Source organism: Delphinapterus leucas, chromosome 2, assembly GCF_059928025.1.
Source record: "Delphinapterus leucas isolate spDelLeu-1000000601 "Yukka" chromosome 2, BTC_Dleu_Yukka2, whole genome shotgun sequence".
Lineage (NCBI taxonomy): Eukaryota > Metazoa > Chordata > Mammalia > Artiodactyla > Monodontidae > Delphinapterus > Delphinapterus leucas.
The window spans coordinates 42,317,252-42,427,655 of NC_143130.1; the positions used below are offsets into that span (position 1 = coordinate 42,317,252).

The following is a 110,404-nucleotide window of genomic DNA, read 5'->3' on the forward strand; positions in this document are numbered from 1 at the left end:
AACCCATACAAAAGTTGAGGAAAGTATGATGAATTCAATGTCCCAGAATGCTTTTGTCCTAAACCACTCCACTCGATAGGAAAAGCTTTCCTTGAAGAAATCAGAGGAGCTGGAGAAAGTCCTGCCTCCCCCATGGTGGGCAGGAGTGTCCAGGGAGGGCTGTGGGGGTGTGTGTGAGAGGGTGCTGGGCTGACCCCTTACTGGGGGCATCATCTGACAAGCTGAATGGGGAAGGGGAAGGCTGGCAGCCCACTCAGAGCTGGCTCCATGGGCCACCCAGCCCCGAAGCTGGGGGCAACCTGAAATTTAGAGTTTCTTCTTCTTCTCCTTCTTCTTCTTCATCTCCTCCTCTCCTTCTTCTCCCCTTTCTTCTTCTCCTTCTCCTTCTTTTTTCTCTACTTGAGATATACTCTGCATACTATATCTTCGTTTCCTAGAAGAAGAAATAGAGACTCTGAAGTCAGTACATTCAGCTTGGAAATGTCAAGACTGGACCAAGAACCCACGGTGTTTCCTTTTAACCACCCTCATCTCCAAGTCATGGATCCTCCTTGAGCCTCAGTTTCCTCATCTGTAAAAGCCACTAAACAGTCTATGATATTTTGTTATAACAACGTCAACCAAGACGGTTGAGTTAATAAAATTGCACTTAAAAAAGCCAATAAACATTCCTTCCTCATAGAGATGCTGTGAGCCCTACGGGCAGAGCCATTCATTCACGGACTGAACCTTCCTTGAGCACCAGCAAGATGCTAAATCCTGGTCTAGGTGAGGGTAGAAAAGAAAAGAGGACGAAACCCGTCCTCTCACGGAATTTACATTCTAGTCGGGGCAAGGGAAACAGAAAAAAGAAAGAAAACAAAACAAATGGGGGTAATATCAGATAGTGATGAGTGCTAGGAAGAAATAGCACGATGGTGGTGAAATGAGAGTGGTCAGACAAGAGTTGTGAGGAAGTGGCATTTACTCTGAGACCTGAATTATCTGAAGGAGGCTGAGGCAGGGAAATTTGGGGGCAGGATGTCCAGAAATAGGACAAAGCAGAGGCTTCGGGGGAGGAACCAGGTTGTAAGAGACAATGTAAGTAAAAGTCAAGTAAAGGTTATAGCATTAATTTAATGCAATAAGCTTATACTGTAGTCCACTGTGTGCTAGTAAATGTATTAGGCACAGCGTTCAGAGATCAGTACAGCCTCGGTCTTTAAAGAGCTCACTGTCTAGGAGGAGATAACAGAAAACGGATAGTTTCTCAGCTGATGAAATGGTGCATTTAATCAAGAGGTGAAAAATTAATTTTTATTCATGTTTTTGCAAGTGTGTCCAGCGGGTGCAGAGACACTGCCATAGGAGATCACTCAGGTGTCGAGGTTACGGCGTCTGGTTCAATTTTTCCTTCGCAGCCCCTGGGCCTCTAGTGCTTCGATCCCCCTCCGGGCAGCAGGGTGCGCTATACCGTCTCTCAGGGCCGGCCGGACGGGTGCCACCCTCTCTCCACTTTCCTTCTCGCTGCACCGCACTTCCGGTGGCTAGCGGAAGCGGGAGCCGGCAGCTGCGGGCATCTGGTCCCACAGCATGGCGGGGGCGGGGCTGGGCGAGGCGCGCGCCGAGCAGGCCGGGGAGCCCCTCGCCCCGGCCCTTTGAGCCCGGACCGGACAGGTGAGGACTTCTCCTTCCTTGTTCCAGCCTCCAAACCCGTCAGGCCCTCCCCGAGGCCTCTTCGAGTTACCGCCATGGGGCTGCCCTCTTCTCGCCTGACGCCGAGGCCCTGCGGCCCCCGCCTTCCCTCAGAATTCTCTTCCCATTGAGGCCCCGCCCCGGGCTTTTCTTTCCGGGGGCGCCCCTTGGGCGTGTGTGCCCGCCCCTGGGTATCCCCTTCCCGTTTAGGAAGCCGTCAGAAGGAGTTGAGGGTTACGTGCACCTGCCTGCCCGGGGAAACAGACCTAGCAGGGAGGAAGGTCTTGCTTAGTACCGCACGAGTTAGTGGCCCAGTTCAGTCAGGCTTTCTTCTTTCGTTCCATAGATAACGTACGAACGCATGCAGTGGGGCAGCCCTAGTGCTAGGCTCTCTGAAAACTAAGGTGACTGAAGTAGCTATGGTTACGTCCTGCCTGGAGAGGATAGTTTACGGGGGAGTCGAACATTAAACACCTAACCATGCCGCTGAAAGTACAAATTCAAATTGTGGCAATGGCTATGGAAAAGATGAACAGAAAAAGTAATGGTAAAGCAGCAAAGATCTCTTTCGGCAAGGGTGTCAGAGCAGACTTCCTGAACGAGAGGACACTTGAGCTGCGGCTTGAGAAGTATGGCAAGGGCCAGAGGAGGAAATATATGCTGGGCAGAGCGAACAGCACCTGTGGATATTTGAGTTGGTAAAGAACGTTCAGGAAAGGAGGCTTTCGATGGGTCAAATGCTGTGATGGGCATACAGGATATAATGTTTGTGTACCGGTCAGGAGTTCACCATCTAGTGCCACAGACAAAAGTAAAATGCAGACATGAAGTTGCAAGCGTGGTAAGTGCTAAGAAGGAGAGGTATGGCTGGTGTATTGGTGTTTTATCTGGTGGGAAAGGTTAAGGAGGACTTCTCTCAGGAAGTGATGATTAGGCTCATAACCTGAAATAGGAGTTAACTCGGCAAAGTGAAGAGAAGAGCTTTTTTTAGATTGAGGTGAAGAGCATGTGCCAAGGTTCAGAGGCAGGAGGTAGGCCACTTGTTGAAGAAATGATTAGAGTGAAATGGGAAAAGATGAGGCTGGAGAGGCAGCACTGAGCCTTTGAGACATCTGGTTGGCACGGCAAGGATTTTGATCCGTATCATTAAGAGCAATGGAAAGATATTTGTTTTAATCTGTAGGGGAAAGGATGTGATCAAAAAAGCATTTTGAAAAGATTGCTCTGGTAAGTGGATTGGAAGTGGATAGGAGTGGATTTAGGGAGACCACTTAGGAAGCGGTTGCAATAACGTAGACATGAAGTTATAAAATTTTGGGTAAGGGTGCTGGCAGGTCATGATAGAAGAAGGTGGAGCATTAGAGGACTGTTTAGGGGGTAAAATCTCCAGAGTTTGGTGACTGATCAGGTATGGGGGCTGAGGGAAAGAGGTATCAAGGGAGACTCTCAGCTTTCTGGTTCCTTTTAGCAGGTGAATGGCCATGCCATTTACTGGACTAGGGAAACGGGTAGAGGGCTTCTGGGAAAAATATAAGTTACTCTAATGTTTTTTATAACTCCCACTCTGACTAGAAGGGACTTTCGTGATGTACTTTTTCTGTATGGTTTGAGTTTATGAGCATGTATTTTATAATTGGAATAACAAGTTGAAAAATACTAAGAATTCCACCATCTCTCTAAAAACCATAATTGTGTGATGTAAAATATGGAGAGGGAGAGAGAGCCCACTGAGAGAAGGGTTAGGAAATTAAGTGTGGATTTTCTGTCCAATTTGGAGCTGAAGCCAGCAGGCCTTCACCTCTACCCACCCCACCCCTCTACTCCCTCCACCACAGTACTGGTGGCTTTTCCCTTAAAAAGACAAATTGGAGAATTTAAGATGGGACTGTTAAAAATATATACAAATTTTTTTTAGAATTAAGCATCTGCTTTGCTTAAAATGATCAATGGCTCTAAGTCGAACAGCTAGTTTACTTTATCTGATTCAGTTATATGTGGTTAGTCTGCTAGATGGTGTCTGATGCCTACTCCTTCTTCCATTCATGGGCCTTACCTGCCTATCGCATCCCCTTGTGGTTTCCCTCTCTGACTCCAGCCCGCATCTTAGTTTCACAGGGTGCTAGTGTCAGAGGTGTCCTGGGCAGGGATTGAGGGAGGCAGTTTTGTACAGTACTTGGTATTTTAAAATGCTTAAACCTTACCAGTATGTTTTTTGGACTGTATCAAAATGGGCACATCAACTATGTCACTGTTAAAAGGAGTAGCCGTGTGAAACTCAGCATTGTGTTTATCGTTCAGAAGTGGAGGATATTGCTCACTGTATCATGCCAAGATCCTTTGAGAAAACTCATGAGAGAGATTTCTTTTAAAATCCAGTGATGGGTATTGCTGTGCTTCTTCCAAGCAGCTATTAAGTTTTTATCTTCTTGGCAGTGCAAGTTCTGTAACTGACTGTATTTTCCTCTGCCTTGTCTGCCGAGAAAGTCAGAGCCAAATTAGAAGCTTGGCAGTTTTGCAGGTCCTGACGGCATGAATTTTTGTGTACTTCAGACTTCATTTTATTGTCCTACCTTTGTTTTCCCTTCACAATGATTATTTTCTAATTAAAAAAAATTCTGAGTAAGCACAAATATTACTTAAAAAACATATGTAATTTTAAAAGTATAACAGTACAATGAATGCTGATTGAAGGAAAAAAATATACACTTAAAAGTGACAATGTGTCCCTAACTCCCATCCCATTTCTTACTTTCTCAGAGGTAACCACTATTTTGAATTTTATGTTTATGATTCCTTTGCTTTTTGTAATTGTATACCACATATATTTGTATTAAAGTGAAAATTGTTTGAAGCTTATATAAAGGAAATCACATTGTATGTATTCTGTAGCTTGCTTTCTTCATTCAACACTGTGTCTGAGATTCATCTGTGTTGTTATATATAACTGTAGTACATTAATTCATTACTTCATAAGGTTACACTGCTTGGGGAATTGCCTGGCAGTCTAGTGGTTAGGACTCAGTGCTTTCACTGCTGGGGCCCGGGTTTGATCCCTGGGTTCTATCGCTGGTCCGGGAACTAAGATCCTGCAAGCCACGTGGCGTGGCCAAAAAACAAACAAAAACATTAAAAAAAAGAAAAAAGATTCCGCTGCATGAATATGCGTGGATGAATTTATCTAGTCTACTGTTGATGGACATTTGGAGTGTTGTTAGTTTTTGCTGTTGCTAACAGTCCTGCTACAGACATCCTTGTATATGTCTCCTGTTACGTATGTGCAGACACTTCTCTACATCAGGATTTCTCCACCTTAGCACTATTGACATTTTGGGCTGGATGTGAGGGACTGTCCTGTTTACTGTAGGATGTTTGGCATCATCCCTGTCTTCTGTTTGATGGACACCCCAAGCACCCCTTCCTCCCTCCCAAGTTATGACAACCAAAAATATCTTCATATATTACAAAATTGCCCCATTTGGGAACCAGTGCTCAAGATCGGGGTTGACAGACTTTTTCTGCAAAAGACCAGGTAGTTAATATTTCAGGCTTGTGAGCTGTGTGGTCTTTGGTCTTAATAAATGAACTGTGCCTTTGTAGGGCAAAAGCAGCCATAGGCAAGATGTAAATGAGTGCGTATGACTGTGTTCCAATAAAACTTTATTTACAAAAATAGGCAGGCAGCCTAGACTGGTCTGAGGCTAGTTGTTTGCAGTCTTTTGCTCTAGTCTAGATCAGTAGGAAATATATTTTATATCCTCACCCAGTGCATGTAACTCACATATGTATTGAAAATATGTGATACAGTTTGGTATTTTCTGTTTTATTCCATTTTTTGAAAGGTCAGTTAGTATATGCACTAGATTGATTTCAAGCCTCCATCAGTGAGTTGTGACTAGCAGTTTGAGAAACTTGATTTGCTCAATCATAAGGTATGCACATTTCTGACTTGACTGGGTAGTATATATACTTATATAAGGCATTTCATATCTCTTTTAGGAGACAGAATATAAACAAATTCCCCGTTGTCTGTATGTTTTTATTTCTAAAGTATAGATTGGATAGTCACTCCTCTGCTTAAAACCTGTAATAACTTGCATGACGTGGCATACAAAGGATTTTCCAATCTGTCTGCAATCTACTTTTCTAGGCTTCTCTTATCACTCTGTGTTTCCTGTGTTCTAACCACTTGGTATTGTGTTTCCCAAATGTGCCATGCTACACTCTTTTTAAGTATATTTTTTAAGCTACCTTCTTTCTGAAATGTTCCTCCTTTATTTTGCCTAGTGAGTTCTTTATCCTTTAAGATCTTTGTCAAATGTTGTTCCATTCATTCATTTAACATTTGTTAGCATTTACTGTGCCTCAGGCACTGTCCGAGGTGCTGGAGATTCAGCAAGGAATTAGGCAAGGCCTCTGCTGTCCTGTGTGGGGGAAAAAGATGCTAAAAAGGTAAACAAATGGTTTCAGAAGGTGATAAGGGCTGAAGAAAATAAAACAGTAGGTTGATGTGGATGGAAAAAGTCATGACTTTAGGTAAGGTAGTCAGGCAAAAACTCTGAAGAGTTGCTATTTTGGCTGAGATTTGAATGATGAAACAGACAGCTGTTTCAGCACTTTAAAAATGTTGCTTTGCTCCTTTTTTGTCTCCATAGTTTCTCATGAGACATCCACAGATAAATGAATTGTTGTACCCTTATAGGTAATGTGTCATTTACGTGGTTGCTTTCAAGATTTTTACTTTGTGTTTTAGTTTTTCACAATTTGACTGTGGTATGCCTGGGCATGGATTTCTTTCTTTCTTTCTTTTTTTAAAATAAATTATTTATTATTTATTTTTGGCTGCGTTGGGTCTTCATTGCTGTGCATGGGCTTTCACTAGTTGCGGCGAGCGGGGGCTACTCATCATTGCGGTGCACGAGCTTCTCATTGTGGTGGCTTCTCTTGTTGCGGAGTACGGGCTCTAGGTGCGCGGGCTTCAGTAGTTGTAGCTCGCGGGCTCTAGAGTGCAGGCTCAGTAGCTGTGGCGCACGGGCTTAGTTGCTCCGTGGCATGTGGGGTCTTCCTGGACTAGGGATTGAACCCGTGTCCCCTGCATTCGCAGGTGGGTTCTTAACCACTGCGCCACCAGGGAAGTCCCTGGGCATGGATTTCTTTGGGTTTATCATGTTTGGGGTTCTCTGAACTTCTAATCTCAGGTTTATATATGTGAGGGTTTATTTCTCAGCTCTTAATTCTGTTCATTGGGTATATTTTTCTGCCTTATGCTAGTACCACACTTTTTTGATTACTGTGGCTTTGTAACAGTTTTTGAAATCAGGGAGTCTGAGTCTTCTAACTTTGTTCTTTTACAAAATTGTTTTGGCTCTTCACAGTCCCTTGAGATTACATGTAATTTTTAGGATGAATTTTTCTGTTTTTGCCAGAAATGATTTTGGGATTTTGATAGGGATTTTGGGATTTTGCATTGAGTTTGTAGATTGCTTTGGGTAGGATGGACATCTTAACAGCCCAATAAATATATTTTTTAAATGAATGTACATTGAATGTGGTGTTTACACTGAACAAATTTGATGTAGTTCTAAGGTTTGCTCTGTTGAACATTCCCAACAGCTAAGCATGCTTTGAAGGTATTCCTAGGGAATTAGTTCCTTCCCTCAAACCTGTTTCTAGACTCAAAAATGTCCTGACCACTTTCTAACTATAACTTGGGAAGAAGGAATGCTGATCACTGTCATCTTGGGAGCTCCTAGGTCCAGGATATATGGAAGGAAATCTATTTGACTTGTATATACACAGTTGGCCCTTGAACAACGTAGATTTGAATTGTGCAGGTCCACTTACACATGGATTTTTTTCATCAGTGAATACTGCAGTACTAGACTTGCCCGGTTGGTTGAATACGTGGATGTGGAGGAACCATGGATAGGAGGGAACCATGTATACTGAGCTGACTATAAGTTATACTTGGATATTCAGCTTCAGGGGATTGGTGTGCCTAACCCTTGCGTTGTTCAAAGGTCAAGTGTGTTTATGTTTTGGTAAATTTTGTTTTATTTTCTTGACTTCTTCTTTACTTCTCCCTGCAGAGATGTGATAATGGATCATCATGTTTCCACCATCAAACCTCGAAGAATCCAAAACCAAAATGTCATTCACCGCCTGGAACGCCGGCGGATCAGTTCAGGCAAGGCAGGCACCCACTGGCACCAGGTCCGAGTGTTCCACCAGAATGTCTTCCCCAACTTCACGGTCGTCAATGTTGAAAAGCCGCCTTGTTTCTTGCGTAAATTCTCACCTGATGGACGCTACTTCATTGCTTTCTCTTCAGACCAGACATCTCTCGAAATCTATGAGTACCAGGGCTGCCAGGCAGCTGAGGACCTACTGCAGGGCTATGAGGGGGAGATCCTGTCCAATGGCAATGACCAGCGGTCAGTCAACATCCGTGGCCGGCTCTTCGAACGCTTTTTCGTCCTGCTGCACATTACCAATGTGGCGGCCAATGGCGAGCACCTGAACCGGGAGTGCAGCCTCTTCACTGATGACTGCCGCTGTGTCATCGTGGGCTCAGCTGCCTATCTCCCAGACGAGCCTCACCCTCCTTTTTATGAGGTATATCGGAACAGTGAGTCCGTGACCCCCAACCCCCGGTCCCCCCTGGAGGACTACTCCCTCCATATCATTGACCTTCATACTGGCCGCTTATGTGATACACGTACCTTCAAGTGTGACAAAGTGGTCCTGTCACACAACCAAGGGTTGTACTTGTATAAGAACATCCTGGCCATCTTGTCAGTGCAGCAGCAGACCATCCATGTCTTCCAGGTGACTCCTGAAGGCACTTTCATTGATGTGAGGACCATTGGCCGCTTCTGCTATGAGGATGACCTGCTCACTGTGTCAGCTGTTTTTCCTGAGGTGCAGCGGGACAGTCAGACAGGCATGGCCAATCCTTTCAGGGATCCCTTCATCAACTCCCTGAAACACCGGCTGCTCGTGTACCTTTGGCGCCGGGCAGAGCAGGATGGTAGTGCAATGGCCAAGAGGCGCTTCTTCCAGTATTTTGACCAACTACGGCAGCTGCGCATGTGGAAAATGCAGCTTCTGGATGAAAACCATCTGTTTATCAAGTATACTAGTGAGGATGTCGTAACCCTGCGGGTCACAGATCCATCACAGGTACCAGGTGCTCTCCTGCCCTTTACCCCTCCAGTCTCCTTGGCACAATGGGAAGGTTTCTCTCTTTGCCTATAGCCAGTCTCTCAGAAATAACACATTTTATGTAATCTTGAATTTTTGCTGTCTTCGGGCTCATACTTAAAACAGCTCGACTTTTCTAATCATTTCTCAAAATGATTTTTCTCATTTGGACAAATGGAAGCTATATCGTAAGCCATTGACATGTAGGTAGTCAACTCTGTGATTCTTACCCTAATTCTTCTGCAGAGCATTTTCAGTACACTTGAAATGGAAGCCCAGATGCTACAGGGTCAAGGTTTGACTCCCTATGGATACTGCCTTGATTTTGTATAAGATTGTGCTTATTGGTCTGCTTAGTTCTGGCAATGAGAATGAACCCACCATACGAAAAAGAAAATCTTCTAAAAATCTAGTTTTTCTTTCCTACTTAAATGATGTCAGTATACTTCCTCACCAAATCTTCTTTAGATTGTAACAGGTAAGTTCATTTGATGGAATTAAGCTTTATGACTGTACTCTGACCTTGCCCATGTGCTGGAACATAGGTTGTAGAGCAGTGAAAAGATTAAAAGGAAGCCAAAAATTTTTGATCTGCCAAGTGAATAATCAAGACTGCAGGTTCTGAGGGTTTTTCAGTTTGGGTGAAAGATGTTAGTAGGGGAGAGAGGCATTTCACAAATAGGAATAACGTGGTGTTAAGAGCATGGAAACCTCTAAGACTTTTGGGTTGAAATACCATGCTGAAATTCAGGGTAATTTGGGCATTTCCCTTTGAGAAGCTCCTTACTTTAGTGTTGACCAAGTGAGAGACCTACTTTTCTGTACGTTTGTCCCCCCTATTCTCCTATTTCCAGAGTGTCTCCTTAGATACTAGTTTGGAAATTTAGAACAGAACAAACCAGTAAACCACGAAGTCAGCTGAGTCTGGTTTCTCTCATTGACTTGCAGCTGATTCTGCCTGTAACAGTTAGAGACTGTATAAGGAATTGTCTCCTAAGACCGTACCAGCCATCCATGGTAAAATGTTTTCTAATATTTTTCTTCTGAATCATACCTTGTATACTCTAAAATATAAGGGGGGGTGGTGAGTAAAATGGTTAGAGATCATTTTTTTTCTGAATTCTTTTTCTTCTCTATTAATGATGAAGTCACCCATTGAGCCATCATGGGTGAGCCCATCTAGTTCATGTTATGAGTCATGGGAGGTTGTCCGTGAAGCCCTTGACTTCTGTACCCTCCTGTCCTGTATTTCCCAGTCTGGCCTGGTGGGAAGGCTAGTAAATGTTTGTGTAATTCTATATTCACATAATTATGATGGATCCTGGTGAAGCCCTAATATGATCAAAGCATTGTCCAGGTTTATAGAAAGGACATGAATCAATCTTGTATTTAGGTTTGAGCTATAATTACCTTTTTATTTTGGAGGGAATATGTTGTGTGACTGCTGCATTTGAGATTATCCTTTTTTCCTTTGCTAAAACATGACCTACTTATATCCAGTAGCTACAGTAGGTTGTAGCCAGAAACATTACAAGGGCTCTATGCTTTGCTTACAGAATTTGTAACTTTAAACCCAATCTCTCTGCCCTTGTTGTCCTCCCTCCTCCTTTCCCAGTTTAATTTGATAGGTTCCAATAAGGTTAATAAGTAAAAAGTGCACCTAAACACAAAGCCTTGCTAATATTATGGGTATTATTCTCAGGTTACTCTCCAGCCTCTTTAATTTACAGCCAAATTTAATTTCCAGGTGACCGCAAAAGTCATGTAATATAAGCTTTGGGAAGGACTAATTACTATTAAAACAGGTGGGCCAGATGTCTCCAGAAATTGGTAATGGAGATTTAAATTCAATCATAAGAGGCGGAATACTAATCCTAGTGTTCTGAAAACTTCTAGAGTCCTGCTGGAAGCTTGCAGATTGACTCACACTGCCACATTCACTGTGATAAAAACTAGAGGTACCTGGTGCTTCCTTGTTAGGCTGAGCAGAGCACTGGAGGTTTAAAGAAGAGGGCCAGTCACCCAGGGGCTTATTCAGAGAAAGCAGTAACTCTGCCACCTATGGCATTCGAATGGTTTTCAGGTTCCCCCTCTGAAATTAATTGTTACGAATCTCAAATGTATGTTACAAATGCTCTTGGCTGAAAGAACATTTATAAAGAAAGAAATGGAAAATGCTTCTCTGATTTTTCATGTGTTCAGCAGCAGTCCCCTGCTTGGTTACAACTTGCCTAGGTGGACACAGTGTACTTAAGATGTCTTTCTGCATGTTAGAAATATTAAGAGAGAAAAAGAAATGCCCCTAAATTGAACTTTCAACTGTACGTATACAAGAGAAAATAATTTGCCAACAGGCAGCTCCTGGCTACAAATCACTTTCGCAGCAGGAAGGAAAATTAAATCTGGCATTTTAAAAAAGTGGGTTGGGGAGTAAGTAGGGAATAACACTTGGAAGGCAAAATATTAAATTTTCACACAGCTTGAAATGAAAGATTGAAAACCTTCTTATACATATATGCTGAACAACTCAGTAATTCCAGCAGATACAGTGGGAAATCAGGCAACACTGAGGCACTTGATTGATCAAGTCCACTGAGGCTTCCTCCTTTTCCAGGACCTCTTGGCACCATGTTTCCGCCATAGTGCCGGAGTGGAGGTGTTTGCCTGTTTTACTTGGGCAGCTTGATTTTCAACCAAAATGATATTTGCTAGGCAAGGCATTATACTCAGCTATTCCTTAGGTCTATCTGTTCTTCCGCAGGCATCTTTCTTTGTGGTGTACAATATGGTGACAACAGAGGTGATCGCTGTGTTTGAGAATACATCAGATGAGCTTTTGGAGCTGTTTGAGAACTTCTGTGATCTCTTCCGTAACGCTACCCTGCATAGTGAAGTCCAGTTTCCCTGCTCAGCTTCCAGCAACAATTTTGCACGGCAGATCCAGCGCCGGTAAGCTGTTCCACTAGGCTTAACAAGCTTAATTTTTCTTCAGAAAATTTGTTGGTGTGAAGCCAACAGTCATTTACTTCAGGAAACCTCATATTCTTTCTGCCCACCTAGGCTTGGGTCAGTCTGCCTGTCATAACCCATTGTGTCATCCTAAACTTCTCTTTTCTCTTTCTTAGCACCTGAGGAATTACTTGTGTGTTGTCCATGATTCCTCCTAGACTGTATGTTAGCTGCAGAAAGATAGAGACCCTGTCTTTGTTTAGTTCATTGCTATATCTTCAGTGGTGCACTGTCAAGCACTTAAATATTTTTTGAATGAATGACTAAGGACATAATTTTATAACTTTTGGTTAAACATGTGTGTTGAACATGTGCATTTATCTCTGTTCCATCCCCAAACCCCACTAAAATGACAATAAAGGAAGAAGAGGGACTTCCCCGGTGGTTCAGTGGTAAAGAATCCGCCTTGCAATGCAGGGGACGCAGGGTCCATCCCTGGTCGAGGAACTAAGATCCCACATGCCACAGGGCAGCTAAGCCCATGTGCCACAACTACTGAGCTCACGCGCCTCAACTAGAGCCCGTGTGCCACAAAACTACAGAGCCCACGTGCTCTGGAACCCATGCGTCACAAGTACAGAGTCTATGCTCCCTGGAGCCTGCGTTGCACAACTAGAGAAGAGAAAACCCGCATGCCACAACTAGAGGGAAGCCTGCGCGCTGCAACTAAAGATCCTGCACACCTCAACGAAGATCCCATATGCTGCAGCTAAGACCCGACGCAGCCAAAAGTAAATTAAATAAATAAATAAATAATAAATAAATCTTAAAAAAAAAAGAAGAGGTATAAAGCTACAAGAACAAAGAGAATGGGGAGGAGATATCAAGAGAGTTTTAGAAGCTGAAGAGCCAATGGATGAGTGATAACTAACTTGACATATCTCAGAGGACAAAAACTTAAAGACTGTAGAGCTTAGGGACCTCCCTGGTGGTCCAGTGGGTAAGACTCCATCCTCCCAATGCAGGGGGCCTAGGTTCGATCCCTGGTCGGGGAACTAGATCTTGCATACATGCCACAACTAAGAGTTCGTGTGACACAACTAAGAAGTCTGTGTGCCACAACTAGGAAGCCCTCATGCCACAAGTAAGAGTACATTGCTGCACCTAAACAATCCCACATGCTGCAACTGAGACCCAGAGCAGCCAAAATTTAAAAAAAAAAAAAAAATGCAGAGTTTATCCATCAAGAAATAAGTAGCGTTGCACCAGAGAGCTCTGGAAAAGTTCAAGAAATTGGAGGCCCTACATACCTCTGGAGGATTGGATGACTTTTTTTTTTTTTTTCCAGCCATGCCACGTGGATTGTGGGATCTTAGTTCCCCAACCAGGGATCAAACCCTTGTCCCCTGCAGTGGAAGCTCGGAGTCCTAACCCACTGGACCACCAGGGAGGTCCCTGGATGACATTCTTAAAAGGAGCAATCAGATGCTCTAGCTCCTTTCTTTAAGCCTACACTGCCAAATGACTGTCTCTTCCCCACCTCATCAAAAGGCTAGAGGTTTATTCTCTGGAGAAATTGCACCGTGCAGGCTCTGGTTTCATGTTCATGAGGCATGGCTGAGAGTAGGGATGAGACATGTCATGCTTAAAACAAGAATTAAGTGAAAATTGTCATACTGTTGGGGAAGACTCCTATCCCTCTTATCAGTTATGGCATCCAAGCTTATACTCCCCAGGCAGGAGATTAGAGATAAATTACTCAGGGAAACTGACCAACCCGAAGAAGAGACACTTGGAGGCCCCTCTTAAAACACCTAGGTCACCCTAAATTGATACCCACCTGTTATGAACCAGAGCTGCTCATAATTATCTGAATACATTATTGTGAAATGACTAGTTATTTTGGACCAAGGACTCAATTCTACTCTAGTCAGTCAGTGCCTGGTCACGTTCCACATACCTAAATTGCTTCCCCAACCTTAGCCAGTTATGGAAAATATCTGCTTTAGGTTCCAATATAGATCAGACCAGAATGAGTGGATGAATCAGAATAAGCATTACTGCCACTGGGAAAAACAAGCAAAGCAGACACCTAATTCAGTGGCATTGTATTTATACAGAATGACAGTAATTGATTAAAAATAGATGGATATTGATTTTCAGACAACTAAACATGCCTTTTTTTCTCTGGTTCACACAAATTTTCTGCCTTACTAGCATCTCTATTCAGTATAGAAGGATTGTTGGGAGCAGAACATGGATCAGATCTTGCTTTTTTCATTTTGAAATGAATTGTTGTCTTTTAAAATTAACTTTAAAATTAAGCAGATTATTATCGACTAGTAACAAAAACTGGGTACACTCAGTTAAAACATCAAAGAAGTCACTAGAAGGTAAGCTCCATGAGGGTAGGGATTTTTGTCTGTTATATACACTGCCATATCCACAGCACCTAGGCCAGTGTCTTTCATGTGGGAGGAGCATGTAAGATATTTGTTGAATGAATAATGTCATTAGGAATTAGAGGAAGCTATGTTTTCTGAAAATTTATTTCACAGTATACCTATAATTAAGTGAAATTGTAGGAAGCCCTGGAAGAGAAAACAAAAGGTTAAAGAGAAAGGTGGCATTCTAGCTTTGTTATCTTCAAAATTTTGCTTCATACCAGCAAAGATTTTGAAAAACTGTAGATACCCTCATGCATCAATTATTAAGTTAATCTTTAAACTTTTTACTGTTGAATTTAAATAGTTGCAAAGGATGCAATTTTCAATGTATTAAACATTGACATTTTTAAAAAAAGCATTGCAAGATATAATTGGCATATAACATTGGCTAAGTTGAAGGTAGCCAATGTTATATGCCATTTTAAATATATCCAAGGGAATCTAATACCATAGTAATTTAGTATTCTATTTCACATAAAAGGTACAGAGCAAGTACAGACTTCCCTGGTGGTCCAGTGGTTAAGACTCTGTGCTCCCACTGCAAAGGGCGGGGGTTCGATCTCTGGTCAGGGAACTAAGATCCCGCATGCCGCATGGCGTGGCCAAAAGAAGAAAAAAAACATACAGAGCAAGTTATTCCTGTACTGTTTGAAATTTTATATTTCTTTTTCTTTTCAAATTCATATGTCTGTTCTATCTCCCCCAGAGAATTGTGTCCTAATAACATTTTATTAATCATCTTATCATACTTTGCTGCATTGAAAATATAGTGTACATATAAATCAAAATTATTTTTTATTTCTTGTGAACACATGGATTTGAATGCTCAATTTTACAGTTTTCAATAAACTTTTGGTAAAAATAAATGAAAATGGATTCTATTTTAGGTTGGAATAAATGTTTAAGAAAAAAATGGACATCAGGGATCATGAGTCACTTAAAGCCTTTATCTTAAAAGATAGAGACCAAATAAAACAAACAGTATAAAAAATAAAGAAACAACATGGTAGTCACTGAAATAATTTAAACTATAAAAACAGGAACATTCCTAGAACAGTAATGCTAAGTGAGATGCTTTAGAAATTTAAACTTTGTTAGATATAGTTTAGGAACTCTCCAAGAAGGTAGAATACAAAGATGAGTAGGAAAATGGGAGAGAGGTGATAAAAATTTAGAGGATTTTCTCAGGAGGTCCGATATCTGGCTAATTTCAGAAGGAGCAGTAGAAAAATGAAGGGGAGGAAATAATGTAAACAGTTTTCTTTTTCCTTTTTTTTTTAATCTATCTATCTATCTGTCTATATATATATTTTTTTGTTTTGTTTTGTTTTGGCCATCCGTGGGCCTCTCACCGCCGCGGCTTCTCCTGCTGCAGAGCACAGGCTCCGGACGCGCAGGCTCAGCGGCCATGGCTCACGGGCCCAGCCGCTCTGCGGCATGTGGGATCTTCCCGGACCGGGGCACAAACCCATGTCCCCTGCATCGGCAGGTGGACTCTCAACCACTGCGCCACCAGGGAAGCCCGCTAATATATATATTTTTATTTTTGGCTGTGTTGGGTCTTCTCTGCTGTGTGTGAGCTTTCCCTAGTTGCAGCGAGTGGTGGCTGCTCTTCATTGTGGTGCGAGGGCTTCTCATTGCGGTGGCTTCTCTTGTTGCAGAGCACAGGCTCCAGTCGGGTGGGCTCAGTAATTGTGGCTTGCAGGCTCTAGAGCGCAGGCTCAGTAGCTGTGGCGCCCGGGCTTAGTTGGTCCGCGGCATGTGGGATCTTCCCGGACCAGGGATTGAACCCATGTCCCCTGCATTGGCAGGCAGATTCTTAACCACTGTGCCACCAGGGAAGACCCTAAACAGTTTTCTAGTACTGAAAAATATACATTTCCATGGGCGTTCCCTGGTGGCTTAGTGGTTAGGATTCCAGGCTTTCACTGCCGTGGCCCAGGTTCAATCCTTAGTTGGAGAACTGAGGTCCCGCAAGATGTGCGAATACACACATACACACACACACACACTCACTCACACACACTCTCTCTCTCTCTCTCTCTCTCTCTCTCCCAGATTGGCAAGGACCATCCAGTGGTGTGCTGGAGCTGGCTCATTCTGGCTTGTGAGAGCCAACTGTTAAAGTTTCAGGAGTTTCTGCAAGCTGTTAAACACAGCCATTATTAAAAATTAATTATTTTGGGGCTTCCCTGGTGGCGCAGTGGTTGAGAGTCCGCCTGCTGATGCAGGGGATACGGGTTCGTGCCCCGGTCTGGGAGGATCCCACATGCCGCGGAGTGGCTAGGCCCGTGAGCCATGGCTGCTGAGCCTGCCAGTCCAGAGCCTGTGCTCCGCAACGGGAGAGGCCACAGCAGTGAGAGGCCCGCGTACCGCAAAAATAAATAAATAAATAAATAAATTATTTTCTAATTATTAATTCATAATTGTTTTACTGTCGTACTCTTGAGGTTATTTGTATCTATTTTATCTGGTAAAAATATTATATAGTGATGTGCTACTGCTCATCTCTTGACAACTCTGCATTCAGTGATGTCACTTTGGTACCTTGAAATTGACCACAGCAGGAGGATTTACACCACAGAAATTGGCAGGCACTGCAAATCATGGCTTTTTTCCCTGCAGAGAAATAATTATTAAACTTATTAGCACATCACGGCTCCATCAAGTAACCAGTACAGTCAATAAATAAAAAACCCATACTGAGGCATATCATCATGAAATTTTAGAACACTGGGGATAAAGAGAAAATTGTAAAAACTTTCAGAAAGATCACATACATTTTATATATAAAAAATTAAGTCATTAGGGCTTCCCTGGTGGCGCAGTGGTTGAGAGTCCACCTGCCGATGCAGGGGACACGGGTTCGTGCCCCAGTCCGGGAGGATCCCGCGTGCCGCGGCGCGGCTGGGCCCATGGGCCATGGCCGCTGGGCCTGCGCGTCTGGAGCCTGTGCTCCGCAATGGGAGAGGCCACAACAGTGAGAGGCCCGCGTACCGCAAAATAAATAAATAAGAATAGACCATAGGGGGATAGGGTAGAAGTTAGTAGACCATTGCAATGATCCAATAAATAAAATTGCTACCTTTTGTTCCTGACACTAGGATTTAAGTTCTTTTGTGCTCATTTATAGTATCCTAAGCACCTAGAAGAGTGCCTTGCCCATTCTAGGCTATCAGTAATAATTTGTTGGTTGAATAATGGTGGCTTGGATCAGGGTGATAACATTGGGGGTGGTAAGTAATTGTATTCTCAATGTATTTTGAAGATAGAGCCCAGAAGATTAGCGGAGGATGGGAAATGGGCTGTGAAAGAGCGAAGTCAAAGATGATTCTAACATTTTTGGCCCAGTCAACTTGTTAAGAGAGTGTTACCATTAAACTCTGATGGTGAAGCTTGTGGGTGGAGCAGGTTTAGGCGAGAAGACCAGAAGTTCTGTAAGTGGAGAGGTCTAGTAGTTTCTCTGAGGAAGGAGTGTCAGATCCTCCTGACAGGTCAAGTACAGTAAGGACTGATAATCAGCGATTAGAGTCATCAACATGGAGATCACTGGAGACATTGATGAGAGTCGTTTCAGTGAGATGGTGGGCGTGAAAGCCTCTTTGGGGTGGGTTTAAGAAAGAATGGGAGGAGAAGAGACAGTAGGAAAAAGTGCTTTGAGGAGTTTTACTGTAAAGGAGAGCTGAAAAATGGTGCGTTAGCTGGAGGGGCAAGTGGTGTTAAGTTTCTGCTTTTATTGATATTATTTTTTAAATGGGAGGGGAAAATGGCATGTTTGTTTGCAGATGGGACTGATCTGTACATAGGAGGAAACTGATGGGTTAGGAAAAGTTGGGGTGGGGGCAGAATTGGTTAAGTATATGAGGTCAGAGGATAGAAACTAGTGCCCAAGTGGATGGATTAGCCTTCTAGGGCAGCACATACAGTTAAATAGGTACAGATGTGCTAATGGGAGCTTTAAAAAGTTTTCTTCTCATTTCTTCTACTTGTCAGTTACAAAGAAGGTAGTGCCATTATGTGAGGATGAACATGGAGGAGGGGGATGAAATAGTCTTCTAAGTGAGTAGGAGACTCGCTGGACTGTGGGAATGCAGCATGAGTGTCCTGCAGCATTAAGGGCCCACGTGAATTTATGGATATAAATTTTGTGATTTTAATGATTGTGAAATTTAAGCTGGCTAAGGAAGGAAAAGAGGTCATGATGAAGGCGTAGGATGGCAAAAAGTTGGTAGAGTCAATGGAATTTAGGTCCCATTGGGTCTGAAGGATGTTGAAGCTGGGATGAGTAGAGGGAGTTAGCTGGAAAAGTAGGAGAGAAGATAGTTGGAGTCTGTGGTGCTGCACCCTGTTACAGGGGGGTGCAGTCATTGGTAAGAGTGAGATTGAGGATATGACCATTGGAACGAGTGGCTGAGGCAGAAAGGAAGTCCAGGAACTAGGAAGCCGTGGTGTTGGAAGGATCATCTCTGAGAATTTTGAAATTGTGAATTAAGAGAGGCATAGTTGGACAGTGACAGTGAGCTAGGAGTTAATCAGGTGAAGACATCAGAGGGATGACTGCTTCATCTTTTTTTTTTTTTTTTTGCAGTACGCGGGCCTCTCACTGTTGTGGCCTCTCCCATTGTGGAGCACAGGCTCCGGGCGCACAGGCTCAGCGGCCATGGCTCATGGGCCCAGCCGCTTCGCGGCATGTGGGATCTTCCCGGACCGGGGCACGAACCCGTGTCCCCTGCATCGGCAGGCGGACTCCCAACCACCGCGCCACCAGGGAAGCCCACTGCTTCATCTTTTAGTTGTTGGGGAGCCTGGAGAGTAGAGGTGGTGGGTGCTGCCGGGGATTAGGAGCTGCTTCAGCCCGTGGATTGTCACGGAGGCTTTGATTTGTGGTTATCATGAAGCTGTGGGCCAGCCCCATCATTCGAAGCCAACTTTTGAAGCCAGTGAGTCAGGCAGTGTTGGAGTAGTAGATCTTCACTGACAAAGGGCTGAAAACCAAAGAGCCCAGGATCTTTGATATCAGCTCAAATGAAAGGGAAAGAAATAAGTTCTTTGTGGCCCAGGGTTTAATTTTATGATTTACATTGAGGCTGTGAAAATTACTGTCGAGAAATAATGGAAGAGCAGTGTTAACACTAGGCTTTCTTTTGGGGGAACTGAGAAGTGTTAATGTCCATCTAGCACTGCAGGCTAGCAGTGAAAACAAATCAAAACCCATCTAATCAATCTTTCTGGTCTCATCAAAGTTACGAACATTCAAGTTTGTTTGTTTATTTATTTATTTATCTTTTGCTGCGTTGGGTCTTTGTTGCTGCGCGTGGGCTTTCTCTAGTTGCGGCGAACAGGGGCTACTCTTCGTTGCAGTGCATGGGCTTCTCATTGCAGTGGCTTCTCTTGTTGCGGAGCACGGGCTCTAGGCACGCGGGCTTCAGTAGTTGTGGCATGTGGGTTCAGTAGTTGTGGCTCGTGGGCCCTAGAGCGCAGGCTCAGTAGTTGTGGCGCATAGGCTTAGTTGCTCTGCAGCACGCGGGATCTTCCCAGACCAGGGCTCGAAACCGTGTCCCCTGAATTGGCAGGCAGATTCTTAACCACTGCACCACCAAGGAAGTCCTGAACATTCAAGTTTTTTATTCCATTAGTTTCAGGGATGAAATGTTATATCGTATTTTCTCCCCTGGACTAAAAAAATTATTTTCCCCTTGATTGTTAAACTATATGATATGCTTCAATATAGAGAATAAAAGAAAAATCAAGCTGATAAACAGTTGACATATTTTCTAAGAAACTATAGGAAAGTGAAAAAGGTTAAAAAAAAATCTAAAATGTCATTACACAAACACAACTATTACCATTTTGATGTATTTCCACCAGTTTTTTTTTTTAAGGCATAAATTTGTGTGTGTGTGTTTTTTTTTGTTGTTGTTTTTTGCGGTATACGGGCCTCTCACTGTTGTGGCCTCTCCTGTTGCGGAGCACAGGCTCCCGGACGCGCAGGCTCAGCGGCCATGGCTCATGGGCCTAGCCGCTCTGCGGCATGTGGGATCTTCCCGGACCGGGGCACGAACCCATATCCCCTGCATCGGCAGTCGGACTCTCAACCACTGCACCACCAGGGAAGCCCCTGTGTGTGTTTTTGATCATACTATATATACAGATTGTAGCCTACTTCTTTTACTTACCATTATGATAAACATTTCCTCTTTTACCATATAATCTTTGAAAATTATGGTTTTCTATTAGGTTTTTAATTTTTCTCTCAATTTTTCATTGTCATAAACAGTGCTATATTGAACGTGCACAGGGATTTTTCTTCCTTAGGGCAAACTTCCAGAAGAATAGAAATACTTAGTCAAAGGGTATTAAATTTAGTATTCATTATAATTGTGAGAAATAACTGCTCTATTGTTATTATTAATGATAAGTCAGATAGGTGATTCTGTATCCATGTTACTGTTCTTCTAGATACTGGAGTTTTGGCAGAAGTATAAGTAGCAAGCTCCCAAACTTTATTTAAACAAAGAATGAGTAATTTGTCAAAAGGTTTGATGTAAGTTGGCTTATAACTGATCCCAAGAAGAGTCAGAGGCTGTGTCTGTTCAGGATTTTCTACTCTGTGTAACTCCTTTTTAATGTAGTCTAAGGCTGCTATTTGGAGGAAATAAGTTTGAGTAGAAATATTTGTCATAGATTAGTCATACTGTTGTTAACTTTTGTAGAATATTTGCTAACTTTTCTAAAGTAACTTAATGTTCCCAATTTCTCATTCTATTTTTGCTTTTTGAGAATATTTGTAGCTAGGCAGATTTGTGATGTGTCAGAATTCAATATCTAGATTTTGTTTTCAGAATGAGTTGTTTTTAGACATATGTTTGTCATTTTAAAACCCAGTGCAGTTTGTGTGCCACTAACATAGCCTTCCTCACTGGTGCTTTATTTTAGGTTTAAAGACACTATTGTAAATGCCAAGTATGGAGGGCACACGGAGGCAGTACGCCGGCTGCTGGGTCAGCTCCCCATCAGCGCCCAGTCTTACAGTGGTAGCCCCTACCTTGATTTGTCTCTCTTCAGCTACGATGACAAGTGGGTGTCAGTCATGGAGCGGCCCAAGACTTGTGGAGATCACCCTATCAGGTACACCATCCCTGCTTCAGCTGCACACTGCCTGAGGAGGTGGCCTGCTTTCTCTTTCTCTACTTCTTAAACATCATTTCACTGTGACTCTGTCCACTTGTACTCATGGGCTGAATTCAGAGGGTAGGCTATTTCTATAATATGGTGGGTACTTTGATCATTCAGGCACTAATCTCATAAATTAATTAGTTCTGCTCTTTGCTTCTCATCAAAACATCAAATTCAGATAAGTGTTGTTCCTTTTTCAGGGTATCCAGAGAAGGAAACCATACTTTTCAATTTAATAATCTAATACCATTTCTTAACAGTGTTTATAATTGAGACTTAAATTTTATCCAGCTCAAATTATTTTATCCTCTCATGTTACCTAATAGAAATGATAGCAGAGACGGTTTGGGAAACAGGCAGGTTTTGGAGAAACTCATGCTTCCTCACTTGGAAGAATTTTGGAATGCAGATCACTGTATTACTGCTAGAACCTTGAAACTAATCTCCTGTAAGCAATGCCTTCCTCACGTATGTCCAATTCACAGACCCGCTTGTCTGTGCCGGGAGCTTGGGTGGTTCTGTGTGCTATAATAGGTACTAGGGAGAGGAACTGGCACCACTGCCACTAGTGGGGTTATTTCAAGGGAGGTGTGTTCCTGGAGCCCTGAGCTGGATTTTGGAAGGTCTTTTTCACATAGAAATAGTGGTAGATAGTATTTCATAATCCAGCTTCATTGTGTATTAAATAGGCTTGTGTAACATACTCTGAACACTTAATCACCATTTGTAATATATCCTTTGAGAAATTGCAGTCAGGTTCCAAAAGCCAGTTAAAAAAATTTTTTTTATTATGGAAATTTTTTTTTTTTCTTGTTTTTTTGCGGTACGCAGGCCTCTCACTATTGTGACCTCTCCCGTTGTGGAGCACAGGCTCCGAACGTGCAGGCTTAGTGGCCATGGCTCACGGGCCCAGCCGCTCCACGGCATGTGGGATCTTCCCGGACCGGGGCACGAACCTGTGTCCCCTGAATCGGCAGGCAGACTCTCAACCACTGCGCCACCAGGGAAGCCATATGGAAATTTTTAAACATATTAAAGTAGAAGAGTATAATGAACCTCCCTGTACCCATCACCCTGCTTCAACAGTTATCACTTCATGGTCAGTGTTGTTTCATCTCTTTCCACCACCACTTCTCCCCTCCCAACTGCCACCCTGGACCATCACATCCCAGGTGTCATAGCATTTCACTTGTAAATATTTCAGTATGAATTTCTAAAAGGTAAGGACTTAAAAACATACAACCTTAATACCATTATTCCATCTTATGAAAATTAACAAAAATATATTAAGATCATCGATATCTGGTGAGTTTTCACATTTCCCTATTGTCTTGTGCATAGTCTTTTTACAGTTTGTTCCAGTCCGGATCTAAACAAGGTGTGTATGTTGTATTTGGTTGCTATCCTCTTAAGTCTTTTTTATTCTATGGGTTCTGCTTCCCTCTTACTTTCTTTGCAGTGAAATAGTTGAAGAAACCAGGTTGTTCGTCCGGTAGTATTCACCATATTCTAGATTTTGCTCATTGCATCTCTGGCGTATTTACTGCCTTTCTCATTCCCCCATATTTCCTGTAAACTGGTAGTTAGATTTAGGAGCTCAAACAGCTCACTTTAAATTATAAGCCCTTTGTGTGCTGGGGACTATGTGGGTAAGGTGAATGTGTTTTTCACACATGAAAGCAGATAATTGGCCTCATTTGATATTGTCACGAAGCACGAGATACATTTCTCTCCTTTTTTACTTCCCTGCCTTTCTGATTTGAAAAGATTAAACAAATCTGGAAATGCCATTGACCCTGACTTAAAAGATTTTTCTTGTAATTCTTTATTTTTAATTTAAAATGAGAAATGTAGGGATATAAAAGTCATTTGTAGAGGTAATGCCATTACTCTAACACTCATTGTATATTCCATTCTAGTCTTTGCCAGTATGCATGTTTATGTTTACACAGTTGTAATCATGGTTGGCATAATACTTTGTAGCCTGCTTTTATTTAATAAACATTTTTCCATATTGTTACATAGTCCTCACAGTTACAGTCCTAATGGTGGCATATTATTCCATCAAGTAGGTGTACCATAATTGATTTAACTATTTCCCTATTACTGAGCATTATTCTCTCTGCATTTTTACATTAGAGCTAATGCTGTAGTAGGCATCTTTATTCATGTCACTATTTACTGCATTTAAATTAAATTCTAAGGATATAAGTTCTTAGAAATGGGATTGTTGAGTCAAGGGGTATGAATATCTTTACGTCTAGTATATATTTGCTTCCCAAAAGGGAAATTATAGAGCTCTTTATTTCAGAGCTCTTTATTTTCTAGAACTTCCCCCAGTTCAGCCCCAACGCTGCTGATCATCTCTAGTTCCCAAGTTCACAGGGCACTTATTTTGCATGTGGGAAAAAGGCATTTATTTAAGTATTGGGATGGATGGAAGCATCTTTATTCTTACTGCGTTAGATGAAAAAGTAAAAACTACTTAGTATTTTGTATTTGTGTGTGAAAAAGAAGGACCTTCTAAAGGAATTTATTCTTGAAAGTGAAAAACTCAAATATAGGCCTAGATCTGCACTGTTCTATAGTAGCTACTAACCTTATGTAGCTGTTGAGCACTGACATCACTAACATGTGACTAGTCCAAGTTGAGATGTGCTCAAGTGTCAAAACACATCAGATTTCAAAGGCTTAGTACAAAAAAAACTTTTTTTTAGTATCTTTTATATTGATTATAGGTTAAAATGATAATATTTTAGATACCAATATTGGGTTAAATAAAATATTATTAAAATTAATTTCACCTTTTACTTTGTTTAATGTGGCTACCTGAAAATTTAAAATAACGTATGTGGCTCACATTTCATTTCCAGTCCTGTACTAGGCAATCTTGGGCAGGTAGCTACTGGAAAAGGGGAGGCTGTAGTTAAGGCTGTAACTAAGGGTCATCTTGGGAAAGAGAAATGACCCAGTGACTCAGGACAGCACGGGGAAGTTCATAATCACCCTGCCCGTAAAGTGAGCTGATCAGACAAAGGTGATTTTGCAGTTCCAATAACCTGGGGCTGCTGTTAGAGGAGATGTCACCAGTGAGGTTAAATAACGAGTTGGCACATTTTCCTGCTGTTCAGGTTTCAAGATGGTGGTCAGTATCTGTCCCATCCTCTCCTTCTCTCTTGTTCTGTTTAGGTTCTATGCCCGGGACTCTGGTCTGCTCAAGTTTGAGATTCAGGCAGGCTTACTGGGCCGTCCCATCAACCACACGGTGCGACGCCTTGTTGCCTTCACCTTCCACCCTTTCGAGCCTTTTGCTATCTCTGTGCAGAGGACTAACGCTGAGTATGTTGTCAACTTCCATATGCGACACTGCTGCACGTAGGTGCCTCACCAGAGTGGGTCATCCGGTCTTCCAAGACTCTGCCTCCTTCATATCTCAGTGGACTGTAAAGCAGAAGCTCCTGACTCTCAGCCTTGTCGGTTCTAGACTGTATACCTCAGATGGGGAGAGCCAGGTGGCTCAGCCTGACGGAATTTTTTTGTCGTACACAGTACAACCCGATCGACTTAAAGTCCTCTTGCCTTTTCCCTGTGGGAATGCCTAGCATTAATTAAGTCCATTTAAGTTTTTTTTATTTTGCATTTTATTGCTATGAAGATGAGAGCATTACACCTCTGCCTCCTTCATGTCACTTTGGCATTATGGTATGCAGCCTGAAGCAGGTAAATCTTGTTTACTCATGAGAAGTGTGTACATCTTTCCACTTAGCCAATAGCAGGGCTGTCTTTATAAGAAAAAAAAAATAAAGCCTTGGTATTTTCTTACTTAAATATATCCTGTTTAATGACTGCCTTATGTTCTGATCTCACCAAATGTTTTTCAAATACATGAGTTCCAGGAAGGACTGTGAAAGGGACTAGAGGCCATAGATCCAGCAGCTGCTCTTGGGAGGACTAAGTGGTGTGTGCCAGCGTGGAAGACAGCTATCTGCCGGGATTGTTTCCTTCCCTCGGGTGTTCTCCTGGTAATTGTTACAGCTGGAGGAACTGGGCATAATTGCACATCCTCATGTGGAAGCACGCTCCCATCTGCACCATCTGTGTTGTGCAGGCGGAAGAGTGAGCGGTTCTCACTGCCACAGCAGAAACAAACACTGTGCAGCACTTACTGTAATTTGAGTAGTGGGAGCTGGCAAGCTCCAGGTGTCTCTAAAGAGATCAGACAGGTTGTTCCTGGACGGCTGAGCCATCACTGCTCTCCTATAAACACCTGCCAGCCACCAGTCAGCATCCTTCTGTCACTTTCTCAGCCTCCTCCACAGGACTTGTCAGGATGTTTATGTTTCATCTTCATACTGTGCCCACCATTTATGTAGTAAGCTTGTTTAGTAGCCTTTGACTTTGAAGGTAGCTTTCAGAGCAGGCTGGGAAAGGAGCCGTGGATGCAGACAGCTGGATCCTATATCCCTCTACTGTCTAGGTACTGACTTCCCTTGGGAACATAATTGTGATATGAGATGCTGAGCCCCACCAAAAGCAGTTCAGCTTATTTCATAATCTTCAACTTTGAACAGCTAAATTAATTCTCATTCAGCATTCAACATAAGATTTGAGCACCTACTGTGTGTCAGGTAGATGCTGTGCCAAGATGTTGAGGGTGAGGAGAGAAATAGGCAAATAGAATTATAATGCAAAATGGTAAAAGCCCCAATAGTTTATATCTGGGAACAGTGGAGGGGGCTGAAGGAGAGGCAGAGAAGGAAGGCTATACTGGGGAAGGGACACTGAAACTGGGTAAATGGGAATCTGTCATGTGAACCAGGGCAGAGGACATTTCAAGGAGAGATCCAGCATGTGCAATGGCATGGAAGCATCAGTAGGGCTGTCACGGTTATGAAACGGTGAATAATCTAATGGCTACAGCACAAGATGTGTGGGGGGCCCAGGGCAACAGGACTGAGTCACGAAGAGAAACCTTGTGCACGGTGCTAGGGTGTTATGCAATGGAAGGCATAGTATGAATTTCACAAAGATAATTTTCAGTGGTCTGGAAGGTGGCTTGGAGGGAGTAGAGATAGGCCAGACAAGTCAGTGGTAATCCAAAGGGAGAGCTTGAACACTATCACTGGCCATCTGGATGGATGAAATACTGAAGCATTCTCCCAGATTCTATGTAGGTCATGAGGAAATCAGGGTCCCAAAGCTGTCACATGTTTGTGGAGCTGAGTGAACCTTTCTTGGTAGAAGCCCTTTACCTGTAGCTTTTTCTTTGTACCAGGTTGCGTGATTGTACCTGAAGACTTGGCAGAGCAGAAAGAGCACAGAGTGTAGAGTTACTCGGGCCTCACTGTGAATCCTGGCTCTTCTGCTCATTAGCTGTGTGACCAGTGGGCCAATTTCCTAGCCTTTCTGAGGCTTAATTTACACTTCCCTCCACCTTAGTCATGCATTCCCTTGGTCATATCTTAGATCTTTTCATCACCTCTAACTGCTGAGCAATCCTCATATACTTTTCTTGTCTAATTTCCCACTCCCTGAAATTGCTGTTTTCATTTCTTCGTTTAATGTCTTCATTTCTCTTTAAAGCCCCTCCTTTGATTTCTCACTGATCACCTTGCCACCTACTTCATGGCAGAAATAGAAACGATCAAGTGGGGATTCCTTATCTTTCCTTTACCATGTCCACCATGTGACTTGCCTCTATGCCCATTCTCTGCCTTTCCTCCTGAATGAAATAGCCCTGCTACTATAAAAGGCCAACCCCTCCACCTCTTCACTGAATCCTGTCTCCTTTTGACTTCTCAAGGTCTTTGCTCTTGCAATTATTTTCTCTCTCCTCCATCTTTCTCTTGCTAGGTCATTCCCATTAACATAAAGATATGTTCGAGGATGTTTCTTCTTTAAAAACTCCTGCTTTGGCCCCATTTCCCCCTTTAGTTACTGCTCATTTCTCTGGGACCTTCACAGAAAAACTTCTCAGAAGAGTTGTACATGTTTTCACTTCCCCACTTTTTTCCTCAACCCACTCTGATAGATTTCTGTCCCCATTACTCCACTGAAGCTGCCCTTGTCTGAGTCACCAGTGATTCCATGTTGCTAATACAGTGCTCACCTCTTGTCCCTCTCTTAGGAAGCCTCCTGACATTAGGCATAATTGATTTCTCTGTATATCAAGAAACACTTGGTTTCTAGGATAGTACGTATTTTTGGTTTTCTTCCTGTCTTACTAATTGTTGCTTCTTTTTTTTGTTTTTTAAATTTTTATTTATTTTTGGTTGCATTGGGTCTTTGTTGCTATGCGTGGGCTTTCTCTAGTTGCGGTGAGCAGGGGCTACTCTTTGTTGTAGTGTGGCAGGTTTCTCATTGCGGTGGTTTCTCTTGTTGCAGAGCACGGGCTCTAGGCACGTGGGCTTCAGTAGTTGTGGCTTGCGGGCTCAGTAGTTGTGGTGCACGGGCTTAGTTGCTCTGTGGCATGTGGGATCTTCCCGGACCAGGGCTCGAACCCGTGTCCCTTGCACTGGCAGGTGGATTCTTAACCACTGCACTACCAGGGAAGTCCTTAATTGTTGCTTCTTGGTCCTGCTTGCAGGCTGCTTCTCTGCTCTATCTTTAGATGTTGCAGTGCCCAGCCCTTGGCTTTGGATCCTCACCTCTTTTTCTCTATATATTCTTTCTCAAGTTGATTTCATCCATTCCATGGTTTTAAATTCTAGGTATAAGCTGATGATTCTCGAAATGATAATTCTGGCCCTGACCCCTTCCTTGAACACCAAATTCATATATCCCATGGCTTATGTGGCCTCTTCATTTGGAGATCTAACAGGCATTTCAGAACTAGCATATTCAGAGCAATGCTCTTGATTCTCACCTCCACCTCCAACCTGTTTTTCCTCCAAGATTTCCCAAATGACTTCAGTGTCTACCCATTTACTAGAGGCAAAAACTTAGGAATTATTCTCAGTTTTACTTTTTTCCATCCCCCACATATATGACTTCACTCTAGGGGTGTGCCCTGAGCAGTCTAAACCAATCATGGTAGTCCTATACTCCTTAATAGTGACTAGAACTAGACTAAGACCAGTCAGCATAAGGGGTTAGTTTAGGAATATCATGTGACTTAGTTCAGGTCAATGATATCATGAGATAAAGGTTTCTGGGGCTTCTGGGGAAACATTTCTCTTTAGAATATGTTAGTGAGGAAACATGTAGCCCATATTCTCACCATGCAACACCCTATGATCATATTCAGTAAGAATCAGCCTTAGGATGAAGCTGGCCTTCTGGATGGGAAAATGAAGAGGAAAGAACCTGAATCATAGATGACACAGTTGGCTGATTCAGACCCAACTCTGAAACCCACCCTACATCTGGATTTCCAGTTCGGTGAGGCAGTAAATTTCCTTACTATTTAGGCCACTTTGAATTAGATTTTCTGTTTCTTGCAGTTGAAAGCAAATTAATAGATGCAAAGAGAAAGGCAGATCGCCTGTGGAAAGAGTCATGAAATTCCTGCTGTCTGGGGACCTTCTTAGATTCAGTTCCAGTGTCCGTGAGGCCCAATTATGATTCCTAGTGGATTTCTGTAAGATTTCTGGCTCTCCTGTGCAGGCATCCCTGAGCTGGCCTGGCTGTTTCTTGTACCTAAAAGGATTATAGTTAAAATGGGAGGTAAAGCACTCAGCCCACTGAGTACTTGACCCATAATTAGTTCTCAACCCCTATGTGTTTACATTAACTTTGTTTCTAAAGGATTTAAAGCTGCTTTAAGTAAATCCTAGTGTCTTCTCTCCACAAATGTTCATCCAATAAATCTCGAGAATCTTTGGAGAAACAAGTTCTTTGAAACCAAAATGTTTAAGAAAAGCAGAGACTTCAGGGGATATACCTTTCAGATTAAATACCTCTGTCCTCTCAGCCCTACTCGGCAGGGAGCTGGCATGTCAACAGTCAGTTTGAAGCTGCTCTGGATCTTTGACAGAAAACTTCCATTTAAATTTAGCAGAACCTCTTTCATTTAGAGTCCTTACAGAGAAGCACATATATCAGTGAAAAGCCTAAATTAGATAATTTTTAAAAGAACAGTAGCTTCATTATTTTCAAGTACACAGAGTAACTCCATGTCAGCCATGAAGTGTTCCTTTGTAGAAGCCCTTAGGGACTTTCCTTAATGAGTAGATTATAATTATTGGTAATCAGCATAATGGTTCTCTGCAGTGTGTGCTTCCAAAGCAATGGAGCGTATTAAGTGGTTTTGATGTTCTGGGGGTAATTTTGTTTACAACATTAATCTGCTCAGTGTATACCCTTTATAGCTATAACCCTCTGTTGTTTAAAAAAAAAAAATTCTGAAGGCTCTCTCCATCGTACAGCATTTGATTATCAGAGGCAGAAACAATGTAGGAAGCAGAGAGATGCATAGTAGGACTCAGATTCTTTTTTTTTTTTAAGATTTTTTTGATGTGGACCATTTTTAGTCTTTATTGAATTTGTTACAATATTGCCTCTGTTTTATGTTTTGGTTTTTTGGCCACGGGGCATGTGGGAATCTTAGTTCCCAGACCAGGGATCGAACCTGCACCTCCTGCGTTGGAAGGCGAAGTCTTAACCACTAGACCGCCAGGGAAGTCCCAGACTCAGATTCTTTACAGAGCATGCTCTGATAGAATTATGAGAACAGATTGGGCTTGCAAATGAGGTCTGTGCTACTAGCTTTGTAGCCCTAGGGTTGATAATAAGAACTTGACCGAAGTCTCAGTTTATCCTCCTCTAAAATGGGGATAATTTCTCATTTGCAGGGTTGATGCGAGCACTAAATGAGCATTAACTAAACACTCCTCCTTTCCTTGGTGACCAAGCAACAAGAGCTTGCCCTTCTCCAGGTCCAGCCCTGATCACCCACAGGAGACTGGTGGCATTACCTCTGTCCCCACTTACCCAGGTCTGAGAAGATCAGAACATCCCTAACCCTCTTTGCAGCCAGACACATTGGACAGAGGGAGCTTCATTTGCCACGAGTTTGTTGTTGTTGTTGTTGTTTTTTGCGGTACGCAGGCCTCTCACTGTTGTGGCCTCTCCCGTTGCGGAGCACAGGCTCCGGACGCGCAGGCCCAGTGGCCATGGCTCACGGGCCTAGCCGCTCCGCGGCATGTGGGATCCTCCCGGACCAGGGCACAAACCCATGTCCCCTACATCGGCAGGCGGATTCTCAACTACTGCGCCACCAGGGAAGCCCTGTTGTTGTTTTTGATCGTTCGCATTTAGTAAGGGCTTACCATGGACCAGAAGCTCTGCTAAGCACCTTACATGGGAAGGTATTTACCTCACTGCATCAGTTCTGGGATGCATTTTTCAAAATCGGAGTGTACCTAATTGGCATCTTGTGAGTGTCAGCCAGGCAGCAGTTGTGACGTCACTGCTGTCACCACCTGTGCATGTGCACGTTGAGCATGCTCTTCATATTGTCATCACTTCTGTCAAGTAATATGCATTATTGATGCCATATGTTAAATGTATGTGCTGTGTAAGATGTCTTCCAAAAGAATGCACTGTGATTTGATATTACAATGAAAGGTTATTTTGTACTCAGAAAGGTACAGAAGCCGAGCAGTGGGGATCATTTCAGTATTAGTGAAGCAAAGGTTTGCCATTGGAGGAATGAACGTGAGGCTGTATTTTTTGCAAAGCAGCAACTAAGTGCTGCTTAGAACTAAAGAAAGAAAGATCCACACTAGTAATTGAAATTTTACTGACATGCTGAGATTGGTGTGAAAGGTTTGCCTATCAAACACCAAGCAAGGTAAATGAATGAAGGGGAAACTGTTCCATCCTTTGGAATAAATGGAAGAATTTCTTAATGTAGTGAGAGGTCTAGTGTGACCATTTCATGCAGATCACAGGACTAATCATTAAGGTGTGAACCAACTTGTCAGAAACTTCATGCTGACTTTGAGCAGAAGCTGATTAGCTTCTAGGGATATGTGATTCAATATAGGAAGAAAATGAAATTAGACATGAGGTCAAATAGGAAGCGCTGATGAAGCTAGGTATTCTTCATCATGGCTTGGATGCCTCCAATCTAAAAAAGGCCTAAAATGCTCTTTGAATAGGTGTACATTTTAAGAGTATCGAGATTTGTTTTAATCAGTTATGGTAAGACACACAGACATGGAGATGACTGTCATGAGGGAAGTTTGTTATACTCAGAAGTCACTAGAAATAGGAAGCATGGCATAGGGAAGCACCCGGGTCAATCAGGAGTCAGAGAGAGTGAGGGGGAAATGTGTGCAAGAGCCTCTAGGGTGGTTTTTACAAGAAGGAACAGGCAAGTCAGAGTGAATAGGCTTGGGATTGGCTAATTTGAATAATTTTGGTGGGCTCTGGGACAAAGGGCTGTCACTAGTTGTCTCATATCAGGCCCTGGGTGATTAGGGCAGCTGGATAATGCCATAAAGGAGCTGGTTAGGTACTGACTCTGGATTGGTGTGTAATGAAAGGCACACTCCCAGGCAGGTTGTTTGCTAACCCTAGGAATTAGCTAACCCTGGGAGGGACATTCCCTACAGGGTCAGCAAGGCCCCAAGATGTCAAAACATCAGAAAATAAAAGGCATGGTTCATACTGTACAAAATAGTAATTGCAAGTAATAAAAAGCATTGCCATGGTTGAATTATCTGGGTTCTTTTTGTTAGTGATACATTGTGGTAACCAGCCTCCAAGATGGCCCACAGTGATCTTATCTCCTAGATTCATGCTCGTGTGTAGTCCCCTCCCAACATTGTATTTGGATTGGTCTGTGTGAGCAGTAAACACAGCAGAAGTGGTGGTGTGTCACTTTCAAGGCTCTGTTATAAAAGACATTTCAAGGCTTGGCTTTTGCATCTACCTTGCCCCTCTTGAATCACTCGCTCTGGGGGAACCAGCTGCCATATCATGAGGACACGCAGATAACCTCCTGGAGAGGCCCACTTGGCAAGGAAATGAGGCTTCTTCCTCACTCAAAATGTGCGTGTGACTTTTTAGAAGCAGATCCTCCAACCCCAGTCAAGCCTACAGGTGACTGCAGCCTCATGAAAAACCCTGGTTGGCTTATTTCATTCATTTATTAAACACTTATGGAGGACCTACTAAATGCCAGGAACTAGGAATATAAGATTGTGTAAGTCATAGTCCCAGCCTTTGAGTTTCCAGTCTGGTAATGTCTTCGGATACCGATCTCCTTCTCTTTGAAAGAAAGAGGTGTCTTGCCCTCTCCCCGGCTCACCCATCCCACCATCAGTAAAGCGACCAGGTAACCAGTCTTTGAGTATGTGGAGTTAGGATGGAAAAACTGAGTGGTGGACTGCTTTTTTGTGGGAGTCCACTGTTTCTCCTTGTTTCATTAACTCTCTGATGATGAAGTTCTGTCCCCTGCAGGCAGCGTTACAGTGCCCCAGGAGAGCTGTTGAAACTGCCGCCTGGCAGTAAGTAGTACACGGTAACTCTAATAGCAGAAGCGGGTTTCCTGGCTGGTCCCGTTCGGCTTCCTGAGACTGGAGATTGCCTGGTCTTCAACTACCCTTTCTCTTCCAAGCTTAGTACTTAACTTTCCAAGATTAGAAGAAGAGGCTGTCTCTTATCCTTAGTAAATTGTTGAGAGAATAGAGAGGGGTCTATATTTCTACTAAAAGAAAAAAAAAAAAAAGGAAGGATGGAAATATTCTGAACAGAGGAACAAAGAAGTAAAGGGTAATTTTCAGGCTTCCCTCAACAGCTTTTGTTGGGCGTTATGAGGTTTGAAATATGTCCTTATGGAGGAATGTGTTACTCAAAATAAATTGCTTCTAGATTGTTTTTCCAAGTCAATTTTTTAAACTTTAAATGTCATTCTATTTATGTTTTTTTAAAAATAAAGTTTATCTGAAAAGTGGTTCTCAACTCAGTGTAAGTTAGGGTAAAAGTGGAAGTAGTGGGCATGCTAGAATCTTGATGGAGATTCCTTTTGAAAAAACAAGTCTGTATCATTTTTATTGAGAAAATGAAAAAATGCATATGTTTTCACATTACAAACTGCGGAGACATTGAGAAAAAAAAACCTTATCTGATGAGGTTAAGCAGAAGATACAGGGATTCATAACCGGTATACATCCACTCAAAATCCTAGAGGGAGAGGGGATTTTCCTGGTTATCAAGTAGGGAGATGACTTTTGGAAGACTGGAAAACATTTTGTTAGAAAGATGGCAAGTTTCATAAAAAAGACTTAATGGAGAAAGTTGGAGAAGGAACATTTCTATGAATCTCCTGAAGAGAAGATTCAGGGAGGGGCAGGCAGTAAGTGCCAAGGTCGGAGAAAGATAAGGGACACAAAATGGGCCTGTAATTGCCCATTTCTAGATTTCTGTTTATAATTTTGCAGTGAGTAAGCCCCTTTTAAGAAGGGGAAAAAAAAAACCTCCATAAAATTGAATACATACAAATGAAAACTTGGCAAAAAATATCAAAACAAAATCAAATGGCAAATGACAATCCATTTATCAAAGGATTAATTTCCTTAGCTTAAAACATTTAAAAAATATATAATAAAAAGATGAGCAATCCCAAAGAAAAGACGGGCACAGAATATTATTATCAGGGTGTTCACAGGAAAAATAAATACACGTGGTCAACAACTGTATGAAAAATGCTTATAATATTTATTTTTCACCCATCAGATTAGCAAAGGTTAAAAGTTTGATGACCCAGTATTGTCAAGAAGGTAGGGTGCTCTCACCCACTGTTAGTGGGAGAGAAAGTTGATTCAGATTTCTTGAAAGACAAAGAGTAGTGTCTTAATAAATGTGCATATCTTTTAGCCCAGTTAAATTCTGTGTTAGTAAGCCAAAACGTGTGCATATGTGACCAAGGTGTATGCCTAAGGCTTTTCATTGCAACTTTTTTATTAAGAAAAAGTGGAAACTACTAAATGTGCATCAGTAGAGATAGACTAAATAAATTATGAAATGTCCCTAAAATGGGGTCTGATACACCTGTCAAAAATAATGAAACAGATCCATACATATTGATTTGGAAAGCTCTCTGAGACATATTAATTGAACAAGTGTGTTTAGTGTGATGTTATTTTTTATAAAAAAGAAAAACGACTAAAATCTGAAATGAAATTGAAATCAATAAAGACATAAATACATACATGCTCTTAGAGCCGTAAAACATTTTTGAAGGCCCACAGAAGATGTTGTTAACGATGGTTCTCTGTGGAGAGTGGGCCTGGGGGTGAGGGAAGGTGGATATTTAATTTTTACCTTATCCCCTTTATCTTTGTGATTCTTTTACTGTAAACATGTATTACTTAAAATTTTTCAATGAGTTTTTTCCTAATTTGTAACTGGTAAAAAACACGTGACATGAAATTTACCATCTTAACTATTTCTGAGTGTACAGTCGAGTAGTGTTAAGTACATTCACATTGTTGTACAGCTTATCTCTACAACATTTTAAAAAATTTATTATTTATTTTTGGCTGCACTGGGTCTTTGTTGCTGTGCATGGGATTTCTCTAGTTGTGGCGAGCGGGGGCTAATCTTTGTTGCGGTGTGCGGGCTTCTCACTGCGATGGCTTCTCTTGTGGAGCACGGGCTCTAGGCGCGCAGGCTTCAGTAGTTGTGGCACGCAGGCTCAGTAGTTGTGGCTCGCGGGCTCTAGAGTGCAGGCTCAGTAGTTGTGGGGCATGGGCTTAGTTGCTCCGCGGCATGTGGGATCTTCCCGGACCAGGGCTCAAACCCGTGTCCCCTGCATTGGCAGGCAGATTCTTAACCACTGCACCACCAGGGAAGCCCACTACACATTTTCATTTTGCAAAACTGAAACTCTACAACTTTTTCAACTTGCAAAACTGAAACTTCTATACCCATTAAACAATAATTCCCCATTTCCCCCTCACCCCAGCTCCTGGTAACCACCATTCTACCTTCTGTCTCTATGAATTTGATTACTTTAGTTACCTCATATAAGTAGAATTATACAGTATTTGTTTTTTTGTGTCTGGCTTATTTCACTTAGCACAATGTCCTCAAGGTTCATCCATGCTGTGGCATGTGTCAGAATTTCCTTCCTTTATAAAGGCTGGATAATATTCCATTATATGTATATAGTATTATACATTTTGTTTATCCATTCATCCATCATTGCTGGACACTTGGGTTGCTCCCACCTCTTGGCTATTGTGAATCATGCTTCTATGAATGTAAGTGCGCAAATATCTCTTTGAGATCTTGCTTTCAATTCTTTTGGATATATACCCAGAAGTAGGATTTAATGAGCTTTTTAAAAAGTGTTTAACCAATGAATTCACCTGTAACAGCAGAAGTGGTATTAGGTAGCCACTCTGTGGGCTTAGTTGAGCTGAGTAGTCTTGAGGCCAGGATTTTCTTTACTTTACCAACCTCCTGGAGGTTTAGCAATTTCACTCCTGTCCCCTGAGCCTTTCCTCTACACAGACAGGAGGGGCCTTAACAGGCTTGTGAACCTGCTGCTCCCAGCCTGCTCCTGCCTGCATTGATTCGGCACATTTCTATAGCTCCCTGAAGGAAGAGACGCTGCAGCAGCATTTAATTAGAGGCCAAGAACATGCTTTCCGAGGGACACGACTTATTTCTCAGCCAGCTGTTACCAGTTGCTCCCTAGCAACATGCAGCACTCATGTCTGATTGCTTCTCTCCAGACAAGGTGGGTGGCTGGCCCACCTGCTGTCACAGCCTGGGGTGGGGGTGAGTGGGGGTGGTCCCTGGGTCTAGGGCTGGCTCTCCAGGGGAAGTGAGTGATCTGAACCTGTTATTCCTGCAAAGCCAGATATGGTGCTAAAGCTCCTGACCTGCCTACTCCACCCCACTCCTTCAAGTTCATGATGAGAGCAGAAAGAATGTCACCAGCTATAATACAGACAGAGCAACATGGTCCAAAAAAGTCTGCTGGGATTGTGAAGTGCAGCTGGGAGACTTTAGGGGAAGAGAGAGATCTTGCCCCACAGTAGGCGGAGCCTACCTTTCAGGAAGGACTTGGTGGGTGTTGGAGGCCCTGGGGGCACCCTGTCCCAGGCAAGGGGAAAAGGAAAGCCTCGTTCCTGGTGGCTCCAACTGCTCTGGGTTTCCAGGGGCTTTGGAAAGGGGAGTGGGGACAGAGATGTCAGCAGCAGCCACAGCCCCGAATCTGAACTTGCCACTCCTTAAGGGGTGTGAGAGACGGCTGCTCAGGAACCAGACTCTGGGCCCCAGTTCTTCCCAAATGCTTCTGCAGAGGCTGCAAACTGGACGCTTTGAGATGAGATGCTGCTCAGTGACATGCCTTTTAGGTGTATGTGGTGTTTTTACAGATTTGAAGGTGTATAAAATATCCTGCATTTTCACATTGCCGTCAGGAGGCCCGCAGTCCCACGGTTGGGGCCGTCTTAGACTGGGCGTGTGTGCCTCCGGCTTGCATAACCCACCTCACCGATCCATTGGCCTGTTTGCTGTGTGACCCCTGCACCCTTCTGTATCCTCAGCAGTGTGAGGGAGGCTGCTTCTGCAGGGGTCCTCTTGTATTTACTCATTAATTCTTTTCACAAACATTTCTTGAGCTTCTGAGCATCGCAGCCTGAGCTAGGCACTGGGCTGAAAGGACAGTAAGCCATGGTCTTTGCAGACCTGAGTTGACAGACCAGATGGGGAGGCAGAGAAAGAAGCTCTGAGAGCAGGTGAGGATTCACTGAGAACAGGTGAGAGATGGGTGCATAGGAGCCAGGGGAGCAGACACCTGGGCACCTGACCTAGGCTGGTGGGGTCCAGGAGGGCTTCTGGCAGAGCTGTGGCCTAAGCTGAATTCTGAAGGATGAGAGGGGTTAGCCTGGTGAGAAGAGGGGAGAGGAGGGGAAATGGAAGAGAAGTGGACCCCAGCCAGAGGCATTGACCACTCCCTGCGGGAGGGAGTCCAGTGAGTGGCTGGGACTTTGGTCTCCAGAATTCTCATTCCACACCTTCTCAGTCTGTGACGCTAGAGCATCACCTCTCTGAGCCCGTTTTCTCACATATAAAAAGCCATGATAATACTGACTTTCGAGGGTTGTTGTGAGGATGAAATTAGAGACTGCACATCTGGGCCCCCTTTGCTGTGTAGTTGGTGCCCAGTACCCATGGCAGAAAGCGCTCGTCAAGTGCCAGGCTAGGCAGCCCCTCTCCCAGGGAGCACACACCCTCTCCCCAGGTTTGGGTGGGCACAAGTGAGTGTTTGAAGGGTTAATCTGGCATTTTCAAATCATTCTACCCGTGGTGAGAAAGGACTAGCTTTTCCGTTTCTAGAGAGGCCGTGGGGGATGGCAGCCCTCAGTTCTGGCTTCCCTTCCAGCTGCTGCTTATGGAGGAAGTGAAAATAGGAAGCCACCCCCTCCCAGTTCCCCCACTGCGCAGGCAAAGGCCAGCTCATCTCAGCCTGCAGACACCTACCAGGTATGTGTTTTCTTTTGTGCAAGGCACAACACAGCAGGACGCCTGCTCGGGTGGGTGTGGAGGAAGGCCGGGGAAGAGCATGTCCTCTGCACACCTTCTCTAGAAAATAGAGCAGAGAGACTGGGCTCGGGCCACCCGGTGCTGCAGGGATCCCAGGACGGAAGGCAGTCGTGCGCTGCAGCATCACCGCGGTGAAGCATCACCGAGTCAGAGGCCATGCAATTCAGAAACGCCCAACAGTTTCAGGTTCGAGGCCTCCTTTCACCCTAACATTGCCTTTCGTGGGCTGTCCCCCGCAGTTCTGCTTTTCAGACCATCGAGTGCCATTGTCATTTGTTTGCTTCCCCCAGCATTGGAACCTCTTTCTGGGTCTGTGGGATTCTATATTTTCTGAGTTCTAATAGGGAGCAAAGACCAGCTCCCACTACAGGGGCCTCACAGCTGAGGCTCTGCCGGTTGGCCCACCCGTGGCAGACTTCCTACTCTGCTGAACAGGAGGGGTACATGGAGAGACCCTTTCCTAGGGCAGTGGCCCCCAAATACTGATATTTTAGTATAAAACTGTGTTTTCTAAATCCAGTTCGCATCTGGAAACAGCATACAATTAGTGGGATTCTGCCGCTGGAGTAATGAGGATTAGGCGGCATGATTCCCAGGTTATGGACTAGGCAACCAACTAGAGAACAAGAATAAGGGAGTCACTGACAGAGCCAGAATTAGTGTGCAGGCCTTTCCACTAGATTCTGAAGGTCCTCATAGATTTCAGGATGCTTTCCGAAGAGGGTTATAAAGGTGCTTCTTTAGCTTTCCTTATCAAGTGCAGACAGATGGAGTTGAAGGCTCTGTTTGAGTTAAAGGAGAGGTCTGCTGTCGGGGTGCCTTCTGGAGGGTCCAAGGGAATGCAGGGGTCTAAAAAGAGCTAGTTGGGACTTCCCTGGTGGTGCAGTGGTTTAGACTCCGAGCTCCCAGTGCAAGGGGCCTGGGTTCGATCCCTGGTCAGGGAACTAGATCCCACATGCATGCCACAACTAAGACCCAGCACAACCAAATAAATAAGTAAATAAATATAAAAAAAATAAAATAGCTAACATTTCTCGGGCACCTGAGTCAGGCACTGTGTAAAATTCTTTATCTATGTTGACTTACTGACTCAGCTCAGCTCTCTGAAATGCTTTGTCCCCATCTTATAGATAAGGATTCAGGCACAGAGAGACTAAGTAACTTGCCAAAGGTCACAAAGCTGGAGCCAGAATTCAAATGGACTTCAGAGTCTGCAGCTCAGCCCCCTGCACCCTCCGCATATGGTAAGGGGCCCTGGGGAAGGGCGTGGGATAGTTGAGGGCAGATGGCATATCTGGGACTCACTGCTGGCAGTCGGCCGGCCCCATCCGAGCCACAGAACCAAGCCAGGGGGATGGGAGGGGTGGTGCTGTGAGCGATAAGGGCCGTCTTGAGGACACCTGAGCATCTCTGGCCAGGGAGGGCGGGTGGCAGATGGGCAGCCGTGGAGCCCAGCCCCGACCAGCTGTTGTTTGCAGAGGAGGGCAAGTGCGTGGTGACAGCTGGATTAGGTGTGCCCAGCAACCTCAGTGACCACCGGGTGGAGATGCACAGTGGGCCCTTTTGGCTGCCCCTTCCAGCACCTCCGAGCCCGGGGAGCTTAGTGCTTGCTAATCTCTGTCCCCATGGCAGCAGGAGGTGACAGGGCCATCGCTAAGGCCGTGGAATCTTCCACCTCTTGATGGCCAGGGAGCTTTTCCAAAGGTTCAGAGAACCTCCTCCCTTCTAGAAAGTGAGGTGTAAAACTAAGATGATGGGCCCAGTGTCTGTCTGTAACTGGTGAGTGGTATCTCTCCTGTCCTACTCAGTCCGCCTCTTGTCCACGTCCTCTGTATCTGCTTTGATTTGGGCCTGCTGGTTTCATTGGTTTTGTCTGCCCTTCTGTCTGTTTCTTGCCTCATTTCACAAAGGATTTGAAGCAGCTCTCAAAAATACACTGAAAGTAATAGGACAATGAAATATATATTTGAGTAGCTTGGGGCCAGAGGACTATATGGGTAAGCCACTGGAGGAGTGTATGGAATGCTGTGATTCCTTAGTGACCCCTTTCCAGAATATTGCTTCTGGAACCATTCTAATCTGTCTTATACTTTAAAACTTAGAATGATATTTTGGGAATATTTTCTTTTTCATTTACATAGGCAGTTGATTCATTCAATAAATATTTATTAAGTACCTTTTTTTTTTTTTTTTTTGCGGTACGTGGGCCTCTCACTGTTGTGGCCTCTCCCATTGCGGAGCACAGGCTCCGGACGTGCAGACCCAGCGGCCATGGCTCACGGGCCCAGCCGCTCCGCGGCATGTGGGATCCCCCCAGACCGGGGCACGAACCCGCGTCCCCCACCCCGGCAGGCGGACTCCCAACCACTGCTCCACCAGGGAAGCCCTATTAAGTACCTATTTAAAAAAAGAAGAAGAAAAACATCCCCACTGTTTTCATTTCTAAATTCTTTTGTCACATTCTGGGGACATCAGTATGGTGTCCTTTCAGAATCAGACACTGGCTAATGTTTTGAATTCTAGATAACACTCCAGAATCCACTCCTATATATCATTTTAGTTGTTCGTCTTGTTGGTAATCCAGAGTCTTCTCCTTATCGTTTTGGACCATTTCTCCAGGAATGTTCTAGAAAACCATTTTTAAAAAATTACATTTTCTAATGCTCGTCAACATTCTCATGGCATTATCTGGAACATGGCTGAGTTTGCAGCTGGGTATCGGCTTCCCTGCAGTATGGGCCAGTCAGGGCAGCCTGGGTGACTGATGTTGGAGATGAGGTCCTCACTCCAGCCACTGGCTTAGGCTCCTTCATTCGGTGAGATTTACAGGTGTTTACTGAGCACTTTCTTAGGCCCTGGGCACTGCAAATCCACAAGTCCCTGCCTTCATGGAGTTCCGTTCTAGTAGACAAGACAGAACATAAACTAGGAAACTGATAAACAAGTGACATCTGGTTTATATTTTAAAAAGATCCCTCTGGCTGCTACGTGGAAAATGGGCTGTGCTCAGGGGAAGGGGTGGTAGGAAACAGGGAGGTCACTTAGGAGGCCAAGGCAACAAGCCAGACAAGACAGTAGACATGTGTAGCAGTAGACATGGTGAGAGGTGGTCAGACAGGGACATATTTTGGAGGTAGGGCCAGCTGGACCAGCTAATGAGTTCCCCGTAGAGGTAAGACAAAGGAATCCAGGATGCATCCAAAGTTTTTTGGCCGGAACTGGGTAAGTGGTTTCATTAGCTACCTTACGTTAGACTGGGAGAGGGAAAGGGTTTCTGGGGAGAGGATAAGAATCAAGAGTTTTATTTTGGCCATACTAAGTCAAGATGTCATGTCAGTAAAGAGATCTGTAAACTTCTAGTGATCAGTCAGCACTTCAGTGAATCTGGACCGGGTGTGCTGGAGCAGAGGGATGGTCCCAAGGAACAGGCTGCCCAGTGCCGCACTGCCTGTGATCAGGGCAGACCTGGACTCCCCTGGAACCCCCCCCCCGCCCCCGCACAAGGCAGCTTGCTCTAGGCTTATACATTCATTCATGCATTTGACACATTCAACACATGTTTATTGAGTGCTCTACTGGCTATTTTCCATTTGCCCCTCAAAAGCACATGCTTTTGGTGTGATCTAAATGGACAACATGTTCTTTTCTGGTGTTCCATTTAGTGTTCTGCTTTTGAAGAAACATGAAAGCCAGCTGAGTGAATGGGTCTGTTTATAAAAGATAGCTAATAAGGCCCACGGAGCTGGGCTCCTATAATCCGGGGCTGGTGGGAGGACATGTGAACTTGGAACCCTTTTTTTTTTTTTTGCGGTACGCGGACCTCTCACTGTTGCGGCCTCTCCCTTTGCGGAGCACAGGCTCTGGACGCGCAGGCTCAGCGGCCATGGCCCACGGGCCCAGCCGCTCCGCGGCATGTGGGATCTTCCCAGACCGGGGCACAAACCCGTGTCCCCTGCATTGGCAGGCGGACTCTCAACCACTTTGCCACCAGGGAAGCCCTTGGAACCCTTTTATCCTGTGTCTCTGCTCCTCGGGCCACCACCTCCATCTCCTCCCGATGCTGTCATGCCTCTGATTAGAGCCCTGCTCAGGATCCTTAGGGGCCCCCCAAATTCCCTTGCAGGGCCTTCCCAGTCTGGCCTCAGCCCCTTGTCAGTCCTTTCCCTCAGCATTCCAAGCCCGACCCTGCCCCCACTCTGCCCACGATGACCCTCGCATGGCTCAGGAGGACTGTTTACAGAGCATGCCACCCAGCCTGGCCTTCCAGCAGTGGTTCCACTGCTCCTCGCCCACCCATGATGCCCTCACCCTGTCACTGGGGCAGAGGCCCAGCTCGGCAACTGCAGCCCCCTGCGCCTTCCTTCCTTAGTCCACTTCTGGGATGAGCGCCTTGCCCCACTGTGCTCCTAAAGTGCTCGTCTGTTGAGGAGCGGAAACCCTTATCCAAGCAGGAAGCACTGCTGGCTTGTGCCTGGGGAGCGGGACAAATCCTTTAGTCACCAGGCATGGAGAAGGCGGGAGGCTGTGTCCCCACGGCCCACCGGGCTCTGTGCCCAGTAGGAGATGGCTCACTGATCCTGGAGGCCCCGAGTGTGTCTGACTCATCTTTGCGCCTCCCACGCACCTGGCCCAGGCCCTGCTTACGCAGGATTTACGGTAAAGGGGCTTCTTCCTGCTGCCCTGGAACTTCCACTAACGGCCCAGCTGAGGAGCACAGATGCTCAGTACCCTCACAAACTAAAGCTGTGCTCTTCAGCACGTCTGGGGTGGGAATACTGCAAAGGCATTACCTGGAACTTGTCAGAAATGCAGACTCTCAGGCCTCACCCAAGACCCACCGAATCAGAACCTGTATTTTAACAAGGATCCCCAAGGATTTCACGTGCTCAGTTGAGGATGAGAAGGGCTGATAAATAGAAGGGCTAGTCATATCCATGCGGGACTTAAAAGATGGCAAGACGAATCCAACAATCGCCACCCCATCCAGGCGAGGGAAGAGATTCGGAATTTGAAAAGGTGTCCGGTGCCAGTCAGGTTCACAGTTGCAGGAAACAGAAACCACTTTGGCTGTTTTAGGTAGAAGAGGATTTGTTACTGGAAATTCAGTGTTTACAACACTGTTGGAAGGGCCCAGAACACCCCTGCAGACCCTCTAGAGAGCTGCTGCCTCTGCCCCATCAGGAAGGCAGGGCTTCAGGAGTGATTGAGGCCGTGGGCGACCCCAGACCACTGCCTCTCTTTGACCCAGAGATGGGGACGCCGCCGCGGCCACTGCCGCCACCACCTCTCCACACTGACGAAAAACCCAACATCTCCCCAGCCAAAGCAGCGGGGAGGCCATGGTCCCTGCCTCTCTTCTTCCTTCCAAATCTAGTGCAAGCACAACTAATTCGCAGGACTGCTTTGTACAGCCAGGACTGCTTGGCCCTGCTTTGAAGTCAAGTGATGGGGGAAGAGCTTGCAGAGTTTGGGGCCCCTACCAGAAGGGGAGGGTGGTGTCTCATGCCCTGGCTGGGAGCGTACTGAGTTGCAGAAAACCAGAACCTGCTCCATGCCACCTCTAAGGCAGGGTTCAAGAGAGTTCTTGGGAGCAAAACATTGATGGTATCTCACAGGTAGTGGGGAGGGCATATACATGAAGACGGAGGGTGGTGCCTGCTTCCAGCCGGGAGAAGCCTGGAGCAGGGAGGCTGGCAGAGTGGGGCAAAGGGAGATGGGGCAGCAGCTGGGTAGGCCATGCTGCTGGCGTTTGGTGGGGCAGGGATAAGTGGGGCGTCCCCAAGGTCCCTGTGGCTCAGGGGGGACTGTGCAGGGAGCTGGCCTTGAGCCAGCATTGCCGGTACCCCACTCACCTAACGGGGCTCAGGGCTCCCCGCAGCAGCACCCTGGGTGGGGTGGGCCACAGGGCCAGGAGCTGAGATGGGTGGGGAGGCGTCAGCCCGAGTGCATGTGCTTCTTGCTAAAGGGGTCACGTGCGGGTTCTCCGGGGAGCAGACTTGAGACGCTTGTGTGGGGTTGTTTATTAGGGAGTGGCCCAGGAGCAGCACTATGAAAGGGAGGGGAGGAGACAGGGTGGGCAGAGGGAAGCCGAGCTGTGCTGCAGGCCTAAACCATCCCAAAGGTGCCTGTCAGAGCTGGCCAGGCCCTATGCCCGGGCCGCCATCAGCCATCGGTGGACCTGCCGTTGGAAGGATAACAGCTCTCTGTGACTGTCCCTGGGGCTGACAGCAGCTGGGCAACAGGCCCTTCCTTTGCGGGGGTGTCTGGGCAGCCATCTCCATGTCCACCACAGAAGGCCCGGGGCAGAGGTCTCTGCGTGGGTGGTGGGCTGGGGACTGGTTCCAGAGATCCCACCACAGGCCCACACGAGAGCCAGCCTGTCAAGACGAAGGTGTGACGGCCGGTGTTGGCCAAGAGAGCCCCACAGAGAGCAGGACGACTTTGCACTTCCCCCCTCATTCCATCCTCCCTCATCTGTTCCTGGAGGAGTGAAGACGGGGTCTACAGAGGGGCGAGGGGAGAAGCTGCGAAAGGTCCGAGATCACAGTTTTCTAATAGATTTGACTGGACTTTTAGATCCCTGGAAGGGAGTTGAACTATCAAAATGAGACTTATTCTTCAAACTAAAAGAAGGCCATGGACTCTTCCTGAGATGGCGGTTCAGGGGTACAGAAAAGGAGCTCTGACATAGTTGATGCGAGGCAGAGATGGGAGAAAAATAAAGTTGTACCCTGATAGTCCAAATTCAGCCTGTTTGCTGAATTTGGCCATCACTGAGGGGCTGCACAGAGCTGGCGATGTCCTTGGTGGGGCACAGGAAGGGGGTGGGCCTGTACTCTTTGCTTATTGCATCCAAGAGGCTCTGGAGCCTGTGTGGTGACCCAGTTTTCTGCCTTGTCTGAGCGACATGTGCTCTGATTATAGGGGTGTGAGGGCCCTAAATGACTGCAAAGTACTTTTCAATCAGACAGAAAATAGGTAAGAAATGCATTTCCATTAATGCCCCAATTATCTTGGTCCCAACAGGACAAAAACCTGTGCTATGCCGGCTCCTAAGGATGTGTCGTCAGGATCCCGACTGTCCTCTCCCAGAGGCAGCTTGCGCTCCGCTCGCACACCTGAGGGGCTAGAGAGGGGTCCTAACGATGGCTGAGGCTCATCCCTCCCTTCAGAGGCCTGGGTGCAAGGCCCAGGAAGGGAGCCCTGTCGGTCCCTCAGAGGCAGGGCCACCGGCCCAGGGTGTCCGTGTGAAGTGGGAACTGCCGCAGCCCTACCAGTCCCTTTTGTTAGACACGCCCTGTGGCAGCTCTGGGGTTTCTCGGCCCCCTTTAACCCAGAGAGCAATTTTGTCTCATAAACCGCTCTTGAATGGGCCCTGCGCAGCAGTCCTGACTGTCTGTTCTCTGTCAGACTCTCATCTCTCATCTCATCTCCAGGGGAGAACCTGTTCCTTGCCTCTACCAGCTTCTGGTGGCTCCGGTAGGTCTTTGGCTTGTGGCTGCATCACTCGTCTCTGCCGACGTGGTCACATGGCCTTCTCCTCCTCTGTGCAGTTACATCTCCTGCTGCCTCCATTTCTTAAGGGTACATGTGATCTCATTTAGGGTCCACCCAGGTAATCCAGGATAATCTCCCCATTTTTATATCCTTAACTTGATCACATCTGCAAAGACCCTGTTTCCAAATAAAGTGACACATACAGATTCCAGGGTTAGGATCTGTTATCTCTGGGGGCTGTTATTCAGCCTGCTACAGCCTCCCTTCCTCCCTCACATTATGTTCTAAACTGCTGGTAGTTTACGGCACAGACTGCCATTTTTGCCCCCTGCCCTTTGTCCATGCGTGCATCCTCTCTGCTGGAAACTACCCCCCTCACCCCTCATCCCCCGCATTTGCCTCCTAATGCTTACTCTTATTTTGAGCTCAGGTCACCTCCTCCAGGAAGTGTTCCTTGATACCTCTTCTCATCACACACATCCCTGTTCTGTGGTAGCACCTGCGGGATTACAATGGATTTTTTCTGAATTTGTCTCCCCCACCAGCCTCAAAGCTGCTGAGGGCAGCTACCAGGTTCTAGACATATTTTATCTGAGTATGGATAGATTTTCGAGGAAGGAGGGATGGAAGAAAGGTTCTTGAAGGATCGATTCTGGAATCATTTGGCTTTTAAATTTAATTTAATTTTTGGCTGCAAATTTGTAACAATCTGGCTTAATCTACAATTGAGTGGGTTTAAGGGAGTAGGAGGATGGGTGGTTGGCTCCATCAGAACCTTCTCTGATTAAAATCACAGGAAAGAAAGCTTTGGGAATAGTAATAATAATAATGGCAGCAAAATGGGCTTGCATCTGCATCCACCACCGTTCTCAGCCAGAACCCCACAGACTGGAGCCCGAGGGAGCAGTGTGGGGAGAGCGCAGAGGCATCCTTCATGAGCACCAGCTGTGTACAAGCGGGTACACAGCTGTCTGGGCGAATGCTCCTAACAGTCCCGTGGAGGTGGAGTAGCTGAGCGTCAGACTGACGCCGAGCCGGGGTCCCAACCTGGGCTGGGTGTCTCCAAAGCCCCGGCCCTCCCCACTGCAAGCAGGCAGGGGGAATGGAGCCCTGGGGAGAGCACACGGGGAGAAGAATGAAGGGCATTTCCGCGGCATCCAGTCAGGCCTGTGCCGCAGCCCTGAGGGTCTCCCCCAGTGTGGCCTAGTGCATCCGAACCCACGCTGTCCTCCCAGCCACAAAGGAGCTGTGGGTTCCTGGGTGCCAGAGCTACAGCCCACTCAACCGCTTCTTGGTCCTGAGGGGGAAACTGAGGTCCATCTGGGGAACGGGAGTGTGGCTGACAGGCTGCTGAGTCTGTGCTCAAGCTGGGTTGAGACAACAGGTGTCCTGCCAGCCAGGGCCTCCTGTGACACCACACTGCCCCTCAGTTGACATTTCCTTTCCGTTCAAGGGGATTACGCAAATCCAAGGTGGTTAAGCTGCCACAGGGCACTATGGAAACGGGGCGCTGTGCTCTGTCTGCCCCTTCCTTCCAGCCAAGCAACAATGACACTGAGGCCAACTTTTCTGGCTAGACTTGTTAGGCTGAATCGCAGAGCATGTGTACAATTTAATTTGAACCTGGGCAGGCAGAGGGGAGAAGCCAGATTGATTACCAGAACAAATTTCAGAGCCAAGTCAGAAGTCCTCCCCCAAATACTGGGCCAGCTGCAGCGCTGGGGGGTGTTACAGATCTGTGTGTGTCAAAATGTCTATTGAAAAAATGTGATCTGCCCACTTGAGATAATTTACATAGTGCCTGACTCTGCAGCTTCTACGCATTTCTTATAAACCAGTTTTTTATTTCTATTTTTATTTTAATTGATTCATTAATTAACCTGAATAAGCAACAGCATGGACAACTGACCCTTGAACAACACAGGCTTGATTTGCGAGGGTCCACTTCTATGTGGATTTTTTTCACTAAATCCGTTCAGTACTACGACACCCAAGGTTGAATCCGTGGATGCGGAACCGTGGATACGGAGGGTCACTGTGAAGTTATACATGGATTTGCACTGCATGCAGGGTGGGCGCCCCTAACCCTGGCGTTGTTCAAGGGTCAGCTGTACATGGCACCCTCTTCTGAAGGTGGAAAAGGTAAAAAATCTTCTTTCTGCCTGTTACCCAGTCACTGAGTTTCTCTCCCTGGAGGGAATGCTCCCATTTGGGGTATGTCTTTCCAGATAGTCAGTGCATCCACATTTATGTACACATATCCTGTCCTTTTCTACAGCAGTTCATGACTGTACTCTGCACTGTCTTGCCTGTCCCGCCCCCAACCCCCGTTTTTCACTTAGCAATATATCTTGGCTTGTTTCAGGGCTAACATTCCATTATCCGGATGGGCTGTAATTTCCTTGGCTAGTGCCCTGTTGATGGACATTTAGGTTCCAATCTTCTTCCGTTACTCGCCGTGCCTCAGTGAGTATATACCTCTGCCTACTCCCACCCCCATGAGAGCCTATCTCCGCTGCGCTGTCCGATACAGTAGCCACCAGCCACATGCTGTACTTACATTTCAGTGAATTTGAACTAGATAAAACCGAACTGCCAATTCCTCAGTCATGGTCCTTCTCGCCACATCGCAAGTGCTGGAGAGTCCCGCGGGGCTGGTGGCTGCTGTGCTGACCATGCAGCTCCAGGGCACGTCCATGAGCAGGGACAGCGCTGCTCCATGTGGGAAATTCCTAGAAGGGAACTGTGAAGGTCTGTACATCGCAAGTGGTGAACGATATTGCCAGATCTCCCTCTGAAGAGGCTCTAGCTATTTACATTTGAGAGCACTTTTATTTCAGAACAATTTATGGGATATTGGGGAAAAAAAGAAAGGTTCCCCGTGTACCAACTGCAAGGACGTTCTGTTTCCGTTGTCAATGCCACGTTGCTGGAGTTGGACGCTGCTGTTCCTGCCTGTCACTGGAGCCCCACTCTGGCTGTCTCCCCCTGAGGCCTGGCCTCCGGCTGCCTTGCTGAGGCCTCTTCCCTCCTGCCTCCTTCAGGTCCAGGGTCCTCCACACCCCGACTCACAGCTGCCATGTCTCAAGGGAGACAGCCCATCTCCTCATCCACCCCTGTTGCCATGACACAGCCTCTACGGAAGACTAGGCATCCTGACTCTCTTCCACCCTCCTTCCCTTCGGTGAACGGGGACCTCCACATTGCCAAATCCATGGCCATTGCCCAGTCCTCACCTTGCTTGACCTGCCAGCTGACCTCTCAGCCGCACCGTGCACCCCAACTGTTCTCTTCTTCTGAAGTGCTTGGCTCTTTGGCTTCTGAGACGCCACACCTGCTGTCTCTCTGATTGCTGCATCCCTGCCTCTTTGCAGCCTTGCCCTCCTTGCAGCATTTAACACTGGGTCGTCTTATTTTCCTCATTCTCTGCTTTTTTCCTGGGAGAGCTCATCCCCACTGTGGCTTGGATTAGCATCATTTAGGGAGTGATGGTCATGCTTTTATTTATTTTTTTTTTTGCGGTACACGGGCCTCTCACTGTTGCGGCCTCTCCCGTTGTGGAGCACAGGCTCCGGACGCACAGGCTCAGCGGCCATGGCTCACGGGCCCAGCCACTCCGCGGCACGTGGGATCTTCCCGGACCGGGGCACGAACCCGTGTCCCCTGCATCGGCAGGCGACTCCCAACCACTGCGCCACCAGGGAAGCCCATGGTCATGCATTTTAATTCCCATTTCCTTGATTACTTGTAAGAAGGGTCATCTTTTCATGGCTTCCGGCCATCTGTATTCTTTATGAAAGCAGCTTAGAAGCAGAGCAGACACTGGACACAGGTTCCAGTCCAGACCACAGCCATGGCAGGTCCCTGTCCTTGCCCCCTCCAGGCCCTCCCCGGCCTCATCTCTCTCCACATCCTCTCAGCATCTGTGAAGTCACCACGCCGGACACCCCCAACCCAGCCCACAGCCTGCATTCTCCTCCAGGACTCTCATCACCCCGCTCCTTCTGTGGTCCCCAGAGCTTGACTCCACTGAGAAGAGACAGTCTCTCATCACCACACTCCTCCCCATTCCTCCCCAACTCTGCACATCTCACCCCAGCGCCCAGGGATGCGGGTCAGCATGCGGCCAGTGCCTCATCTCCCTTCTGGGACATCGTTCTGCTACCTCCTCCCAACAGTCCTTCTCTTTTGAAGTTCGTGCTGTTACTCCCCTCTTCCTAAACCCATATGCTTCCTGTACTCTGGCTGCTCTGTGTTGTTTGGGGACTTTGATTCTCCCAGACTTTTCTGTCCCCTGCCCTGATGTCTACTTTGGGATTTCAGCATCAAGATTGACAGCTTTCTTTGTCCACATCTCATAGTTTCTTGACTTAAACCTCAGTGACTCTTTCTACTCTATTTTAGATGCCTACACACCTACGTTCATCGCCTGCAAATGAGCTTGACTGCAGCCTTCTACACGCCCACCTCCCTTTCTCCATCACATCTTGTGTGGCCACATGTTTTTTGCCTCCTTCCTTTACTCCCAATCCTTTGGTAAGATTTTACCCCCATTCGTCTTCCTATCATGACCCACCACACCAACTAAGCCATATCCGGTAACCTGGGGCAATGCTGCTTTGCCAGTTTCCAATCCTAAAGATACCTGGTGATCCTGCTGGGATGAACTGAGGGGATCATCCTTTCACTCAATCACCAATAACATTCATGCCTCGTATGGAACTTCCTTCTGACTAATTCAGCCATGTGCCTGTCCCACTTTCTTGGTCTGTGAGCTCCAGGACAGGAATGACAGTGCCATATCTGTTCTCCCTGTGCTTAGCCTGTGTTTGTGCAATAGCCCATGTTTGTTCACTTTGGTTGAATAGACTTTTCTGCTTTGGTAGTGACCACTCCATCACTGTGGGCTGATAATACTCAGATTTAAAAAGCAATGTATCTATCCAGGGTAGGAAAAAATGACTAGAAAGAAAGAATAAAGGAGTCCGGGGGAAGGCATATATGCATTAAATGCCTTTTAATTTAATATGCATTAAAAAAAATGGACATATGAGAGTCAGGTTGCAGGCAGAGGCGATTGCAAAATGGTTTCTCCTAAACTGCTGAGTTATATTCTGCCAGCATCCAGGTACTCTACTGTTAAACAGGTTTATTTTGGTGGTGAAGGTATAGCTTGGTGTCGGGTCATGACCTTGGCCAAAAGAAGGGAAAACATTGCATCTATGCTGAAAGGAGAAAAATTATATTTGCCTTTTTGCCTGCAGACGAGAGAAGAGAGGGGAGAGGGGAGGAGAGGCTTTCCTTATGCAGCTAGTCCTGGGCCACCAGCTTTGTGCTTTGATGTACTCATAGCAATAACGCAAGGCCCTGCTGCCAGGAAACAAGTAAGTGTGTTGTCACACAAGTTGATGCCAACACTCTGCTTGTGCAAATACTCAGGACCCAGTGCCAGGCTCTGCATCTTCTCTGCCAGGGGGAAGTGCAAGCACACGGTCACCTGTGTCTCAGGACCGAGAGGCTGGCTTCGGAGAAGGGCTTGTGGCAGCAGGGGAAAGGGCAGCCTGGCATTTAGATGAACGATAACTGCCTTAAGTGGTCAGTGAAGGTCCTCCCCTGAGGAGGGGCCAGCCTCTGAGGTCAAGACCCCACGATTAAGAGGTGATAGAATCTAAGAGAGCACAAGTTCACTGGCCTCTTAGAGCCTGGACGCAGCAGGGCACTGAGGCTCCCAGCAGCAAAGCTGTGTGCGTTCCCCCTGGGCGCCCTGTCGACGGTGCTCCCCCCACCTGGCTCCCGGCGGTGGTGCCAGGCTTCCATTTCTGGCCCTAAGACCATTGATCCTTTAGGGTCCCCTGTGTCCTGTCTACTTGTAGGCCCTCTCAGGCAGTACCTTCCTTTTCGATGCTCTCTTGGGAATAAAATAACACTTTCTAAAACCACAGTGTATGGAAGATTTCACTTCTGGAATGATGGAGACCGCCTGTGCTTCCTCTTCTCCACGTGCCCCTCCAGATCCATTCTGCTGCCTGCGAGGCTGGCCCTCCAGGGATGGCACCACCCTGCTCCCCTGCTCTGGTTCTTGTTGGGCTCAGCCACTGGGCACGTCAGGTAGCCAGAGGCTGGAGCCATCAGCGTGTTTCTGTCCTCTCCCTCTGCGGGCCACGGCTTTGGCAGAGGCCGCATCCCTGTGACTAGAGCGCCGCCAGGTTCTGGGGGCTTGTCCCTCCCCGGCTCCTGCTAGTCCTTGAGTGCTGCAGCCTCTTTATCCCCTGACCCTGCCCATGCCTCTCTAAAGGACTTTCTTTAAGCTTCTCTTTTGAACCGCCTGTTTCTTGCTCTGTTAAACTAATTGCTCCAGGCCCTCTGTCCACCCGAATAAAGGCCAAACCATATCACATCACAGAGCGGTTTCTCATGAGCCCCATGTTTTTTACGCAACGTGTTTATATATAGTTTTAAAGTGTAACTCCTTCCGTCGGTGGTTTCGACAAAAGAAGCCTCCAGTTGGGTTCCTTTAGTCATTGGTCACAAGTTAACCTTCATAGGTCCTGCTAAGGATGGAAGAGAAGGCAGTAGAGAGACATTTTCCTTCTAAATTCACATTGAGGTCTTGGACCTTTCCCTTTCTCTAACCTGTGTAACGCAGCAGCTTCCCTACATAAGAGGGCATTTGTGCATTTACTACACAGGGTTCAGGCAAATCGCAATGCTCGGCTGGCTGTGCAGGCGTGGAGCCCCTCGGTGGTCGGCAGGCCCTTCCTGCAGACTCCCCTCCGACAGACATGCACCTTTTCATCTCCTGGTAATGCTCTCATCCTTGGTCCTCTGTCCAAGGAAGAGGGGGGTCTCTCCTGCTGGGTCCCCAGAGGCCCCACCTTTGGCTTCTGTGTGGCATCCAGGGACCCCAGAGTCCCGACTGAGCAGTCAGTGCTGCCTGGGAGCCTGGCTGAGCCCGCTGTGTCAGCACCACCCGGACTCGCTTTCCTGCACGTCTCAATTTGGGCTCTGCTCTCGCCCATCCCTCCACCTCCCCTAATTTCTAGAGAACCCTGTTTTATACCACTCTACCCTCCCTCCTTTGGGGTCATGCAGTCTCGGGTGTTGGGGTTGCTGACGCCCACGGAGTGTGTAACGCAGCCTTGACTGTGGGGAATCTCTGATGGTTCCAGGACCACTCTCCCGTACTGTTAGGGCTAACTAACTTTAGACACGCCTGCTAACAGTGCAACCTGCTATCAGAATACTCCAGAGGTAGGAGGCACAAAGCTCTCAATTTGGGGCCAAATTACAAGTTAGTAAGAAAAGTTCCTAATGAGCTCTGGAACCCTTAGTTAAGGGGCTAAAAAGGAAATATGTGAAACCAAAGAGGAAGGTGCCTGGTACTTAGCGGCCCACATTTACATCTTAATCCTTCCATTGAGGGTCTCACCTCAATTCACAATCTCGTTTTCAGGAGGAAGTGGGGGGTTACTGTTTGCAATGCTGGAAGCAAAAAACCCACAAATTACTACAGATGGTGGAGATATTTTTATTTTTTCAGAGCAGCTGCAGCATTTACTGGTTGGCATCTGGGCCACAGCTGCTCCTGTAGCTCCCTTCCTGTCCAGGAGAGGCACTTCTGGGCATACTGGTCTCCAGTCGAAGGAACAAGCAAAGGCCATCCCATAAGGAGGCAGAGCTCTCCCTTACTGTCTGAAGGGTCTCTAACAAGCCCTCCCTGGAGAGAGCTCTGACAGTGTGCTTTCCATGACATCCAGCTGGAGGTGGGACTTGAGGTCAGGTTCAGGTGCAGGCTTCCTGCCCATCACAGCCTCCGAGCCTTCCTGGGGCGGCAGCCGTTGTGCGGGATGGGGGTGTTGTCTGTGATTGAGATCACTTCCAGGCCCCCCATGGTCAGTCCCTTGATGGCAGACTGGAAAGAGAAGGAATAGCAGGATGGCACGGTCCCAGAAACGATGCCCCAGTGTGTCCAGACAGGGCTCAGAGAGGAACCGGTCGGGGGTGAGGGGGGTGCAGCGTAGGGATGAGAAAGCTCACTGGCTCTGATATCTACAGTCCCAACCTGATGCTCTCACAGAGCTCTCCCTACCAACCCCTTCACCAAGCCCTCAACGTCGCCCACATCTCCAATCCCACCTGCCACGTCCCACCTTGCGCTTTACAATCTAAGAACAAAGACTGTTGTAAATCTCAACGCATCTTAAGCATTATGCTTTTGTAGTTTCCTCTGCCTGGAATGATCCCCCCTCCCCCAATCCCATACGCATACCTGGTTAGTCCCTCGTCATTCTCAAAAAATCAGTAGAGATGTCACCTCTTTGGGGACACTTTCCTGATCACACCCAACAGGCTCCCAGCACCCTGGGCACAAGCTTTACCACTGCACTCACTAGTCTGTACTGAGGGACCCATTTGTGACAGGCCCCCAGGGGCCACCTTTCTGTTCCCAGTGCCTGGCACACAGCAGGCACTCTGTAAGTGTGTGATGAATTGAAACTAAGTGATCAGGGCTTGCTTTGAGAAGCTTAGGAGATGAGAGGCAATGGAAAGAAACTTCAAGCTGTTAGGGGAATCCACTACAGGGTCCACTCTCCCTCCTCTGCTCTCACTCCCGTTTCTCTCACTAACTGAAGAAGCAAGCACACATCCTGGGCTGCGAAGAAGCGAGGTCACTTACCAAGCGCCCTGGCCCCAGGCCTTTAACCACAACTCGGACGTGGGTCACACCCTTCCCCGTAGCTTTCTGAAGAGGAGCAGCAAGTGGTTAGTGCTCTGAGAGAGAAGTGCGACGTCCAAACCCCTTGCTACTGCCACCTGGAGCAACAGGGTTATGAGCTCCATGGAACAAGCACCCACACGTGTAAACAGGCAGAAGACAGGGAAGGAAGCAAAGAGCAGATGGCCGAGGTGCAGGACAGACACCACCAGTCAGCTGGGATCTCTTTCCGCCCAGGACAGCACTGCCACCTAGTGGATACTTCTAAATATTGCTCAGATTTTTCCCAGGTGGATAAAGGCAGAATTTCAGAACATAAGGTGCCCTGGACTCCAAGGCTAAGCCTCAGTACCCTCTTAGAAAGTGTTATCTTATCATTTTAATCTTTAGTTACAGTTAAAATTTTCTTTCTTGGGCTTCCCTGGTGGCGCAGTGGTTGGGAGTCTGCCTGCTGATGCAGGGGACGTGGGTTCGTGCCCCGGTCCGGGAGGATCCCGCATGCCGCGGAGCGGCTGGGCCCGTGAGCCATGGCGGCTGGGCCTGCGCGTCCGGAGCCTGTGCTCCGCAGCGGGAGAGGCCACAGCAGTGAGAGGCCCGTGTACCGCAAAAAAAAAAAAAAATTTTCTTTCTTGTTTATAAAGGCAGTTTAAGCAGAAAATCTGGAAAACACACAGGTCACTCAATCCACCATGCAGAAGCCACCGTTAACACTGACATATTTAAGTGTATAAACCTGCCCACTGGTGGCCATTTAGTGTGTTTTGATGATCACTGATACATAGCAATCAGTATTTTGGGGCATCGAGCTTTGTCTGAAGGTCAAGGTTTTCCTTCCAGAGATACTCCCGGTTTGGCAGTGAGGCCTGTGTTGTAGCAGACAGTGCCCAGGCTCTGGTCCCAGACCTGGCAGGGTCAGTTCAGAGAACTGGACTGGCTGCATGGCTCTGAGCAAGCCACACACTCTGAATCCCAAATGACTCTTAAAAACATGGGTAATACCAAGGGTCTTCTGAGGATTCAAGATAATGAATGTAAAGTGTCTGGCATATAGTAGATACTGAATAAATACACCAACTGCAGTTCACTGCCACCTTGCTTCTAGAAAGGTCTGCAACAGTTCACTCTCCCTCTGATACTGCAGGAGAGTCCTCACATGCCACACCTTCTCCAGATGGACCATTACCACAACCACACCCCACCCACCGCACTGGTCTTTAAATCCAGGAGGCTTTGGTGAGCCTTCAGCACCTGGCTCCTGCCTCTTCTAGAATGAACCAAGTGTTTCACTTCTACTGCAGCTGAGAGAAAGAGAAAAGAGAAGCGTTTTCACACACCTCTTCAAACCACCCCCCATGTTAGGGTAGCCAACAAGAGTTGGCCAATACTCTTGCTTCTGAAGAGCCGCCTCAAGGACAATTTTCCTGCCAGTGATCAGCCATGCAAAAAGTGGAGCCCAGCACAGAGGGAGCCAGAAAGAACACACACTTACCGCCGCGGCAGCTATGCCTGCTGTTTGCGCTGCAATGCCTGTGCCCTTCTTGGCATTCTGAAACCCCTCCGTGCCACAGGAAGCGCGGGCAAGGGGCTGGTGAGCGGCAGAGACTACCTGGATCTGTGTGCTGGGAAAGGAGGGGAGGGGTACAGAATATAATGGCTCTTCAAGGGAGTAAGAGAGCGCTAACCCATGCCCAGACAAGCCCGAGTGTGAAAGAAAAAGACCGTTAGCTGCTTTCACTCTGAGCTTATCCTGTAGGAGGTGCCAGGAAAGGTCAGAATCAACCCCTAAACCTCATTAAAAACTGACAAGTCATATAAAGAGAGCCGTTATGCATGGAAGGTTTGGGCTCCGCCCCCTAAATTCATGTTGAAATTCTAACCCCTAATGTGAAGGTATTGGGGGGTGGGGCCATTGGGAGATGATTAGGTCATGAGGGTGGAGCCCTTATAAACTGGATTAGTGCCTTATAAAAGGGACCCCAGAGAGCTCCCTTGCCTCTTCCAGCATGTGAGGACACAACGAGAAGCCGGCCATCTGCAACTTGGAAGAGCTGTCACTAGAACCCGATCCTGCTGGCACACTGATCTCTGACTTCCAGCCTCAGAACTGTGAGAAATAAATGCCGTTTAAGCCACCCAGTTTGTGGTATTTTGTTATAGTGGCCTGAGCTGACTAACAGAAGCTCCATAATCTGAGGGTGCTAAGTGTCATCCAGAGGAAAGGTGGCATATTTTCCTCCTAGTATCTTCCCTGTAGCCAGTGTTTAATTAGATTCAGGGTCCTTTCTGGCTTCTTCTTTTTTTTTTTCCCTAAGAAATTAGATTTCCACATCAGGTAATTTTTAATGATTTTTCATTGGTAAAGTTTCAAATATACACAGAAGTGGATAGAATAATGTCTGAACTCCCATGGACTCACCATTCAGCTTCAACAATTACTAACTCATATCCAATTTGGTTTCACCTATAAACCCTGTTTCTACACCCCTCTATCCCCTAACTAATGGATTATTTTGAAGCAAATCTTAGACCCATCATTTCATCTGTAAATATTTCAGTATATATCTCTAAAAGATAAGGACTCTTTAACAAGTTAAATTAAAATTAAGAATAACTTCAAGAAATCCTTAGATATGCTTTCCATTTCCCTCTTGATCACTGCCCAGTTTCCTGGTCTGAAGAGCTCCCTGAGAACTCACCACAGAGGGAAGTAGAGATTGGTTATGGGGAGACCTGCTGGAGCTGGCCCTGGGTTCAGGCCACCTGCTGTTGGCCTGGCTATGGCTGCCATTTCCCTACCACGGCTTCTTGGGTTTTCTACACTGAACAGAGTAGAAATAGACAAGAGAATGGCTTGTCCCTGAGACAACCTCAATAGAAATCTACAGAGTGGGCCACAGACCCTTAAAAAAGCAAACGAACAAAGAGAGCTTACCTATGTCCTTAGCAACCTGAGAAGAGGAAAATCCAGAGGCTCTCATTCTGAGCTTACCAGATGAAAGCTGAAATGCATCCTATGGCACCTCACCTGTGCTCACCCTCTAGCCCTGACTACCAACAGTCTCTTGTATTGTTCTCTAAATTGCTTCATAGGCGACTCTTGACCAAACACCAATCCCATCTCCAAATGGGGGCTGGTGTGCAAAGATGTTACTAATGTCAGCAAGGTTTCTGTTGCCAACACACAGTTGGGAACTTACCCAGCACTGTCTGAAAGCCACACAGAACGCTAGTCTTCCAACCTTGTGCAGCCCTACAAAGGCAGAGGTCAGTGCACGGTGGCCCAAAGCGAGTACTTTAAAGCAACCCTTATTTGGTGGTTTCCATTTTGCTTAGTTAGTAAATCATATATTCTGAAATAATCTCTCTCATTTATTAATCACCCATCCCCAGTACTAACACTTAACAAATACTTTCACAGAGGGACTTTCTGGCCCTAAAATATACTCTTCTCCAACTCTTGAGCAGAACCAGGAAATACAATTCCCAAGGACAGCAATGAAATCTTATGAATGGGATATGCCTAACCTAGTTCACATTTTCATGAAATCTGAACAAATTATATAAAGAGAGAGGTGGTCTCCCCAAACCAGGAGGGAGCCTGGGGGAACCTCTGCATCAGCATCTGCGTGCAGAACGTGGCAGCCTGACTTGTCCGCTCCCTCTGAAGGGGAAAGAAGCCCACTCTAGCCCTACCAGGTGCTCCCTTCCCTGCTTACTTGTTGTACGATGCTTTGATGTGTGCGATTGGGATCTCCTCAAATTTCTTTCCTGCCCACCTCAGAGAACTCTCTTGTCCTGGAATTGGAGGGTAAATGCTGCAATTAGAAGAAAAATTTTAGGTAAAGTTGTCCTGATTTTTTTTTAATTAAAAAAAAATTACAAGGTTTAAAAAAAGCCAACAGTACAGACAAACTCATAATAAGAAACAGCAGCTCTCTGCCTCAACCTGCTCCTGAGGTCACTGCCCCCAACCCTTCTGGTGCTGCTGCCACATCTGTGAACACGGTGCTTCAGCAGCCATTTCCTGAGTTGCTGACTCTAGACACAGCTAGTGACTTTCTGCTGGGAGGAAAGAGAATTTAATCCATGCTCCCCATCTTCCCCTGTTCCTTCTAGTGTAATCAGATCACTCTCCAGTCCTCTATAAGCTACTCTTTCTGCATTAAAAAAAATAAAGTCGAATCTCTATTTCTTGTTTTATCAACCACAGATATCTTGACTATATGTTTGTTTGTTTGTATAAACAATATGATTTTTCATATCATATTGATAAGACAAAATTATCTTAATAAAAAAGACAAAATTATCTTAATAATACTTATAAAAATCATTATTATTAAAAGAAAATCCCTGGAATAGAGGTCAGCAAACTTTTTCTGTAAAGGGCCAGATAGTAAATATTTTAGGTTTTGCTGGCCATAAAATTTCTGTTGCAACTACTCAACTTTGCCACTGTGGTGCAAAAACAGCTACAGACAACAGTAAGTTAATAGGTGTGACTACTGTCCAATAAGAAACAGGAAACTGGCCAGATCTAGGTAGGGGCCAACTTGCCAACCCCTATCCTAGACCAGCGGTTGTCCATGCTGGCTGAACAGCAGGATCACGTGGTTCTGATGCTTACACTCCACCCCAGACTTCTGGATGGGGCCTGAGAATCCATTTCTGAAGTAGCCCAAGTGAGTCAGAATGTGAACTCAGGGTTTAGCACACTGGCCTAGACATCATGTTGAGTTCAAGACCCCTCTCTATCTCAGTCCGATCTGTCCTCTGGCTGTCTCTCGGTCAGGACTTCATTTTCAGGTGGAGAAACTGAGTACAAATAGGGGAACAGGGTTAACAAGGGAAGCCAGGCCTTGGGTCGAGGGGCTCTACCTTGGTCCAGAGCTCTGCTCACCACCTGCGCTTTTTTTTATTCTAGACTCGAGCAAACCTGCTGCTGCACCCTGCTTACACGTAGAGATCAGATCAGTGTTTGTATCCCCTCAGCCACCTGAACTACAACGGGTTCTGATTTAGAGAATGCACTGTTAGCTGAGCATTATCCTCCTGACTGGCTTCCCTAGAGAGATTTAAAAAAAACAAAACAGTAAACACAGTGGTATTCAAGAGTTACAAGTGTATTCTTTCCTGCTTGGCCTGATCTTAGAGATGATTTAGCATCTCAGCAGGTTGCCAGCTTATCAGCCTACACTGAGGTGGAATGTGGACGAGGCTCTGAGATGACATTAATATTTAAAACATTATCATTTCCCCATTGATAATTTCCCCTATTGACTTGTGGGTCAAAAACTTAAGCCTTCTAAAGTCTGAATATACCAGCATAATACCTTTTATATAGGGCAAGATTTTTGAACTAGGAAGGATTTGGAGCTTGAACCATTTAACTGAAGACACAGACAAGATCAAGCTTTTAAGCCTCCCAGGTCCAATGTACAAACGAACAAGTGGTTCACCCCGAGGCAGCCCAGAAACAGGAAAGACAAAGCTTTCTGCCGCTGTTCTGCTGCCTCTTCATACCCATCCTCAAACCAGGCCCGCACACACGGCATCTCTTGCAAATGGCTGACAAGGATTGAAAATAGCCTGCACAGTTGGGTAGAGAAAAATAGACAGTAGTGCAGCAGTACCTACTGTCTCTCTCTCTCTCTCTATCACAGTTTCTTGACCTCAGTACTACTGACATTTTGGGCAAGAGAATTCTCTGAAGGGGGGCTGTCCTGCACACTGTGGGGTATTTAGCAACATCCCTGGCCTCTACCCAACTAGACATTGTTCCTCAAGTTGTGACAACCAAAAATGTCTTCAAACATCGCTAAAAGTCCCCTTGGAGGCACAGCCGTCCCAGGCTAAGAACCGCTGCTTTACTTTAATGACTTCTAACATCCAGTGGGCCCTCATTGCTGGCAATCATACAGCGCATCCACAGTTCAATTACCCTTTCACTGTCCTGGATGACTATTTTGTACCTTCTTTTGTCCCCTCAGACCTCCAACTCCTTCCTGCTTCCTCACTGCCCGCTGATGACCTTCACAGAGAAATAGAAGCAATCAGAAGTTCTTCCAGCTCCCACTACCAAACATCTGTGCCCACAATCTCTGCCTTCTCTCCTGTTATGATGCTCCACTTGTGTGTTAGCCCCTCAAGGACAGCAGTCCGGCATCCTCATTCTTTCCCCTCTCTACTGCATCATTCCCATCAGCAAAACATGTGGTCATTTCCCCAACCTAAAAACAAACAAAAACCTCTTGATCCTAAAGCCTCCTTTAGCACCTGCCCATTTCTATATTCCCGCTCAAAGAAATGACCATACCTGCTGTTTCTTCCTGTCTTCTATTCTCCTTGAACCCACGCCATTGAGACCTTAGCCCCTCATACCTCCACCGAAAATGCTCTAGTCAAGGTCACCGACCAACTCACAATGTTAAGCCCAATGAGCAGTTCTGTCGTCAGTCTATGGACCTATCATATCAGTAGCATTTGATATAGCTAATCTCTCTGCCCTTCAACCACATTAAAAAAAAGCCCCACAAAACCCTCCAGGTTTTCTTAGTACTTCTCTGGAGATTTCTTCTTTTTCTTTTGCTGATTTTTCCTCATCTCCCAAATCTCTAAATGCCAGAGGCTCCAGGGTGCTGTCCTTGGACCTCTTCTTCTCTTTGTTTACCCTTTCTCTCTTGATGATCTTGTATCTTAGAGTTTTAAATATCATCTAGGGACTTCCCTGGTGGTCCAGTGGTTAGGACTCGGTGCTCTCACTGCCAGGGGGCCCTGGGTTTGATCCCTGGTCGGGGAACTAAAATCCCATAAGCCTCATGGCAAAAGAAAAAAACCCCAAATCATCTATATGATGAGTCTTCCAAATGTATACCTCTAGCCCAGATCTGTCCCCTGAACTCCATTTTTTTCTTTTTTTTTTTTTTTTGCGGTATGTTGGCCTCTCACTGTTGTGGCCTCTCCCATTGTGGAGCACAAGCTCCGGACACGCAGGCTCAGCGGCCATGGCTCATGGGCCCAGCCGTTCCGCGGCATGTGGGATCCTGCCGGACTGGGGCACAAACCTGTGTCCCCTGCATCGGCAGGCGGACTCTCAACCACTGCACCACCAGGGAAGCCCTGAACTCCATTTCTAATAGTCAATATTGTATCTCCACTTGGATGTTAACAAAGCATCTCAAACTTAACCACCCAAATCCAAGCTCCTGCAGTCTCCCCTGTCTTAATGACAACTCTATCTTTCCAGCTGTTTAGGCCAAAAATTTTAGAGTGCTCCTTCAGTCCTCTCCTTTTCTTACGTCTTACATTAACAAACCCTGTTGGTCATCTTCTAAATGTATCAGTCTGACCATTTATACTACCTCCACAGCTGCTACTCTGGTCCAGGCCAGCATCATTTCTTACCTAGATTACTTCAGTAGTTTTTTGGCTGCTTAGGAGACTTCTCCCATCTTCCACCCTCGCTTCCCTACAGTTCAATATCAACACAGTGGCCAAAGGGACCCTTTAAGATGTAAGCAGGATCATGTCAATCCTCTGTTCAGAATTCTCCAGTGACTTCCCACTTCACTCAGAGAATAAGCTGAAGTCCTCATGATGGCCCACAAGGCCGACAGGATGTAGCCCTGCGTGCCTGCTGCACCCCTTTGTCCTCTTGCCCCCACCTCCTGTTTTTACTCATCACTCCACGTTGGCCTTCTTGCTGCTGCTCTCAAACACTAGACACACTCCTACAATCTGTCGTATTTGTTTTTCTTGTTTTCTATATACTGTCCCCTATCCACTCGAATTTAACTTCTACGGGGGCAGGGACTTCTGTGTGTTTGGTCACCGATGCATACCCAACACCTTGAACAGTGCCTGACATTGCTGAGTGACTATAAAAGAATCTTGGCTTAAATTCCTTTGGCAGCTCCCCACTGCCTACAGTGGGGACTGCGTAAAAGCCCCAGTGTTACAGATAAGACTCTCAGCATTCGGATTCCTTCTCACCCTGCTGGCCTCATCTGCCATCACACATACACCTGAATACACTGCATTCTTTCACAATGCATGCGTTACACAGACTGTTAGTTTGCCTAAAACGACTTTTCATCTTTTCCAGCTGAACTCCCATTCAAGTCAGTTCTTAGCTTCACATTATTTTCTTGGCACTCTTGCCTGATTTCCTCCAGAGTCAGACACTCACTCTTTCATACTGCAAAACAACCATCTCTTAACTCCAATATACCACTGGTCAGATTATGGTGAAAACATTTGTATGTCTGTCTTCCCTGGTAGACTATGAACTGCTTGTGGGGAGGAATGATCCTCTGCATTTGTATCCCCAGCACCTAGCACGGTGCCTGGCACCAAGCAGGTTCTTAGAAAAGGTTTGTTAAATATAGTGAAGTATAAGTAGCACAAAGAGGTAGTGGCACTGTGGAAAGCAAGTTACCAAGTCGCTGGGGCTAAGCACAGAAACCACCCTGGACCTTAGACCAACTCAAAAAAGTGCATAACATACACTCTAGTGTAGCCACCCATCCCCGCCCGCTTTTGTGTCCGAGACCCAGGGAAGGTTGTTAGTCTGACGTGATCCCAGAGGGAAACAAAGGTGATATTTACTATACAACTTCGACGTTCACTCATTCACTCATCAAATGTTCATGAGCATTCATTTTGTGCCAAAGCTCATCTCATTTGATCCTCACAACCTCTTCCGGCGTTATCTCCACTTTCAGACGAAAAAGCTGAGGCTCAAAGATTAATCTGCATAAGGTCCCGCAGATGGCAAGTGACAAAGAGTTGGGAATTCACTGGTTCTCTGACTCTGGAAAGTGGTGCCAGTCTCCCGAGGGCTGGACCTAAGCGGCCCTCACCTGAAGCTGCTGCGCCTCGGAGCTGGCGCCGGAGCCTTCGCCTTCTCAACTTCCGGCTTGGCCCCTGCGTCTTGCATCTGCTGGGCGATAGTGTGGATGGTGGGGGCCGGCACTCCGGCCACGGCGACCCTGTAGAGAAGGAAAGCTCGGTGAGGTCCAGGCCTAACCGAATCCTAACTGGAGTCCAGGTGTCTCCTGGGACACGGGCAGGAGCGAATTCCCGCGGGTGGCCGTAGGCTCGGAGGGGATAATCATTGTTACCTGGTCGTCGGTGGCCAAGCCCATAACCGCAAGAGCCAAAACCCCGCGTTTCTTACAACCTGCATGACGTGAGTTGACCCCACTCAGCTCCCGTCCGCGGCGACCGCGGAGCTTGGCGGGGCTGGAGCGGAGCCAGCACCACGAGCGTTTGTGGGGGCGTTGCAGAGGAAAAGTCACCTGATTCCTTTTTATAACGTATATTAAAGATTTTTATTCCCATTTAAATGCTCCATAATAACTATCGTTGAGAGTGGCAACTGGGAGTCCTCCTCCCTTTTCCTAGTTTTCTAACATGAGATCTTCGCTCACCCCTCCATATTGGAATGGTTCGTTCTACTAGTTCCGGGGAACCTAGCTTTTCCCGTCATGCTGTGCCCGCACTGCCTTGTGGGAATATAGGATTGGCCCAGGACCTCGCTGGGAGCCGCGGTACATTGTGGGAAGGTTGACAGATGGCGGGGTGTGTAAGGCTGACTGTATTAGGGGTGGCGAGGGGCTGGCGGCAGTTCGAGGGCCCCTGGACCCGTAGTCTGGGTTCTCGCAGCTTGGCCCTCGCGGCCGCACCCTCGAGCAGCGTGTCTCCATGGCGCTTGCTGGGCGCGTTGTGCCTGCAGCGGCCACCGCTGGTCTCGAAGCTGCTGACCCCATTGCAGGAAGAGATGGAGGCTCTGCTACAGCAGGTGGGATTGAGGTGCGGGTCGTCGCTTCTGGGTGCAGTTGGGGAAGCAGTAGAGGCACGCTGACTTGCGTTTGATCCCGATTCCGCCACCGATTAGTTTGTGTGACTTTGGGCAATTTACTTCACTTCTCTGAGCTTCAGTATACTTACCTGCAAAATGGTGCCTACCTTACTGGTTTGGTTTGGTACGTAGTACGCGTTCAATAAAAGGTACTTCGTTTTCATTGAGCTTTTCTGTTGTTATCGTCGGCAACTCTTTGGAGATGCTCTCCTTTTTCAGTCAATATACTGGGTATGCGATGGTGAACAAGACGGATTCAGCCCTTATCATAGGTAGTTGACAGTTTAGAGAGGAGAAAGTGTTATGTGATGAGCGTAAGGAAAAGGCAACGGGCACATCCGTAAGATGTCTGTGATAAAGTCTTTTGTGTGAGGGGCAAGTGAAGAGACATGGGCAAAAGCGGTGTAGTGGCTATGAGGATCTTAAATCCCCATAGTGATTAAAGGATATTATGTTCCCTCAGAACCTGAGACGTTTTTGTCTTGGCTACTGAGAGATAAAAACTTCACTTCTGTCCTTTTTACTTGGCTTATTAATTTACTCTGCAAGCATTTTATTAATCGCCTTGTAGATAATCATTTAGGACCCACTTTGTACAGACACTGCTAAGTGCTAGGGATGCAGTGGTGAATGAGACAGACATAGCTGTGGTTCTCAGAGCACTTCAATTTGGTGGAGGGGGCATCAGTCAATAACCAAATAACCACATGATGATGGAATTGAAGTCTTTGGTAAGTGTTGTAAAGGAAAACACAGGGTACTGTAATAGTGTTTAACAGGGACATTAATTTGATTTTAATGGGAGGTGTCATAGAATATCTTAAGAAAGTGATATTTTAAAAAAAGTGATATTTAAATTGAGATTTGAAGGATGAGTAGGGATCTCCCAGGAGAGCATGAGGGAAAACATTCTAGGGAGAAGGAATGGCATCTGTAAACCCCCTGAAGCAGGAACGTTCATGGTGAGTGAGATTCTAATCAAAGACTGGCCTGACTGGAGGGAGGTAAGTGGGCAGGCAATGCCTGTCCTAGTCCGCTGTTCTTTGTGGCAGTCTTGACCTCCAAACACATTCTAATGTTTTAGTAAATATAACTCAAGCCCAAAGTGCAGCTGATCTTTTTTTCTCTGTTTTCTCTGTGGTGTTTTGGTTGTATGTCTGTTGGGTGGTAAACTTCTGAGTCTGTCAAGTGCACTGTAGCTCTGTTTTATTTTTTTTTTTTGTCCTTTTAATTTTCCCAGTTTGGGGTAGATTTTTGCTCTTTTAATTTTCCCAGATCGAGATAGAGAGAAGCCTGTATTCAGACCATGAGCTTCGTGCTTTGGATGAAGCCCAGAAACTGGCAAAGAAGAAAAGCGACCTTTATGGTGAAGAAGAAGATGAGCAGAATATATTGCTGTTGCAGGATTTGGAAGACATGTGGGAGCAGAAATTCCTACAGTTCAAACCTGGAGCTCGAATAACAGGTTTGTGGTCTTTTCAGGCCAGTTAGAGGTAGAAAAGGGGGGTATTCTGGTTCCCAAAGAAAGGATTCTTGCTTAACCCCTGCTTGTGTTTTAAGTAACAAATAATTTCAAATGATAGAACTTCTTTCACGTGGGAGAAAAAGAAATTCTTTTCCCTGTTCCTCACATCCACCCTAATATAATTTTTTCAAGGTCTGTGTTATTTTTGAGTGGGATGTAAGGGTATTGGGATAGCCTTATCTGTTTCAGTTAAGCCTCAGGAATGTTATCTGGGTTTAACTCCTAGTTTGGGACTAAGAGTGGGGTAAATTAAGTGTTCCACTAGTCTCCTGTATTTTATCTGAAATCCCTCCCAAAGCAGGGTGTTGAGTTCTTTTATTCTTATTTCACGATGAAGACTGAAGAACAGAGAAAGTAGGGGCTGGTTAAGTCAGTAACAGTGTCAAGACCGATGAAATAGTAGTGTCCGGGTATTGCTTCTTTTCCAGAGGCTCAAAGTACTTTGTGTTTGGCTCTTCAAAGGAGGAGTTCAGCTTTTGGTTTCTTCATGTTAAATTTTAGTTTCCTCAAGATTGTGAGACTGTGTCCTGAGAGAGGTCAGAGTTAGAGAGACGGGTCAGGGTTCTAATTTGATTATAAGTTCTTTGAGGGCAGAGGTTGTGGCTCTACCTTAAAGGAGGACTCTAAAACTCTAATCTTCTTGGTTCTGGCAGAACACAGTCCTCTTGTCTCCTGTGACCCCCTCTTTTCTTCACAGAAGCTGATGTAAAGAATGACCGAACCTCAGTGCACCGGAAGCTAGACAGGAACCTCGTTCTGTTGGTCAGAGAGAAGCTTGGAGACCAGGACGTTTGGATGCTGCCCCAGGCAGAGTGGCAGCCCGGGGAGACCCTCCGCCGAACAGCTGAACGAACCCTGGCCACACTCTCAGGTGAGTTCTCTGCCTCCCTCTAAACCCCACAAGACACACTTCAGACTCAGCCTGAGGATTTGCAGGCTGGCTGTGGGCCTGGCTTTAAGGGTAGGAGGTTGGAAGGTTAATGGAAACTTTGATATTTATAAAATTTCAGCTAAGAAAAAATCTTAGATCAAGTGAGATTTTTTGTGCCACTGAGATTTTTTTTTTCTTAAATATTTATTTATTTTGGCTGCGCCGGGTCTCAGTTGTGGCACGCGGGATCTTTAGTTGTGGCATGAGGGCTTCTTAGTTGCGGCATGCAGACTTCTTAGTTGCAGCACGCATGTGGGACCTAGCTCCCTGGCCAGGGATCAAACCCAGGCCCCCTGCGTTGGGAGCAGGGAGTCTTACCCATTGGACCACCAGCGAAGTCCTGGCACTGAGATTTTTAAATTTTATTTTTATTTTATTTCTTTTAAACTATTTTCTTTTCTTTTTTTTTAAATAACATATTGGTTTTATTGATGGCAGAAGAAAAAATTCTTTCACTTGTAAAAGGTAGTTGCTTTATCTGGCTCCATATTTTTTCCCATTCTTTGTGTGGGTTGATTTTTCTTTTTTCCCCTAAAATCTGTTTTTTCATTCTCCAAATAATAATATCCACAGTGGCTGCATTTTATTCTAAAGGGAAAGTAGGAGGTCTAGTCACTGGCTTGTTTCTAAACAAAGACTCTTGTCGTACTCCTTCTGAGCCGGGGGAGGTTGGTAAAGCTGCTGGGTTGGCTGAGTGGATCGTCTTGGCTGGCCATCATCTCCTCTACGAGGCTCAAGAGTTTGGCTGTAGATGCTGTCTTCCTCCCATCTCCCTATTTGAATGGGCCTGATGTTGTTTAGTAGCGGCTTCTTCATAGTTCCTGTACTCAATTAACAACTGCTGTCATACCTGAAGGATGGAGAGTTTCCGCTTCTGATCACTAAAACTTGTCTTCCCAACAGAGTGCAAAACATTCACCTTCTGGTTTCTACAGTTTCGCATTCTCCATAGGAGTAGGTGATTCTAGGACTTTTTTTTTGTTTAATTGGCCCAGATCTTCTTTGGGGCCCAGTATTGTAAAATATTTTGTCATTATAGGGTGTAGCTATGAGGGGTCCTGTTGGCTTAGTAGATCCTACTCGCTTTCCCTTCAGGCATTTCTGTCTCTCCACTCAACACCAGTGATACTATTCGTTCCAGTGGGATTCTGGTAATCAATACTTACATTGAAAGGTGCTTCAGTTCTTATGACACTGAAAGCTTCATTATTTATTTTTCATGGTTTCTTGTCATAAAAATGATCAGGATTAGCTGTTTGGTTTTCTCTCTTTTTTAAAAAAATTAATTAATTAATTTTTTGGCTATGTTGGGTCTTCGTTGCTGTGTGTGGGCTTTCTCTAGTTGCGGTGAGCGGGGGCTACTCTTCGTTGTGGTGTGCGGGCTTCTCATTGTGGTGGCTTCTCTTGTTGTGGAGCACGGGCTCTAGGCACGTGTGCTCAGTAGTTGTGGCACGCGGGCTCAGTAGTTGTGGCACACGGGCTTAGTTGCTCTGCGGCATGTGGGATCTTCCTGGACCAGGGCTTGAACCTGTGTCCCCTGCATTGGCAGGCGGATTCTTAACCACTATGCCACCAGGGAAGTCCCTGGTTTTCTCTTTTCCTACATTTTTGATTCTTATAATTTATGGATTCTTCGGGAAGTGGATTTTTTTTTTTGTGCCTCTGCATAGTATGAATCTTTTGCTTTGCACAGTTACTTCCCCTCCCCCCCTTTTTTTTTTTAAAGCAGCATTGTTGTGCTAAGAACTTAGAGGATATGGAATTTCTTTAGTTCTGTCGCATCTAGAATATGGTCTATCCACACTTGATTTTCTCCTCAGCTCATACTTCAGATCCTAAAGAAGTACTCAGTTTTGCAGAACCTGTTTCTAGGTAACCCACTGCCTTCTAAAATTGACTTTGAATTTTGGGTCTCTTTGAAAATGAAATTTTTCATTTCTTGGCCATCTGGTATCATCTTGAGGAAGATACCTTGGTTGGTTATCATCTTTTGCTCCATTTTGTTCAGTATTTGACAATCTGTGTTATCCCTGACAGACCTGTGATTTAGGTTCTACCCCAGAGCCCAGTGCAGAGGCAGCCAACTGAAAAACACCCCGACTTTCTATGAAAGAGGCTTGTTTGTTTAACATAAAGCATCGGTCTGGGGTAGCAGGCATCCAATTCAGCACACATCTGGGGGCCTGTGGAAATATCCTGTGGGGACAGAGGCTGGCAGATGCCGTCCCTGTGCTCTCCCTCACCCCCACAGAGATTTTAAAATTTATTACATTCAAAATTGATGTTCCTGCCAGTCTCTCAGCCTGCTTCTCTTTTTGTCCTTGCAGGCTTCCTTATTGGCATCACCACTTACCCATTCACCCAACTAGAAACCTCAGAGTTATCCTTGACCTCATTGCAATATCCATAAGTTCTTGAGTCCTATCTAGTCTGTTCTAAATAGTCCCCTCTTTATTCCTGCAGCTTTTCTGGGAGGCTTTTCACTTCTCACTTGTCCAGATTTTTTCAGCCTTGGCATTATTGAAATTTGAGGAGGGATAATTCTTTGTGGGGGCTTCTGTGCCTTGTAGGCTGTTTAGCAACATCTCTGGCCTCTACCTGCTAGATGCCAGTAGCACTAACCCATCCGCACTCCCACTAGTGTGACAACCAAAAATGTCTCTCGACACTGCCAGACATTACGTGGGGAGTGGAATTACAGTGGTTGAGAACCGCTACACTGGACGATTGAGGTAGATGCCAAGTGAGTTCCCCCTTGCTTTTGTGTTGTCCTCTTCAGTGCTGCCAGAATGAGCCTTCTAAAACACAAATCCCTTGTCACTTCTCTGCCTCAAATTCTTGAAAGATTCCCCATAAAAGCAGACTTTCAAGCAGGGCCTACAAATCCTTTTTGCTCTCGTCCTGAGCTCATCAGTATTTCGTCTTGCCACTCATTAATGTATATTCCAAGTTCTAACCTAGCAAACCTTTTGCATCCCATGAATAATGTGGTTTTTCATACGTCCCTGTTTTGGGACCTGCTGGTCCCTGACTGGAATGCTTTACTCCTCCCTAGTCTGACTGGTCAGTACATTCTACCTTCTGTGGTGGAACCTTCTGGGTAGAGAGAGCTACTCCTCCCTCTAGGCTCCCATAGCACTTGTGTGTGCCCTTAACTCAGTTTATGCAGCAAACATTTACTCTCTGCCTACCATTTGCTGGACGCTCTCCAGGCAGTGGGGTCACAGTGATGAACAGAACACTACCCATGCTTCCTGGAAGCTTATGTCCTAGTGGAGAAGGCGCTCTTCACGTATTCCATTGCCGTTTAATTGTTTATTAACACGTTGTCCCTCCCCAGCCAGAATTCTGACTCCCTTGAAAATATGGATACTGTCTATCCCTCTCAGTCATCCCAACTCTCAGCAAAGTATCTGGCACATAGTAGGTACTTGCTGAATGTTTATTGAGTAAATGATCTGGTTGTGTAAGTGCACAGCCACTTTTCTGGCTCTGCCACCAGCGTAAGTACCTGCTAATGAAATGTCAGCAGCCAGTGTGCACCCCCTTGATCCTTTCCTGAGAGTGACCTGTGTGGCCTGCAGGAGAGGGAGCAAGACAGAATGGAATGGGAGGGGCTTTTGCTGCGTTCTCGGTTTCCTTAGCCATCACACAAGAGTTGGCAGCTGGGTTTCTTGCCAGGATCATTGGACTCAGAAGCTTAGCTTCCCTCGGTCAGTCGTTCATGTTCACGACTGGTGCTCAGCTCCACCTGCTGTGCACCACGTGGAAAGGGGCTCCCCTTGGCACCACGCTTTCCTCCTTTGAACATTCCCGTTGCCATAAATAAGCGTGAAAGGATATATTAGTATTTTATAGGTGCATATAAAATATGTTGATTTATTTCAAATTCATTAAAATCGTAAATAAAATAATTAAAATGGCAAAGAAAAGGTCAAGCAGTATAAAAGTATAAATATAAAACAGTCAAAGTCTATTCTTTTCCTCCCCTTTGGTGCACTTCCCGAGTAGTTCTGCAAGATGGAATTCCTAGAGGTGGAATTAATGGTCAAGGATGGACACATTTACATTTTTGATAGGTGCCACCCAAGTGTCCTTCAGAATGTACACAGCATGTGACATTTTCAGGAGTTGGGTATAGGAGTGCCTGTTTGTCTAGACCTCACCAACATGTGAAATAGTCTCTCTTTAAAATTTTTGCCTGTCCAATCAGTAAAAGAAATGATCTCTTTTGGATTAGCAGTTTCCTGATTGCTAATTGATCATCTTTTCATATATTCATATGTTTCATATGGCTATTTGTATTTCTTCTTCTGTGAACCGCCTGTTCAGATTCTTTGCTCATGTTTGTAATGAACTGTTTTTTTTCTTTTTGATTTAATTACATTTAATCCATTTCCCCAGATTATAGAAAAGTAATATGTATTCATTGAATTAAGTGGAAAATACAGAAAAGTATAAAGAAACATGCCAGCATTATTCCACCACCCACAGATCCCCACTGCTGACATTTTGTATCATAGGTGATTTCACATAATACGTGAATTCCTCATCTAATGCTGATGCTGTTGTTATTGTTTGTAATATTGAGAAAAGCAATTCATTGTATATGGTGAAAAACTATCAAACAGTGTCTGCTAAATGTAGTATAAGAAGTAATAAGTAATTTTCCCATCTTAGAGGCAATCACCATGAACACTTTGTGTATCCTTTTAGAAACTGCAAGCACATACATATTTTATCTGTTCCTTTTTTCCACACAGTGGGATATACATGGTTACATACCTTCCTTTCTCTTCTTATACACAGCTTTTAAGCATATCTCTATATCAGCAGGTGAAGACATATCTTACACTTTCAACGCCAGTGTAATACTTCATATATGTATGTACTGCAGTTTGTTTAACCAGTGTATTGCTTTTACAAGCAAAGCTGCAGTGAACATCTGTGTACACTCCTCTGTGCTCACATGGGCAAATAACTATATCCAGGAGGATGAATTCTAGAAGCAGAGTTGCTAAATCAAAGGGTTTGTATAATTAAAATTGGTATCTCTTGCCAAATATAGCACTTGTACTAATTACACTCCCACAGTATGTTTGAGAGATCCCAGTTTTCCCTTATCCTTGACAAGCAGTGTACAGCTCAAAGTTTTTTTTTTAAATTAAATTAATTTACTTATTTTTTTTATTGGGGTATAGTTGTTTTACAATGTTGTGTTAGTTTCTGCTGTACAGCAAATTGGAGTTCCCTGTGCTACACAGAAGATTCTCATTAGTTGCCTGTTTTATACATATTAGTGTATATATATGTCAGTCCCAATCTCCCAATACATCCCACTCCTCCTTTCTCCCCTCGGTGTTCATATGTCTGTTCTCTACATCTGTGTCTCTATCTCTGCCTTGCAAACTGGTTCATCTGTACCATTTTTCTAGATTCCACATATATGTGTTAATATATGATATTTGTTTTTCTCTTTCTGGCTTATTTCACTTTGTACGACAGTCTCTAGGTCCATCCACGTCTCTACAAATGACCCAATTTCGTTACTTTTAATGGCTGAGTAATATTCCATTGTATATATGTACCACATCTTCTTTATCCATTCGCCTGTCAGTGGACATTTAGGTTGCTTCCATGACCTGGCTATTATAGATAGTGCTGCAGTGAACATTGGGGTGCATGTGTCTTTTGGTATTGTGGTTTTCTCTGGGTATATGCCCAGTAGTGGGATTGCTGGGTCATATGGTAATTTTGTTTTTAGTTTTTTAAGGAACCTCCATACTGTTTTCTGTAGTGGCTATATCAATTTACATTCCCACCAGTAGTGCAAGAGGCTTCCCTTTTCTCCACACCCTCTCCGGCATTTATTGTTTGTAGATTTTTTCATGATGGGCATTCTAACCTGTGTGAGGTGATACCTCATTGTAGTTTTGATTTGCATTTCTCTAATTATTAGTGATGTTGCAGCTCAAAGTTTTTGAACTTCGGTAATAATGATGTGTTTTACACATCAAATAGAAAATAAATTTGTATTTCTTGAATTATTAATAAGAATGAGCATCTTTTAATGAGTTTATAGTTCATTGATAACTATTTTCATGTGAACTTCTTGTTCATATGCATGGTTCATTTTTCTTTTAGAGTTGTTTTTTTCCTCATTGATTTCTAAGTACTACTTATACCTTAAGATATTCCTTTGTTGAATGTGTTGAAAATATTTTTCCTAGTTTGTCATTTTGTCTGTGACTTTTGTATGCTTCGTTTTTCCTTGCAGAAAGATTTTAATTTTTATGTAGATAAATGTTTTTTCTGTTTTGGATTTTTGAATTTTGTGTCTTGGTTAGGAATTCCCCTCTCAAAAAGGATACAGAAAATATCCCACATTTTTTTTTTATGGTACTCTTATGGTTTCTTTTTTCTTTGTGAAAAATTTTTAAATACAGAAAAATTCAGAAAATATTAAACCTCTATGAAACCATCAATCCAGAATGAACAAACCATTTATGAAAATTTTAACTTACTGTTAAATCTTTGACCTATATGGTGTCAATTTTAATGTGAGGAGTGAGGTTGGGATCCAGCTTTATTTTTTCCTTTTAGCTAGCCCATTCTCCCAATGCCATTTAGTAATTAATCCATCATTTTCCCATCCTTTGAATTGCTGGGTTGGGGTTATTAACCCATTGTTGTAGATTGCAGATGTTGTCTGTCCATCTGTCTTTGCCTTTTACCTTTGGTTTTCACCCTGCAGCAGTCAAATTGGGTCCTTTTTCTACTTTCCACATGACATTGCGTTTAAAAGCCTGACAAGAGAGAGGCATGGGCATATATACACTACCAAACGTAAGGTAGATAGCTAGTGGGAAGCAGCCGCATAGCACAGGGAGATCAGCTCGGTGCTTCGTGACTGCCTGGAGGGGTGGGATAGGGAGGGTGGGAGGGAGGGAGACACAAGAGGGAAGAGATATGGGAACATATGTATATATATAACTGATTCATTTTGTTGTAAAGCAGAAACTAACACACCATTGTAAAGCAATTATACTCCAATAAAGATGTTAAAAAAAAAAAAGCCTGACGAACTTTGCTTTACAGATACCAAGTGTCTTGGTCCTTCATCAACAGATGGTGACAGGGCTGAGTCTAGAAGCTCGGTGCTCTGACTCCCAGGTAGTGATATTTGGGCTGCATTGCTGACTTCAGTCTGAGAGCAGTAGCTTGGCATGAGGAATGGACTCAGTGAATCTGGAGCCTATGGGCCAGGAACCTTTGGATTGAGAGGAGACAAGCGTCTTCAGGAATGACCCTAGTTCTCACTCTCAGGGATTGCTTTTACCTCAGGCTGGAAGTGGCTCTCGCAGAGACCCCCAATGATTTTGGGCGCCATAGTAAACAGGTGGGTGTATCCTGATCTTCCGATTCTGTTCCCCCCTTCTCAGAGAACAACATGGAAGCCAAGTTCCTGGGAAATGCACCCTGTGGCCACTACAAGTTCAAGTTCCCCCAGGCAATGCGGACAGAGAGCAGCCTTGGGGCCAAAATATTCTTCTTCAAAGCACTGCTGCTAACTGGAGACTTTTTCGAGGCTGGGAAGAAGGGCCATCATGTGTGGGTCAGTAAGGAGGAGCTGGGTGACTATTTGAAACCAAAATACCTGGCCCAGGTTAGGAGGTTTCTCTTGGACCTTTGATGGACAATGCCCAGACAGGTCTGCAATCGGGCCTCAGGACGTTGGGTTGCCTCTTCTCTGTAGGGAATATCAAGCAGCAAACTAAATTCTGAGAAATAAACAAGTTTATCATTGTGTGGGTCTCTGTTGATTTGTTCTTTGAGGACTACTGGCTTCTTTCTGTCAAGAGAGAACTGTCTTTTAGGGTGCCTTTCCCTTTTTTTCCCATGCTCATAATTGAGTAGGATTGTATTACTTTGTAGTGAATCAACTGGCTTCATGGACCCAGGAAGAAAGAATGGAAGGAAGTGAATCAACCTTCTAAAAGCCTTGAGTTCTGTGAAAGCTTCTAGGCCCCTGAAAAAAAAGACCTACTGCTATGTAGTTTCCATTTTCTGTTTTGTATTTCTCTCCCTTTCTACTTGATATGAGAATGTATCAATCTAGCCTAGGAAATGATTCCTTCCTTGTTTTCTTTGCTTTGCTTTGCTTTGCTTTCCTTCCCTTCCCTTCCCTTCCCTTTCCCTTCCCTTTCCCTTCCTCCCTCCTTCTCTCCCTTCCTATTTTCATTCATTCTTTTTTTAAAGCATTTTATATTTAAACAATATAATCACTTCTTACATGTTTTGAAACAGTCATGTGAAATAAGCAGGGTCAGCCTGTTATCTCCCATTTTAGAAAAGGTGGGTGGGTGTCGTGGCCAGGTGTGATTGGTTGAGAGTCTTACTGCAGGTCACTGATGGTGCAGGAGGAGACTGCTGATCTCTTGCCTCTGGGTCGGGGCTCTTGACCCCTCACCAGGTTGCTTGGGTCACCGCTGGGCCCGGTGCCTGGCACAATGGAGGGCACTCAGTGAGCATTTGCTAAAATGAGGGAAAGGGAGGGAGGGTCTCAGGCATGCTTCTTTCTGTCCAGAATAGTGGTTCCAGTAACAAGACTGCAGTCCTGGATCCTATCAAACTTCCTGGTTTCCCCTCAGAAGGCCGTCTTCTGGGTTAAACAGTCTGGCCTCTAGCAAATTAATTGCACACAAGAGGGAGTCCTTGGAACCTCTGATTTATAACCAGTTGGTCAGAAGCACAAGTGACCACTTGGACTTGTGGTTGACACCTAAGGGGGGAGAGGAGGAGTCTGGTAGGATGGAGCCCTTAACCTGTGGGAGCCAATGCTTTCTTCAGGTAGATAGTGTCAAAATTGAGTTGAATTGTAGGACATCTAGCTGGTGTCACAGAATTGCTTGGTGTGGAGTTGATACCAGAATCTTAATGGCCATTCATAAGATGGTCTGTTTTGTTGCAGGGTTGTTTCTTTAAAGGGAAATAGCATATATAAAATTGGTAAGTAGAGAAATGGTGTCAGGATAACCTGGAATTAGGTTCCTTCCTGTGAGGTTTTCCCCAGACTTTAATATTTTGAAGAGATCAGGGAAAGGATAGAATACCTTAAGAAAAAAGCTGAAAATTGTGTAGAAGTGACTTTCTTTATTGCAAGTAGTGGCTAGTTTAGTAGCTTCAAGACTCACCACTAGCTTTTCCACTATGTTAGGCTGTCTGGGGAAACTGAGTGGAAAGGAAGACCACGGCCCACCCCCGCAATCCTGCTTTGTTTTACAAAACTGATGAAGAAGGCTCTGTCCTGGATCACATTTTTGATTTTGATGGAACTAGTCTCTGCTAGGACCTGCATCTCAAAGACCCTACATCTCAGGAAGAAAAGAACCCTAGGATTTCAGGCTGTAAGGGACCAGTGTACATGCCAGTGGAGGTTTTAACTGTGTTAGCATCATGTGGGGCTGGATTCTGTTTTGTTAGCACCCTGGCTACAAAATTCTGGAGGTTTTGAGTGGTCTGCCCCAATCCCCTTTCTCCAGAAGCCCTGTTATTTGGGGAGTGTGATTTTGCAGAATGCAAGTGTTTTTTGGCATTATATAGAAATGACCACATATGCTGAGTGCCAACCTGAATTGTCCATTGGCTGCCAAGCATAACCAAAAAACTATTTCTAGTGTGTCCTTGGGGAAAGATTGCCATGGAACAAAGTAAAAGGTGATGATCTCTGTATTTTAAGGGATGTCCTTAAAGAAAACAGTGAGAGGAGGAAGGAATATTGTGTGTGATGTTAGGAGTTGCAATTTGAGGTGTGTTTGTGTGCTCTAAGAAGAGAAATGCTGCTGCTGCGTGTGTGTGTGTGTGTATGTGTGTGTGTGTAACCTGAAAAACAGACCATCTCACTAGAAGTCTCCTCCAGAAGTTTAGCCCTCACCTGGTCATTTTCTTCCCCAATGATTTCCAGTCACATGTTTTTCCCCTTTGCGGGGACTATGGAGAAAATATCACTTTTATAAACTTGTTTTCCTGATAACAGATCCTCAAGAGTCACCTCCTGCTGGGCCATTTCTGCACCTTGAACATGTCTCTACACGTAGCACTTGATAGGACAATGGTCTGGCTCCCACACCTAACTGAACTTCCAAATCCTAGGGCAGGGCCTCCCTCATAGCCATACACAGACATATTCAAGTGAATCAGCTTCTTTCCCTGTGAGCGCTGAACTTGGAAATCAGAAAACCTGCGTTTGAATTTGTTTTATGACCTTAGGCAAATTATACCTACTGTCACTATTTACAACAGTGGAATGACCCCTGAGTGCCAGGTACTGGGGCTGGAGCCTGTACCTACAATGTACATTTCTATTTAAAACAGCAGGGCAAACATTGTTATTCCTGTTTTATAGATGAGAAAATAAACTCAAAGAGGTTAGTTAACTTGCTTAGGGTTACTCTCTAGTAATTTGAACCCAGATCTGTGTATAAAACTAGCCCTTAACCTTTCTTAATTTTTGTCATCTGTAAGATGAAGATGAAACTGTTTCTCAGGTAATGTGATAATTTATGTAAGAGTACTTAGCACCATGCATGGCTTATTATAAACACTCAGTAAATGTTTCCCTCCTTCTGACATATTTAGGCTGCTAAATTCTCCGGAGTTCAGCTGTATCATCTTTAGCTTTTGCAACTCCCATTCTCACCTTTTTCAGGTTATACATGTGACAGCCAAGCATTTCTGACCCATTTGGAGAGGAACATGGGTAATTTGGACATTGATGGATTCCATCAGCCCATCTCAGAGTGAGTGGATGGCAGGTCAGTCCCATAACCACATCCATCTGGCTGGGCATGATTCCCACCCTGGGCCAGGAAATCCAGAGCTACTGTTAGGCACAGGCTTGGGGGCACTAAAACCAGAATGGACTGGCTGACCCATTCCGGTCAGGGGGAAAAGGAGCACAGTGGAAGGGTCAGCAACCCAATTATTAAGAGCTCACAGGTCGCTAAGCTGCAAGCACACACAGCAAGTTAAAGCCTGTTTGCCTGCAATGTTAGGGCAGCCTCAGCCCCCTGCCCTTCTCTGCTTTATTTCCTAGAAGCCTGGATATAGCCAGTCACTTCAGGCCATCAGTCACTTCCCACCTGCCTTGGAATGTCAGTGCTTAAACCACAGGACATGAAGGAGGAAACTGTTCTTGTCCTTGCTTCCAGAAGTATCTAGAATAGGTGCCTCTGTAAAGACTCAGGGATGGGTCCAGACAGTGAGTCACTGCTGCAGCTGAGGGGCTGGCACTGGGAGGGGAGGCCATTGCTAGCCCACAGCAAGGGACACACACACACACACACACACACACACACACACACACACACACACACACACACTCTCTCTCTCTCTCTCTCTCTCTCTCTCTCTCTGTCTGTCTGTCTCCCTCCCTCCCTCCCTCCCTCTCTCTCTCCCTCTCTCCCTGCCCCAAGCCATCCTCAGATGCGCCAGGGGAGCCAGCAACATGTTTTGTTCAGCTAGCTGCTGAGTGGCTGAAGAAGAGACGGAGATGGGGGCGGGGAAAGAGCCCCAGGTTCTCTTTGGGCCCAGGAGGGAGAAAATCGCCCTAATAACAGTTACATGAGGACCACTGAGAGTAGGGCTCTTTGAGGATGACAGGACTAGTAGTTAAAGTTGAGAACACCCCGGGACTAGGGGCCTTGGGAGGACACGTAAGAAAGCCTTGGGGTGGCAGAGCTGAGAAGAGGGGAGGGGATGCCCTCAGAATAAGAAGAAGGCTGGAGGCGGAGGGGGTAAGGCGGGGCTTCAGGACGGGTAGGATGGTCTCTTACGCACGGGCACCACGAGGTGGCAGGATTTGCCTGACAACCACTTTGTCTCCTGCAGCCTCACCAGGCCTGGCCTTAGGCCGCTGCCTTGGAGAAGCTTCTTTTCCCAGGCTCTGCAGAGCCTTCGGTGCCCTGTCCTCTGGGGTGAGACATGCACTGGCCAGGACAGATGCCGGGGGTGTTCGCGTACTCTGCTTCTCTTGATTCTCGTGTTAGTCCTGTGTGGCAGCTTTTACTTTCGCCGTGTTTTGATCAGCAGACAAGCTTGGGGAGGTGAGGGGACTCTGTGAAGGTCCCATAGCCAGCGTGCAGTGGAGCCAGGATTTGAACCCAGAGCTGTGTGATTCTAAAGCCCCCACTGCCCGGTGCTACCTGGACAATTACCTTTGTGTCAGAATTCCCACACCTGTTATCAAGGGGCAACCTATTGCAGGCCCATGGACCCCTGGAAAGGCCTGAACGGGGGCAATTTGGGAGAACATGAAGAGGATTTGGAGTGGAGAACAATGGAGACTAAAGAGATTGAAGATGTTGAACTTGAAGGAGATTCAGAATCACACTCAGCATTATGAGATGCTCACACAAAGATAGGCATTCGGGACACAGTGGAGTTGCCTCACCCATCTCAGGCTCGTTCCAGAGCAGGAGCCCTGGGAGCAGTAAGCTCATCAACAGTGGATGGAAATGCCTGCACTATTGGCAGATTATTGGTCTCCCCTTTAAAAGTTGCAGTATAATAGTTTGAGTTCATAAGAGTATGATGGGATTCTATGGATTCATTTGGTTCCCAGTTGTTTCTGTAGCTCCCAGTATACTCCCATTGGCAGGAGCTAATTATCAAACAATGAAGCTTATACCCAAATAACCAATATACCCAAAGGAGGCTTGGCCTCAAAGGTGACAAATTAACATTTTTTTTAGGATGAGAGATTTGCGTTTTAGGAACGTTCCAAGTCAAGCTAGTGATGAGAGTGATTAAGTGATTACAGTTGGGTAATTCTAGCCTCAGCCAATAAGAATAAGTGATGATTGTAGTAGTGAGTGTAGATTTCATGTATGGCATACAAACCAACTGAAGGCAGGTCCTGAAACTTCATTGCACTGTGGCTGCGTCAATAAAATAAGAACTTAACTTTTTTTCTTTTCTTTTTTTTTAAGAATATTATTTTTTAAGATGACTGCTTTGAAGCAGGTGACGCTCATTTGGATGGAAAAGTATGTTTGCTAAAGAAGTACGTTTCTTTTAGTCACACCTCATATACAACCTTCTCTGAACATCATCCTCATAGCCATTTTGTGTCTATAGGCGAGAATGAAAAGTTTTGATTACATATCTGTCCCCAACGAAGACACGTGGCCCCATCTTCTCCCATGTCCATAGAGAACATCTCTGTGCACTTCCGTTCTCCCATCCCTACTTCTCACTAGTCTCTCACACACATCCTTACACATCATGTCACACGCCTGTGAACATTCACATCACACAGCTTTGAGCATGCACAGCACACATCCACCTCCTTGAACATTCACAGGATACACACACACCCCCCAAGAGCTTTAAATATTTTCATCACATATACACATACCTTTGAATGTTCACATCATGCACAAACGCTTGGATGCTTGCTCCCATCACACTCTTATACAAACCCCTGAAATCCATCTGATACATATGTACCCTTGAACAGTCACACTGAAACACACACTGCACATTCTGCAAGCATACGCCTTTGAAACTGATAGCAGAATATACATGCAGATTCTTGCACGTTCACATCACACACAGACGCTTGAAGATTCACCTCACGTGCTGTCGCTGTGCAGGTCATTTGCCTGTTGCTCTCAGATTTATCCCCTGCCCTTCCCCTGCTCTGCAATGTGTGTGTGTGTGTGTGTGTGTGTGTGTGCGTGTTGAGGGGGGTGCTGACCCCTGAAAATTACATTTTCCAAGCTTTCTTGCCACTGGATTCCAGTTGGGTTTGGCCAATAAGAGTTACCAGTGAGAGGTGGGAGGGTGAAGGGAGAAGCCAGGTATTTCTCCTCCTTCTTTGCTTGGGTGGCCTTCCCAGCATCCCTCTGTGGTCCCGTCTCCCGCTAGCAGACTTATTCATGATTCCAGTTCTTGCAAGATGGCAAGGGTCCAGGCAGCACCACCTCTTTGCTCTGTCCCTCCAGCTCTAGGGGTGGTGGTGGCTTCTACTCTTGCTAATCTCTGCGTTGCTTCATCATCCTCTGTTTCTGTTTTCCATACTTTCCAACACTTCTGTAACTGTTTTTCTGTATTAAATTCCCTCTTCTGAACTACCTGGAATGGGTGACTTTTCCCTTACTGGACCCTGACTTCTGCTTCTCTAACACCTACCCTTTAAAATATTCTCATCCCTGACCGACACTTTCTTCCAGCTGTGCTCAGGTCTTTGTTGGATGGAATCCTGGTACAGAGTAGGTGTTCAGTATTTGTTGGAAGCATGAGTACAGTGCCTCCTTCCCTGTTCCAGGATTTTTCTGGGACAGAGCTTGCTGGACCCCGGGATTAGATGGCTCAGGGGCACATCCTCTCTAGATGGACCACAAATGATGACAGTGAGCGCAGCCTCATGAGGGTCCAGGCCATCTCAGACGGAGCCCATTTGGAGAACGGAGGGTAAATGGCCTTCAGCTGAGTCGTGGGAGCTTTCGTGGAGCCTCACGATTTTGCATCACGGGGCCAGACATGGTTTCAGAAGCAGGGGGACTCTCAGTGCCGGAGATAAATAGGGAAGAATGGGAGTGTCTGTCCCTCACGACTTGGGTGCACCTGTTGTCTGAGCAATACCCCCAAATCTAAATTCCTAGTTGTGAAACTGACTTGGGCAAGCTGTTCCTTATCTCAGTTCTTGCTTATAGAATCATGAGGGACCATGACCCATCACTTATTCATGTTTATAAAATGTCTAAGGAACTATTTGGTCTTGAACAAGTAATATGCCCCCATGTGGGCCTCGGTTTTCTCATCTGCAGCCTTAGGAAGTTGGCTTCGCAATGCTGGTGGGCGTTGCCTTGGGTTGGTGATTGGTGGTCAGGGTGGGTCCCAAGCAGTACATAAATCGTCCACAGGGAGGCGCCACACACAAAGACATACACAGCCCCAGACACCCCAGGCCAAAAGCTGTGCGGCCCACGGAGTCAGAAAGCCCAAGTTCCTCTTCCCCAGAGCCTCCCTGCATGCCAGTGCCTCTGAGTGGCCCTATGCCTGTTACAAACTGAGTTAAAGCATTGGAGATGACTGCAAATATGGAAGGATAGGGTGAGGCAGAAGTCACCAAGTCATTAACACATTAGAATTACTATAGCTCATAGGATTAAACAGAAGCATGAAGAGGGTGTGGGCACTCAGGACAGGTAAAATTTGAAAGGGAAGACAGAGCCAGGAGAGAAAAAGTATTAACACCAACATTCAAGCGTTTTCACACATATTTGATTCAGTTTAATGTAGCTTTACTTCGAGCTGACTGGTACGCTATATTCTCCCTGTAGTCCAGTGTCCTAAATTTATGTGATTTTTATAGTGTGCTCGAGGAAAGCAGCACACTATAGGTAGGTAGGTATCCCTAATTGACAGGTGCAGGGAACCAGGAGCTGGGGAAGTGGAGTGGCATGGCCCTTGCCACACACCTAGTAAGCGGCAGAGCTGGGACTTAGATCAGTGTCCCCATGAGCCATGAAGGATACCCCTGGGTACTGGAAACAGTCAGTAGGGTGGGCACCCGCCTCAGGGTGGTTTGGGTGATTCTGTCAGCTGCGACAGGGAGACAGTGCTGACCAGGTCACACATGGCAGCAGGTGAAATGGGTGAGCCCCTCAAATCACCTGTGCTTCTACTTCCTCTCTTTACGTTTGGGGTAACGAGGCCTAGAGATGGAGGGTCTCTTATCTCAGGCCTTATACGGAGCCAGAGGCAAAGGCAGGAGACCCAGGGAGTCCTGACTCCCACCCCCAGGCTTTTTCCCAGATGCCCTGTGCAGGCTGCCTGGCTCCAGTGTGAGAGCTGGTGCCTTCTGGAAGCCTCGGGAACTCTGCTCCAGCTCACAAACACCAGGCTCTGAGGAGCCGGCATGGCCCTGGGGAGAGCCTCTCCTCGGGCCCCTGGCAGGGCTCCTTGGCCCTCATAACCCCCACCCAGTAGAGCAGGGATTACTCAGCATACCAGGGTCTGTGGAGGTAGGGAGAGCTGGGCTCTTCGCACAACTTTCCCTGGGATTACAGGATAATGCATGTGAAGGAACATTCACTCATCCAAGTTATGGGTTATGTGGAAATCAAATTGTAGTAATCTCCCCTGCTATCTGGTCTCGGCACTGCCAGCCAGGACCTCCCAGAGGTCTTCTCAGACCCCTGAGCAGGGCTGGGGCCAGGGCTGGATGTGCTTGTTGTGCCTGGGGCCAGGCCAGGATTTTCCAAGGGTCCTGGAAGGGTTTCTACCCCCAGTACCAGAGAGAGGAAGGCAGGGCAGGGCAGCTGTAGCTCAAGCAGGGATGTGGAAACCCATTCATTACCAATGCTACTACATATGGACAGTCCACCTGCTCTTGTAATGAAAACTCAAGCTTGCATTTTAGAAGGTCTCATTAGGCACATTTCTGGGGTTGGGATGGTGGGAGGAGAATTTTTCTCAAGATTAGATGCAAAGATCTCCCATCCTCCATAAGAAGTCTAGCCTAAGAGGTAGAGTGTGCTTTTGAAGCCCAGGCCTTTCCTGCCTCCAAGGAATGGGAAGTCAGGTTTTCTGTAGCTAGTAATTTGGGCTCTGCTTTCATGGCTGACAGAAAGCCCATAGCCCACTGAAATGTTTGAGGGAGGAAGACAAGAGGCAGGACAGTGTCATGTAGGGGAGAAGCATGTGGGCTCTGGCTCCAGATGGCCAAGTTTGAACTCAGCTCTGCCCCCTGGTAGCTGTGTGATCTTGGGCAAGTCATTTGACCTCTCTGTGCCTCATCTGCAAAATGGGGATACACATGGAACATACCTTGTGGGGTAGCTGTGAGGATCAAATGAGTGTGTATATTAAAGCACTTAGAAGATTGCCTGGCACCAGGGTCCCGAGTCCAGAGACTGTCCTGTGTGTGGGGTTGTGGCTGATATTTAGTCGGTGCCAGCAGTGTGCTGGTGAACAGGTTCTTGGAGGTGGTGGGCAGTGGGGAGAGAGTGCTGTTTTGTAGCATTTGCCAATTTCCATGGTGTTAACACTCCCACCATGGCTGGTTTTGAGCCACTACTGTGGTGCCACTAAATGAGGGATAGGGAAGAGGTGCTCATAGTTGGCTCTCAGGAGTTGGTGTGATCTGGTTTCAGCACAGTTCTGGTCCATTACTACTGGTGTGATAAGGCTGCTTAATAAATATTAAAATTTTTCGTACTGGTTGGTAAATAGCCACTGCCTCAAGAGTTCTCCTACTGTTCCGTTGACCCTGGCCTCCCCTCATGATCCTCCCAGAGCTCCCACTGGTCCTTTAACTAAAAGAGTTATGAGGACCCTGCCCCTGTGATTTGGCCAGTATCAGTTCTGATGTGCCAGACCAGTAGATAAATTATTTGGGTATCACAGGTCTATAGACTAGAAGTATCAGGCCAGTAAGCTGAGTGACCATGGCTTGTGGACATGATGCCTGGCCCACCACTGTTGGCTACCTTGAGAGGCCCCATCCCCAGAGTGTTCCCCAGCACAGCCATAAGACAAAGATGGAGCCCTGCATCTATCTGGAGGTTGAACAGGGGCAATAGTGTACATCTCTGTTAATGTAGAGTTTGCACATGATTTGCTTCAGTGATTTAAAAAATGTAATCAATATGACCTGCTTCGCCAGCTTGGAATGCAAATACCATCACATTTCTTTTATTCCTTCAGTTGATTGCTTGAACAATCTTTATTATTCGGAAGATCACGGTCTCTCTTTTGAGGCTTCCTGCCCCTTGAATCGTTGGCTAAGTATGAAGGAGAAGACCTACTTCCAATTACCAGGCAGAAAGACAACTAGAGTCTGACTAGTCCACTCCCTGGCTGTCTTGGTGGGTGGCTGCTGTGGTGCCCTCACTCAGGACTCCCAGCTTGACCCATGTGCCAAGGTGGTTGGATCTGGTTGGAGCCAGGCAGGTAGCAGAAATGAGTGTGATGAGTTGTATGTAGGTGAAAATAGAGAGTGGTGGCGTCTGTGGTGAAGTGGCACGTGCATTCCCCCAGCCAAATGTGGCCAAATGTGGGCCCTGTGTTGCCAAATTTTCTCATTTTTTCAAAAGAAAGAGGGTATATGTGGAGTTGTATTTTTGAGGCATAATTTAAATACAATAAAATATATAAATCCTAATGATTTTTTACATATGTATACATTTTACATACGTAACCACCATCCATATAAAGATATGGAACATTTCCATTTCTCAGAAAGTTCTGTTGTGCTTCTTTCTAGGTCAGTAGCTACCCCTCCCTCCCCAAAGGTAACCACTGACCTCTATATCCATAAGTGAGCTATGTCTGATCTTGAACTTCTTATGATTAACATCTTACAGTATGTATTCTTTTGAGTCTGGCTTCTTTTGTTCAGTACAGTACTCTTGAGATTTTCCATCTGGCATGTTATCAGTAGCTCATTCCTTTTTATTGCTGAGTACTACCAAATACCACAATTTGTTTACCCATGCTCCCTTTGAGGGATATTTGGATTGTTTTTACTTCTTGGCTATTGTGAGTACAGGTGTTATGAGCCTTCATGTGTAAGTCTTTTTTCCTGGACATATGCACTCATTTATCTTGGGGATATATATAGCATATATACTATATACACACATTGGAGTAGTATTGCTGGGCCATGGTATAAGTCTTTGAAACTTTATTAGACATGGACAGTTTTCCATAGAGGTTATGTCAGTTTACATTCTCACCAGCAATGTGTGAGAGCTCTAGTGGCTCTATATCCTCACCAGCACTTTCAACCATTCTAGTGGGTGTGTAGTGGTATCTCATTGTGGTTTCAATTTGTATATCCCAATGAATAATGATACTGAGCACCTTTACATATATCTATTGACCATTCAGTATTTTCTTTTGTGGTGTTCCTTTTCAATTCCTTGCCCTCTTTTAAAAATTGGGGTGCCTTATTTATGTAATACATATGATATATATATAATATATATATACATATATATATTGTCTATTTTTTATGTATTCTGAACACAAGTCCTTTGTCAGATATGTGTGCTGTGAATATTTTCTCCCAGTCTGTGGCTTGCCTTTTCACTTTCTTGGTGGTGCTGTTATTTTTTTCCTTAAATGTTTGGTAGAATCCATCAGTGAAGCCATCTGGGTCTGAAGTTTAATTTATATAAGGTTTTTAACTACAGATTAAATTAACAAAAATAGGATTTCCTTTTTCTTGTTTCAGTTTCAGTGGTGTTTTCAAGGGATATTTTTCATTTCCTCTAAGTTGTTTATTAACATAAAGTGCTTCATAATATCCTCTATTGTCTTTTTAATGTCTATATGATGTATAATAACATCCTCCTTCTTATTCTTAATATTAGTATTATGTCTAATCTCCTTTTGTCTTGGCTATTCTTACTAGACATTAGCCAATTTTATTAGTCTTAAATAACACAATTTTCGCTTTTTGGATTTCTCTATTACTTTTATCTATTTCATTGATTTTTTGCTCTTATATTTTAATTTTCTTTCTTCTACTTTGGGTTAAATTTGTTCTTCTTTTCTTAGCTTCTTGAGGTAGAATCTTTGGCCATTGATTTTATACCTTATTCTTTTCTAATAGATACCCTCTATAAATTTATAATTTATAATACCCTCTATAAATTTATAATTTATAAATTTCCCTGTAAGCATTGCTTTAGCTGCATCCCACAGATTTTAATATGCTCTTTGTTCACTTCAAAATATTTTCTCATTTCCCTGGGATTTCTTCCTTGATGCTTGGAGTTATGTTGTTTTTTTTTTTTTTTTAAGGGCGCTACTTAATTCCTACATATTTAGAGACTTTTGGGTTTTGTTTTGTTGATGATTTCTATTTTAATCCATTGTGGTCAGAGAACATACTCTATATGATTTTAACCCTTTTAGATTTATCAAGACTTGCTTTATGTCTCAGCATATGGATTATTTTGGTGACTGTTCCAAGTAGATTTAACAAAAGTTATATTCTGCAGTTGTTGAATATTGTTTTCTATGAATATTAATTAAATCTAGGTAGTTGATAATCTTCAGATCTTCTATACACCTCTTGGTTTTTTGACTAATTGTTCTATTAATTAAAAATATTCATCTATGATTGTAGATTTATTTCTCCCGTTATTTATTTATTTATTTATTTATTTATTTATTTGTGGTACGCGGGCCTCTCACTGTTGTGGCCTCTCCCGTTGCGGAGCACAGGCTCCGGACGCGCAGGCTCAGCGGCCATGGCTCATGGGCCTAGCCGCTCTGTGGCATGTGCGATCTTCCCAGACCAGGGCATGAACCCATGTCCCTTGCATTGGCAGGCAGACTCTCAACCACTGCGCCACCAGGGAAGCCCTTTACTTATGTTTTTGCTTCATGTATATTGAAGCTCTATTGTTAGGTGTATATGCATTTATGATTGTTGGGTCTTCCTGATGAATTGACTCATCGTTATAACATGTTCCCTTTATTTCTAGTAATATTCCTTGTCTAGAAGTCTATTTGTCTGATATAGCTACACCAGCTTACTTCTTTTTTTTTACATCAGCTTTCTTCTGATTAACATTTATATGGTGTATCTCTTTTCACCCTTTACTTTCAAACCATATCTTTATATTTAAAGTGTCTCTTGAAAATAGCATAATTTGAGCTCAGTTCTTTATCCAGACAATCTTTTATTTTTAAAAAAATTGAAGTATCTGGTGTATTTACATTTAGTATAATTATGGCTGGCTTTAAGTTTGCCCTTTTACTTTGTGTCCAATCTCAATCCCTTTCTTATATATTTGTTTCTTATTTTCAGCCTTCTTTTGAATTAATCAAGTATTTTCAATTATTCCTTTTTATTCCTCTGTTGGCTTTTAAACTGTACTTTCTTATATTATTTTAAATGTCTATTACAGAAATTATAATATGTATGCTTAACTTTTTCACATTTAACAAATTGTGTAATTAGTATTAGTCCATTTAATAATGTAAGAATCTTGGAAAGTATGATTCCTTTTACTTCCTCTCCCACCATTTGTGTTATTTTTTCAGATATTTTACATACACCAATATTTACCCTTTCCCTTTACTCTTCATTCCTTCCTGAAGATCTGGATCTCCATCTGTTCCTCAGCCAGAAGAGCTTCTTATAGTATTTCTTTTGGTGCAGTCTACTAGTGCTGAATATTCTCTTCTTTCATTTCTCTGAAAATGTCTTTTTTTTTAGGCCACACTGTGTGGCACACAGGATCTTAGTTCCCTGAGCTGGTATCAAACCTGTGCCCCCTGCAGTGGAAGTGCAGAGTCTTAACCACTGGACCACCAGGGAAGTCCCAGAAAATGTCTTTAGTTTGCTTTCATTTTTAAATAATGTTTTCACAGCATATAGAATTGTAGGTTGTCTGTTTTTTCTTGCAGCACCTAAACAATGTCATTCTATTGTTTGCTGTAAACAATGTTTATATTACTGAGAAGTTTTCTTTAAATCATATGGTTATTACTCTAAATTTAATGTCCCTCCTTTCTTTGGCTGCTTAATTTTCTCTTCATCTTTGGTTATCAGTGTTTTGACTATTATGTCATCAGATGTGATGTTCTTTGTATTTATCCAACTTGAAATTTGCTAAACTTGAGTCTGTGGATTGATATGTTTCATAAACTTTTGAAAATCCTGGTCATCTTCCCTTCACATATTTCTTTTGCCTTAATTTTCTCTTTCCTCTTCTTGGACTCCAGCTGTATTTGTATACACTGTTTGATTTTTTTCCCACAGCACTCTGATGCTACATTTTTTTTAAGTTCTTTTTTTTTTTTTAATTCTCCAAGGACCAATTTATTCAAACTTTAGTTCTTTTTTTCTCTTCGTGCTTCAGTTTTGTTATTTTCTTGTTGATCTTTTTTTTTTTGTTTTGTTTTATTTTTTCATTTACTGGTCCTTTCTTCTGCTTTATTCAGTCCATTATTGAGTTGCTTCTTTATTTCAGATTTTTTTTAGGTCTGAAATTTCCATTTGATTCTTCTTTAGAGTTTCTGTCTCTGATGAAATTCTCCATCATTTTACCCATCATGTTTATACTTTCTACTTATTTCTTAAAATATTTATAATTGTCATTTCAAAGTCCTTGTCTGTTAATTCATTATCTAGGTCATCTGTAGGTCTGCTTCTATTGACCATTTTTTTCTTGATTAGAGTTGTCATCCTTCTTTGCATTTATTGTCATTTTGGATCAAAAGCTAGATGTTTTGTAGAAGAGAACAGTAGAAACTGAAGTAGGTAATATTTATCCCCAGAAAGGTGGTGTCCTTTTTTCTCTCAGCAGTAAAATAGTGGTTTCATCATCATTGGTTTCAAATGCCTTGAGGATGGGGTCAGGCCTCTTCTCTGGGATCTAAATATTAAATGATTTTAATCTCTCTCTCTGATTTCCTCTCCTGCTGTCATATTTTCATTCTATGGGAGACTTCTTGCTCTCTTTCCAGCCCAAGTCCACATGCTGCTGCATAGTTGATAAACATCCTATGGGGGAGGATTGGCAGGTAGTGACTGCCATCTCTACCTGAGGGCTCAATCAGAACCCAATTCATTATGCCAGCCCTTATGGTCATTATGAGTTAATCTGGTTTCCTTTTAATTCAGCAAAATACCCCTATCTATTACGAGTTTGCCTCTCTGCCTGCCCATGTTCCCAAGAATTAAAACAGCCACTGGTCTCTATTCATTTATGAAAGGCTTGTCTCTGTCTAGAATTTAGTTCATTTAGATCTCTCTCCATCCTTAACTCTTTGCTGGGTTTACAAAATATGATTTTATGGTTTATCTGATGTTTTCTCATTGTTATGGTAAGAGTGACTGTCTTTTATGACCTGCTTTATTAATTGGAAACCCAGATGATTGTTCTTTTAGTGTGAAATCATCTCATTTTCAGGGTAGCAAAAAATTCCAATATTTAAAAAATGTTATGTAGGATGAAGGAAACGCTTTTGTGGGCTAGATTGCTTTAGGCCATAGGCCATATGTTTGCATCTCCTGATCTAAAATAATTCACCCTCCAAAATTTACAAGCAGCTCATGCAGCTCAATATCAAAAAAACAAACAACCCAATCCAAAAATGGGCAGAAGATCTAAATAGGCATTTCTCCAAAGAAGATATACAGATTTCCAACAAACACATGAAAGAATGCTCAACATCATTAACCGTTAGAGAAATGCAAATCAAAACTACAATGAGATATCATCTCACACTGGTCAGAATGGCCATCATCAAAAAATCTACAAACAATAAATGCTGGAGAGGGTGTGGAGAAAAGGGAGCCCTCTTGCACTGTTGGTGGGAATGGAAATTGATACAGCCACTATGGAGAACAGTATGGAGGTTCCTTAAAAAACTACTAATAGAACTACCATATGACCCAGCAATCCCACTACTGGGCATATACCCTGAGAAAACCATAATTCAAAAAGAGTCATGTACCAAAATGTTCATTGCAGTTCTATTAACAATAGCCAGGACATGGAAGCAACCTAAGTGTCCATCGACAGATGAATGGATAAAGAAGATGTGGCACATATATACAATGGAATATTACTCCGCCATAAAAAGAAACGAAATTGAGTTATTTGTAGTGAGGTGGATGGACCTAGAGTCTGTCATACAGAGTGAAGTAAGTCAGAAAGAGAAAAACAAATACTGTAGGCTAACACATATATATGGAATCTAAAAAAAAAAAAAACGGTCATGAAGAACCTAGGGTCAAGACAGGAATAAAGACACAGACCTACTAGAGAATGGACTTGAGGATATGGGGAGGGGGAAGGGTAAGCTGGGACAAACAGAGAGTGGCATGGACATATATACACTACCAGACGTAAAGTAGATAGCTAGTGGGAAGCAGCCACATAGCACAGGGAGATCAGCTCGGTGCTTTGTGACCACCTAGAGGGGTGGGATACGGAGGGTGGGAGGGAGGGAGATGCAAGAGGGAAGAGATATGGGGACATATGTATATGTATAAATGATTCACTTTGTTATAAAGCAGAAACTAACACACCATTGTAAAGCAATTATACTCCAATAAAGATGTTTAAAAAATAAATAAATAAAATAAAATAATTCACCATTATTGATGAGATAACTGTGAATTATTGTAGTATCTTACTTCTCTCAAAAATGGTTTGAGATTTTTGTTAAAATCTTCCTGTACTTAGAGAGTCTATCATGCTTATGTTCTTCACATATTTCACAAGTGTTATGATAGAGAAAATGTTAAGAATCTGCTTGTTAAAGCCATTTGTGCCCATGGTCAACAGTCTTTCAACCACTTAAGTCCTTGGATCACAGCAAGCCCTACCTTGAATGCAAATAGGATGGGATCTCTTTGTGGGGGGAAGAGAAAGAACTGACATTGCTAGGGTTTGTGTGTGTGTGTGTGTGTGTGTGTGTGTGTGTGTGTGTGTGCGCGCGCGCAGCGTTGGGGGATGGGGAGCACTTAGGGAAAATAATTAGCTGCATAGGGCTAACTGGTAGTCCAAATTGTCAAGTCCAGTATAGTGTATAATCTTAAAGACCTGGACAGAATGCAAGGCTGCTCTTTTAAGTCTAGTGAGAGCCTGAGGCATGGATCAGGAATTCTGTCAGAAGGATCCAAAAGATAGAGAACAGCCCCAGGGGCAGAGGCCGGGAAATGAGCCATATCCAGTGTAACTAACACACTTCATTTCAGCAGATCTCATTGTGATATTAATAAAATCATATCTATATATTTTTATCTATCTCATTGTGAAAAGTTAATCTGACTCTTCTCAAATATAACCCTTAATGAGCTCTATGATAAAACTCTTGACAGAGCATATCCTTCTCCAGTATTTGAAGTTGTGCCAAAAGTTTTTACCTGGGGGCTTATAGGTAGGTGATCACTGAAAAATCAGGAACCTGTTCTTTTGAATATGGAGGGGAACAGCGGGAGTGAGAGGTGAATAGTGTCTGAGTTCACTGTGATGTTCATATTTGTTACATATTTCCGATCTTGGGCCCCAACCATGTTGATCATAGCTCAGGTTGCTATAACAAAATACCAAAGACTGGGTGGCTACAGCAGATATATATTTCTCATGGTTCTGGAATCTAGGAACTCCAAGATCAAGGTGCTGGCAGATTCAGTTCTTGGTGAGGGCTCTCTTCCTGGCTTGCAGATGGCTGCCTTCTCACTTTGTCCTCATAAGGGGGACCGAAGAAACTCTGGTGTCTCTTCCTTTTCTAATAAGGGCACTAAGCCCATCATGGGGGCTCCATCCTTAATATCTCTTCTAAACCTAATTACCTCCCAAAGACCCCATCTCCTAACACCATCACATTGGGGGTTAGGGCTCCAACACATGAATTTTGGGAGACATAAACATGCAGTCCATGGTACTTATTGATGATTTATATCACACCATCTCTTTGTCTAGTCAGTTCTGCAACATTTTCTTTCCTCCAATTTGTAGTCTTTCCTGCACATCTTCATTGTGACTGTTTCATTTCAGCATGACAGTTTATTTCATTGCATCTCTAAAGTTGTATAAGTAGTTCCTTTGTGGTTTCTCGGAGTTCTTATACTTGGTTGGCCATCTTTTCCCTTCTTGAAAATTTAAAACCTTTAATTAATTAAATAAATGCACAAACACATACAGATTTTTCTGCTTTTGATCAAGCAGATAAATGATCAAAACAATGCAATTTTTTTTTTTTTGCGGTACGTGGGCCTCTCACTGTTGTGGCCTCTCCTGTTGCAGAGCACAGGCTCCGGACGCGCAGGCTCAGCGGCCATGGCTCACGGGCCTAGCCGCTCCATGGCATGTGGGATCTTCCTGGACCGGGGCACGAACCCGTGTCCCCTGCATCGGCAGGTGGACTCTCAACCACTGCGCCACCAGGGAAGCCCAAAACAATGCAATTTTTGTGAATATTTTTATGTACTGCATTAAGAGGAAAATAAGTGACATGCTTAACGTGGCACTTTGTAGAAATTCAAAGGTTAATTTAGAAGATTAAGTAAATACTTGGAAATGTATATCGTTTTTATAAACACTTTTATATACAGTTCAAAATAGGTGACACATTTAATATCAATATGTAAATATTCTAAATTTAATTTGGAAATATTAGGTAAACAAATGCTCAGAAGCATATCAATTCTTTCAAAGGCAGTCACCAAATGGATAGGCATGTTTTCAGTGGCTGTAGTTATTATTTTAAAAATGCATGATCAGTGGAATCTTGGGGAAATAAGCCTTTGGATTTTATACGTCAATAAATTAGGTTCGTAACTCAGCCCTGCCTTGCTTCAGCCTCAGTAGAGACCTGAAGGGTGGCAGGAGGTGGGGGCACTAACAGAGAATCCATTAGGTTGCCTGGCACCACAGTTCTCAGCTCAGCATTCATTCCTGCCCCCAGGGCTTAGTCCCCAGGCCACATGACCTAGCAGCAAGACTATCTCCAGATGTGTAGGGATAGAGACCCTGCTGGCCAGTTTACTGGGTGGGCAGTGGTTTATTGTGTCTGAATCTAGCTGGGCTGGGGCAGCAGGGACCCAAACCATGGTGCTGATGTCCTCTCCTTGTTCCCCTGGGTGACCACACAGTGGAGAGGAAGGAGCCCATACTTTAGGCTGAGAAGTCCTGCATTGAGACTCGGCTCTGATACTCACCAGCTGGACAAGTCACTTACCGGTCGATGAGCTATTTAGCTTCACTCATCTTCAGTTTTCTTACCTATAAAGTAAGACTAATAATGCCTTTCTTACAGGGTTTTTGGGAAGATGAAATTAGATAATGGATACAAGAATGCTTTGCTAAGTTGTATAAAGTGCTGCATACAGCGCTAATGAAGTCCACTGCAGATATTCATTTCAATCCAAGAAACAGGTATTAAGCACTACTGTTTACCAGGCAGGTCCTCTATTAGGCACCTCAAGAGGTAGAATGATGAATAAGAATCAGCCCTTGGGAGGAAGATAAGATACACTGAAAGTAGCTATGATGGAATTCTTTTCTTTAATGTGTATTTACATCTGCCATGGAAATGCACTTTTTAGCAATATATTAAGTTTAGGATAACTTGTTATAGTGGACATGTGTTATTTGCCTCTCAAGTATTCTTTCCCCATTATCTGGTAATAGTATCCTCCATTTTTATCTGGGGGTCCACCTCTCCCCATCTCTCAGCCCATGTGGTTTTAGTAGACTCCATCCCTGGTAGGGGTAGAACATAAGGCTCAGTCTTATAGAGTCAGGGCATTCCATTCCCCTGCTGACAATGATTGTTTTAAGAACAAGCACATAGCTCAAGTTGGCCAATCAGAGTCATTGAGATTTAACTCTGGGATTTTTGTTTGAGTACTGGGGAAGTAGTCTCATGCTTTCTCACAGGACTTGAACCTGGAAGTATGTGGCATTAGAGCAATTATAGTCATCTTGTGGTTTTGTCAGGAGAGCCTTTCTGAGAATGGATCGTATCCAAAGAAAGAAGACCTTAGAGATGAAGAATCAGGTTTTAGTGATACTCTTTGAGTGACTGGATCCAGCCATGCCTGAAGCTAGCGCTGCCTGTCAACTTTTCAGCTACATGTATCATTAAATTCTCTTTTGGCTTAAAACAATTTTTTTTTTTTGGCCGTGCCGTGTGGCTTGCGGGATCTTAGTTCCCTGATCAGGGATAGAACCCACACCCTTGGCAGTGAAAGTATGGAGTCCTAACCTCTGGACTGCCAGGAAATTCCTGACTTAGAACAATTTGGATGGGTTTTTTTGTGCCTCCTGACTCACAACAGGATGCCTTGAAGAATCCTTCAATAGGTTCTTTGGAGAAGACCACACAAGCCAAGTATTTCACTTCATGGTTGCCCCCTACTATTATGGCTCTTTCATATACATACCCTCACCTACTGAAGACCATGAAGCAGCATCAGGACCCAGATCATTTTTTCCCCAGTTTTACTGAGGTAAAATTGACATAGAAAATTGTGTACAATGTGATGATTTGATACAGGTGTATATTGCAAAATGATTACCGCAATAAGCCTAGTTAACACATCCGTCACCTCACATAGTTACCATTTTTTTGTTATTGCTGTGGTGAGAACATTTAAAATCTATTCTTTCAACTTTTAAGTATACAATACAGTATTGTTAACTATAGTCACCATGCTTTACAATAGATCCCAGAACTTATTCATCTTGTAATTGGGAGTTTGTCAACTTTGACCAGTACCTCCCGATTTCCCCCACCTTCCAGCCCCCTGCAACCACCAATCTACTCTCTGTTTCTATGAGTTTAGCTTTTTTATTTATTTTTTAAATTTTTAATTTTTTAAATTTATGGCATGCAGGATCTTAGTCCCTTGACCAGGGATTGAACCCGTGCCCCCTGCAGAGGAAGCATGGAGTCTTAACAACTGGACCACCAGGGAAGTCCCGAGTTCAGCTTTTTTAGATTCCACATGTAAGTGAGATTATGCAGTATTTGTCTTTGACTTATTTCACTTAGCATAAGGCCCTCAAAATCCATCCATGGTGTTGCAACTGGCAAGATTTTCTTCTTTTTTTTAATGGCTGAGCAAACCTTTCAACAGGATACTGGTCTGCTGTTCAGCCAGATGTACCTGTCCTGTGACAACGACTCGCCTTCTCCCCAGTGGCACCAGGCCTGAAAACTCTTTCTCGATGTCGTTTACTGCCCTCTCCCTGCCCTCTTTTAACCAATGCTGGGACCTGATGTCATGCAGGGAATCTTTTCTGACTAAGTAGGGGAAGGCCTGAATCATCTTCTCTTTTACATCCCACCCCACTAACACTGCCCAAGATGTTCCTCAGCCAAAGAACCTGGAAGGGCAGACTGTAGAAGTCATTTAGATGCAGAGAGAGGACGTGACTTGTCCACCCTCATTTGATGAGCTGGTTTCCACTTCAGGACAAGCAATCAGGTCTCTGCATTTCAAGTCCAGCCCTCCTTCTGCCACCATGTGACTAGTTTTTGTTTACATTCTGTATTTTTGCATGGGACATCCTAGATACTTTTAGACCAGTGTGGTCTGTCTTGACATTTACACTCCTAGGGAGCAAGGATGGTGCTGTTTGGTTGAGTCATAAAGCTACCTCTGATTTGGCATCCTGCTCGTGCAAGAGTATGACAGGACTTTCTGATGGCAGGCTGAGGATGGAGAGGTTGTGTGGGGCTACAGGTTCAGGTGAACCAAATGCCAGGCTGGTCATTGTGGGACACAGGATGGGTTTGTGTGAAGTGTCGGTGGATCACTCCCATAGGGACTCAGTTAAGTTCCTCACCTGCGATAGGGACTTTCTTCTTTGAACTTATTGTTCCACCCTGGGAAATGGGACTGATGCCTTGCTCTCATTTCCTTGTTGGAGAGTATACTTGAGGGCAAGCTCTCCCAGTAGACGGTGAGCTTTTTGAGGGCTGGGGCCAGTCAGCAGTGGGTATGTGAGTGCATCTGCATCTCTGCTTGTACAATCTACTTATCCGGCTCACAGCGCTCCCAGTGGCTGGAAGGGACTCTCTGTTCCATGGCACCCTTCTCCCCCTTAACCTCAGCTACATTGTGGATGAGCCAGAACCCACATAGTACGTAGATGAAGCCAGTCTACAGAGCGGACTGGACACACGGTTATGCCACCCAGGGACAGGGGACAGAGAGGAGGAGAGATGCCCTGGATGATTTTCCAGCTCCTGTGAGAGTTACTTTCACTTCCTGCTCAATATTTCCTTGGGTTTCCCTGGTAGCCTTTCCATCACACCCTCTACTAGTTGAGCTTATCTGAGGCATTTCTGTTCCTTGATTAGGAACAATGATTAGGACAGTGTCTCACACGTGCTGCATCCCCAGCTTCTCACAGCAAGCCTCACGTGTTTGCTGAATGCAAATATGTTTGCAGCTGAGGGCTGTGCGACTGTGATGGAGGAGTGTTCAGCTGTCCAGCGGGCCCAGGGCCCATGACCAGGGCTGTAGACACAAGCTTCTTAACTGGATGGGGACACTGGAGAGGGTGAGCCGCTGCGTGTTTCTGGGATGTCCCTAAGGGAGGCTTGGTTTCAAGGACAGAAGGCAAATAGCTCTAGCAACTCGCCCCAAAAAGGGGGACTTGGGTGTTGTGCTCTCCAGTGTTCTTACCTACACTTTTAGAGCCCCTGGGCCTCCCCTTTGCCTGTGACCTGAGGTTCTCAAGTTGCTCCCTGGTCTTCTTTGGGACCCATAATCCATCTTGCCTCAGTTCTTTGAGTCTCAATTAATTGCAATCTCATTCTCTCTCCTCCTCTTTCTCCTTTTTTTTTTTTTTTTTTGGATGTTGAAACCTGCACACCTACCCATCAAAGAGTCTGTAATCCAAGGCGGCAGATATTCTCTGCTTCAGCCCTGTGTCCCCCGGGCCCAGCCTAGCTCCTGACCTCCAGTAGCTGCTCCCCAGCCCTTTCATAGGGCTGGCACCTGTGTCTCGCAACCTGTTCTGGGCCGGGCACATGGTAGGTGCCAGGAGACATTTGTGGCATTGAATTTGGGGAGCATATACCTGATATAATAGGATGCTTGTCAAGGGGGACTTAGGATTGTAGAGCTTCAAGTTGGTGGGGGACCGGAGGAGAGGGGGAATGGAAGTCTGGGAGAAAGACAGGGCTATGGTAGGTGGTGGATGTAACCAAAGACACGTTTTGGCAACTGAATTAATCAGGATCATCCAACTGCTGCAGCAGAGAAGTTCAAGATTGCAAAGTCCTAACACAATAGAAGTTTATTTTTTGCTCAGATGTGTGTGTTTGACAGGTGGCCTCCCATGTGGTAATTCAAGCACCCAGACTCCTTCCATTTTGCAGCTCTACCATCCTCTAGGACCTCAAAATACTTTGCTAATGGGATGCTCTACATCCAAGTTAGAGAGAAAGAGCGAGATAGACAGAGACAGAGAGACAGACAGACAGAGACAGAGACTGAGAGAGACAGAGAGAAAGAAACTTGTATGGGGGCTTTTATGGGTCAGCCCTGGAAGTGTTATCTTTCACTTCCGATCACATTCCATCAGTGAGGCTAGCAGCTAAGGAGACAACTGCCACTGAAAAGATAGTTTATTACTCACAGTTCCCAAGAGGAAGGGTCATGCTAGGCCATGTATGACCACATGGGGAAGCAGTAGGGTCAGTTAGGAAGCAGAGGGAGAGAGAGGGGAACTGCAGAAAAGCCTTTATTGTATTTTCAGTGGGGAGGAATGGGCGTGGCAGGGTAAGTAGGTTTAGGATTGACTAGTTTGAATACTTTCTGGGGGCTCAGGGTGTAGGGGTAGCCCCTAGTTGTCTGATACCTGGCCCTGGGGTGATTAGGGCAGAGGGATGGTGTCCCATAGGATAAGATCCTGAGAAATCAGGGGTTGGGGGTTTGGGTTTGGACTGGTTAGTTTGCATATGAGAGGTGTGCTCTTGGGAGAGTTTACTGTCTCTAGAAATCTGCTTACTCTGGGAAGGCCGTTTCCCCAGGGTCAGTAAGGACATCAGAATAAAAAGGCATACTTAATTCAGTGACCACACAATTATAACAAAGGCAGGGAAATATAATCTAGATGTGTGCCCAGGAAAAAGAGATCAGTTTTGGTGAGCACGTTTAGTGTCTACCTCCACAACTTAATTAAGTGGCAAAAGCTTCAAGTTTGGAGTTAGAAGATGGGGATTGAACTCCTGACCCTATGGCATGGAACTGTGTGAGCTTGGATGAGTCACTTTCTCACAACATCAATTCCATTAGCTTTCAAAAGGGGAAAATAATTAGAGCTTCATCTCATGGCATTTGTTGTACAAGATACTTTTGGCACACTCCAGAGTGTTGTTCAAATGCTAACTGTGTTTTTGTGGTCTTTCCAAGTTTTCAGGGGGCCACTGTGGCTCTGGAGACAGAGCTCTGCTGTCATTTAAGCACAGGTCCCACCCCCAACATGCTTGGAGTGGGACCAGAGAAGCAGCTGGGATGACCTGTTTCCCCAAAGCCACATGCAGAGGCTCAGAGGGTCTTTACAAGAATGGCTCAGGATTAACAGATATGGCTGGGGTATTTCATGCCATATCCAGCTGGGAACACACGCGGCTCAATGGGAAAGATGGTGATTAGTGACTTTGCCAATCCTTTTTAAAAATGATTCTTTTTCCCATTTTAAATCAGTACATGCTCATTAAAGAAACAGGGTTAAATATAGAAAAATACAAAGAACAAGGCACTCCTTGTACCACCACACAATCACTAGTAATATTTTGTTTCTGCTTTTTTTCCTTTTGGTAGTTTCCCTCTGTGAAATGGCTTTTAATTCATTTATTCTTAATCAAGAATTCAATCTGATACATAATACATACAAAATTCAAATGTTACAGAGGGGTATGCAGTAAAAGAGAAGTCTCCCCCATCCCAGTTCCCTTCCTGGAAGGCAGCCTTGGTTACCAGCCCCTTGAGTTTCCTTCCAAAGTTAATCAATGCACATATAAGTATATGCATGCATATTCTTTTATTTTTAAACACACATTCTTTCATGGTATACACCCTTTTCAATAACTTGCTTTTCCCCATAATAATGCATCTTAGAGAATGCTCCACGTCAATTCATGGGAGCTGCCTCAGTCATTTTAAAGGCTGTATAATATTCAGTGGTATGGATTGTATCATAATTTATTTAACCAGTCTCTGATATTGAAGGATATTAAATTTGTTTCCAGTCTTTTGAATTTTTCACAATGCCTCAGTGAATATTCTTCTACATATGTCATTTCATATATGGGCAAGCATATCCGAAGGATAATCTTCTGGAATTGCAATTGCTATATTGAAGACTCTACACATTTTAAATATTATGGTTTATTGCCTCTATAAAGGTCACATGCATTGAAAGTGCATAGAAGGAGAATGTCGGCTTCTTCACATGCATGCCAACAATCTGTTAGTTAGCTTTGTCAAGTTATCCAACCTGATAGGTTTTGTATGTTTAAAATCCATTTTACTCCAGTTACTGTTAACTATTTTATCTTGTCTATATTTTCCTATTAGACTGCTGATCTTATTGATTTGTAGAAGCTCTTCATATATTAAGGGAATTAAACTTTTATCTGTGATATATGTTGCAAATACTTCCTTCAGTTTGTTACTCTTCTTGTGTAACTCTTCTTTTTTTCACAGAAGACTTTTATTTTTTGTCGGTGTATTCAATCTTTTCTATCATAGTATCTGGGTTTGTATTATACTTTAAAAAATGCCTTTCCCACTCCAAGAATGTAAAAGTTCTCCTGGTACTTTTGTGGTTTTATTTTATACATTTTAACCTTTTTTTCCCATCAGGAATTTATTTTGGTATAAGGAAGAAGGTTGAGATTAAACCTTTTTTTTTCCTGGTAGAGACACAGCTTATTCCAACATCATTTATTGAATACTGCATCCTTTGTTCTACTGACTTGAAATGTGATATTGACCATGTGCTATATTTTTGCTTGTATTTGGTTATGTTTCTAGAATCTGAAATCTGTTTCATTGATGGGTTCTCTAAAGGTAAAAAACAGACTGAAGGAGGGAAGGTCTATGTGAGGAGGTGATATTTCAGCCGAGGCTGGCAGGGCCTTTCAGGTGGAGACAACAGCATGTGCAAGGGCCCTGAGACAGGAGAAGACTTGTTTGCATTAGAGGAAGTGACAGAGAGAAGCCTGGTGTGACTGGCCCCCAAGTCAGGGAGCAAGTGGTATGAGATGGGGCACGCATTTGGGAGCCTTTGAAGGGTCTTAAGCAGGGGAGTTACCCAGTCCAGTTTACATAGGTATTTTAAAATCTCTCTTTTAAAATGCTCAAGATGCTTGTTGGAGGAACAAAGCTACTATATGTAAGTTTCATTCTGCAGGACCCTTCACTCTTCACTCTTCACTCTTCACTCTTGGGGTTTCCAGCACAGCCACCAGGCCCTCCCGCTCCCTCTGCCTCATTGTGCAGAAAGCAGTGAGACTGGCATATTGGCCAGTAATTAGCTTTTAATTAGAAAAGCATGGCTTTGCCTTCATGAAGGGACAAATACCTTTAAAAATCTAATTGCTTTAATTGAATGAATCTTTTACCAGATAGTTCTGAAAATTCTAGTCCTTTCATTAGAAGCCCCATTGAGCAAAGCCATTTGAAAATGCTCAGTTAATATAGCAGTCACTGGAGCATCGTGTTGAATATACATAGTTGTTTTATCATGAAGGGTAGCCTGACTCTTGACCAGAACAATGCTTTTCCCGCTCAGGGCCTCTCTTGTAGGTTCTCTTGAGCAGTGCTACTCAAAGAAAAGGTCCCAAACTAGCAGCATTAGCATCACCTGGGAGCTTGCTGAAAATGCAGAATCTCAGGCCCCACCCCAGACCTCTTGAAACAGGATCTCTGAGGTTGAGACCAAGAAATCTGTGTTTTAAAAAGCTCTCCAAGAAATTCCTAGGCACACTCAAGTTTATATTCAAAACTCAGAAGGTGACTAAGAAGCTTTGTCCCATCAGCCTGTTGGAGAGAGGGTCTCCAGCAAGACACCCTCACAAAGAACTTGTAGTCATATGTTCACTGTACAAACAATTATGGAGCAGCTAGAGAATGCTAGACACTTCCTAGGGATTGGGGGTACAAGAGAGTTCCTGTCTGTTAGGAATTTTGTCTAAGAGGTTTTTTTGTTTTTGTTTTTGAATAACGTGAATGGAGTCATTTTAGAGGGAAGTCCAGGATTCTGTGGGAACCCCAGTGGGTGTATCTGAGGTGTTTTTTGGTCACCCAGCATCAGCTTTCCCTTTTGGGGGGTACTTTCCTATGCTTTGGGGGAATCACCTCTTTCCTACTCTCAGTCTTTTATGTTTCAGGAAAAGCTGGGCCTACCCCAGACTTCCAGGGTGGTTGAAGCTCACAACCCAGGTCACAGAGATTGCTGTAGGAAAGGACCCAACCCCCCACCAGAGCCAATGAGAGGCAGTGTGACTTCAGTGGATTTTTGGGAAAGAGGCTCTCCCCATTAGATGTGAAGTTGAGTTGGTATGAGGTCCAGAGCTGCTGCAGTCCTTGGCAATCCTGAGGAGAGAGGCTGTCTGAGAATCAAGACAACCCATGAAGGAGAAGAGAGTCAGGCTAGAACACGGAGTCACGCAAGTCCTGGTGACATTGTTTAAGCCCTTGCTCCAAGCCAGGCCTGAAGCTAGCCCACCCCCTGGAATTTTCAGACATGGTGAGGTAATAAATTTTCTTTTTGCTTAAGCCAGTTTGAGTTGGGTTTCTTATACTTACAACCACAAGAGTACTGATTTTCAATATCAGGACAAAATTATAATACTGTATTTTACTGTTTATTTTATGTGATGTGAAAATACTAGCATTAATATTGGTATTTAAAAATTAAGTATTTGAAATTCATTTTTAAATAATCAGTGAAACTAAAACCATAATACCTTCAAATATAAAATACGTATAAACATATTACAAAAAATCAACTAAAAGTGTTAAAGTATTAACATTATACAAGCATTACTAAGCTAATATCATCCTGATATACGGTATTAACCACGACTAGCCCTGCTGCTTCCACTCCATCCATGCCTTATCTCCTGGTTCAGCTGGCAGCTCCTCCTGTTGTCTCCTTTAGGCCTTGGATGGTTAAGGTTGCCCTCTGTTGCTAGTCTCTGTGCAGCACTATCTCTTTTTTGTTTTCTCTAAACCCTGCTCAAACCTTTGTAAACTGCCCCTTTATGAAACTCTTCTCAGTTACCTAGTTTGAGTGTGCCATCTGTTTCCTAAAACACATCTCAACCCCAAACCAGAAACACTCATGGAAGAATGTTACCTGCTGCAGCATCCAATCTAGCTTGAGGGGAGGGTGATCAAGGCAGGTTTTCTTGGGGAGAAGCTATGTGCACTGTTTTGGAGGGATGGATAGGAGTTAGGCAGGAAAATGGTGATACAGCTCACCCCTCCAGACTGATCCATGGGCTCACCTCCTCCAGAAAGCCTTTCCTGATCTGGAGGAGCTGGGAGATGACAGGGAAGACATTCCAATCAGAGAGAGCAATACAGAAAGCAATACACACCAGAAGGCTGAGAGCTGCAGGTGTTTCAGCAAGATATGAACGTAGGTCATAAGGAGGAGTGGAGGTAAATGGACAGCTAGAGAAGTTGGCAGAGTCCAGGACTCTACTTTGCCCAACATATGATGTGTTCTTTAGTATCTGGCCAGATCAAGGATGATAACAAGTCACCCATGGGGCGTGGACCATGTCTTCTGCTTGGATGTTTGAATTGGTGCTCATCCTTGGTGAGAGTGAACCGGGTTGTGGTTGGTCCATGGGTTTCCCAAAAGCCCAGGAAGACCCTGGAGGGACCCTTAGTGCAGAAGACTTCTCTTTCTAGGAGCAAAGGGTAGGGGATCCTCTCAGCTCTGACCAAAGGGCTTGGCCAGTAAGCTCAGGGGGTGTTTCTTGATGAAATGATTGTGCCACTGAATATACACAGAGGGAACAAACAGCTGAAGCTGGGGATGGAAAGGAAACTAGTTCTGAAACTCTTATCAGCTAACCATGCCAGAAAAAAAAAAAAAGTCATTCCAAATGGCTGTGGCTAATTAATGGCCTTGAAGGGTGGCTTCTGGCTGTGTGCTTAGACACAATGGTGAGCTTGGGAGCCAATGACTCCCAATGACTTTCTGCCCTCAGCTGTGCAAGGAGATGGAGGCTCAGTTGATCTGGGAAGAGGACCTGGGAATTGGGGGGATCTTGACACTTGGAGGACACCTTCTCCCATGATGCTCCAAACCTAAGACAGAAGGAATATGAATACTCAGGTGTGCTCACCTGAAACACAGGTAGACTCAGGAAAACCACATTTTATTTCTCTTTGACATGTGATGGAGAAAATGGGGGCAGGAAAGGAGAGGGAAAGAAAATAGCTATTTATTGAGTACTTATGTGACAAACATAAGCTAGGTTCTCTTAAAAACCTTACAAACATTGAGAGGTAAGCATTATTTGTGTCTATTTTATAGATGATAAAATAGAGAATGAAGAGCTTAAAAAAATTTCTCAAAGTCACACAACTAGTAAAGGGTGAAGTTGGGATTTGAACCCAGGCCCACCTGGCTCCAAAAGCCATACTTACCTCTTTTACTGAGGGTCTAGTTGTCCTGAAAATTGACATTAATGGCGTCTTTGATTTAAGAGCTAAACAGCGTGTGCTGAGTCTGACACTGGACCTAGTTCCACTGCTTACTGGCTGAGGGATGCTGGGCAAGGTCTTGAAACTTTGTTATTCAGCTTTTGCAGCTACAGCTAACAGTGGATCATTGTCATGGAAGAGAATCTATTTAGAAGTTGTAGTGCAAATGGTTGCCAGAAAAGGATTATAAGGAATGGCAAGCTTTTCTTTGTCTTCTATGTTTGCCACCTTATTCCCTGGATGGGGACAGAATTTCTCCTTGGTCAAGTCCCATATTGATACTTCCTTGTGCGTGTCTTTGATTCATTAACTTAGGAAAGGCTGAGAAGCGAACTGACCCTTTTGATCACTGTCATTTCCTCATCTCTGCCTTCCCCATCTAGCCTCACTCTGGAAGCACTGGCCCAAGTGATTTCCAGGGCCTTGGCTAAGGGTTTGCCTACCTGTCCGTGGTTTGAGGCTTGCCCTGTGCCATACAGCTGGCACCACCTAAAACTGGTCTGGAGCCACTTTCCCTCAGCACTTCACATGCCACATGCCAGCTTGCTCAAGATTGCCCCAGCTTCTGATCTTCTATTTCTGACTTGGCAAATCAACCTTCCTTCTTTCCTCAACTCCCCTTTGGAGTCTTCCTCCCACTACCCTGCCCCTGGCTACCTGTCCCACCCGGCTCCTGGAACCCTCTACCTCAGTGCGGCCTACATGGCCTTTACTTCCACTAGGTTCATTTTGGCTCAGTGGGCAGGACACAGGAAGAGTTAAGGCTTCCCATATTATGACAGAGTCATGGTCTTCCTGAGGGGCTATAAATTTGGACAGGATTGAACATGTCTGGTCTCAGGTCTAATTTATGAATTTCACCAGTTGAGTTTGGGAAAGCTGGTGTGTACTTTGGTTTTTTTTTTTTTAATTCACTATTTTGTTTCACTTCATTCTATTTTATTTTTGGCCACACCATGTGGCATGTGGGATCTTAGTTCCCCAATCAGGGATCAAACCCGTGCCCCCTGCATTGGGAACGTGGAGCCTTAACCACTGGACCGCCAGGGACGTCCCTGGTGTGCACTTTGGATAATAGAGTAGCCTCTGAGGAGAATTCCAGACACTGAATCTGAAAAGGAGCCGAGGGACTTACTCCAGTGTACCCCTTTCATAGATGGGAAAACCAATGGCACACAACTCATTTTTGGCAGAACTGGAGCCAGAATTCAGATATTAGATTCCCATTTTGATACTCTTTGTCCCATACTGTATAGACAAGCAAGTTTTTCTTTGCATTTAGGATGTTTTTTCCCCCTAAGAGGGATAGTCATTTCTTACTGTCAGTTGCAAGCAGTGGAATGGATAGAGAAGAAGATCAAATACAGCAAAGAGGTGATGTGTCAGGCACTTGCTGGGTGCTTTTACAAATATCTCAGAGACAACCTACCAGTGGCTTATGAGGCAGATCTTTTCTGGATCTACTTTAAAGATCTCGAAAACTGAGGCTTAGAGAGGACAAATGACTCTTTAAATGACTACTCGTAAGGGGTGGAAGAGAGCTTCCAGTGGTGGCTTGTTTGCTTCTAAAGGCCAGTCTTCTCCTAATGCCACACTGTCTTTTAAAGTGTGTGTGTACATGTATGGGTGTGAGCATGAGTACATGTATGAGTGTGAGTGAGAAAGTAAGTGTGCATGTGTGTGTATTTGCAAAACTTTCCCAGACACAGGTGGACAGAACAGAAGCCCTGAATGGAGTGGCAATGGTCCATGTCCCAGGGCTGCTTGATGGAAGAGGACGAGGGTGCTGATACATGGAAGTTCCAGGATGGCTGGCTTTGCATTCCTTCTCATTAGAGCTGGTCCAGGCTGCCATGTCAGGAATGAGCTGAGAGACCTTGAGTCAAGGCAGGGTGGCCAACCATCTGGGGGTTACGGAAAATCCTCTGTCCTGAAAGGGGCCCTTGATATTATCCTCAAATGAGGTTATACATGCAGTCCAAGATCTGCTGACAAGATGGAGATGAGAAGACATTCATCACATGGCCCTGAGCACATAGCATTACTGAAGCACACAGCCTGCAGTGCCCTAGGAATTAATAGTTCATAAATCCTATCATAAATCCTATCATTATTTTGTGGATAATTATATTACATTTAAGACACATGATGATAATTTGTTACATGTAAACATTTAGAACAGCTACAAATACGGGGACTTGGTGATAACCATTTCTCATTCTTTAATATTCTGGAAGCCTCAAAACTGCAAGTGGTCTGGGTCTCTCTTGACTTCTGAGGACCCCTGAGTGTGGATGTTTATGTTTCTGGGATTGAGGATGCTTATTTGTGTGAGTGTGGGTGAAAGAATATGTTTGTGAGCCTGTGAAGGTGTGTGTGTGTGTACGTGAGCATGGGTGTGTGTGTGTGTGTTTGTGAGAGAGTGTGTTTATATGCTGCTGGGTCACCACAGTAGGACCACCCCAGCCTGTGGGGACTGGTAGGGGGAGGGAGCTGTCAGAGTGCTGCAGTCCTAAGACCTGAGGGGCATAACTTGATTTGATGATTTGGCCCGAGTAACCCTCTCAAAATAGAAAAATCAAGGACCCAGTGTGGAGGCAGCCTGTCTGGGCTCGGGCTGGTAATGAGGACTAACAAGGGTTGATGGAGCCCGGGAGCGATGGGCTGAGATGGCCCCGAGCTGCCTGGCACCCTGGGCCCTGCAGCCATCCAGTGCTGCCCAGCCTGGCCTAATGCTATAACCCACAGAGATCCTCGTTGATAAGGGCCGAGGGAAAGGGAGAGAGCAGCTTTGCAAGCCACGGCAGAAGGACGGCTGGCTCTATGGAGCCCCAATAGGAAGCTGCCTCTGTGGGCTGGCAAAGCTGAGATCCCTACGTGGAACTTCCTAGAGGGTACCTCAAGTACCTATGAGGACAGGGGGGTCTTACCTATCCCTTGAAAATATATTACATAAATACATGTTCATTTTAGGAAATTTGGAGATGCAGAAAAAAGAAACAGGTTTACCCAGAGATCCCTGCTGTCGACATTTTGTTTGGTACCATGGGGATCAGGATATAAAGTCAGTCCATAAGGAGAAGTATTACCCTGGACAGTTCCTCAGGAATGTGTCACATTGGGAGTGGACATACCACTTCTCAATCTATACAACCCAACCATTTTCCTCTGGGGTTGGACCAGATCCCTGTTTGGTAGTTGAGCCCCAGAAAAAGTGGTTGCTTTTAGGGGGCAGGTAGTATGAAAAATGCACATCCTGAAACATTAGATTATACTCAGCATGGGAGGATGCTCACGTCCTGGAAGGCAAATGGGAATTGAGAGGGAATTTCAGCAGCCTCGTGTCCCCATCTCACTCATGGGCTCAATGAGTAGAGTGGCAGGTCAGATCTGCACTATTTAAGCTTTTCTCTGTCTCCCACCCCCACCCTCTGTGGAGTGCATAGAGGTGAATTCAGAGAAGTTAAATGCATGTATGATGTGACTCCACTTTATATCTTTTCAATCTTCGTCTAGGCATATGAACACATCTATATGATTGATTGGTTGATAAAAACAGGATCATACTTTATATGCTCTTTTCAGCTATTAGATCCTGGATATCCTTCTATATAATATCCATGTCATCCTTTCTCATGACCTCCTAGCATGCTACTGAGAAGATAATACCATCATTTGTGTAATTATGTAATCCTTTATTGCAGGGCATTTACTTTCAAACTTTTGTTATCCTAATAATTGCTGCAATAAATTTCCTTCTGCAGGACTCTTTGCTTTTCGATCCAATTACTTTCCTAGAAGAAATGTCCTCAGTGAGGAATTCTGCGTCAAACATATTTACCAGTTTAAGTCTTTGGTCCCAGCTCACCTGCTATTTTCACTCTTATGCAGGGAAGGGGAAGAGCTCAGAAAAATTTGATCAGTATCCCAGAGAGAGGTGGATTGGTCCTATCTGTGTGGTGAAGGGCATGTGAGAGTAGTTCCAACCTAAACCCCTCTATTTTGTCTTATCATCTTCCATCCACCTCAGTTTCCCTACTGTTTGCAAATAGGATGAGCTAGGCTCAGGTTACCCCTGGTTTCCTTGGAGCAATAAAGATGATCCATTACATTTATGGAGTGCTTCACAGATTTTGAAACATTTTTGAGTTTTATCTTGTTGAATCTTCACCAGGCAGGCTTTGTTAGTTCTTCATTTGGCAAAGGAGGGGATGGAGGTCCAGAAAAGTTAAGGGAGTTTCCCAAGTTCACAGACATCAGAATTGGGTACCAGGCCTTCTGAATTTTAGTCCAGCAAACTGAAAGTGCTGCTGGGATCACAAGGTGGAAATAGTCAGGGTCTTAGCTCTCTGTCCCATTTGTAGCTAAAGGGAGGAGCCAGGCTTCCTGGCTGGTGGACAGCTGTTGTTTCTGCTTACCCAGCATCCATTCTCTTTTCCTTTAGCAACATACTGAATTTGGTTTGAGAACCACCATTAGGTTAGTAGTTGCTAACTTAAAGTATATGCTACATTTTGTCTGGCAACCCTCAGCCTCACCAGGTGTTGTTTCTCTGCTGGTACCATCACTTCAATAGTTTGTTCCTCCGTTCTTTAAGGCCAGGTGCTTTTTGGGTGATGAAATACATGGGAGGAAATACATGGGATGAAACCCATTCTCCCCTTCAGACTTCATCTTGTTCTCCCTGTTCGGGGTATGCATATCACCCAGATCTGGCATATTCTATTCCTTTGTATAACAGTTGATTCAATGATGAACATCTGACCCGAACTGGATCAATGAGATTCAGTCTAGGGACTTATTTTTTTTCAAAGGTGAAACTCTCTTCCTACTCAATTTGGAGCTGCCAGGAGCCACTGTGAGAGGGAGAACCTGCTTCAGAAATCTCATCTGAGGATACCCAGTGCAGAGGAAAGCAAAGCTTGGGGATGGAGACAGCAAAATCTCGATGACATTTAAAAAATATTGATGTATAGTTGATTTACAATGTTATGTTAGTTTCAGGTGTACAGCAAAGTGATTCAGTTATATATATATATATATATATATCTTCTTTTTCATATTCTTTTCCATTATGGTTTATTACAGGATATTGAATATATATCCTGTGCTATACAATAGGACCTTGTTGTTTATTCTTTATATAATCATTTGCATCTGCTAATCCCAAACTCCCAACCCATCCCTCCCCTGCCCCCGCACCCCTGGCAACTGCAAGTCTGTTCTCTATATCTGTGAGTCTGTTTCTGTTTCATTTGTGTCATATCTTAGATTCCACATATAAGTGATATCGTATGGTACTTGTCTTTCTCCGTCTGACTTACTTTGCTTAGTATGATCATTTCTAGGTCCATCCATGTAGCTGCAAATGGCATTATTTTATTCTTTTTTTATGGCTGAGTAATATTCCATTATATATAAGGACCACATATTTATCCATTCGATGACATTATTTTATCATCTGGAAATCCTGAAGATGTTGTGACCTTCTGCTTAACCCCTACAAAAGCAACAAATGGGACCTCCACTGCACCAGAACTTCTGTTACTGCTCTGCAAAACTACCTAAGACCTCACACTTGCTCGTACCCTCACTGTTCTCCCTTCTGCTTTGCCAGTCTCATGCCGACGCATCTACTTAAAGGAAGCTAGTCTCACGTCTATACCTTATTTAAAAGGAAGCCGGGAAAATGTAGTTTTTGGATTATATCTCGGAAAGGCAGGCTTTACAATGTGGAAGCATTCAAAAGTTACAGATGTTACTACGATCTACCCCTTGGCTGCCTAGCATCCATATGTGCTATGTTTTCATACTTGTATTTCCAACCATAATAGTAGCAATAACCTGTGCTTGCTTAAAATGATACAGCTATCACTTGGACAATCAAAATGCACTTCCTCAAAGGAAGGACCCAAAGTTTCATTAGTTTCTGCACCTAGATACAAGTTCAGGTTTTCTGGGTGATGACCGTATCTCCTCTGGTTGTCGTAATATCATACTGATACTCTGTAGCCTGTGGACTAAATTGTAGACTCACATAGACTATATAAAATATTAGAGAAAAGGGGAAGGAAGAAAAAAAGAAACTTTATTAAATACTAGATATGTACGTGACACAGCGGGCAAAGAAGAAAATGTGGCTAGCTGCCACAGAACTTACTGATGCAGCTGGCTGTGACACTGCGAGGGAGTTTATAATGTCCTTCCTCCAGTGCCCATTTATGTTCCCTTTGCCTTCAGCAAATCAGCTGCCTGTGATTCTTTATCTGGTGGGGTGACCCAATCTTCATTCTTGGGGAACCTGAATACTTACTGGCTCTGTCCATATAGGGTTAGAACTGTTAACTTTTTATCACTGGATATGGTAATTTTAGATGTGCCCCAGGGGGGTCCCTTGGTTTACAGAAATAGTCCTTTCTGCCCTCATGTGTGACAGCAGTCTACTTTGATAATCCGGATCAGTCATTTTGTCCAACAGGGCATAAGTCTCATATGTCCATGTTGAAGTCTCAGGTTCCAATTCAATGGGCCTATTATTGTGTCCCCTGGTAAAAGAATCCCTCCCATTGGTTCAAAGGCCTTTACATCAGTAGAACCCAAAGTCACAGAAGGCAAAAATTTAGCAAGTGGTTCATTAGTCATCATGATGCGAGGAGCTGCTCCCACCTCTTATTTCTAGGGGTG

General features: G+C 44.7%; 3 protein-coding genes and 2 pseudogenes across 19 annotated transcripts; 2 read left to right on the forward strand and 3 right to left on the reverse strand.

Moving 5' to 3' along the window:
- Positions 1-1,539: 1,539 nt before the first annotated feature.
- DET1 (DET1 partner of COP1 E3 ubiquitin ligase) lies at positions 1,540-59,787 on the forward strand. 15 transcript variants are annotated; one of them, XM_022563441.3, is made up of 7 exons: positions 1,566-1,656; positions 7,761-8,853; positions 9,823-9,891; positions 11,636-11,823; positions 21,207-21,398; positions 47,818-47,918; positions 56,171-59,787. In XM_022563441.3, the coding sequence occupies exons 2-6, from the start codon at positions 7,771-7,773 to the stop codon at positions 47,882-47,884; spliced, it is 1,599 nt and encodes a 532-aa protein (XP_022419149.1). In that variant the 5' UTR covers positions 1,566-1,656; positions 7,761-7,770; the 3' UTR covers positions 47,885-47,918; positions 56,171-59,787. The 15 variants fall into 15 exon arrangements, with proteins under 15 accessions (XP_089762953.1, XP_022419146.1, XP_022419149.1 ...); XM_030764010.2 differs by lacking the exon at positions 56,171-59,787 and adding an exon at positions 51,395-52,987; XM_089906820.1 differs by lacking the exons at positions 47,818-47,918; positions 56,171-59,787 and adding exons at positions 49,857-49,988; positions 51,395-52,987.
- On the forward strand, positions 37,924-74,290 carry MRPL46 (mitochondrial ribosomal protein L46). Its single transcript, XM_022563446.3, has 6 exons — positions 37,924-38,141; positions 39,086-39,199; positions 60,156-63,967; positions 65,303-65,492; positions 66,250-66,423; positions 73,926-74,290. Exons 3-6 carry the CDS (start codon positions 63,740-63,742, stop codon positions 74,174-74,176), a joined length of 843 nt encoding a protein of 280 aa, XP_022419154.1. The 5' UTR covers positions 37,924-38,141; positions 39,086-39,199; positions 60,156-63,739; the 3' UTR covers positions 74,177-74,290.
- On the reverse strand, positions 52,961-63,624 carry MRPS11 (mitochondrial ribosomal protein S11). Of its 3 annotated transcripts, none has more exons than XM_022563447.3 (6): positions 63,288-63,620; positions 63,027-63,155; positions 57,885-57,983; positions 55,658-55,787; positions 54,130-54,195; positions 52,961-53,364 (listed from the first exon to the last, which is right to left on the reverse strand). In XM_022563447.3, the coding sequence occupies exons 1-6, from the start codon at positions 63,350-63,352 to the stop codon at positions 53,257-53,259; spliced, it is 597 nt and encodes a 198-aa protein (XP_022419155.1). In that variant the 5' UTR covers positions 63,353-63,620; the 3' UTR covers positions 52,961-53,256. The 3 variants fall into 3 exon arrangements, with proteins under 3 accessions (XP_022419155.1, XP_022419156.1, XP_022419157.1); XM_022563449.3 differs by having other exon boundaries at positions 53,250-53,364; positions 54,130-54,266; positions 63,288-63,624; XM_022563448.3 differs by lacking the exon at positions 54,130-54,195.
- Positions 66,880-67,742, reverse strand: LOC149750006 (tudor domain-containing protein 3 pseudogene; annotated as a pseudogene).
- On the reverse strand, positions 67,851-69,828 carry LOC149750007 (tudor domain-containing protein 3 pseudogene; annotated as a pseudogene).
- Positions 74,291-110,404: the final 36,114 nt, after the last annotated feature.

Bases quoted from the DNA above. Each gene is read 5' to 3' on its own strand.
- DET1 (XM_089906827.1), top strand. From the start codon at position 7,771: ATGGATCATCATGTTTCCACCATCAAACCTCGAAGAATCCAAAACCAA. The intron at 8,854-9,822 runs GTACCAGGTGCT...ATTGACTTGCAG, and splicing joins GGGTCACAGATCCATCACAG to CTGATTCTGCCTGTAACAGT. The intron at 21,399-22,277 runs GTACACCATCCC...TGCGGTACGCAG, and splicing joins TGTGGAGATCACCCTATCAG to GCCTCTCACTATTGTGACCT.
- MRPS11 (XM_022563447.3), bottom strand. From the start codon at position 63,352: ATGCAGGTTGTAAGAAACGCGGGGTTTTGGCTCTTGCGGTTATGGGCT. The intron at 63,156-63,287 runs GTAACAATGATT...CCTTCTCTACAG, and splicing joins GCTTGGCCACCGACGACCAG to GGTCGCCGTGGCCGGAGTGC. The intron at 57,984-63,026 runs GTGAGGGCCGCT...TTCTAATTGCAG, and splicing joins CCGAGGCGCAGCAGCTTCAG to CATTTACCCTCCAATTCCAG.
- MRPL46 (XM_022563446.3), top strand. From the start codon at position 63,740: ATGGCGGGGTGTGTAAGGCTGACTGTATTAGGGGTGGCGAGGGGCTGG. The intron at 65,493-66,249 runs GTTTGTGGTCTT...TTTTCTTCACAG, and splicing joins ACCTGGAGCTCGAATAACAG to AAGCTGATGTAAAGAATGAC. The intron at 66,424-73,925 runs GTGAGTTCTCTG...CCCCCTTCTCAG, and splicing joins AACCCTGGCCACACTCTCAG to AGAACAACATGGAAGCCAAG.